The sequence below is a fragment of the Falco peregrinus genome, chromosome 11 (genome assembly GCF_023634155.1).
Source record: "Falco peregrinus isolate bFalPer1 chromosome 11, bFalPer1.pri, whole genome shotgun sequence".
Taxonomy (NCBI): domain Eukaryota; kingdom Metazoa; phylum Chordata; class Aves; order Falconiformes; family Falconidae; genus Falco; species Falco peregrinus.
The window spans coordinates 27,887,954-28,009,849 of NC_073731.1; the positions used below are offsets into that span (position 1 = coordinate 27,887,954).

At 48.9% G+C, this 121,896-nt stretch overlaps 4 protein-coding genes and 2 long non-coding RNA genes across 7 annotated transcripts; 2 read left to right on the forward strand and 4 right to left on the reverse strand.

Moving 5' to 3' along the window:
- Positions 1–4,350: 4,350 nt before the first annotated feature.
- Positions 4,351–6,875, reverse strand: LOC129785327 (ribosome-binding protein 1-like). The gene is made up of 5 exons (XM_055816476.1): positions 6,617–6,875; positions 6,270–6,392; positions 5,934–6,086; positions 5,481–5,599; positions 4,351–4,765 (listed from the first exon to the last, which is right to left on the reverse strand). Exons 2-5 carry the CDS (start codon positions 6,387–6,389, stop codon positions 4,351–4,353), a joined length of 807 nt encoding a protein of 268 aa, XP_055672451.1. The 5' UTR covers positions 6,390–6,392; positions 6,617–6,875.
- Positions 6,876–18,683: 11,808 nt separating this feature from the next.
- On the reverse strand, positions 18,684–19,490 carry LOC129785301 (uncharacterized). The gene is made up of 3 exons (XR_008749148.1): positions 19,393–19,490; positions 19,057–19,209; positions 18,684–18,722 (listed from the first exon to the last, which is right to left on the reverse strand). It is a non-coding gene; the product is annotated as an uncharacterized LOC129785301 (long non-coding RNA).
- Positions 19,491–19,673: 183 nt separating this feature from the next.
- Positions 19,674–35,379, reverse strand: LOC129785328 (ribosome-binding protein 1-like). Its single transcript, XM_055816477.1, has 10 exons — positions 34,986–35,379; positions 33,643–34,047; positions 32,946–33,094; positions 32,599–32,721; positions 32,263–32,415; positions 31,810–31,928; positions 30,866–31,019; positions 25,637–25,703; positions 20,437–20,841; positions 19,674–19,888 (listed from the first exon to the last, which is right to left on the reverse strand). The coding sequence occupies exons 1-10, from the start codon at positions 35,377–35,379 to the stop codon at positions 19,674–19,676; spliced, it is 2,184 nt and encodes a 727-aa protein (XP_055672452.1).
- A 7,235-nt stretch (positions 35,380–42,614) lies between these two features.
- On the forward strand, positions 42,615–62,013 carry PSEN2 (presenilin 2). The gene is made up of 11 exons (XM_055816073.1): positions 42,615–42,744; positions 48,203–48,399; positions 49,130–49,359; positions 50,320–50,461; positions 51,318–51,385; positions 52,192–52,412; positions 53,244–53,342; positions 55,102–55,179; positions 56,830–56,949; positions 57,459–57,577; positions 59,504–62,013. The coding sequence occupies exons 2-11, from the start codon at positions 48,256–48,258 to the stop codon at positions 59,657–59,659; spliced, it is 1,377 nt and encodes a 458-aa protein (XP_055672048.1). The 5' UTR covers positions 42,615–42,744; positions 48,203–48,255; the 3' UTR covers positions 59,660–62,013.
- On the reverse strand, positions 55,385–59,493 carry LOC114013409 (uncharacterized). Its single transcript, XR_008749156.1, has 2 exons — positions 59,109–59,493; positions 55,385–58,000 (listed from the first exon to the last, which is right to left on the reverse strand). It is a non-coding gene; the product is annotated as an uncharacterized LOC114013409 (long non-coding RNA).
- Positions 62,014–74,589: 12,576 nt separating the features above from the next.
- On the forward strand, positions 74,590–120,677 carry COQ8A (coenzyme Q8A). 2 transcript variants are annotated; one of them, XM_055815950.1, is made up of 15 exons: positions 74,590–74,732; positions 86,758–86,952; positions 89,221–89,631; positions 90,910–90,976; positions 99,631–99,705; positions 106,126–106,248; positions 110,249–110,334; positions 111,436–111,576; positions 112,788–112,869; positions 114,207–114,300; positions 115,041–115,182; positions 117,037–117,144; positions 117,883–117,948; positions 118,665–118,751; positions 119,286–120,677. In XM_055815950.1, the coding sequence occupies exons 2-15, from the start codon at positions 86,776–86,778 to the stop codon at positions 119,577–119,579; spliced, it is 1,953 nt and encodes a 650-aa protein (XP_055671925.1). In that variant the 5' UTR covers positions 74,590–74,732; positions 86,758–86,775; the 3' UTR covers positions 119,580–120,677. The 2 variants fall into 2 exon arrangements, with proteins under 2 accessions (XP_055671925.1, XP_005241891.1); XM_005241834.4 differs by lacking the exon at positions 74,590–74,732 and adding an exon at positions 83,478–83,600.
- The last annotated feature ends 1,219 nt before the right edge of the window (positions 120,678–121,896 follow it).

The window sequence follows — 121,896 nt, forward strand, 5'->3', positions numbered from 1 at the left end:
TTTTTGTGTTTCTATTTCTGCATGTCTAAAAAGAAACCTTTTGGTTTCCTTCATAAAAGCCATGACTTTCATGAACCTCATGACTCTCATAAAGTGTGGGATATTGTCTGCTCAGCATGTATAAAAATGAGGCTCAAAGTGTCTCAAATTCAGCATTTGAAATGAGTATGTAGGAAATGTTGTTCTCTTATATGCTACTCTTGCTCATACAGAAAGTTACCATTACCATTTCCTTTTCCAAATTACAGTGAAGGCATCTTTCTTCTTTTTAAATAATATATCTGATTCTGATATTACTTACCACAGCTTTTGTACTCACATTTGAATACAAGCTGTAAGTCATCCACAAATAACATGGAGGTATCTTGGAGCTGCATTGTTTTTTCCTGATATTTGTATGAGCAAACTCATCAGACTTGATGGGGAAGATGAGGAAACTGCATCTTCCCTACATGTCACGCAGAACTGTAAATTTTTCCTTTGGATATGTATATTGCAGCTCTTCTGACAGCACTACACCCACGCTCTGCCTTGCTGATGCCTTCAGTGACAGCACAGATGCTGGAATTGAACTGTTTGGTGACTGTCAGGCAAAGTTTCCACAGAGTGGTGGTATTCTTTTACCAAGGATTTAAAGTAAGAAAAAGCTCTTGACTGAACCAAGCAGAAACCAAGCAGACGGGCCTGCCCCAGGCCTAGATTTTCACAGGGCTGCTTTGCAGATGGCCAGTGTTAGGGAAGCGAGACTGCATCACTGAGCACTGATCCAAATTCTGGTGCAACACATGCCCTTATCACAGTGCATTGTCCTTTCTGCTGTTTCCCCCTCCTCCTCCTGTGCTCCCTCCAGGACCGCACTGTTTCAATTTGTATAAAAGTCCAGTTCCTCATGTGGATTTAGGAGTAAGCAAATGCATCTCCACAGAAACCACAGGCATTTTGGAAAACCTACAGATTGTATTCAAATGAATGTCTCTGATTTTTATTTATTTAAATGATATCCCCTCCGTAATTCTCTATTGAGTAATAATTTTCTGCCAGGCTAACCTCACCGTGACAGTGCCAGATCTATGTGCTGTTCTCTTTCATTTCTCTCTCCTTGGCTATTGTATATCATTATCTGAGCTGTTAAATAGCAGCTGTACTTCAGCCCAGCCCTGGACAAAATGATCTCCAGGCTCTACATGTTTTTTTGATGAAAAATGCAGACAAGCTGAAATGGATAGTTTATCCACCACCACCAGTCAACTCTGGCCATCTGTGAGAGCTGCACATGACTGTGTTTCATGAAGACAGTTTTTGACCAAGCATGAGTGTCACCCATAATGCCTGCAAAGCTTTGCTGCTCTGGAAACCCGCATTACTGTTATGTGAAAACATCTGTGACTTGTATGGGAACACCAAGGTGATGTGAGTGAAATATGGCAATGGAATGAAAAAAGGCGTGCTTAACTGTGCTTACAAAAAATGAAATCTGAGGAGTATGATTCATTAGCAAAGTGCAAGACCATGCAATATTTAAAAATAATTAACCTTTGAAGTTCTTGAAGCAAATGATGCTTGTCAGATGTGGAAGAGAGGAGGGAAGTTATAAAGAAGACAACACAGAGGTACCAGTTACTGTTATTTCTTTAACTTGAGATATATGCTTGAACCACCATGATAAATTAAATAAATTCTTTGTCTCTTTCTTCAACTTACTTACATTTTCATTTTATAAGAGGAAAAATGAAGCCTCAAGTTTGTGAAAAGCCACAGTGGTTTAACTGTAGCTTTGTCTTAAACCTGTGTTGTTTGATAAGTAGAAAATCCCTGTATGAACTCTCTTATTTCATTTAACTTAAAATGTAATAAACTCTTCAGTTCCTGAATAATTGAAAATCAAACTGGCTTGAACCAGTTTAGCTAAGTGGGTTCAAAATCTAATTTAAGGCTTGATTAAATGATGTTAATGCAAAGTTAAATAAAATAAATGCCAGTAAAGGCTATTTTAGGAATGGCCACTCCTGCTGAAGGGGAAGGAGTTTAAAACAAACTTATTTAATTTACTTAAAAAGTTAGTAAGATAAACTATTTTAAGTGCTTCTGTGCAGCGAAGTTTGCAGAAATATGACAATGGATTATTTGGAGGAATGTTGCTTAACATAAGTACATGAGTGAAGTTCAGAAACAGAAAGCAATTAAGCCTTATTATTTTTTTTTTAATACAGAAATCAAAATAGGACACTCTCCCCCTACCCCGTGAGGGAGTGAAAAATGTATCTTTGCCTGCATTCTCTCAGATTTCTTGCCATTGCTGCTACATCTGTAGCTCCAGCAATGGGAACACTGGTCATGATAAAACTGTGCTGGCAGAGACAAGCTGGGCTGAATATGAGTACCTGAATGGTGGCGATGGAATCCATCAGACAATGTTGCTTTGAAACAATTCCTTTGGTAGTGTCAGGAGTTTTGAACTCGTTTTGAGTTTTGAGTTTTGAGACGTTTCACAAAAAATTCTCCAAAGAGGACTATGTGAGAACTCGCTGTATTTCACAAGAATCTGATTAAAGTAAGACCCCCCTTCAAAGGATTCTCACAGAGCATAACCAAGTGGAGGCTGCAGCCGTACCGATACCAAACAGCTAAGGCAGTGGCTGAGCAGCTGGGCACGGAGGGCCTCTGCTCCTAGGGCAAGCAGAAAGGCTTGCTCCTTGCTGCAAGCCATCCCCAGAGCTGCCCCACGCTCAGCCTGACCCCATGGCAGGGGACCTCGGGGTGCACCGCCAGCGTGAAAACACACGTGGCTGGAAGGGAAGGGTTCTCTCCTTTGCGTGTCTTGGAGGAAAAACAGAAGGTATGGCTGTTTGCAGCACAGCGAGCAAGGCGGGGAATAAAGGATCTGCTCCCGGCCACAGCAGGGTCCTTCTTCAGTGACCGCAAACACCTGGCTGGCTTGCAAACTTAATAAAAAATGATCAAATATTAACCGGGCAAATGAAGCAAGGATAAGCTCTTTTCACTACGTCATTGTAATTGCACCGACACCCAGAAACAGACAAAAGCCACCCATCAAAGAGAGGCTTCCTTCCATGGTGGCTCTCACTTTCACACTTCTTTCACTCCAACCAAGAAACAAAAGAATCTATAAAGAAAAAATAGAAAAAAGAAAAAGGAAAAAAATAATTGCAGCAGTTGATGTACAAGCACAGTCTTCCCTTTTCACACATGCGTGGGTTCTGCCTGCCCCGACGTGGCCGGAGCGGCTCCCTGGGCAGCAAACGGTTGGTTGTACAAAACAGTATGAAGATTTTCTTACAAACATATGCCTGCAGTGTTTACTGGTTGGGGTTTTTGTATTATTATTTTTCAGTAAGAAATATATTATAGATTATATAATAATAACAGTGTTTTTAAAACTAGTTGTAAACCTAGGTTTTAGGTCACTAATGGCTTGTAACATTTTTCTACAGTACATTCAGCATATATTTTTATTTTTATTTTTAGGAACGGTAAGGTCTAGGTCACAGACTGGTGAGACGGAAGTCCTTTCTAACTTTCCTCTTCCCCCTGGAGAAGGAAAACAGAGGTGGGTTACTCAGCTGGGTCTCAACCTTATCCTCGTGGCAGCTCAAGCATCAAAGCGTTTCACAGGTGGGCCAGGTCCTGCCTTTTGAGCAGGGAGAACCATGACCACCATCTCCTATGCTCCCCGAGCTTCCCAAAAGCCACCCAGATGGCTTCTGGCAGCAAGTGCCACCTTGTCTCTGGTTTTCAACCACTGCCTGACACGCGCTTCCCCCTGCCTCCGCCAGCACCAAGGGGAGGGATGGCTGTGGCCACCACAAGGACCATTTCCTGAAGCTGTTCTTTCAACTTCTTCACTGTTTCACTCCATTTGGCCAGATGATCCTGGGTAACCTTCAGTACTCCTGGAGTTTGGTTGTTTCCTGGTCCAGGTCGCTTGTTATTTTTTTTACCAGTTCTTCCAACATGGGAGTCAAAAGAAGGCATCTGCCTGAGCCTCCCTTGGCCCTCTGGTGACCTTCCCCCCTCCAGAACATCTCGGGTCACCTCAGGTCTGCACTGAGCCGCCGCGGTGGCCACAAGCCAGCGATGCGCCACTGCTCCAGCGGCGTGCTCAGAGGCCCTACCTGGGAGGTGTCCTTTAAACACCCCTAAACCCCCAAATCCAGGCACCCCCCGGTGACAACAAACAAGCCACAAGCTCTACCTCGTGCACCAAGGGCTTCAGAGTCGAGAGGGAGCACCCACGTCCTCGTGAGCACCCGCTGGCAGGGGCCACTGGGTTTCCTCTCTCACCTGAGGCTACCACTCATCAGGGTGCAGCATCTAGGCTTCCCCCCACCCTCACAGCCGGCTGGTGAGCTTCACAGGTGAGCGAGAACGGCTCCCACCAGGGCAGCGTGCCCCCTGGGCTTTGCCGGCAATGCGCAATGGAGCTCCTGGCATGTGACAAACTGACAGGGGGGCCGCCAGGCAGCTCGCTTTCCAAATGCGGACGCTCATCTCCCCCTGAGCTCTCCCCATGGCCAGCCCCACGGATCCCACACAATTCAGCCACGCGCCCCGTCTCTCTGAGGGGAGCAGGTTTACAGGCGCTTGCCTGACCTGCAGCTGCTCCATCTGCATCTGCAAGGCTGACGCTTTGAGCTCCAGGCTCTTCCTCTGCTGCTCCTTTCGCTGCAGCACCTTTGACTGTTCAGACAGCTCGTTCATCAGCTTGGCGTACTCCTCCCGCAACCTGGCCAGCTCAGGGTTGTGCCTGCACCAAGAGAAGCAGCGTTATTCCAGCCCGCAGGCCAGTCAAGCATCCCTGGCGTTACCCAGGGGGAACACATCCCCCTGTGGGCCTGGTAACAGGGCTTGAAACATCTCAGCGGTGGCGTTCGCCTGTTTCTGGGACACGCCTGGTCCTTCAGGGACGGGGTGCAGAGAGCTGACACATCACTTTTCAAAAGCTGCGTTTCCATCACAGGAGGCATTCCTTTCTCATGAAGGAGAAGTCGCAAGGATCTGTGTTCCCAGACACAGCAGAAAGCACTCTAGGCAGCTGGAGTCTGCTCTGTAATTAGCTGGGCGCTGTTAATCACCAGCCATTTCAGACCTTCTATAGAAAGGAGCGTGACATTCTTCTCCCTAGCTCCTGTTCTGTATGCACCAGGCAGGTCCCCGAAGTGGGGAGCAATGCTGCAGCGCCTTCTGGTCCCCTCTGCCCCCCTCCGCTGGCATCAGCACAGGTGACCCCAAAGCAGAGAGGGTTTCCCCTGCCCTTCCACTTGGGAAAAACATCCTTGTTTCCCCTGCCAGGCCCCCAAAAGCCATTTGGCAATCTCTTCCTCACTCCCTCCTCTACCTCCAGCTAGCTGGGGTGCCTGTAGAAGCACCCTCCAGAAAGCGGGTGGCCAAGCCTGATGGACAGCCACCCCCAGGGCTTGCCAGAGGGCGGCCCCAGGCTCTGCCCCCCGCCCCAGTCTTACTTGCTCTCCATCCAGCTGCTGGTCTGGTAGAGGGCATCCCTCAGCATGGAGTTCTCCTGCTGCAGGCGAGCCAGCTGCGTGTTGGGTCTGTTCTCCAGCTGCTCCTGCAGGGTCCGGATCTAGGGAGAGCCCAACAGGGGTTAATGCCGCCACCGCCGGTCCCTCTGCTCCCTCCTGAGAAGCCCACCCCATGAGCAAGAGGGACTGGCAAGGAAGCCACAGCGAGGTGTCTGCTGATGCTGAGAGCCCCGGGGCTGCCGCATCCCATGAGGATGCTCCCACCTCCCTCTTCTAGCTTGAGCACCACGGGGCAGGAGCACTGCGGGGCACTCGCCCCTCCCTGAGGCTCTGGTCCCGTCGTCCACCTCGGTCTTCTCCAAAAGACCAGCACCTGCCACCGAAGGCCAGCCGGCAGCCAGCGGAGGAAGCTGCAGAGCACCGCGTGGGGCTCACCTTGTCCTGGAGCTGCTGCGTTTTCTGGGCATGGTCCTGGTTGATGGCCTGCATGCGTGCCTGCCTCAGCTCCAACTCCTGTTCGCAGGCCAGCAGCTGCACCTTCAGCTTGCCCTCCAGAGCCATCACCTTAGCCCGCTCGGCCACCAGCTCCTTCGAGGAAAGAAGCCACCCGGTCAGTCCTGAGCGTAGGAATTTCCCTGCTCTAAGGGGACTTGAAAGAAGTGGCCTCCGAGCTCAGAAGGCTTTAAAAAGTGTAACCCGTTCGGAGGTGCCCCCATGCCGTGAGGGGCAGGGCCCGTGCCAGGGGTGCCGGGAGGGCTGCGCGGCACTTACCTTGCTCAGCTCCCGCCTCTTGTTTCTGGCAGCGGCTGCAGCCTCCTGCTCAGTGGCGAGCTGCTTCTCCTTCTCCTCCAGCCGGCGTTTCAGGACAGTGACAGGGTCACCCTTCTGCATGGCCTGCCGGCACAGGGTGGCACATCAGCAGGGACCGCCACCGACCGATCCAACCCCTCCCCCCCACACGCACAGGATCATGCCCTCTGCCCCAGGGAAAATTCAGCTCCCGTCTCTAAGGCTGCCCCTCGGGGGACAGCCTGCCCGAAAACGGGCTGCCTTCACCCCTCCGCACCCCCCGAGGCTCGGCCCGGCCCTGGCGGCCACGGCGGTGCTGGCAGCCCTACCGTGTGCCAGGTGTCCTGGACGATGCCCGCTTTCTCCCTCAGGATCTCGATGAGCCACTGGGCCTCCCCCTCGCTGAACGCCGTGCTGCTGACCGTGGACACAAGCGTCTTGTAGGGCAGGTAGAGGGGCCCATCCGAGTCCGCAGGTGCTGGGGAGGAGAGAGGAGGGGTTGGGAGCGCTCGAGCCAACGGCAGGGCTGAGTAGCATCACCTCAGTTGACTTCAACCCCGTAAGTGCCATTTCACGCCAGCAACCGCCCAGATGTCCACAGCCAAGTTTGATACCTCTCTAACCGAAAGCAATGTGACGAGCGCTGGGGACGGCGCTCACCACAGACAAGCGTTCCCTGAGCCAGCTGCCACCTCTGCCTGGCTCTGCTCCTGCTCCTGCCGCCCTGCCACCGCCCTCCATCACACTGAGCGTTTCCAGCCGGAGCTGGGCACGCTTTGCTAATGCCAGGGAGCAGAGACATGGTGGGCATCAGAAGCTGGACTCCATCGTGACACAGCCTCCCTAGGGGACGTCGCTCCACGCAGCGGTGCCGGTGGCACAGAGCAGCAAGGTCGTCTCCTGCCTTTCACTAGGCAGGTTCGTTCCAGCTCTTTCTTTGCTAAGGGAACGAGATGACTCCAGCCCTTCTCCTATCCCTCTGCTGGCTTACTCAACGGGGATATACGCAGAGGAACTTGGCCTTACCTGGCTCGCTCTTGTTGGATGCAGCTGCCTTCATGACAGGTCCATTAGGCTTCTGCTCCTCGTGGGTTGGAAGAACATTTGGTTTCTTGATAGTGACGGAGCTGAGAGTTGGAGCACTTTGGTGCTGCTCTGGGATCTTTCCATTTGGTTTCTCTTCCGTTTTCTTTCCCATTCCTTTTTTCCCAACAGCTTTCTTTGTCTTCTTTGCCTCTTTTTTCTGCTGCTTGGTCTTCTTAATGTATTTGCCTTGCTTGGCCAAGGCTTCCTCAGAAGGAAGGAGGACCTTCTTCATGAAGGAGAACAGCAGGAAGATCCCAATGGCCAATACCACCATCAGACCTCCAAAGACTACAACATCCAGCATCTGAGGGTCATAGACATCCATTGTGCCGTACTCTTCTGTGCCTGCAAGACACCAGAACAACAGTTAGTGGGTACAACAAAGAGGTGCAACGGCCTCTCTGGGAGCAGGGAGTCTCCAATGTCCATCTGTGTTTTCAAATGGCACCACGCTCCAAAAAAGTGCTCAGGATTCACACACCCCTGGGTGAGGGCAACCTGTCGACACCCCCCACCCCCACCCCCACCCCCAGGTTTGTGCTCCTGCGCAGCGCAGCCAGCGCACGGTGCTCCAGCTGCACTGCAGGGACCACCTGTGCTGGCTGCAGCAATCTCCAGAAGAACCAAAGGGGGGGAAGAAAAAAACAGGGGTGCAACCAGAGAGAGCCATGAGCACAGTGCCCATGACATGTCCAATGGGACGCTTTTGCACGACCCTGGGCGATACCTGCAGCCCTGCGGCAGTAAGAGAGCCCGTTTTCAGACTGCCTGGTGCAGTCTGGCCAAGACCTGGTCTCTCCCTGGGGCACCTGGCCTTTTCTCTGCACCCAGGCGCAGGTGGAAGTGCATCCAGGGTCTCAGCTTTGGAATAAAACACCCCCCTGGCAGGGGAAAGCATGCACGGGAGAGCTTTCCCCAGCTTTGCAACAGCCCTGGCCGCCTCCCTTTGCCACCCGCGCCCTGCGGCACTGCTGGCCTCTGCCCAGCCTGGCAGGGAGGATGCGCGGTGACCGCATCCCACTGGGTAGCTGCTCCCAGCGGCCAGTGATGAGAACCAGCCCAGCAATGATGCTACAGACAGCACACAGAGAACCAAGATGCTACCACCTCCTTGAGATGCAAACACCAAGAAAAGGCCTAAGTTCAAGCCAAAGAAAAGCAGAGCATGGCCATTAACCGTCTCATCTCCCCGGCAGATGCCCGCAGGAAGAAACGAGACTTGCAAAGGGAGTGCTGGATGTGGCACTTCTCTTTCCACCTCTGCCATTAACTGGCGGGCAAACCGGGCACAGGGTCCTTTCCCACCCTCCTCTCCACGCTCAGGTTCTCCACCCATGACACACGGAGCAGCAGCGGAGACCGTACTGCCTGGTCTGAGACCTGGCAGGCGGGGTGCAGCCCCACGCGGAGGAAGATGCTGCTGCCTCCACTCTTCTTAACCGCTAACCGAAGCCCGTCCCGAGTCTGGAAGCCAGTCTCTTCCGCGCTGTCCCACTCGCGCGTTTCCCCCGTGGGGGCATCACCTCCACGTGGCTCACAACCCCCCAGATGCTGCAGTCAGGCAGTTCATCGGCGCAGGGGCACTTCCCAGGAGGTGCCCGGCTGCGCTTTCTCGTGATCAATGCATCAAGCCCTCGGCTATCAGAAGTTCCCACCCCGCGCCTAACTGAAAACATTTTCAAATTTCCTCTTGAAGAGGCTGCAGGTTGAGGAGGGAGGGAGGGGCTGCAAAGGGAGGAGGCAAAATTAAGGCTATAACTAAGGAGATCAGCACCTTTTCAAAACCTCGGTGCTCACAGGGAGAGACCTCAGAGCCTTTCCCTTTCTAACAGCCGACAGCGGCAAACTCACTCCCAGCCGAATCCGCACCGGTGCAGCCAGGGGGACACAGTGCAAGGAAAGTGTCACCTGCAGCCCCCAGGGGGGTTGTTGAGGGATGTTTCAACCAGCAGCCCAGCTCTCCCTGCCCGCCTCTCCAAGCACCCCAGCCGAAGCAGCAGAGAGCTGGCAGGCGGGCACGCTGCCAACGCCAGCTGGAACCAGCCTCCCCCGGCACGGCCACCTTCCTACCCCAGGGCACCGCTCGAGATCCCAGCTGATACTACAGGCATCGCTACCCCAGGTCCGCCCAGGCCGTTTCGATTTCAACGGCCTCAGCCGGCTCCATCCCAGCACAGCTGGTGCCAGCTCCCTCCCTCCTGACAACGCAGCATCACTTTGGGATGGTCCCCATCGGGCAGAGGGATTATTCCTAACCTGCAGGGTGAAAAGGGCTGCGTTTCCTCTTCCTGGCAGGAAATAGAAGCGAGGGTCCAGAGAACATGTACCCACGTCCTTCTGCTGGCTTTAGGGCCAGACCAATGCTCCCCGGAGCTGTTCCGGGGCGGAACTGAGCGCCCTGCATTCCTCACCTGGCAACCCCAATGTGCCGGTACCAACAGAGCTGCTGACCTCACAATGCCATCGCCAACAGAGCTGCTGACCTGCTGCTGCCACCGCCAACAGAGCTGCTGACCTCACACTGCCACCACCAGTAGAACTCCTGACCTCCCAATGCCACCGTGGCACACTTAGGCCAAAATTTGCAGCTCCAGCTTAGGGCAAGGGCATCGCTGACTGATGGCAAACGCCCTCCAACCCCACCAGCTGCTCCCGCCACCTCCCAAAGCAGCTGGATGCTGGTTTGGGCTTTGGGTTTTGGTTGGGGTTTCTTTTGGGATACTAGTGAGAGATGAGAACTTTGCAAGTGAAATGCCCTGTGACGGAGCTCACATGAGCTCTGGCTAAAACTTACAAGGTGTGACTGAATTTTGGAGGCAGTAGAACTGTGCTCAGGACAAGAGCAGGTTTTGCAATGTCTGTGACACCATAGCTGTGCCATGCAGAGCAGCACATCTGCACCACACAGGCTGGAAACCGTTAGATTCCTTCCAGAGCTGCTGCTGTGGCAGAGGACGTTCAGCCCCGTGTCTGTTGAAAGACACGATCTCAAACATACTGTGCAATGGTAGTAATTAGCAATGCGCTTGATTTAGAGGTGTGGTTGTGATTTCTCATTTGAAAAGGCACTGCGTCTCCACGTGGAGAAGCAAAGTTCTAGTCAGCCTGTCAGACACCGCTAACCAAGGAGTCAACACCTTGCTGCAGCATTCAGAAATGTCACGCTAAGCCGGCCTGGCTTGTAGCCAGAGAGCGCTGCCCCCCCCTCGCTTCCTCCTGCTGCACTGGGCCACAATCTTGCAGCCTGCAAGACAGACAGCATCGTTGTGCAGCAGTGCCAGCCTTCACAGGACAGCTGGCCAGTGGACTGGAACTACCCAGGGAGGCTGTGCTGCACATGCGGAAGTTAAAGAAAGAACTCCTGACAAAATGCAGCTTCTCTCCGCATCAGACAGGCTTGGGTTGGGCTCCCCGCCCTCCAAGAAAAGAATCCATTGTTGGTTCCTTGGAGCAGCAAAGCCTTTCTGGTCTCTACAGCCCAGATTCTCACTCTGATTCTTTCACCCACCTCTCCAGAGCCAGCGGGAGCAGAGTCAGCCATTGGAGCCTGCTTGCGTGGAGCCTCCTCACCCGCCGTATCCAGGGTAGCCCTAGAAAGGAGAGATCCGCTCCTGAGAGAGCCTGCGGTGACAAGGGGACGGTCTGAGCACGCATGTAGTGAAAACGTTCTCCCTGGTGTTTCTACATTGCTACTTGGCGTGTAGCCAGATGTCTCCTCTGACACCCGTCGGGGAAAACCATCCAAATGCCTAAGCTAAGGCAGGACTTACCTGCTTGGGTGACCCGATTGCCTCTTCTAATGTTACTACCAAGTGTGTTTGATTGATTACTAGCATGTTGGAATGCCGCATTATTGTGCGTTTTGCCTCTTTTTTTAGGCAGAAAGCATGAATGCCAAGCAAACGGGCCAGAGGACCTGACCGAGCTTGCATGGCTGAGAAGCCAGGAGGCTCCCTGGTCGTAGCTCTTGAAGCAAGTCCCGTGTAGATGTCATGGAGTGCCACAACTCTACAGGCATTCCATGTTTCAATAGATCAGTCATGTAAAGCAACCATTCTAGGCAAGGGTTTCCCTAACTGTAGGGAAGCTGTCTGGTAGAGTAGGTTTTGGAGATGTAGCTCGTATGTACAAATGACCCTCAATAAATCCCATCTAAGGATTTCTCTGGGTGTATTAATATTTGCATGGGTTGCCCGGCAGCCCAACACTGTCCCCGATGGATTAACACTAAAGGTCTCCCCAAATTGTTGGTCCAGTGCTGCAACGTGTCAGTGTATCACGGGATGAAAGGGCGGTGGGTGGGTGGGTGGGTGGGGTGAGAACAATCTGGTTCCTGCTCTTAATTTTCTAAACTGTAAAAAGCAAAATTCAGTCAGTCTTTTGGAGGCTACTGGTCAAATTGCCAAGCTCAGAACCCGTTTCCCCTGTAACCATTAAATACAAAAGTGAAAACCTCTAGTGAAAGTTAGGCTAAAACGACCTGTTGGCACAAAAACTGGGTTAAATTCTTCGTGCTTGCAGTTGCAGAGCAGTACTTATAAAGGCTAATTCTGAAGCGAAATAGCGATAAAATAGACACACTTTTCTGGAGAAATCGTCCTAATCCACTCTTGTAAACTCGCGGTGCAGGAAACAAGAGTTAAAGGTTCACTCGTTCTAGAGGGTCAGTGTTCTTGTTGTGAAGTGCCTTGAGTTCCCTTTCAGCCTGAGGGATTCTATAAAAACGGCTTTTTGTTGGCATAGTTGAATTTAGAACTACCTTCGTTTCTCTCATACGCACTTACTAGCGGGTCAGATGCTTCTGCGAGACAGAAGCGGCACTGTCCCCGCCGCTCCCGGCACAGCAGCAGGCTGCGCTGGCTCAGCCGCAGGGCCAGGGAAATGGTGGTCCATGACCTCACGCAGCATGTGCCCTCTCTGGCCACGCTGCGCGGTTCAAACCTTGAATTCAAAGGCAGGCGGTGACGGACTGCTCTGACCTGGCGCCCGTGCGGGTCACCGCGCTGGGAGCACAAGGGTTTCCGATGCAAAGAGATCCACCGGAGCGAAGCTTTGTGACTTTTGAGAAAAGCAAAGCGGCCTGGTTTGTGCTGGGGCTTTTCGCCTGTGTTTCAGTCAGCTCTGAGCTCACCCAAAAGCAGCTCGTCGTCATCCTCATCCAGGGCTCGTCCTTGCCGAGGTGTCTGCAGGACTGGTCTCTGTCCAAAGTGCAGGTTGAGAAGGAAATGTGGTGACACAGCGGGACTGGTGCTGCCTGACAAACCACGGGAACTCCCAGCCCCAGATCCACCTGATGACGCGCCTCCAGACTGCAGGCATCTTCCAAGAGACAGCCAGCCCAGGTGACGCCGTGGGGGACTTCTGCCTGGGATTTCCTCCCTCGGTTAGGAAAGGGAGCAGGAGAAACCCTGCAAAGGGGGAAGGATGTCAGACCTGGCAGGCAGGAGTGCAGTCTGCACAACGGGAAAGCCCTCGCTCGCATCAGGGACTCGCCTCCAAAGTGCCTTTGTCCCAGGGATCTTTTGAGGGATGAGAAGCCTGAGGTGGCACTTCAGGCCTTGGCTAGGTGCGCTCCCGCAGCTTAGTCTGAGCTAAGGGGCTTTGGGGCGCTCGCAGGAAGTGCCCAGGTGTTGTACCGGCCTCTGGAATACTCCTGCGTGCCACGGCTGGCCGTAGCTGGCAACCTTCAGAGCTATAATGCTTCAGGCTTGTCCCCGCCATGGAGTCAGTGGGCCCAATTTTATTATCTCCCAAGGCTGTTTATCCTGCTGCCGCTGGAGACTCTGTGGCAAGCAAAATGTTTCTTCCTGTGGCTGTTGAAATCCTTTCCGTTACGGTTTCTCCCAGGTCACCCAGACCTTTTGAAAAGGCAAGGCGAGCAGGGAGAGAGAACATGAGGAACGCTTGCTGTAGCCTGGCCACTTGCTGAGGAGGAAACGGCTTCCCGGCAGGACTACACGAAGAAGAAAAAGGCGAAGGGGTTCAGGTGACGGACCCAGCTCAGAGCCACGCCAGCTCAGCAGGACTGCAGCCCAGGTAGGGCAGCTTGGCTGCAGCAAGAGCACAGCGGGTAGAAACCCTTTCAAGTCCACGTGCGGGCAAGGGTTTCCCAACAGCCATTTTTGTCCATGACCCTGGGGACAGGATTGGGATGGGAGATGGAGACTGGTAATTGAGGCCTGAGCGTGAGCAGCAGGTGCTGCAAACACAATTTAGCGGCTCCAGCAAAGGTGACCTTGGGTGTCTAAGCTGTGGCTTGATAAGCCCGTCACATAGCCAGGCTGAAAGGTAACTCCCGCCGTGGCCGGAATCGGGCAGAAGGATCCAGCATTCCCATCCAAAATCCCCCCGGCTGGGCAGTTGCTTCATCTTTACCAATTAGGTGCCTGCCTGCGGATCCCAGCAGCCCATCTACCTGCGGATCCCAGCAGCCGATCGGCCTGCCCTGAGTCACAGGCTGACAGGTGCCCAGCCGACAGCGCGAGTGCCCCCAGCAAAGCAGGCATGTTGCAAAACGCCACGGGCTCCCAGGAGAGCAGGGGCTGGCCAGTGCTCAGCCCTGTGCTGGTGGGCAAGGCTTGGCTTTCCCTACCCCCTCAGGGTGGACTTCCCCTTCCACCAAGGTGCCGCGGGAAGAAAAAAATCCCAGCAGTACCACTTCAGGTGTGGAAAATTAAGCTGAACCTCTTTCCCCAAAGAGATGGGAGGTTTTTCAGCTTTGCTTAGCAAGAATCTGCCCATCTTTCCTCCTAAAAGAGCCAGCTCGGCGACGTGTCCTGGAAGGGCATCAATGTCCCCCCTTGCTGGGGACACCAAATCTGCTCTCACACAGTTTCTGGAGCATCATCAGAGCCCTTAGTGTGCTTGGGACACCGGCTGCCCTCCTTGCCTTGGCTGGTTTGGGGGCTTTGTTGCTGCTTCTGTGTTAACGCCTGGGTACCATCTGCCCTGTTTTGCACAAGAGCTCACAATCAAGGGAATCGCTGCTGCAAAAGCAAAAAAGAAAAAGCTGAAAAGCGGAAAGATCACATCACTTTGCTGCACCTGCTGCTGGGGGGCTCTCGCTACCGGGGGCTCTCCGAGGGTTATTGCCACCCCGCTACACTCAACAGCTTGCTCCAGCCCAGTTTGCAATCCTGGTAAACTTCAGGCATTCCCTCGCTTTTTGAGGATCTCCAAAGGCAAAAGGTATCAGGCCAGGCATGCTGCAGACATGACAGTGTTGTCACTGGCCGTCCTTGGTTCATGAGGTCCTTCCCATGCGCCGCAAAGCCCAGGAAGAGAAACTGAAGGCTAATGGTAGCTGCGGGGAAAAGCTCTGCTCACCGGGTTTGTCCCTCCGGTGCGGGGAGATGGACCTGCCAGAGCCCGGGGTACTTGTCGGGTATGCAGCCTATGCACGTACAACAGGGCTGGGGGGTGCAGCGGCAGCAGGGCTTGTAGTGAGTGCGTGGGGTCTCAGCTGCCGCGCAAGGGGCTGGGGCCACCACCTCCCGGGGACACACAGCCCTCTGGCCAGGTGCGGCGCTCCATCACCTCCCATCCTGAGAGGCACTGCAGGCAGTGATGGAGGGGTGTCACCGAGCCACCCACCGGATCTGGGGAGGCGGGGGTGGTCCTTCTCGCGGCTCAGCGTGACCCCCCAAAGGTGCTCAGCCCATTTCTGCAATGAGCATTGACGAGCTCAGCACTGATGGGTGCCCCGGCTTCTGGGGGCGGCAGCCCTTGCTCAGTCAGCGAAGCCCCAGCTAGCTCGGTGCCTCTGGACAAGGGTGGGAGGCAGGTCTGGGGGGCAGTGGGGGGCTGCGTGGGGGCTCTCAGCTTGCCATTCCCTCAGCCTGAATTCAGCAGGACCCCATCTTCTTGCCTGATCAAAGACCCCACAGCCCAAGTGTGACTTGCACATCCCTTCTCCATCATGACCCAGAAAGCTGCAGTGCTGGGGGGACAGGACACGTGTCTACCCAGTCCTGCCTGCGTGGAGTCTCTGCTGTGTCTGATATAGAGGCTGAGCACATGCTGACTTCTCTGGGAGCAAAACGGAGGCGCGTCTGGCCTTCATCCCCGTCCTGGCCTTGGTTCTTCACACACCCAGCAGGTACCAAGTACTTTGGGGGCCTTTTCCCCCCGCCAGCTCCTCAAATGCCGCTGATGTCAGCGCTGCGCTCAGCAGCTTTACTGTGAGGAGACAGGCACCGAGCTGTGACATGGTCTCTGCCATTCCCTAAGAAACCAACTTGAAATAAAAAAAAAAAAGGAAAATAAATTAAAAAAAAAAAGCCACAAGAAGGGGAGAGAGAAGGCTGGAGAGCCCGGCAGTGCCCAAGGACCACCACCACGCAGCACCCGCAGGGTCAGAATTACAGGGGTGCGCTGAGGCTTAAGCGAGCAGGAGCAGCCTGCGCCGGGCTGGCGTGGCTGTGCTGCTGTGCCCTGTCCCCACGCTCACGCTGCTCTGCCCTGTCCCCACGCTCGGCCTGACCCCATGGCAGGGGACCTCGGGGTGCACCGCCAGCGTGAAAACACACGTGGCTGGAAGGGAAGGGTTCTCTCCTTTGCGTGTCTTGGAGGAAAAACAGAAGGTATGGCTGTTTGCAGCACAGCGAGCAAGGCGGGGAATAAAGGATCTGCTCCCGGCCACAGCTGGGTCCTTCTTCAGTGACCGCAAACACCTGGCTGGCTTGCAAACTTAATAAGAAATGATCAAATATTAACCGGGCAAATGAAGCAAGGATAAGCTCTTTTCACTACGTCATTGTAATTGCACCGACACCCAGAAATAGACAAAAGCCACCCATCAAAGAGAGGCTTCCTTCCATGGTGGCTCTCACTTTCACACTTCTTTCACTCCAACCAAGAAACAAAAGAATCTATAAAGAAAAAATAGAAAAAAGAAAAAGGAAAAAAATAATTGCAGCAGTTGATGTACAAGCACAGTCTTCCCTTTTCACACATGCGTGGGTTCTGCCTGCCCCGACGTGGCCGGAGCGGCTCCCTGGGCAGCAAACGGTTGGTTGTACAAAACAGTATGAAGATTTTCTTACAAACATATGCCTGCAGTGTTTACTGGTTGGGGTTTTTGTATTATTATTTTTCAGTAAGAAATATATTATAGATTATATAATAATAACAGTGTTTTTAAAACTAGTTGTAAACCTAGGTTTTAGGTCACTAATGGCTTGTAACATTTTTCTACAGTACATTCAGCATATATTTTTATTTTTATTTTTAGGAATGGTAAGGTCTAGGTCACAGACTGGTGAGACGGAAGTCCTTTCCAACTTTCCTCTTCCCCCTGGAGAAGGAAAACAGAGGTGGGTTACTCAGCTGGGTCTCAACCTTATCCTCGTGGCAGCTCAAGCATCAAAGCGTTTCACAGGTGGGCCAGGTCCTGCCTTTTGAGCAGGGAGAACCATGACCACCATCTCCTATGCTCCCCGAGCTTCCCAAAAGCCACCCAGATGGTTTCTGGCAGCAAGTGCCACCTTGTCTCTGGTTTTCAACCACTGCCTGACACGCGCTTCCCCCTGCCTCCGCCAGCACCAAGGGGAGGGATGGCTGTGGCCACCACAAGGACCATTTCCTGAAGCTGTTCTTTCAACTTCTTCACTGTTTCACTCCATTTGGCCAGATGATCCTGGGTAACCTTCAGTACTCCTGGAGTTTGGTTGTTTCCTGGTCCAGGTCGCTTGTTATTTTTTTTACCAGTTCTTCCAACATGGGAGTCAAAAGAAGGCATCTGCCTGAGCCTCCCTTGGCCCTCTGGTGACCTTCCCCCCTCCAGAACATCTCGGGTCACCTCAGGTCTGCACTGAGCCGCCGCGGTGGCCACAAGCCAGCGATGCGCCACTGCTCCAGCGGCGTGCTCAGAGGCCCTACCTGGGAGGTGTCCTTTAAACACCCCTAAACCCCCAAATCCAGGCACCCCCCGGTGACAACAAACAAGCCACAAGCTCTACCTCGTGCACCAAGGGCTTCAGAGTCGAGAGGGAGCACCCACGTCCTCGTGAGCACCCGCTGGCAGGGGCCACTGGGTTTCCTCTCTCACCTGAGGCTACCACTCATCAGGGTGCAGCATCTAGGCTTCCCCCCACCCTCACAGCCGGCTGGTGAGCTTCACAGGTGAGCGAGAACGGCTCCCACCAGGGCAGCGTGCCCCCTGGGCTTTGCCGGCGATGCGCAATAGAGCTCCTGGCATGTGACAAACTGACAGGGGGGCCGCCAGGCAGCTCGCTTTCCAAATGCGGACGCTCATCTCCCCCTGAGCTCTCCCCATGGCCAGCCCCACGGATCCCACACAATTCAGCCACGCGCCCCGTCTCTCTGAGGGGAGCAGGTTTGCAGGCGCTTGCCTGACCTGCAGCTGCTCCATCTGCATCTGCAAGGCTGACGCTTTGAGCTCCAGGCTCTTCCTCTGCTGCTCCTTTCGCTGCAGCACCTTTGACTGTTCAGACAGCTCGTTCATCAGCTTGGCGTACTCCTCCCGCAACCTGGCCAGCTCAGGGTTATACCTGCACCAAGAGAAGCAGCGTTATTCCAGCCCGCAGGCCAGTCAAGCATCCCTGGCGTTACCCAGGGGGAACACATCCCCCTGTGGGCCTGGTAACAGGGCTTGAAACATCTCAGCGGTGGCGTTCGCCTGTTTCTGGGACACGCCTGGTCCTTCAGGGACGGGGTGCAGAGAGCTGACACATCACTTTTCAAAAGCTGCGTTTCCATCACAGGAGGCATTCCTTTCTCATGAAGGAGAAGTCGCAAGGATCTGTGTTCCCAGACACAGCAGAAAGCACTCTAGGCAGCTGGAGTCTGCTCTGTAATTAGCTGGGCGCTGTTAATCACCAGCCATTTCAGACCTTCTATAGAAAGGAGCGTGACATTCTTCTCCCTAGCTCCTGTTTGTTCTGTATGCACCAGGCAGGTCCCCGAAGTGGGGAGCAATGCTGCAGCGCCTTCTGGTCCCCTCTGCCCCCCTCCGCTGGCATCAGCACAGGTGACCCCAAAGCAGAGAGGGTTTCCCCTGCCCTTCCACTTGGGAAAAACATCCTTGTTTCCCCTGCCAGGCCCCCAAAAGCCATTTGGCAATCTCTTCCTCACTCCCTCCTCTACCTCCAGCTAGCTGGGGTGCCTGTAGAAGCACCCTCCAGAAAGCGGGTGGCTAAGCCTGATGGACAGCCACCCCCAGGGCTTGCCAGAGGGCGGCCCCAGGCTCTGCCCCCCGCCCCAGTCTTACTTGCTCTCCAACCAGCTGGTGGTCTGGTAGAGGGCATCCCTCAGCATGGAGTTCTCCTGCTGCAGGCGAGCCAGCTCCGTGTTGGGTCTGTTCTCCAGCTGCTCCTGCAGGGTCCGGATCTAGGGAGAGCCCAACAGGGGTTAATGCCGCCACCGCCGGTCCCTCTGCTCCCTCCTGAGAAGCCCACCCCATGAGCAAGAGGGACTGGCAAGGAAGCCACAGCGAGGTGTCTGCTGATGCTGAGAGCCCCGGGGCTGCCGCATCCCATGAGGATGCTCCCACCTCCCTCTTCTAGCTTGAGCACCACGGGGCAGGAGCACTGCGGGGCACTCGCCCCTCCCTGAGGCTCTGGTCCCGTCGTCCACCTCGGTCTTCTCCAAAAGACCAGCACCTGCCACCGAAGGCCAGCCGGCAGCCAGCGGAGGAAGCTGCAGAGCACCGCGTGGGGCTCACCTTGTCCTGGAGCTGCTGCGTTTTCTGGGCATGGTCCTGGTTGATGGCCTGCATGCGTGCCTGCCTCAGCTCCAACTCCTGTTCGCAGGCCAGCAGCTGCACCTTCAGCTTGCCCTCCAGAGCCATCACCTTAGCCCGCTCGGCCACCAGCTCCTTCGAGGAAAGAAGCCACCCAGTCAGTCCTGAGCGTAGGAATTTCCCTGCTCTAAGGGGACTTGAAAGAAGTGGCCTCCGAGCTCAGAAGGCTTTAAAAAGTGTAACCCGTTCGGAGGTGCCCCCATGCCGTGAGGGGCAGGGCCCGTGCCAGGGGTGCCGGGAGGGCTGCGCGGCACTTACCTTGCTCAGCTCCTGCCTCTTGTTTCTGGCAGCGGCTGCAGCCTCCTGCTCAGTGGCGAGCTGCTTCTCCTTCTCCTCCAGCTGGTGTTCCAGGACAGCGACCAGGTAACCCGTCTGCATGGCCTGCCGGCACAGGGTGGCACATCAGCGGGGACCGCCACCGACCGATCCAACCCCTCCCCCCCACACGCACAGGATCATGCCCTCTGCCCCAGGGAAAATTCAGCTCCCGTCTCTAAGGCTGCCCCTCGGGGGACAGCCTGCCCGAAAACGGGCTGCCTTCACCCCTCCGCACCCCCCGAGGCTCGGCCCGGCCCTGGCGGCCACGGCGGTGCTGGCAGCCCTACCGTGTGCCAGGTGTCCTGGACGATGCCCGCTTTCTCCCTCAGGATCTCGATGAGCTGCTGGGCCTCCCCCTCGCTGAACGCCGTGCTGCTGACCGTGGACACAAGCGTCTTGTAGGGCAGGTAGAGGGGCCCATCCGAGTCCGCAGGTGCTGGGGAGGAGAGAGGAGGGGTTGGGAGCGCTCGAGCCAACGGCAGGGCTGAGTAGCATCACCTCAGTTGACTTCAACCCCGTAAGTGCCATTTCACGCCAGCAACCGCCCAGATGTCCACAGCCAAGTTTGATACCTCTCTAACCGAAAGCAATGTGACGAGCGCTGGGGACGGCGCTCACCACAGACAAGCGTTCCCTGAGCCAGCTGCCACCTCTGCCTGGCTCTGCTCCTGCTCCTGCCGCCCTGCCACCGCCCTCCATCACACTGAGCGTTTCCAGCCGGAGCTGGGCACACTTTGCTAATGCCAGGGAGCAGAGACATGGTGGGCATCAGAAGCTGGACTCCATCGTGACACAGCCTCCCTAGGGGACGTCGCTCCACGCAGCGGTGCCGGTGGCACAGAGCAGCAAGGTCGTCTCCTGCCTTTCACTAGGCAGGTTCGTTCCAGCTCTTTCTTTGCTAAGGGAACGAGATGACTCCAGCCCTTCTCCTATCCCTCTGCTGGCTTACTCAACGGGGATATACGCAGAGGAACTTGGCCTTACCTGGCTCGCTCTTGTTGGATGCAGCTGCCTTCATGACAGGTCCATTAGGCTTCTGCTCCTCGTGGGTTGGAAGAACATTTGGTTTCTTGATAGTGACGGAGCTGAGAGTTGGAGCACTTTGGTGCTGCTCTGGGATCTTTCCATTTGGTTTCTCTTCCGTTTTCTTTCCCATTCCTTTTTTCCCAACAGCTTTCTTTGTCTTCTTTGCCTCTTTTTTCTGCTGCTTGGTCTTCTTAATGTATTTGCCTTGCTTGGCCAAGGCTTCCTCAGAAGGAAGGAGGACCTTCTTCATGAAGGAGAACAGCAGGAAGATCCCAATGGCCAATACCACCATCAGACCTCCAAAGACTACAACATCCAGCATCTGAGGGTCATAGACATCCATTGTGCCGTACTCTTCTGTGCCTGCAAGACACCAGAACAACAGTTAGTGGGTACAACAAAGAGGTGCAACGGCCTCTCTGGGAGCAGGGAGTCTCCAATGTCCATCTGTGTTTTCAAATGGCACCACGCTCCAAAAAAGTGCTCAGGATTCACACACCCCTGGGTGAGGGCAACCTGTCGACACCCCCCACCCCCACCCCCACCCCCAGGTTTGTGCTCCTGCGCAGCGCAGCCAGCGCACGGTGCTCCAGCTGCACTGCAGGGACCACCTGTGCTGGCTGCAGCAATCTCCAGAAGAACCAAAGGGGGGGAAGAAAAAAACAGGGGTGCAACCAGAGAGAGCCATGAGCACAGTGCCCATGACATGTCCAATGGGACGCTTTTGCACGACCCTGGGCGATACCTGCAGCCCTGCGGCAGTAAGAGAGCCCGTTTTCAGACTGCCTGGTGCAGTCTGGCCAAGACCTGGTCTCTCCCTGGGGCACCTGGCCTTTTCTCTGCACCCAGGCGCAGGTGGAAGTGCATCCAGGGTCTCAGCTTTGGAATAAAACACCCCCCTGGCAGGGGAAAGCATGCACGGGAGAGCTTTCCCCAGCTTTGCAACAGCCCTGGCCGCCTCCCTTTGCCACCCGCGCCCTGCGGCACTGCTGGCCTCTGCCCAGCCTGGCAGGGAGGATGCGCGGTGACCGCATCCCACTGGGTAGCTGCTCCCAGTGGCCAGTGATGAGAACCAGCCCAGCAATGATGCTACAGACAGCACACAGAGAACCAAGATGCTACCACCTCCTTGAGATGCAAACACCAAGAAAAGGCCTAAGTTCAAGCCAAAGAAAAGCAGAGCATGGCCATTAACCGTCTCATCTCCCCGGCAGATGCCCGCAGGAAGAAACGAGACTTGCAAAGGGAGTGCTGGATGTGGCACTTCTCTTTCCACCTCTGCCATTAACTGGCGGGCAAACCGGGCACAGGGTCCTTTCCCACCCTCCTCTCCACGCTCAGGTTCTCCACCCATGACACACGGAGCAGCAGCGGAGACCGTACTGCCTGGTCTGAGACCTGGCAGGCGGGGTGCAGCCCCACGCGGAGGAAGATGCTGCTGCCTCCACTCTTCTTAACCGCTAACCGAAGCCCGTCCCGAGTCTGGAAGCCAGTCTCTTCCGCGCTGTCCCACTCGCGCGTTTCCCCCGTGGGGGCATCACCTCCACGTGGCTCACAACCCCCCAGATGCTGCAGTCAGGCAGTTCATCGGCGCAGGGGCACTTCCCAGGAGGTGCCCGGCTGCGCTTTCTCGTGATCAACGCATCAAGCCCTCGGCTATCAGAAGTTCCCACCCCGCGCCTAACTGAAAACATTTTCAAATTTCCTCTTGAAGAGGCTGCAGGTTGAGGAGGGAGGGAGGGGCTGCAAAGGGAGGAGGCAAAATTAAGGCTATAACTAAGGAGATCAGCACCTTTTCAAAACCTCGGTGCTCGCAGGGAGAGACCTCAGAGCCTTTCCCTTTCTAACAGCCGACAGCGGCAAACTCACTCCCAGCCGAATCCGCACCGGTGCAGCCAGGGGGACACAGTGCAAGGAAAGTGTCACCTGCAGCCCCCAGGGGGGTTGTTGAGGGATGTTTCAACCAGCAGCCCAGCTCTCCCTGCCCGCCTCTCCAAGCACCCCAGCCGAAGCAGCAGAGAGCTGGCAGGCGGGCACGCTGCCAACGCCAGCTGGAACCAGCCTCCCCCGGCACGGCCACCTTCCTACCCCAGGGCACCGCTCGAGATCCCAGCTGATACTACAGGCATTGCTACCCCAGGTCCGCCCAGGCCGTTTCGATTTCAACGGCCTCAGCCGGCTCCATCCCAGCACAGCTGGTGCCAGCTCCCTCCCTCCTGACAACGCAGCATCACTTTGGGATGGTCCCCATCGGGCAGAGGGATTATTCCTAACCTGCAGGGTGAAAAGGGCTGCGTTTCCTCTTCCTGGCAGGAAATAGAAGCGAGGGTCCAGAGAACATGTACCCACGTCCTTCTGCTGGCTTTAGGGCCAGACCAATGCTCCCCGGAGCTGTTCCGGGGCGGAACTGAGCGCCCTGCATTCCTCACCTGGCAACCCCAATGTGCCGGTACCAACAGAGCTGCTGACCTCACAATGCCATCGCCAACAGAGCTGCTGACCTGCTGCTGCCATCGCCAACAGGGCTGCTGACCTCACACTGCCACCACCAGTAGAACTCCTGACCTCCCAATGCCACCGTGGCACACTTAGGCCAAAATTTGCAGCTCCAGCTTAGGGCAAGGGCATCGCTGACTGATGGCAAACGCCCTCCAACCCCACCAGCTGCTCCCGCCACCTCCCAAAGCAGCTGGATGCTGGTTTGGGCTTTGGGTTTTGGTTGGGGTTTTTTGGGTTTCATTTGAGATACTAGTGAGAGATGAGAACTTTGCAAGTGAAATGCCCTGTGACGGAGCTCACATGAGCTCTGGCTAAAACTTACAAGGTGTGACTGAATTTTGGAGGCAGTAGAACTGTGCTCAGGACAAGAGCAGGTTTTGCAATGTCTGTGACACCATAGCTGTGCCATGCAGAGCAGCACATCTGCACCACACAGGCTGGAAACCGTTAGATTCCTTCCAGAGCTGCTGCTGTGGCAGAGGACGTTCAGCCCCGTGTCTGTTGAAAGACACGATCTCAAACATACTGTGCAATGGTAGTAATTAGCAATGCGCTTGATTTAGAGGTGTGGTTGTGATTTCTCATTTGAAAAGGCACTGCGTCTCCACGTGGAGAAGCAAAGTTCTAGTCAGCCTGTCAGACACCGCTAACCAAGGAGTCAACACCTTGCTGCAGCATTCAGAAATGTCACGCTAAGCCGGCCTGGCTTGTAGCCAGAGAGCGCTGCCCCCCCCTCGCTTCCTCCTGCTGCACTGGGCCACAATCTTGCAGCCTGCAAGACAGACAGCATCGTTGTGCAGCAGTGCCAGCCTTCACAGGACAGCTGGCCAGTGGACTGGAACTACCCAGGGAGGCTGTGCTGCACATGCGGAAGTTAAAGAAAGAACTCCTGACAAAATGCAGCTTCTCTCCGCATCAGACAGGCTTGGGTTGGGCTCCCCGCCCTCCAAGAAAAGAATCCATTGTTGGTTCCTTGGAGCAGCAAAGCCTTTCTGGTCTCTACAGCCCAGATTCTCACTCTGATTCTTTCACCCACCTCTCCAGAGCCAGCGGGAGCAGAGTCAGCCATTGGAGCCTGCTTGCGTGGAGCCTCCTCACCCGCCGTATCCAGGGTAGCCCTAGAAAGGAGAGATCCGCTCCTGAGAGAGCCTGCGGTGACAAGGGGACGGTCTGAGCACGCATGTAGTGAAAACGTTCTCCCTGGTGTTTCTACATTGCTACTTGGCGTGTAGCCAGATGTCTCCTCTGACACCCGTCGGGGAAAACCATCCAAATGCCTAAGCTAAGGCAGGACTTACCTGCTTGGGTGACCCGATTGCCTCTTCTAATGTTACTACCAAGTGTGTTTGATTGATTACTAGCATGTTGGAATGCCGCATTATTGTGCGTTTTGCCTCTTTTTTTAGGCAGAAAGCATGAATGCCAAGCAAACGGGCCAGAGGACCTGACCGAGCTTGCATGGCTGAGAAGCCAGGAGGCTCCCTGGTCGTAGCTCTTGAAGCAAGTCCCGTGTAGATGTCATGGAGTGCCACAACTCTACAGGCATTCCATGTTTCAATAGATCAGTCATGTAAAGCAACCATTCTAGGCAAGGGTTTCCCTAACTGTAGGGAAGCTGTCTGGTAGAGTAGGTTTTGGAGATGTAGCTCGTATGTACAAATGACCCTCAATAAATCCCATCTAAGGATTTCTCTGGGTGTATTAATATTTGCATGGGTTGCCCGGCAGCCCAACACTGTCCCCGATGGATTAACACTAAAGGTCTCCCCAAATTGTTGGTCCAGTGCTGCAACGTGTCAGTGTATCACGGGATGAAAGGGCGGTGGGTGGGTGGGTGGGTGGGGTGAGAACAATCTGGTTCCTGCTCTTAATTTTCTAAACTGTAAAAAGCAAAATTCAGTCAGTCTTTTGGAGGCTACTGGTCAAATTGCCAAGCTCAGAACCCGTTTCCCCTGTAACCATTAAATACAAAAGTGAAAACCTCTAGTGAAAGTTAGGCTAAAACGACCTGTTGGCACAAAAACTGGGTTAAATTCTTCGTGCTTGCAGTTGCAGAGCAGTACTTATAAAGGCTAATTCTGAAGCGAAATAGCGATAAAATAGACACACTTTTCTGGAGAAATCGTCCTAATCCACTCTTGTAAACTCGCGGTGCAGGAAACAAGAGTTAAAGGTTCACTCGTTCTAGAGGGTCAGTGTTCTTGTTGTGAAGTGCCTTGAGTTCCCTTTCAGCCTGAGGGATTCTATAAAAACGGCTTTTTGTTGGCATAGTTGAATTTAGAACTACCTTCGTTTCTCTCATACGCACTTACTAGCGGGTCAGATGCTTCTGCGAGACAGAAGCGGCACTGTCCCCGCCGCTCCCGGCACAGCAGCAGGCTGCGCTGGCTCAGCCGCAGGGCCAGGGAAATGGTGGTCCATGACCTCACGCAGCATGTGCCCTCTCTGGCCACGCTGCGCGGTTCAAACCTTGAATTCAAAGGCAGGCGGTGACGGACTGCTCTGACCTGGCGCCCGTGCGGGTCACCGCGCTGGGAGCACAAGGGTTTCCGATGCAAAGAGATCCACCGGAGCGAAGCTTTGTGACTTTTGAGAAAAGCAAAGCGGCCTGGTTTGTGCTGGGGCTTTTCGCCTGTGTTTCAGTCAGCTCTGAGCTCACCCAAAAGCGGCTCGTCGTCATCCTCATCCAGGGCTCGTCCTTGCCGAGGTGTCTGCAGGACTGGTCTCTGTCCAAAGTGCAGGTTGAGAAGGAAATGTGGTGACACAGCGGGACTGGTGCTGCCTGACAAACCACGGGAACTCCCAGCCCCAGATCCACCTGATGACGCGCCTCCAGACTGCAGGCATCTTCCAAGAGACAGCCAGCCCAGGTGATGCCGTGGGGGACTTCTGCCTGGGATTTCCTCCCTCGGTTAGGAAAGGGAGCAGGAGAAACCCTGCAAAGGGGGAAGGATGTCAGACCTGGCAGGCAGGAGTGCAGTCTGCACAACGGGAAAGCCCTCGCTCGCATCAGGGACTCGGCTCCAAAGTGCCTTAGTCCCAGGGATCTTTTGAGGGATGAGAAGCCTGAGGTGGCACTTCAGGCCTTGGCTAGGTGCGCTCCCGCAGCTTAGTCTGAGCTAAGGGGCTTTGGGGCGCTCGCAGGAAGTGCCCAGGTGTTGTACTGGCCTCTGGAATACTCCTGCGTGCCACGGCTGGCCGTAGCTGGCAACCTTCAGAGCTATAATGCTTCAGGCTTGTCCCCGCCATGGAGTCAGTGGGCCCAATTTTATTATCTCCCAAGGCTGTTTATCCTGCTGCCGCTGGAGACTCTGTGGCAAGCAAAATGTTTCTTCCTGTGGCTGTTGAAATCCTTTCCGTTACGGTTTCTCCCAGGTCACCCAGACCTTTTGAAAAGGCAAGGCGAGCAGGGAGAGAGAACATGAGGAACGCTTGCTGTAGCCTGGCCACTTGCTGAGGAGGAAACGGCTTCCCGGCAGGACTACACGAAGAAGAAAAAGGCGAAGGGGTTCAGGTGACGGACCCAGCTCAGAGCCACGCCAGCTCAGCAGGACTGCAGCCCAGGTAGGGCAGCTTGGCTGCAGCAAGAGCACAGCGGGTAGAAACCCTTTCAAGTCCACGTGCGGGCAAGGGTTTCCCAACAGCCATTTTTGTCCATGACCCTGGGGACAGGATTGGGATGGGAGATGGAGACTGGTAATTGAGGCCTGAGCGTGAGCAGCAGGTGCTGCAAACACAATTTAGCGGCTCCAGCAAAGGTGACCTTGGGTGTCTAAGCTGTGGCTTGATAAGCCCGTCACATAGCCAGGCTGAAAGGTAACTCCCGCCGTGGCCGGAATCGGGCAGAAGGATCCAGCATTCCCATCCAAAATCCCCCCGGCTGGGCAGTTGCTTCATCTTTACCAATTAGGTGCCTGCCTGCGGATCCCAGCAGCCCATCTACCTGCGGATCCCAGCAGCCGATCGGCCTGCCCTGAGTCACAGGCTGACAGGTGCCCAGCCGACAGCGCGAGTGCCCCCAGCAAAGCAGGCATGTTGCAAAACGCCACGGGCTCCCAGGAGAGCAGGGGCTGGCCAGTGCTCAGCCCTGTGCTGGTGGGCAAGGCTTGGCTTTCCCTACCCCCTCAGGGTGGACTTCCCCTTCCACCAAGGTGCCGCGGGAAGAAAAAAAATCCCAGCAGTACCACTTCAGGTGTGGAAAATTAAGCTGAACCTCTTTCCCCAAAGAGATGGGAGGTTTTTCAGCTTTGCTTAGCAAGAATCTGCCCATCTTTCCTCCTAAAAGAGCCAGCTCGGCGACGTGTCCTGGAAGGGCATCAATGTCCCCCCTTGCTGGGGACACCAAATCTGCTCTCACACAGTTTCTGGAGCATCATCAGAGCCCTTAGTGTGCTTGGGACACCGGCTGCCCTCCTTGCCTTGGCTGGTTTGGGGGCTTTGTTGCTGCTTCTGTGTTAACGCCTGGGTACCATCTGCCCTGTTTTGCACAAGAGCTCACAATCAAGGGAATCGCTGCTGCAAAAGCAAAAAAGAAAAAGCTGAAAAGCGGAAAGATCACATCACTTTGCTGCACCTGCTGCTGGGGGGCTCTCGCTACCGGGGGCTCTCCGAGGGTTATTGCCACCCCCGCTACACTCAACAGCTTGCTCCAGCCCAGTTTGCAATCCTGGTAAACTTCAGGCATTCCCTCGCTTTTTGAGGATCTCCAAAGGCAAAAGGTATCAGGCCAGGCATGCTGCAGACATGACAGTGTTGTCACTGGCCGTCCTTGGTTCATGAGGTCCTTCCCATGCGCCGCAAAGCCCAGGAAGAGAAACTGAAGGCTAATGGTAGCTGCGGGGAAAAGCTCTGCTCACCGGGTTTGTCCCTCCGGTGCGGGGAGATGGACCTGCCAGAGCCCGGGGGTACTTGTCGGGTATGCAGCCTATGCACGTACAACAGGGCTGGGGGGTGCAGCGGCAGCAGGGCTTGTAGTGAGTGCGTGGGGTCTCAGCTGCCGCGCAAGGGGCTGGGGCCACCACCTCCCGGGGACACACAGCCCTCTGGCCAGGTGCGGCGCTCCATCACCTCCCATCCTGAGAGGCACTGCAGGCAGTGATGGAGGGGTGTCACCGAGCCACCCACCGGATCTGGGGAGGCGGGGGTGGTCCTTCTCGCGGCTCAGCGTGACCCCCCAAAGGTGCTCAGCCCATTTCTGCAATGAGCATTGACGAGCTCAGCACTGATGGGTGCCCCGGCTTCTGGGGGCGGCAGCCCTTGCTCAGTCAGCGAAGCCCCAGCTAGCTCGGTGCCTCTGGACAAGGGTGGGAGGCAGGTCTGGGGGGCAGTGGGGGGCTGCGTGGGGGCTCTCAGCTTGCCATTCCCTCAGCCTGAATTCAGCAGGACCCCATCTTCTTGCCTGATCAAAGACCCCACAGCCCAAGTGTGACTTGCACATCCCTTCTCCATCATGACCCAGAAAGCTGCAGTGCTGGGGGGACAGGACACGTGTCTACCCAGTCCTGCCTGCGTGGAGTCTCTGCTGTGTCTGATATAGAGGCTGAGCACATGCTGACTTCTCTGGGAGCAAAACGGAGGCGCGTCTGGCCTTCATCCCCGTCCTGGCCTTGGTTCTTCACACACCCAGCAGGTACCAAGTACTTTGGGGGCCTTTTCCCCCCGCCAGCTCCTCAAATGCCGCTGATGTCAGCGCTGCGCTCAGCAGCTTTACTGTGAGGAGACAGGCACCGAGCTGTGACATGGTCTCTGCCATTCCCTAAGAAACCAACTTGAAATAAAAAAAAAAAAGGAAAATAAATTAAAAAAAAAAAGCCACAAGAAGGGGAGAGAGAAGGCTGGAGAGCCCGGCAGTGCCCAAGGACCACCACCACGCAGCACCCGCAGGGTCAGAATTACAGGGGTGCGCTGAGGCTTAAGCGAGCAGGAGCAGCCTGCGTCGGGCTGGCGTGGCTGTGCTGCTGTGCCCTGTCCCCACGCTCACGCTGCTCTGCCCTGTCCCCACGCTCGGCCTGACCCCATGGCAGGGGACCTCGGGGTGCACCGCCAGCGTGAAAACACACGTGGCTGGAAGGGAAGGGTTCTCTCCTTTGCGTGTCTTGGAGGAAAAACAGAAGGTATGGCTGTTTGCAGCACAGCGAGCAAGGCGGGGAATAAAGGATCTGCTCCCGGCCACAGCTGGGTCCTTCTTCAGTGACCGCAAACACCTGGCTGGCTTGCAAACTTAATAAGAAATGATCAAATATTAACCGGGCAAATGAAGCAAGGATAAGCTCTTTTCACTACGTCATTGTAATTGCACCGACACCCAGAAATAGACAAAAGCCACCCATCAAAGAGAGGCTTCCTTCCATGGTGGCTCTCACTTTCACACTTCTTTCACTCCAACCAAGAAACAAAAGAATCTATAAAGAAAAAATAGAAAAAAGAAAAAGGAAAAAAATAATTGCAGCAGTTGATGTACAAGCACAGTCTTCCCTTTTCACACATGCGTGGGTTCTGCCTGCCCCGACGTGGCCGGAGCGGCTCCCTGGGCAGCAAACGGTTGGTTGTACAAAACAGTATGAAGATTTTCTTACAAACATATGCCTGCAGTGTTTACTGGTTGGGGTTTTTGTATTATTATTTTTCAGTAAGAAATATATTATAGATTATATAATAATAACAGTGTTTTTAAAACTAGTTGTAAACCTAGGTTTTAGGTCACTAATGGCTTGTAACATTTTTCTACAGTACATTCAGCATATATTTTTATTTTTATTTTTAGGAATGGTAAGGTCTAGGTCACAGACTGGTGAGACGGAAGTCCTTTCTAACTTTCCTCTTCCCCCTGGAGAAGGAAAACAGAGGTGGGTTACTCAGCTGGGTCTCAACCTTATCCTCGTGGCAGCTCAAGCATCAAAGCGTTTCACAGGTGGGCCAGGTCCTGCCTTTTGAGCAGGGAGAACCATGACCACCATCTCCTATGCTCCCCGAGCTTCCCAAAAGCCACCCAGATGGCTTCTGGCAGCAAGTGCCACCTTGTCTCTGGTTTTCAACCACTGCCTGACACGCGCTTCCCCTTGCCTCCGCCAGCACCAAGGGGAGGGATGGCTGTGGCCACCACAAGGACCATTTCCTGAAGCTGTTCTTTCAACTTCTTCACTGTTTCACTCCATTTGGCCAGATGATCCTGGGTAACCTTCAGTACTCCTGGAGTTTGGTTGTTTCCTGGTCCAGGTCGCTTGTTATTTTTTTTACCAGTTCTTCCAACATGGGAGTCAAAAGAAGGCATCTGCCTGAGCCTCCCTTGGCCCTCTGGTGACCTTCCCCCCTCCAGAACATCTCGGGTCACCTCAGGTCTGCACTGAGCCGCCGCGGTGGCCACAAGCCAGCGATGCGCCACTGCTCCAGCGGCGTGCTCAGAGGCCCTACCTGGGAGGTGTCCTTTAAACACCCCTAAACCCCCAAATCCAGGCACCCCCCGGTGACAACAAACAAGCCACAAGCTCTACCTCGTGCACCAAGGGCTTCAGAGTCGAGAGGGAGCACCCACGTCCTCGTGAGCACCCGCTGGCAGGGGCCACTGGGTTTCCTCTCTCACCTGAGGCTACCACTCATCAGGGTGCAGCATCTAGGCTTCCCCCCACCCTCACAGCCGGCTGGTGAGCTTCACAGGTGAGCGAGAACGGCTCCCACCAGGGCAGCGTGCCCCCTGGGCTTTGCCGGCGATGCGCAATGGAGCTCCTGGCATGTGACAAACTGACAGGGGGGCCGCCAGGCAGCTCGCTTTCCAAATGCGGACGCTCATCTCCCCCCGAGCTCTCCCCATGGCCAACCCCACGGATCCCACACAATTCAGCCACGCGCCCCGTCTCTCTGAGGGGAGCAGGTTTGCAGGCGCTTGCCTGACCTGCAGCTGCTCCATCTGCATCTGCAAGGCTGACGCTTTGAGCTCCAGGCTCTTCCTCTGCTGCTCCTTTCGCTGCAGCACCTTTGACTGTTCAGGCAGCTCGTTCATCAGCTTGGCGTACTCCTCCCGCAACCTGGCCAGCTCAGGGTTGTGCCTGCACCAAGAGAAGCAGCGTTATTCCAGCCCGCAGGCCAGTCAAGCATCCCTGGCGTTACCCAGGGGGAACACATCCCCCTGTGGGCCTGGTAACAGGGCTTGAAACATCTCAGCGGTGGCGTTCGCCTGTTTCTGGGACACGCCTGGTCCTTCAGGGACGGGGTGCAGAGAGCTGACACATCGCTTTTCAAAAGCTGCGTTTCCATCACAGGAGGCATTCCTTTCTCATGAAGGAGAAGTCGCAAGGATCTGTGTTCCCAGACACAGCAAAAAGCACTCTAGGCAGCTGGAGTCTGCTCTGTAATTAGCTGGGCGCTGTTAATCACCAGCCATTTCAGACCTTCTATAGAAAGGAGCGTGACATTCTTCTCCCTAGCTCCTGTTTGTTCTGTATGCACCAGGCAGGTCTCGGTTCTCTGCAGCACCGCTCCCATCAAGGAGCCAGCTACGTTTCTTTGGAAGTTGGTGAGCACAAGCTCCCCGAAGTGGGGAGCAATGCTGCAGCGCCTTCTGGTCCCCTCTGCCCCCCTCCGCTGGCATCAGCACAGGTGACCCCAAAGCAGAGAGGGTTTCCCCTGCCCTTCCACTTGGGAAAAACATCCTTGTTTCCCCTGCCAGGCCCCCAAAAGCCATTTGGCAATCTCTTCCTCACTCCCTCCTCTACCTCCAGCTAGCTGGGGTGCCTGTAGAAGCACCCTCCAGAAAGCGGGTGGCCAAGCCTGATGGACAGCCACCCCCAGGGCTTGCCAGAGGGCGGCCCCAGGCTCTGCCCCCCGCCCCAGTCTTACTTGCTCTCCATCCAGCTGCTGGTCTGGTAGAGGGCATCCCTCAGCATGGAGTTCTCCTGCTGCAGGCGAGCCAGCTGCGTGTTGGGTCTGTTCTCCAGCTGCTCCTGCAGGGTCCGGATCTAGGGAGAGCCCAACAGGGGTTAATGCCGCCACCGCCGGTCCCTCTGCTCCCTCCTGAGAAGCCCACCCCATGAGCAAGAGGGACTGGCAAGGAAGCCACAGCGAGGTGTCTGCTGATGCTGAGAGCCCCGGGGCTGCCGCATCCCATGAGGATGCTCCCACCTCCCTCTTCTAGCTTGAGCACCACGGGTCAGGAGCACTGCGGGGCACTCGCCCCTCCCTGAGGCTCTGGTCCCCTTGTCCACCTCGGTCTTCTCCAAAAGACCAGCACCTGCCACCGAAGGCCAGCCGGCAGCCAGCGGAGGAAGCTGCAGAGCACCGCGTGGGGCTCACCTTGTCCTGGAGCTGCTGCGTTTTCTTGACATGCTGCTGGTGGCTGGCCTGCATGCGTGCCTGCGTCAGCTCCAGCTCCTGTTCGCAGGCCAGCAGCTGCACCTTCAGCTTGCCCTCCAGAGCCGTCACCTTAGCCCACTCGGCCACCAGCTCCTTCGAGGAGAGAAGCCACCCGGTCAGTCCTGAGCGTAGGAATTTCCCTGCTCTAAGGGGACTTGAAAGAAGTGGCCTCCGAGCTCAGAAGGCTTTAAAAAGTGTAACCCGTTCGGAGGTGCCCCCATGCCGTGAGGGGCAGGGCCCGTGCCAGGGGTGCCGGGAGGGCTGCGCGGCACTTACCTTGCTCAGCTCCCGCCTCTTGTTTCTGGCAGCGGCTGGAGCCTCCTGCTCAGTGGCGAGCTGCTTCTCCTTCTCCTCCAGCCGGCGTTCCAGGACAGCGACCGGGCCACCCTTCTGCATGGCCTGCCGGCACAGGGTGGCACATCAGCAGGGACCGCCACCGACCGATCCAACCCCTCCCCCCCACACGCACAGGATCATGCCCTCTGCCCCAGGGAAAATTCAGCTCCCGTCTCTAAGGCTGCCCCTCGGGGGACAGCCTGCCCGAAAACGGGCTGCCTTCACCCCTCCGCACCCCCCGAGGCTCGGCCCGGCCCTGGCGGCCACGGCGGTGCTGGCAGCCCTACCGTGTGCCAGGTGTCCTGGACGATGCCCGCTTTCTCCCTCAGGATCTCGATGAGCTGCTGGGCCTCCCCCTCGCTGAACGCCGTGCTGCTGACCGTGGACACAAGCGTCTTGTAGGGCAGGTAGAGGGGCCCATCCGAGTCCGCAGGTGCTGGGGAGGAGAGAGGAGGGGTTGGGAGCGCTCGAGCCAACGGCAGGGCTGAGTAGCATCACCTCAGTTGACTTCAACCCCGTAAGTGCCATTTCACGCCAGCAACCGCCCAGATGTCCACAGCCAAGTTTGATACCTCTCTAACCGAAAGCAATGTGACGAGCGCTGGGGACGGCGCTCACCACAGACAAGCGTTCCCTGAGCCAGCTGCCACCTCTGCCTGGCTCTGCTCCTGCTCCTGCCGCCCTGCCACCGCCCTCCATCACACTGAGCGTTTCCAGCCGGAGCTGGGCACACTTTGCTAATGCCAGGGAGCAGAGACATGGTGGGCATCAGAAGCTGGACTCCATCGTGACACAGCCTCCCTAGGGGACGTCGCTCCACGCAGCGGTGCCGGTGGCGCAGAGCAGCAAGGTCGTCTCCTGCCTTTCACTAGGCAGGTTCGTTCCAGCTCTTTCTTTGCTAAGGGAACGAGATGACTCCAGCCCTTCTCCTATCCCTCTGCTGGCTTACTCAACGGGGATATACGCAGAGGAACTTGGCCTTACCTGGCTCGCTCTTGTTGGATGCAGCTGCCTTCATGACAGGTCCATTAGGCTTCTGCTCCTCGTGGGTTGGAAGAACATTTGGTTTCTTGATAGTGACGGAGCTGAGAGTTGGAGCACTTTGGTGCTGCTCTGGGATCTTTCCATTTGGTTTCTCTTCCGTTTTCTTTCCCATTCCTTTTTTCCCAACAGCTTTCTTTGTCTTCTTTGCCTCTTTTTTCTGCTGCTTGGTCTTCTTAATGTATTTGCCTTGCTTGGCCAAGGCTTCCTCAGAAGGAAGGAGGACCTTCTTCATGAAGGAGAACAGCAGGAAGATCCCAATGGCCAATACCACCATCAGACCTCCAAAGACTACAACATCCAGCATCTGAGGGTCATAGACATCCATTGTGCCGTACTCTTCTGTGCCTGCAAGACACCAGAACAACAGTTAGTGGGTACAACAAAGAGGTGCAACGGCCTCTCTGGGAGCAGGGAGTCTCCAATGTCCATCTGTGTTTTCAAATGGCACCACGCTCCAAAAAAGTGCTCAGGATTCACACACCCCTGGGTGAGGGCAACCTGTCGACACCCCCCACCCCCACCCCCACCCCCAGGTTTGTGCTCCTGCGCAGCGCAGCCAGCGCACGGTGCTCCAGCTGCACTGCAGGGACCACCTGTGCTGGCTGCAGCAATCTCCAGAAGAACCAAAGGGGGGGAAGAAAAAAACAGGGGTGCAACCAGAGAGAGCCATGAGCACAGTGCCCATGACATGTCCAATGGGACGCTTTTGCACGACCCTGGGCGATACCTGCAGCCCTGCGGCAGTAAGAGAGCCCGTTTTCAGACTGCCTGGTGCAGTCTGGCCAAGACCTGGTCTCTCCCTGGGGCACCTGGCCTTTTCTCTGCACCCAGGCGCAGGTGGAAGTGCATCCAGGGTCTCAGCTTTGGAATAAAACACCCCCCTGGCAGGGGAAAGCATGCACGGGAGAGCTTTCCCCAGCTTTGCAACAGCCCTGGCCGCCTCCCTTTGCCACCCGCGCCCTGCGGCACTGCTGGCCTCTGCCCAGCCTGGCAGGGAGGATGCGCGGTGACCGCATCCCACTGGGTAGCTGCTCCCAGCGGCCAGTGATGAGAACCAGCCCAGCAATGATGCTACAGACAGCACACAGAGAACCAAGATGCTACCACCTCCTTGAGATGCAAACACCAAGAAAAGGCCTAAGTTCAAGCCAAAGAAAAGCAGAGCATGGCCATTAACCGTCTCATCTCCCCGGCAGATGCCCGCAGGAAGAAACGAGACTTGCAAAGGGAGTGCTGGATGTGGCACTTCTCTTTCCACCTCTGCCATTAACTGGCGGGCAAACCGGGCACAGGGTCCTTTCCCACCCTCCTCTCCACGCTCAGGTTCTCCACCCATGACACACGGAGCAGCAGCGGAGACCGTACTGCCTGGTCTGAGACCTGGCAGGCGGGGTGCAGCCCCACGCGGAGGAAGATGCTGCTGCCTCCACTCTTCTTAACCGCTAACCGAAGCCCGTCCCGAGTCTGGAAGCCAGTCTCTTCCGCGCTGTCCCACTCGCGCGTTTCCCCCGTGGGGGCATCACCTCCACGTGGCTCACAACCCCCCCAGATGCTGCAGTCAGGCAGTTCATCGGCGCAGGGGCACTTCCCAGGAGGTGCCCGGCTGCGCTTTCTCGTGATCAACGCATCAAGCCCTCGGCTATCAGAAGTTCCCACCCCGCGCCTAACTGAAAACATTTTCAAATTTCCTCTTGAAGAGGCTGCAGGTTGAGGAGGGAGGGAGGGGCTGCAAAGGGAGGAGGCAAAATTAAGGCTATAACTAAGGAGATCAGCACCTTTTCAAAACCTCGGTGCTCGCAGGGAGAGACCTCAGAGCCTTTCCCTTTCTAACAGCCGACAGCGGCAAACTCACTCCCAGCCGAATCCGCACCGGTGCAGCCAGGGGGACACAGTGCAAGGAAAGTGTCACCTGCAGCCCCCAGGGGGGTTGTTGAGGGATGTTTCAACCAGCAGCCCAGCTCTCCCTGCCCGCCTCTCCAAGCACCCCAGCCGAAGCAGCAGAGAGCTGGCAGGCGGGCACGCTGCCAACGCCAGCTGGAACCAGCCTCCCCCGGCACGGCCACCTTCCTACCCCAGGGCACCGCTCGAGATCCCAGCTGATACTACAGGCATCGCTACCCCAGGTCCGCCCAGGCCGTTTCGATTTCAACGGCCTCAGCCGGCTCCATCCCAGCACAGCTGGTGCCAGCTCCCTCCCTCCTGACAACGCAGCATCACTTTGGGATGGTCCCCATCGGGCAGAGGGATTATTCCTAACCTGCAGGGTGAAAAGGGCTGCGTTTCCTCTTCCTGGCAGGAAATAGAAGCGAGGGTCCAGAGAACATGTACCCACGTCCTTCTGCTGGCTTTAGGGCCAGACCAATGCTCCCCGGAGCTGTTCCGGGGCGGAACTGAGCGCCCTGCATTCCTCACCTGGCAACCCCAATGTGCCGGTACCAACAGAGCTGCTGACCTCACAATGCCATCGCCAACAGAGCTGCTGACCTGCTGCTGCCACCGCCAACAGAGCTGCTGACCTCACACTGCCACCACCAGTAGAACTCCTGACCTCCCAATGCCACCGTGGCACACTTAGGCCAAAATTTGCAGCTCCAGCTTAGGGCAAGGGCATCGCTGACTGATGGCAAACGCCCTCCAACCCCACCAGCTGCTCCCGCCACCTCCCAAAGCAGCTGGATGCTGGTTTGGGCTTTGGGTTTTGGTTGGGGTTTCTTTTGGGATACTAGTGAGAGATGAGAACTTCGCAAGTGAAATGCCCTGTGACGGAGCTCAGATGAGCTCTGGCTAAAACTTACAAGGTGTGACTGAATTTTGGAGGCAGTAGAACTGTGCTCAGGACAAGAGCAGGTTTTGCAATGTCTGTGACACCATAGCTGTGCCATGCAGAGCAGCACATCTGCACCACACAGGCTGGAAACCGTTAGATTCCTTCCAGAGCTGCTGCTGTGGCAGAGGACGTTCAGCCCCGTGTCTGTTGAAAGACACGATCTCAAACATACTGTGCAATGGTAGTAATTAGCAATGCGCTTGATTTAGAGGTGTGGTTGTGATTTCTCATTTGAAAAGGCACTGCGTCTCCACGTGGAGAAGCAAAGTTCTAGTCAGCCTGTCAGACACCGCTAACCAAGGAGTCAACACCTTGCTGCAGCATTCAGAAATGTCACGCTAAGCCGGCCTGGCTTGTAGCCAGAGAGCGCTGCCCCCCCCTCGCTTCCTCCTGCTGCACTGGGCCACAATCTTGCAGCCTGCAAGACAGACAGCATCGTTGTGCAGCAGTGCCAGCCTTCACAGGACAGCTGGCCAGTGGACTGGAACTACCCAGGGAGGCTGTGCTGCACATGCGGAAGTTAAAGAAAGAACTCCTGACAAAATGCAGCTTCTCTCCGCATCAGACAGGCTTGGGTTGGGCTCCCCGCCCTCCAAGAAAAGAATCCATTGTTGGTTCCTTGGAGCAGCAAAGCCTTTCTGGTCTCTACAGCCCAGATTCTCACTCTGATTCTTTCACCCACCTCTCCAGAGCCAGCGGGAGCAGAGTCAGCCATTGGAGCCTGCTTGCGTGGAGCCTCCTCACCCGCCGTATCCAGGGTAGCCCTAGAAAGGAGAGATCCGCTCCTGAGAGAGCCTGCGGTGACAAGGGGACGGTCTGAGCACGCATGTAGTGAAAACGTTCTCCCTGGTGTTTCTACATTGCTACTTGGCGTGTAGCCAGATGTCTCCTCTGACACCCGTCGGGGAAAACCATCCAAATGCCTAAGCTAAGGCAGGACTTACCTGCTTGGGTGACCCGATTGCCTCTTCTAATGTTACTACCAAGTGTGTTTGATTGATTACTAGCATGTTGGAATGCCGCATTATTGTGCGTTTTGCCTCTTTTTTTAGGCAGAAAGCATGAATGCCAAGCAAACGGGCCAGAGGACCTGACCGAGCTTGCATGGCTGAGAAGCCAGGAGGCTCCCTGGTCGTAGCTCTTGAAGCAAGTCCCGTGTAGATGTCATGGAGTGCCACAACTCTACAGGCATTCCATGTTTCAATAGATCAGTCATGTAAAGCAACCATTCTAGGCAAGGGTTTCCCTAACTGTAGGGAAGCTGTCTGGTAGAGTAGGTTTTGGAGATGTAGCTCGTATGTACAAATGACCCTCAATAAATCCCATCTAAGGATTTCTCTGGGTGTATTAATATTTGCATGGGTTGCCCGGCAGCCCAACACTGTCCCCGATGGATTAACACTAAAGGTCTCCCCAAATTGTTGGTCCAGTGCTGCAACGTGTCAGTGTATCACGGGATGAAAGGGCGGTGGGTGGGTGGGTGGGTGGGGTGAGAACAATCTGGTTCCTGCTCTTAATTTTCTAAACTGTAAAAAGCAAAATTCAGTCAGTCTTTTGGAGGCTACTGGTCAAATTGCCAAGCTCAGAACCCGTTTCCCCTGTAACCATTAAATACAAAAGTGAAAACCTCTAGTGAAAGTTAGGCTAAAACGACCTGTTGGCACAAAAACTGGGTTAAATTCTTCGTGCTTGCAGTTGCAGAGCAGTACTTATAAAGGCTAATTCTGAAGCGAAATAGCGATAAAATAGACACACTTTTCTGGAGAAATCGTCCTAATCCACTCTTGTAAACTCGCGGTGCAGGAAACAAGAGTTAAAGGTTCACTCGTTCTAGAGGGTCAGTGTTCTTGTTGTGAAGTGCCTTGAGTTCCCTTTCAGCCTGAGGGATTCTATAAAAACGGCTTTTTGTTGGCATAGTTGAATTTAGAACTACCTTCGTTTCTCTCATACGCACTTACTAGCGGGTCAGATGCTTCTGCGAGACAGAAGCGGCACTGTCCCCGCCGCTCCCGGCACAGCAGCAGGCTGCGCTGGCTCAGCCGCAGGGCCAGGGAAATGGTGGTCCATGACCTCACGCAGCATGTGCCCTCTCTGGCCACGCTGCGCGGTTCAAACCTTGAATTCAAAGGCAGGCGGTGACGGACTGCTCTGACCTGGCGCCCGTGCGGGTCACCGCGCTGGGAGCACAAGGGATTGCCCAGAGAAGCTGTGGATGCCCCATCCCTGGCAGTTCTCAAGGCCAGGCTGGATGGGGCTTTGGGCAACCTGGTCTAGTGTGAGGTGTCCTGGCTCATTGTAGGGGGTTGGGACCAGATGGTCTTTATGGTCCCTTCCAACCAAAGCCGTGCTATGATTCCATAACTGCCATTGACTTGGATACATCACTGATTGCTTAGTGATTGTACGCTTAACCATATTTTATTCCTGTTCCACTCCCACCACCTTGGCTTTGCCTTTTTGAGTGGAGTGTCATGTTTAGCTCATTTCTGCATACATGAGAAAGCAGTAGTCTACACAGCTTCTGTTATGCTGTAGACCCTGGTATGAATGGACCACGAGATGATCTCAGGTCTGTGCAATGCCATGGGAGACATGTACCCAATGAGCTTTCACAACAGGACGGGTTACTGTCCCCTTATGATGGAAGCGTGCTTCCAAGAGTCAGATCAATAGTCTACAGTCTAGGGGACTTTGGATCCGTATTTTGTATCTGTTTTAGACAGAAGGATTTAGCATGCTTTTCAGTACTGGAGTATAAGTCTGAACTGTCTGGTTGGATCTGAGGCTTCATGAATACACCAGTGTGGGATCACTCTTTAAAAACCAACACAGAAGTATGACACCAATACATGATACTTGTCCACAGAGAGCATTCTTTCATGAGCCCCAGCTGCATGCTAAATAATTTTAGGAATGAGCAAATCTCCTGCAGCTATGAGAAAAATGTTTACTTTGGTATTTGATAATGACCTTTCCTTGAGGGACTGCAGATTTAGAGTGGAATAAAGTAAGCAAGGCTCTTGGTAAGTTCTGTCTATTCTAGCATAAAACCTCAGATATGCTTGGTTTGATCCTTATCATACCTTCTGTGTAAGCACAAGATGTTTTAATGTTACTTTGACAGATGGTGTTGTGTCTGTTTCCACTCGAAAGCCAAGGGAGCACCTCAGTGTTTGAATTCGTGTCAGTAGTCCTGTTTCTGGGTACTATTTATAAGTTCTGAAATAAACCAGTCACAATTCCTTGGATATATTTGGAGGATTGTAAGAGTTTATGACCAAAAACTCCCGGAGATCTCCTATTGTAAATCTGTAAGTACTAAAGAGGAACACATTAGGGCAATCCCACAGAATGTCCGTATGTACTTCAGAACAACCACCAGCCTGGTGACAATTGCTTCTGGCATGAGACACTTATCTCTCAAGTTGTAGCTGTGATGAAGCTTGTCTCATGATTTTCCTAGGAACACGCACACTTTACATTATCTGTGAGAGACCCTTCAAGCAAATTGAGCCAAGGTATCCTAGCCTGATAAGCAAGCACATACTTAATCAATACTGCACATATAATGCCTCTAAGTTTCTAAAAGTTATATGTCATGATGAGTTTGCATAAAAGTTGCTTGGCGTTACTTAGATATGTTTACCGTTATAGCATGTTTGCTTATTACTTATAAAAAATGTTTTGCAGTGGAGGCATGGCCTGAAGGTTGAATATTATCAATAATATGTGTGGGTTTAGATAAAGAAATGTAACATGTATGAATAGGTCTGAAAATGTTAAAAAGGTGCGCATGATTTTGGTGGGACTACCCCCTGTGCCACCCAGTGCTGAATAAACGTTAACTACTTTACAACCTAATCATTGTAAAGTCTGTTTTCTGCACGTCAGAAATGACTTCACAGATGGCCATATGAATACAACATGGGCTTTTGCTCAGAGTCTTTTAATTTGCTTTTAGGTCAGATGCTTCTCATGTGATGCAGCTAGGAAAAAAACCACAGGAAGGGACATTCTGACTGAAAGCTGTGTGGTAGTAACACACAAGGAAGTAACTTCAAGGAAGGAGAGACTTGAACAACTATTTGTCTTCCTATTACCCCCTTTAGGATACAGAAAAGGAACACTGAGATAAGCTAGATTTTTGCCTATGAAAACTACAAAGGAGGCAGACAGAATAAGGACTCTCAGGAAGACAGCTGGGTTTCACATACTCACGGACCCAGTGCCATCAGTTCTTGTGCTTTCATGAAGGTTGCAGTACAGGCAATCTTTCCACAACCCCTTTGCTAAGTTGCACAAGACCTATACCTCTTTGCACTTGTCCAACAGGGTGAGAGCAAAAGGGAGGAGACATTAAGATATGGAAAGAAGCAAGGAAGTTGTCTCTAAGCTTCAGGCCAGAGACCTGTATAGTTAATGTCACACACAAAAGCAGCATTTTTGAGAGAAAAAAAAGCTGCAAGTTTAGCTTCCAAAACTGCTGAGGAAGGCCAGCTGGGCTTGTAAAACCAGTTCCCATCCCTTCAGCCCCTAAAAGAACGAGCCTAAGAACAATTTACCTACTGCCTGCACGGAGTTATGGCAGGTCAGGGGTTTCACTGGAACGTGCTTGTTGCTGGCTCAGTGCTAACTCGGGGCAGGCTCAGACAGACTGGCCAGCTGCCAGCGAGGTGAAGAGCAGCGCAGTTCAGACTGTCAGTGCTTTGGTTTTGAAGATGTAAAATGTTTCAAACAGATAAATATTTTTACTATTATCCCAAATTTGTGTCAGATATGTAAGCTCCACATAAAAGCAAAGGGGTATACAACTACTGTTAATTGTGGAAAATACGCGTGCTACCAAAATTGCTCCTTCTAATATTAAACAAACTTGACAAGCAGCTGAGCATACATACATACATACAACACGTGAAGGATTCATCACACAAATTCCCATTCAAAAAAAGTCCAGCTGGACTGAGTGTCCAGTGAAAAGGAACTCAACAGCTCAGCACAAAGACCATAGATAGACACAACCTCTGAAAGAAACCTATTACAAAGAGCTCTGATACCCTGCTAGTGAAGAGCACAGCCAAGCACACAGTTTATCATTTTTCCTGGACTGATTTTACCTTGGCAAAGGAAAACTGGCCACGCTCTGATAGGCAGCTCTCTGGGGCTCTGAAGAATTTTACATGTTACTTCTCCATGCAAAGTGGCTCAACATAAGGATTACAGACATAAGGAAGGTGTATCACTTGTTACCAGTAGCGTGCAGGAAATTCAGGGAAAAGAATGTGATGGCCAAATTAGATTTGGAATCTGCAAGAAACTTTTTTTTTTTTTTTAATTTTAACGAAAAAGCTTGTATACTGAAAATACAAACTTCCCACACCCATAGCAAATGATGTGAAAGTGTAATTTTCCTTTATTGAGCTTTATTGAGCCCTTTGATCTATAAACTGAGCAGAGATCAGACACAACTCCTAAAGAACCACTCTGGCCATTTCCTCTGGTCTCTCCGTTTACTGCCCCTGCGCTTCCCTGTTAACGTTTTTATTTCAACCAGGATCTGCGAACTCGCCTAGCCTTCTCGTTTACCGAAGGCTGTAGCATTTAAATGCTTTAAAAATGCCGGTGGCTCAGTTACAGGGTCTGTTAAAACCTATGTTAGGGGTGTAAAGGCGGGCATTTCCAAGCGATCAGCGAGGACGCGGTCTGTGAGGCTGAGGGGAAGCCGGCGGTGCCTCAGCAGGCGGCTCCCGCCCGCCACCGACACACTCCGCGTCTCCACAGCGGCACTGCAGGCAGCGCCGGGCCACTGACAGGCGGGAGGGAGGGGCGGGCCCCGGCCGAGCTGAGCCGTCGGTTTCCCTCGCTGCCGCTGAGGGGAGAAGCCCGGACGTCGGCGCCCGGTTGCGGGGCTGACGGCGGGTCCCGGTGACCCGAGGGCTCCGCCGAGCAGCCGCGACCGCCCCGCTAACGCGGCTCCGCCAGCGTAGCAACCTCATCCCTGGAGGGAGAAGGCGGGCAGAGGCCCCTTCCTATTGGCCGTCTCTCTTCCCATCCTTCCCTCCCATTGGGAGAGAAAGTGGCTGGTAGGCGGGAACAACCGCCGAGAGACAGCCGCTGCGGCGAACCGGTGGGCGCGTTCGTCCCCCCGGCCGCCGTTAGGGCCAGAGTGCGCCGGAGCCAATGGGAGCGGAGAGGGGCTCGTGCTCTGCCGGGAGCAGGTAAACAGCGGTGGCGGGCCGGGGCCGGGGCCGGGACCGGGACCGGGACCGCGACCGCGACCGCGACCGCGACCGTGACCGCCGCCGCGACCGCCGCGGGGCCCAGCTGTCCTGCCTGCCGCCCGCTCTCCTTCCCTCCGGGGCGGCGCTGCCTTCGCGGGGGAGGCTCGGGGTCGCCGCGCTGCTGGAGCCGTGCGAGGCCGCTCCGCTGCGCTGGCCGCCGGGGCCCGGCACGGGGGCTGTGGGCAGGAGGGCCGGCTGGCGCCTGCTGCCGAAAGCGCTCTGGGGTGGGGTGTGGAGGCGTGTGTATTATTATATATGTCCATATTATGTATATATACAGATATATATGTTTATATGTCTGTTTGTGCATATATATGCGTAAGCTATTGATATATGTATCTGTACTTCTCGGGGTCCAGGATTTCCTTGGGAAGCGCGGCCGGGCCACCTTCGGAGGCAGCCGGATTGCTGACCGTTAGGGAGTGCAGCTGGGGAAACCCCCGCCTGGGTTCCGGGGCTCCCCCTGGCCTCCTGCAAAATCTCTGCCTGGCAGGGGGGTGTTTATCTGTTTGTTTAAGCGTTTGCTGTCTCTCTTTCTCTCCGCCGTGCCCTTGGACGGAGAGGGGAGCTGCCTCAGCCCCGGTGCCCGCCCGCAGCTCGCGGCAGGCCCCGGGGGGAGCGGGGGGGGGGCGGCTCCCTGCTCCCAGTGAAGGCGTTGGGTATGATGACACGAGAACCCAGCCCCATCGCAGGTGTCCTTGGGTGTCCCCGCTGTGTCACCTCCAGCACCTGCTGGCTCGGGTGCCCCTGGCAGCGTTAAGACCAACGCGAGTAGCTGCTCCTGCGTGTGAAGTGTGAGCCAGGCTTTGAGGTTTTGACTGGTGTAAATAGGTCTGCGGAGCTGTGGCACCTTTGTGCTGTGATGAGGACGTGACTGCTAGTGTATTTGGGCTTAATGCTGGCAAGATCATCCCTCTGACCCTCTTGGGGAGAGCCTGGTTTCAGCTCTGCTAGCAAAATAACTGGGGCTATGTGTTGTGCCTTTCTTGTGGGACAAAGGAAAGCAGTGCTAGGTCAGCTATGTTAGTGTGCCCTAAAATGGAGAAAGAAGGGTACAAATCTCTACAACTTCCTATAGTGTCTCATGTGTTTTATGTTTGAGTTCTGAGGCTGAAAACGAATGGTATTTGCGAGGTCTCTTTGGACCACTGAGATGGTGTGTTCCAGGTCCCCTGTCATTTTAGCAGTATGTGCATTCTGGCTTTTGTTTATTGGCAAGAAGCTGGAAATCTTTCCTCATAATTTTGGCCCCACCACTTAGGATTCCTTAAAATTTTTTCCTCCTCTTCATATTTACCAACAGCAGTGATTGCTACAGCTGAAACTTAGGAGAACATCAGGCTGTCAATGTCAGCCAAAGCTTTCTCGTGATCTAAATACAGCAAAACTCCCCTAATTCTATTTAATTGTCATCAAAGAGAACAATATGTATAAGCAGGAATTTTAACTCTCAAGTTGATTATTAAGTGTTCTGCCAGCCTATAGCAGCAGTTCTGTGCTGGATGTTGTACTGGTATTAGTTGTGATGGATGAAATGCAAAGTAAAGGATTTAGGTTTATTTGCAGCATGGTGATGGTGCAGCATGAAATTAAAAGGCAAACTGAGGCTAGACCCTAATGTTAGTGTGTACTGGCCCAGTTTTGTCAAAATCCATAAAGCTGATTTATTGCAGTTGAGGAAAGAGGTCCCTTGCGCAAAGGACATCTGGAGGGAGAGAAACGGTGACTCCTGCAGGCTTCACAAGACTGCTATAAACCAGGAGTCATTGTATTCCCACCTCAGCTGCTCCATTATAAGAAACACTTAACTACTGACCTAGTTTCAGCCCCCTTCCATTTTTGCCATACGCTTTTGAGAGTTTGGTCTATTGGCTCTTAAACATCTTGGGATTTTTTTGAATGGAACCTGATGGTTTGAATCTATCCACAAGGGAAAAGAGGAAAACCTTGCCCGATACCCTGCAACCTACTGGGTCAGTTTGATGATGATCTGGCATGTGTTCTTCAACTTCTTCATTTACTGTACTTGGTAGACCATGCTCTATAGCTTTCTGTGACTATAGATAGAGCTTACAAATGTTTCCCTCACCCTAAAAGCTCCTCCTGTTGCTATAGCCAGGAAGGAAGCATGCTTGTCCCAGCTCTCCATGCTTTACTTTCCGGAGTTGACCTTCCCCCTTTTCAGCTCAGCCTAGGAAAACACAGTCAGTATGCACCGATGTATTTGGTGCACGAGTAGGAGAGGAGGTTCCCGTGCTTTCCATTATGGGGCATCCAGGGTCTTTGGGAGGTGGAAATCACTTTAACCAGTAAAATGATATCAGAAAAGTATTGCTTTTATAACACCCCTTTCTTGGTTGCCTGGTGCTCTGTGTCTCCCTTTCTGTTTGGCAAGCAAGGCTCCAGGGCAGAAGCTTTCTCTTCTCTTCTTCTGCTCAGCCCAAAGGGTGCCCTGGTGCGGGGTGCATGGGTGTGAGAGTGACCAGGCTGGTTCTTCCTCCCCTGACGGACACGCTGCCTAACCCAAAGCTCTCTCCAGCAGCCAGCACAGCCTTGATGCCAGTTCAAAGTGCAGTCTGATGCATAAATAGTGGCATTAGACAAAACCCACTGCTGGGCCTGTGACAGGGCAGAGGCGAGGGCCAGTGTTCCTGCTTCTGTAAACCATATGTCAAAGACCCCTGCTTGACTAAGCGCCACACTGCCATAGGCATTGCATACCTGAGGTCAGGGTGGGCCGCTTGTCTGGGAGTGAGCGGAGGGGTTGCCACTGTAAGGCTTGACCCAACTAGAAGGGGGGTGGCCTGCCCAGCACTCCCCTTTACCTCATGTAGGCACTGGCACCAGGGCTACTCGTGCAGCCAGCTTGGGAGCTGGTCCTGCTGGAACCTGGCTCTGTGAAAGCAAAGGAAAACAAGTGCCTGTTGTCTTTTCAAAAGAGCAGAACAGCTGATGAGCACCTGGTGTTGGCACCAGAGAAACTGAAGGTGGTGGGACAACCCCTTTGGCAGGACCATATATTTAGGTCAGTTTAAGGCAGCTGTGAGTACAGCACCTGAGGATTTGTTGAGGGCTGGTTGACAGAGGAGCTCCTGTAAAATCCGAGGTAGGCTGGGGTCTCTTTGTGTCAGCCCTTGCTGAAACCAAAGCCTTGTAAACAAGGGACAGTAAAGCTGTGTTCAGGTCTAAGTCTGCGTGCTGACCAGAAGTATTGTTGCGTCTTTGCATTTGTCCATGTCTTTCTTTGAGGGAGAATAGTAGAAAATGTCCAGCTTACAAATTGCTGTATTATAACATACGATTCTTTTTCCATGGAATTGTGAACGTTAGTAATTAGCACTGTGGTTCTGCTATGGGGCTAACTTCTCCAACAGGCATAGTTAGGGTCGTGAAAGTAGGCTAATTGGTTATCCCTTCTAAATCCTCTGCAGAATTGCTCTGATCATATAGCAAAAATTGTGTGGTAGTTTCTGAAATACTGAGAGAAAAAGTTCTTTAATATTTTCATTGGGTTGTTAAAACCTAAATATTGATCCCAAACTATCAGAGAGTAAATCTTTATTTCTCCTTTGTTCTCTGACATGGGCAGAAGGTTTTAAGAGTTATTTAAATTCCACAGATCACAGATCCTGTGGCATGCGCAACTTAGCCTGTTCGCAGATCCAGAAGTATGTCATGATTGAATGACTGTACGTACCCAACTTCTTCAAAAACCTGAATCCTATAACTGAACCAGAATCTAGGCTTTCAACTGTAAATTGTGAGCCCTTGCATGCTCAGTCTGAAGAGTGTGTTAAGCACCCAGAGTGGAGATTTTGGGCTCTGTAAGAAACAAGCAAGTGTTAGGCGGCTTGCTTGGTAAGAACACAGCATTACTATGAAGCTGGCAGGCCTGGCCTGAGGGCTACCCCTGCGTTTGTTTTCCATAACTGTACCACTTTTATCACTAAAAGAGGAACAAAATGATATGGAAAAGCTTGAACAGAAGGCGGGGGAGGAGCAGATGTCTGAAAAATCTTTTACTTGGGCAGACTGAGTTGACATTCTAAAATTTCTTGAAGGTACCAGATGTGTTGAGGAGGTTGTGAAAGAAAGGGGAATCTTCCACTCCTCCCTCTTTCCTTCCTCCAAAGTGAATTTCAATTGCTTTAGTGAGAAGCAAGAATATCTCACAGGTCTTCAAAGTACCCACTCTAACCTCTGAAGCTGGCTGCTAGACAGCATGCATAGTGTACTGGTTGAACTGTGAAAGCATGATTCAGATTTAAGTGACTGCATCCAAGTCACATGGCTTCTTCAGCTTCCCCTTCAGAGTTAGACATATTTCTTGAGATGCAGGGGCTTCACTAAAATACTGCAGAGGAGAGGAGTTCTTGTAGATATTACAGCTTTACAATGCATTAGAGGTCTGGTTTTGCTCATGGAGAGGTGGCTGAGAATCAGAAGATGACTTGAATCATCCTTATTTACTCCAGTTGATTTGTTAAGCTGTTTTAATAAAAGCTAAAAGGATTTTCCCTATCACCTGCCTTTAGAGCTTCCTGAAATCCTGGCCTTAAGGCTGTTCGGCAGTATACTTCCTTTCTCTGGTGTCTAGAAAGAAAAGCTGTTCCTTTCTTTTCTGCACTGTGCCACTGCTTTGCTTGCTTTTCTGCATAGCAGCAGGTGGAAAGAGGCCAAACATTTCTAGCCCTCACTTTTAATACTCCCAAGTTTTTACCCATCCAAGTAGTTTTGCTTTTAATGACAAGGCAACATAAGGAAAAAAACCCAGGTGGCTCACCAAAAGAGACAGGTCTTTCCCTTTCTACACAAACCTCTCCTTGTCCATGGGCAAAAAGAACTGCTTATAATATTCATATGGTTAATAAACAGTCCTAACAGGGGGACAGCTTGGTTAGTGGCTTACGTAAAGCCAATGCTCTGGGTTAGTAAGAAACTTCTGCTACCTGCTGGTGCTTGGAGGAGTCTTGTGTAAGAGCTGAGCTCTCTTGGCTTTCTAGCAGGCAGCCAGTGTTTGAGGTGAAGCTTTGTTTGACCCGTGCAAAACAAACATTAAGCTAAGCACTGAGAAACCTTTGTGAATGTCAAGGTGTACTGATGGGAGAGGGAAAATAGAGGCAGCAATTGTGAAAGCTGTGGCAAAGAAAAAGTATTAAATTGCTTCAGTGCTGCATTTTGCTGTTCTCCGTGACTGCAAAAGTCACAGTGACTTTAACTGAACAGATTGTCATGCCTGGAGTGACAGCAGGCTATATCGGCTGTTAGAAGGAGATGGAGTTAAAGAGCGTGCTGTAACCTCCCTGCTGAAATTGTGCCCCCTCTTTAGACTTCCAGTTGTCTGCACTGTGGTGTTCACTGTTTCTCTTTCCTTCTGCTCTGTTTGTCCCCTCAGCCTTGAGTAGTGCTTGGCTGTGCCCCTCCTGAGCGCTCCCTAGGAAAACAACGATGATCACGTTCATGAACAACTCTGACAGCGAGGAGGAGCCCTGCAATGAGAGAACATCTTTAATGTCTGCAGAGAGCCCTCCAGTACCCTCCTACCAAGACGGCCTGCAAGCCTCAGAAGCAGGGGAAGTGCAGGCACGTAGGGTAGGTGCATGTCCTTCCCGGGCAGTGAAGAAACGGGGTGTGATGACAGATGTAGTCCTGCTACCCCTCAGTCCCAGCAGACTGGCTTCTAGGGTTGGCTTTGGCCGGTGATGTTTCTCTGGTGTCACTCTCAGCCTGCAGCAGCAGTGCCTGTTCCCATTTCCTCCACTGTGACTCTCCCCCCCTTTTATCTCCATATATACTCCTCCCTTTTCCTTCCTTTTGGTAAAGATGCAGGCTTTTAATCAGGACCTGATGCACATATGACTCTCACAGGATATCCTTTTCAGCCTTCTTGTTTTGCCAGAAACCTTTGCCTGCTCTGGTCCAATGCAGCAAATACTAGAATAGAACCTAGTCCTGCAGCCAGGGAAGCAGCAGGGTAAAGCAAGCACAGCATTGCTGTGAGGGGAGCGACTGGCCAAGCTTATGCTACTTCAGGTGACGTTTCTTCTATCTCGGTTCTGGACATGTTGCTCTTCATGTGCATGTGTCCATCTATATACTTGCACTTGAAAAGGCCCTTAAATATTCATGGTTTTGGTTTAGAAACTCCCTTTCAGCCTGTTTGCAATGGAATTTCTAATTGTATTGTTCAGTTGGTACCTTTCTATTAGTAACAAGCTGGTATGCTCTGGTGGCCTACAGCAGCCTTGTGAAATATGATGGAATGAATCTTTGAACACAAATAAAAGAAGCATCTTACACATTTGCTGATTTTTATTTTCAGAAGAGGCGAACAGGTAGCAGCCGTAGCCCTAACGATACTGCTGATGGGGAAATGTCTGACTCGGGAGTTCCAGTGAGAGAAAGTACCTTGGAAAATGAAGAGGAGGAACTGACTCTGAAATATGGAGCAAAGCATGTAATCATGCTCTTTGTGCCTGTCACCCTTTGTATGATTGTTGTCGTCGCCACCATAAAGTCAGTGCGCTTCTATACGGAGAAAAACGGGCAGCTGTAAGTGGGGTCTTCAAAACAGCCTCTGGGTACATGAGATCCCTAGCTTTACACACATGTTCCGTACACAGAGTGCTTCCTTGGCAGGTTGGGAGTCTTTACACAGCTAAAGGTAGTTGTGTAGACGTACAGAGATCTTACTAAAGTATGCTACATTCACCTGTGTAAGTTTTTCCATACCTGCGTTATGCTGATTCGTTAGCACTGTCATTAGGGTGCCCTAAGCAAAGCCTGTGAGCAGCATAATAATGAAGTTGCTTCATAACGCAGCATGAAAAGGCCCAGGCTGAACTCCTAGGCTGTTCACTCACTAGCTGGCGGCAATCAGGGAATAGCATGTTCATTTGGATGAGTGTCTCATTTCCTGATGACATTTCTGGTTCCTAAAGACTCATGGTGTGGATACGTAATTCCATCCAGCTCTTGCTGACTGTGCCCGAGAGCACCCCTGGGGCTCTAACTGCGCTTCACATGTCTGGTAGAGAAATGGGGACTCTGGTCCCTTGAACTGAACCAAAGGAAACAAAATGGGGGGAATGCAGGGTGGTGGGAAGGGCTAAAAGTCCAAACCTCTCCTGCAAAGTGTGGAAAGAAAGGGTCCTCCTCTTTTCAGGACAGCACCTGGGATATATCCTTGTAATTACAGAGAGGATCCAGAGCACAAAATAAAAATGTGGCCTGGAGAGAAGTTACTAAAATTAAGTCATTTATACTCTAGGTCTTTTTGTTTACAGCTCTGTCGGCCACAACTTCTCTGTAGGAATGTGCTTTTGATAGAGACCACTAATCTTTAGTGGATAATTAACAGGAGCCCAGCCCCTTCGGAGGCTATATTTCATGTTTGCTGTCCTTGGCAGTCCTACCTCGCTTTCTTTCCCACACACAGAGAGGTCTGGTTTTATCTTGGGGCAGTTAGAAGAGAACACGTATAGTTTATGTGGCTTTTGCTTTATACTGCAGGATCTACACTCCTTTTAGTGAGGATACCCCATCTGTGGGCCAGCGTCTCTTGAACTCGGTGTTGAACACCATCATAATGATCAGCGTCATCGTTGTAATGACAGTGTTCCTAGTTCTGCTCTATAAATATCGCTGCTACAAGGTAAAGCATTCATGCCAGAGCCTTTTTCACCTATGTGCTGTGAACTTGAGTTCAGGTGGGGCTTGTGTGGCAGTGAGAAATACAGGCGCTACACTGGCTAGTCCACGTCTTAGTCACAGCAAGAATCATATTCTACGGAAGCCTTTGCCAGTGGTGGTAGAGCTGTGCACCTGAATAAGCTTTGCTCTTATTTTGTCACTAATGGTAGCGACAACAAGGCCTGCTACTTTGTGTTAGTCACGTCTGTGTCTTCTCCATCTGATCAAAAGGTTTTGCCATTTGTACTTACAGACTAAGTTCTACCCTTTACTGTGAATGCCTTCTCTTAAGAAGTTTCTGACAAGCTTTGTGGGTACTGGTATTATTCCTGCCTGTGGAGGCTCTGGTGGAAGGGGACAAGGCTTAAAGGGAAAGGCAAACTCAGGTTTTGTGGTGTCCAGGGAGTTGCTGTATGTGGTACCAGCCCAGCATTCCAGTACTGGCTATTGCTGCTTTTTAAACTTGGCCCTGAGGTGGATTTATCGTACAGCCTTGGGCAAACCCCTCCTTCTCTACACCAAACAGAGAGAACGTGCTTACCCACCTAAGCCAGGAGCCAGTATGGATACACATGGAAATGGACAGGAAAGAGACTGAAAAACCCCCACAACTCGACAACAAAAATAAACACTACAGGGTAGAATGTAAAATGAAAGTTTGGAGAACTGGGCGCAACTGGTTGCCCCCGCTAGCAGTGGGGAAGGCGGGGTCTTTGAAGGAGGAGTGCAGAAGGAGACTTGGACATAGTGCATGCAGCACCGCAACCTGCGTGCGGGTAAAAGCCCTTTCAATCACTGTCTCTTCTTGCCTTTGATAGTTCATCCATGGCTGGTTGATTCTGTCCTCTCTGATGCTGCTCTTCCTCTTTACCTACATATATCTCGGGTAAGTGGGAACGGTGCAGGTAACCTGGCAGTTCAGGGCTCCTTCACCTCTTTGCAGAAAACCCCCAACTTGAAAAAGGAAAGGAATGTCTCCCTTCTCCAAATGGGTGTTTAAGAATTGTTAAATTGGCTAACTTTCTTCTTTAAAAAATGGAAAATGAGGTCTTCAGTGGGCAATGCCTGATTTTACAGTGCCTACTCTACAAAAATCACTGGGAAGTGATGCTGTGAGCATGAAATGAACAGGCTGAACCTTGTGGTACAGGGGCCCTGAGTTACACGTTGAGAAGCAAGTGGAAAGGAACTTCATGTGCTGAGTCGGTTCTCTGGTTTGCCTTGTCTTTTTCTCAGACCATGTTGTTTCAGGCTCATTCCCTTAGCTCCCAGCTTGTTTTGTTTTGTTGTTTTTTTTTTTAACTTGTGGGTGACACACGTTAAAACTTTTCATTTTTAACTGTGCACACTGTGCATCTAGTAGGATGACTCTTTGCTGCAGGTGGTCGTGTAGCTGCAGGCCTATGTGTGGTTAAGACTTGAAACCCTGCCTGCTTAAACCCTTGGAATCACTGTTGACCTGGGGACTAAGGCAGCGTGGTGACTGTCCTCACACGCAGCATGTCAGTCTCCTGCAGAAGGAACAGAGAGCGAAGAGCAGCAGCTGGCTGCAAGGCAGGTTCCCCTTTCATGATGAGAGCTGCTGCTATCCTGCTCCCTAGTAGGAGCCTTGTTTGTTTAGCTACAGCTAGTAGGATGCTTTGTGTGTCAGTGGCTTTTATTGCTTAGCTAAATTTTCTTGTTGTATTCCAGTGAAGTACTGAAGACCTACAATGTGGCCATGGATTACCCCACTCTGTTCTTAATCATCTGGAATTTTGGAGCGGTTGGAATGATTTGCATTCACTGGAAAGGTCCCTTGCAGCTCCAGCAAGCATATCTCATTATGATCAGTGCTCTAATGGCACTGGTTTTCATTAAATATCTACCTGAGTGGTCAGCATGGGTGATTCTAGGTGCAATCTCCATCTATGGTAAGTCTGGGTTGTGACTCTCAAGGCATGGCTCATGGAGATGTTACTCTGAGGCCATCTCAGGACTGTATGTTATTCAAAAAACAAATGTACAGTGCTAACAGCTTTAGAAAGAGGCAGACGGGCAATTAAGTTGACTCCCTGGCTTGTGTCTTGTTAACTGTTTGTGTAGGTACTGTACTCTTTCCACTTGAAAGACATGGTAGATCAGGTCGGGGAAGTACTGAGCTACTTCCAGCTGCATGGTAGGGGTGGTTGGATTTTTATCAGTAGCAACCTGATAGTCTTGCAGGTTTCATCTATGGTTATCAAGAAGTTACAAGTTTCAAGAGAACCTGCGGAACAAGAGGTAGCTGGGAGGTTACAGTCAGGTTGGTGAGGAGCTCTGCTGAAGTAGAGAGGCTAGGCGCAGAGGAACTGGACCAAAGACCTTCATTCATGTGAAACACAGAGTCAGTGTACGTAGTGATGGATTGTGGAATGTGAACAAAGGATCCCCAGTCCTTCTCTAATTAAATTTAAAACCTCAATGGAATGCTGTCGTCTACTTTAAAAGAAATAAGGCAGTGTTCTCCAGGGTTTTTTTACAGGATTAGCTCAATGAAAACTCTTGCTCTTACATTAAGGCTTGAGGATGGTATTTGAAGTGAACAACACCATCAGGGAATACAACAGCTACAGTTATGCAAAGTGGCAGAAACTGCCATTCAGGAAATCATCCAGTTAATACTGATAGATGTAATTTTGGGGGAGAATAGCTTTTTAAAGATAAGAATGTAAAATGTGCATGATAGTTTGAGATGAGATTATGTGGCCTTTTTCTCTTTGCAGATCTGATGGCTGTTCTCTGTCCCAAGGGGCCACTGAGAATGCTGGTAGAAACTGCACAGGAGAGAAATGAGCCCATTTTTCCTGCATTAATATATTCCTGTGAGTAAGATTAGAATGTTAATGTTTTTAGCCATATTAAACTCACAACCTATTTCTGTGTCAAACCAAAGAGTACTATTTTTGTTACTTCCTTGCTCTAAGATTGGTGCCTATTTATGTTCTGGAACAGACCATTTGTAGAAGGCCTTGTTTATCAGTTACGATGGTGCCAACTCCAATAGCCAAAGAAAGCCCACATTTGCCTTGTGAGGCTGAAGTGTTCAAAAGTAATTTATCATTTCGTGAATACAGTGCAGAACATGCCCCTTTGTTCTGTATACAAAAACCTGTATTAAATGGACAGTAGTGTTTGTAAAGTTCTGTGATTAGATGATGCTCACTCAATACACATATTCCTTGTGCATACACTTTGTAGACACGCTTTAAATGTGTGATGAGGGTCCATTCTTCCTGTAGCCCCATCTTGCTCCGGGCACTATACAGATGGTAGTGCTTAGAATATATTTGCTTTCTTGGTCATTGTGTGGCTGCTCGCTTTGTAAAGGGCTCTATTCAAGTATTGCTCTGCAAACAAAATCAGTCATCTCTTCCCTGACTTTCTTGGGCTGTTTAACTAAGATGGTGTCTGATGCCCTTATTCTCAAAGAAGGTGTATATGTGCTTAAGGTTAAGATGGTTGGAAGGCAGGCAACACAACCCTCATGGGACCTGGACTCAAGTGCTTCATGGACCTCAGTGACTTTTGCATTATATTGCTTGTAAGATGAATGGGTATTTCCAAATGTTGGGTGCTAAGTTGAGGATGCCTACAACCTGATAGACCTTTTTATTTCAAGCATTTAATGTTATATATATATATATATATATAAACATATATAAAAGTTATATATTTCCAAGCAGAGCTTCTGTTGGCTTCAACTGATCTCCCTTTTACTGGAGATTCTGTTATACTGACCAGAGACGATGTAGATGAAGTCTCTCACGTGTTTTAGGTAACAAATGAGTTTCTCTAAGGGAGAATGCAATTCAACAAATAATAAATACTGAACAAAAAACTCTTGTGCGGAATATCAGTGTCTCCATTGCAAGACCACATTCTGTGATTCCCTTTAGGTGCAAAAACATCACCTTGGCTGTGCTTGTAGTGGAAAAGCAGGCACTGCGTTTGCCTTGGCTTATTTTCTTTAGTTTAGCTTCTATAAAAACAGGAACACTGATGCACACTTAAACAGCTGATTTGAGTTTCTTTCCACTGATCTCAGAATGGTTTGTACTCCTTCTTAATTTAGGGATCCATCTCAAGAATAAACCCCCAAACATCCTTCAGTTATTCTTGGAACCAAAACAGAAATAGCCAGTATTTTGACAGGAAAGAACCAAAACAAATAAGAGAGAAAACTAACACTCTGACAGCTCCTGTATATCCCTTGCTTGTGTGCTTTACCTTTAGCAGAAATATGAGGAGTAAGCTGTGTAAGTTAACCTCTGGTTACCTTTTGTACTAGCATCTTTTCCTGGGAAATTCTTTTCTTTGAGGAGAAGAGCCAGAAACCAGGAGAAGACTATGCTGGCACTTAGCTGTTTGTGCTCTGGGACGTTCTTAAAAACCAAATGGAAGCACTGCCTTAATTTTCTCCCACCTTGCCTTCTAAGTGCCTAGGGAAACCAATGAAGAGTGAGTGGTTTAAAAGCATTTACAGGGGCAAGGGTTTGTATTTTTAGGGACAGCTAAATACTTATCGACCACTATGGCTCAGAGATGTCTTATGCGGCTGATTAATTTCTCTCTCTCTTCTAGCTGCTATGATATGGACAGTTGGCATGGCGAAGCCAGACACAGCAGCAAGAGGACCAATTCAGCAGACATGGGATGCAGGTTTGCTTGCATGTCACTCTTCTATACAGGGCACTGTCCCATGGAACTGATGTATATATTTGAGACTGCAAGTAAATGGAAGCCCCTGAACCCTGATGGATGCATTTTTTGTTTCCAGTGTTGTTACATTAGTTGTAGAACTTGGTGATGGTCTGAAACCTGCTGTTGGGACTGGCAGTAAAGATGACCAGACGATGTAGGAAGCTCCAGTATTCAGGCTGCTTTTATTTAAAAAACAAACCAAACAGAAGTGTTGTTCAAGACACATCTTCAGATGTACTGAAGTCAAAGCTGAAAGCGGGCTAGTACAGGTTTATATTTTTACTAGCTGGGGTTAGTAAAATACATAATAATAAAAATTTATAACGTAGGCTTATAAATAAAATGCTGAGGAGCTGCTGAACTTGTGTGCTGCGTTGTGTTGCATTCGGGCCGCTTCCGTGGAGTGGACGTGCTTTTACCTAGCTGTAAGTGCAATATGGTTTACCCTGCCAAAGAAAATTAACATCTTTACCTTTCCTCTTGGGTAAAGGCTTATGTTTGGGCAGTTACTAAACAGCAGCTGATGTGTTCCAAGTTTACATTCTGGCTGGTCCTGTGGTAATTTGTGTGCCTTTGCTTTTATCTAATTGAAATGCAAGTTAAATTGCAGTTTTAGGGTGACTGAATAAAATCTGACTTGTGGCATCGGGAGGATATCCCATCTGGTTCTGTTGCACTTCAGAGATGACAGTACTTTTTAATGTTAAAACAATAAATGTGTGCTAAGGTTTGGTGAGTGAACATGCTGCTTATTTCAGGATAAAGCAGCTGACATACTAAACAAACCACAAAGGCACGATCCTGCTTTGAAAATGGGTGCAGAGTGGGTGCAAACTACATGCTGAGGTGTACAGAATGCCTCTGTGGAAGCTCTGTGTCCCAGATCACAGTCTGCTTGCATCTGCAGCAGCAGCGTCCTGTCAGGCTGATGTGGACTGGAAGGTCTGTATGAGTGCTTTTGAAAAACAGCTGTCGGGTAGAGTAATATAGCACAGACAGGCTGCTTCCAAAAGCACTACCAAGGGCTCTGTTGGAGGTATTTAACAGGGAGGAGAAAAAAAAATTAAATCTGTGAACAATGAAATGTGTCTGCTTTCTACAGGTGAACACTCAGCTCCAACGTCAATGTGATTCAGGGCAGAACTTTTCTCATAAACAGCAGTCCTCTTAGTCATCCGTTTTTTTTCATATGACTAGTTAGGGAATACCTGAGCACCTCCACCCCAAAGATATAACAATGTGGGAATGCATATTAACTTTACTTGGTTTTACTTGTCATTCTTGTCAGTGCAGAGTAATACTTAGTTATGTGTACGTACTCACTTGTTAAAGCCATTGAACTCCTGGGTAGCTGCCAAAGAAGCTGTGAACATGTACCCTTCCGACTGTTTCAAATAATAGCACACATGTTTTCCTCAAAGCCACTAAATGTCTCTGCTTGAACTGGCCCTGATGATCAAACCTCCAAGAAGAAAATGGCTTACCCATTCCAGAGAAGCTTCACAGAAGTATGGATTTCATGCATTGGAACAAGTTATAAATGTAGCTACTACTTGTGTTTCTTTTTTTTTTTGTCTGCTGCTGTTGGCCTGTTTTTGTGCAACCAAGCTGAGGATGGGAGAGAGAACCACAGGAGCCCTTCACACGCAGGCTCTCAGATGCCAGAGACGAGGAGTCCTGTTCCAACCCGCCCCACCACTTCTTTAGAGGAGCTCGAGGAGGAAGAACGTAAGGGAAGCTTTATACTTTTTCTTCAGGGTAGTCAGTCTGACGTTTTTATTCATTGTGGTTAACGCTCTTGTTACCCAGTTTAGTCTAATCGCAGTTAATTTGAAGAGTTGTGACTTGTTGAGCAATAAGAGATCTTGAGTCTGACTGTGTATTACTTGTTGCTGCTGCAGAATCTGTTTCGGGATTGTGGTTCCAGTGACATCTCCTGTCTGAATTGTCCACATAGCCCGTTCCTTCTTCCCCTTGCCTCCCGTCTCTTGCTGTCCTCATGCTTCTTCAGCTGGTACAGCTGTAAAGCAGCCCTGGGAAGCACTTCAGAGAATGAGGCTGAGCAAAAACAATTGTGGGAGAGGGGGCTGGAAGTGTCACCCTCCTCAGTATTGTGTGGGATGTTAAGGAGCCAGGTTGGGAGCCAGGACCAGGAAGCTTCACCTGCTCCCCAGGGGACAAGAATTTGTTCAAGAGGAGCAGAACTAACACTTGTTTTCTTTTTCCACTTCTCTCAGGCGGTGTGAAGCTGGGTCTTGGAGACTTCATATTTTACAGTGTGCTTGTTGGGAAAGCAGCTGCCACAGCTAGTGGAGACTGGAATACTACACTGGCCTGCTTTGTAGCCATTCTCATAGTAAGTGAGCAAGCTTTTAAAAACTTTGTTACACCCGGTTTAGTACAGAAGTCTTGCCAGAAGCACCAGCAGCTGAGCACTGCTAAACCACTGCAGGTAACATGCTGGGTATTCAGGAGAAACTACCTCTCTATAAAGAAACTCAGTCTATAAAGACAGGCTTTAAAAGCCACTGAAGCTGAATGATACAGACTCATCAGAGCAGAGGCAAGTGTGGCAATGGTGGGGGTAAAACAGTCCCAGCGACGACAGTTAGAGGTGAACTTTTAGTGTGTTAAAAGACTAGGGACTTCTGTCAACCACGAGAGTCAATATTGTGAACTCCACATTGGTTAGCAAGTGTAGTTGAAAAGGTTAACTCCCTTGTGCTAAGGAGAGCTACTAGGTAAGAGGATGAAGATCTGTCTTGTTCTGGTGTTCGAGCTGGAAAAAACAGGAAGGAAGGAGACTTAGAAATCCATGGAAATTATCAGTACAAGCAGATCACAATCATACTGTAACTGCTAAAGCACTTGTCCTGCAAGGTCGAATGACCACACACTATTGAGCTTTCAGCTAGGTAGAAAATTATTACTAGGAACTTGCTGTTTACTTCAGCGTCCTCATGGAAACCAACCAGAAGGGCAACTGAAAGAAAGTAAAAGAAAACGAGTTATTGTGTGAGCCCCTTCTTAGGCCTCCATTTCATCACTTGGATCCCAAGGATAGTGAAAGACAGTGACTTCCACTTGTGAAGGTTGTGGATAAAAAAGCATGAGAACTAGAAACAAGCTAAGTTAAATAACAAGTGTTGAGTGTAACTTTCCTGTCTCACAGGTCAGAGAAACCTGTAAGATCACCTAGCTCCATATCCTGGGGTCCAACATTTGCTGGGGGAAATGTTCTTGCTTGTCTGTCTGTGAGGCCAAATGCCCCATTCTGTTTCTTTTATGGTGCTGTTAAAATTTGTTGTGTCTCCTTTTGCAGTTTCATAATCTTGCTGCTATGTGGCTTTCTGGTTCCCAAAAATGTCCCAGCAGTGAGCACATCTTTAAATACAGATGTGAACAAAGGAGCAGGCGTAGGCCAGATACGGTCCCTGAGAGTGCAAGAACAGAGCTATTGGCTCGGTTGGATTTTAATCAAACTTGCAGTCTAGAAATGCAGATTTATTTATTTTTTTAATTGACAAAATCCTGTCTGCTGATCTTTAGCTAGTAGGTATTTTTTGAAGCCTAGTGTCTCTGAAGTTTTGTCATCATGGAAGAATTAAAAAGGGCTCAGATAAGAGAAGGAATCCATACCTAAATGCACTTAGCCATACTGCCTACCCAAAATATACAAAAGCTTTTGCACCTGCTCCAAAAAACAGATCTTGGCCTGCTATCCAGATAAAACCAGAATTCACCTATCCTAGTAAGCAATCCAATCGAAAGAACAATAGTGGATGTTATGTTTTGGTTTGGTTTTGTTTTTTTTACTACAAGAGACTTTGAAAACTGGGAATGTGTCAGAAGTACATGCCACTGAGTCCTCCGGTGAAACTCCTTACCTGTGCAGTTCACCAGGATTTAAGTGCTTTTATCTGCTGGATCAGTACTTCATACATAATGGCACAGAACAAAATGTAAAATAATTTGTAAATGAATTAACCTCTCGAGGTCAGCTGTATGTCAGCATTAGTTGTTTACCTTGCTGTCTCAGTAGAGCTGTGCTCAAGATTGCTGAAGAAAATACCTGGCCACGTTGTGTGAAAGATGAAGCTGTGGGCAAATGTACCTCACTTTTAGGTACACTGAGCCACTGGTAGCTCAGGCAGGCTTCAATTGCTGTACAGCTTATATATATGTATATATATATATTATTTGTATATTGGGTTGTTGATGACAGATATGTTTCTGGGCTTCTTGCTACATCTTGTGTTTTTTATTCTCTTCTCTCTGGCAGGGTTTATGCTTAACTCTTTTATTACTGGCTGTTTTTAAGAAAGCTTTGCCTGCTCTTCCCATCTCCATCACCTTTGGCTTGGTCTTTTACTTCTCGACGGACAACCTTGTGCGACCATTCATGGACACCCTGGCCTCCCACCAGCTGTATATTTAGAAGAAGCGGGAGTTAGAGGATTCTTTTTAAAGCTTTGCTGTGAAGTATGGTACACTGTTTGGAATAAGTCATAAAGTTTTACACTTAGTGCCATATATTTGTAAGGAAAACACTAACTCTGTGACATGATGTGTACTAAAAATCTAATAGTTGCATACTGAACGGAGATTTTTCACAGGACTTTTGGACTCCAGTGAAAAGCCTGGCTCATTGCTGATGTCAGAGCATTACTTTTATGTTATCTGATGTGCACATTGGGTGTTGTGAGCACAGAAACCTGTATGTAGCATGGGATACTGGAGAGGTAAAGGCTGTCTGTGATCTGTGCTTCCAGAAGCTAAGGTGTTTTAACCCTGGATTGCAGTCAAGTTTAACAGTACTCGAGAATTTCCAATACTTCACGCTTTTGAAGTGTTGTGCAAACATGCAGTGTGAGTAAGTTCTACTTGTAGTTAGAAGAGCATAGCAGTCAGCATGCACAGAACAGAGCAGTGCATTACACCTGGTCATGAGTGTTAGAGAAATGAGGCTGAACTTCATAAGCTGGCCTCTGTGCACACAAATTCTGTTGAAATTGCCCCAAATGCCTATTTATTCTGACCTTAGACATGGTGAGCCATGATGGATCTAGACAGGATGTCAGTGGTAGGATGTTTAAACATCAGGCTTCTGGTTCTGAGCACATCCACCACTGTCGCGAACAGCTGATGAAGGCAGGGCTGCCTGGTCCAGTGCATCAGATACTCCGCATGGGAAAACAGATACTTTTTCCTGTCTCCTCCCAGCACTTTATCTTTCTGGAAATCTTTTTCTGGGTCCATACTACAATCCTCAAATTACCAAACGGTGGAAATTTCTGCACGGCTCCTGTAAATCAGACCTGTAACTTCTTGTGTGTATTTCTGGTCTCATTTCTGTGCATTGTTGTAACTGCTCTAAAGGAGGATTTATCTTCCCTTTATGAAGAAGTCCTCTTACAATGATTGAGACTCGGTTTACCTGGGTTTTGGTACTGTTTAAAGATTATTTTTTTATTACAAATTTTAAAATAGCTCTTTACTGTCAAAGGGACTCTTTTGGAAATACCCTGTCATAGTTTGTATCAAAATAGGGGAGTGCAAAGTTTAATCTGCTGTTACATTACTCTACATGTGGCATCGTTAATGCTAGGAATATTTACACACCCTCAAGTGAGTTCTTTTAAAAAACCCCAAAAACCCCACAGTGCTTGTTGCCAGTAAAAAATACAGGTCTGACTGAACCTTACTGTTTTATCCACCTTTTAAAATAATTCTATTTCTACTCTGAGAGACAGTTTTTTAGAAATAGCCAAGTTCTGTGATTATTTTTTTTTTTCTTTTTACTTGAGTGTCTGTTACACAAACAAGCTGTTTTCTTTGACAGCTGATCAATGTCAGTGTTTTACAATAACATTATACAAGGTTTTGTGAATAATGCAATGTCATTGAGAGGCGCAGAATTTCATCTCTGAAAACACTCTCTAGATAAGGCTTTGAACTATGCATTTTTAAGGTACTGCTTTTTCCAATAGACCTGTTCATGCTAATCTACTTTGGTATTTAACAAGGACGTCACACAGGTGATTCAAACAAATTTTTAAAAAGCACATAAGGCTTTTTATGAGTTGTGTGTGTTTCAGTTTGGACAAGTAATTCATTCTTGCTCTTTGTTTAGTTATCTGTCGTAATTTCTTACATTTGCAATGTTTGGACTTAACAATTGCAGACAATTATTACTAAAAGGTATTTCCTCTGGAAACATAAGTCACTAGAGCTCTGTCTGCTGACATTTTTTAGGGTTTATATGGGATTTATTTTTTTTTAATTAAAACAGTTATGGGGCCAAATCAGAATACAATCACTTGCAAACATGATTTTACTTTTCACATTGCATGGTGCAGAAAGGATGTGAAATATTTATATGTACTGGAAGAAAAATCCTGCTTGACTTAACAGGGTTGTAGCATATTGTTAGAAACAATTTATTTCTATGAAAGCAGAGTTGATAATTGAAAGAAACTGGCAGGTGCCATCAAATACTGAAGGATCACTGCTGCAGCTGGTGGTTTTCTGCAGATTTGTGCTTGCCAAAGATTGGCCTTCCACTGAGCAATTCCACATAACTTAGAAAAATCATAATATAAAAGGTAACTGAGCAACAGATTCTGTCAGTGCAACAAAATGTATTGTCCTGATGAGTGATAGGTGTATATCATGTATGTACTGGAGTGGTTTTAATTGTGTAGAAGTTCATATGTATTTGCTACAAATATATATATTTGCTGTATGTGTTTATATGTGTATATACACACATACACACAAGTTTTAAAATGATATTGAGTGATTTCTCATCTCATTGGACATTCTTACCCGTGCATAAAATCAGGTTTTGTTCATGGTGTTAACTTGGGCCATGGTGCACCATGATGTGAAAAGGGAGAGGGCAGGATTCATTATACTCCCTAGTTGGCTACTACATGAGATACTGACTCGGTGACCTGGCAACGTGAATGAGCAAAGCATTTGTCTGATTGCTGTGTTGATTCACTGATTTCAACTTGCTGCACGTTCTGCTGAAATGCAGTCTCTTTCACCCTGAAGAAATCCTAATACTCCTGCTGATGCGCATCCCTGAAAAAAGCACAGCTGTCAGGTAGGCTGCGGTGACACCCATCTTGATGCAGGTGTCACTCAACACCCTGAAGTCCTAAAGGAGATGCCATGTATTGGCATTTTCCTGTGTGATACTGGTCATACCCACTCCTCTCCAGTCCAAAATGACTGTCTCATGGCATTGCCTCAAATGTGGCTTGGGCGCACACCAATCTCTAATGTGTAAGACTGAAGCTAAGTCCATGAACAAAAATGTAGTGCTAAGCCTGCCTAATATAATGCAAATGCAAACTTTTCACTGGTGGGAGATATGCAGCCTCCTTGCAACATTTAGTGCCTTTGATAGAAGCATGTGCAATTCAACCAGTTTGGTGGCGTCTCACCATGTAGTTGCTGCTTGTCCTTATTGCTGTGTTTTCTCTTGCCACTTCGTTACTGCTTTTGGTTTTGATTGTTTTGGGGTTGTTTTGTTTGAAGTGTCAACTGTGCATCAGACTGCAGATGTATTCTGCCTGCAGAGAGTGCACAAGAAGCAGCACATTCATAAAGTACAAGAAATGGGACACTCCTTGCAGAACCATGCAGTGCTTCCAGAGCAGCTCTCATTGGATACTCAAGATCTCATTCATAAAACCCGACTTCTGGCTCTTAAGGGAAGTTGCTCAAAAAGGAATCCATCCGTGCTAGAAACATAGTCTCCTTCTGGCTCACAGAGAGAAAAGGACATGTTTGCAATATGAGGTGTCTCAGCAAGAGCTTTATAAAAATTGCTGAAGCTGGGCCAAACGAGGGTTAGTAGATACAGCAAGATCATAGCACACGTCTACCATAGTCAGGAAAAGGAGTAGTGGTCTGTTTTCCCACACCTTCTTTGCAGCGGTTGCTAGTGAAGTCTCCTCCATGGGGCAATTGGATGACATTAGATGGACCATCACTCTTTGAGTAAATGGCACGGGACTTTAATGAAAAATAGCTTAAGGTCCACTGTCCTTATAAAACAAAGTATTTGGAGGTCTCCCTGCTACTCCCAAACCAGTAAATATCTCTGCTTTGTTCTTGCCTTCCTAGGTACTTCCAGTTAATCACACGGTGTGTTTGCCTTCCTCTTCCTTGTAACTCAAATTGTGTTTTGCTTTAAATGGAATCACTGTTATTTTTCTTCATTGTTTCCTTCAGTCCCTGGTCTTCCCGTTTCTGCATCAGCGATGCTCCCCGGGAGCCACGGGAGGGCAGTAAGCCTATACGGAGAAGTCCCAGCCACGCGAAAGTACTCTGCTGAGAGCCCCTTGTTTTTCAGTGAGGCTGAAGGCCCTGGAGTTTCCCTCATGGCAGGGAGAAAGCAGGCTCCCCTCACCCCAGCATGGCTGCAGTTTTGCCACAGCATAGGAGAGGCTTTGAGTGAAAGTGAACCTCATGCTGTACCAGGATCCATTTAAAAACATCTGGTTTCAATGTGATGCCACGTTCAGCACTGCAGCTCTGGGTGAGGTGCTGTTAAGTTGCACACTCCATCTTGTTTGGGTCCCCTCCTGTTATTTTTTTTTTTTTTTTTAAAGCATTCAGCCCTAGTTTCAGTCCTAAAAATCCCATGCATAAGTCAGGGGCTCCTCCAGCCATCGCTAAATTAGGTTTTCTTCTGAGCATCTTCAAGAGGGAAACAAATAATTATACTTACTGCTTTGTCATTCCTCCTCTGACTTGCAGTCTCCTTTTCTGTCCCAGCAGGTCTTGGTAATCTAGGGGGAAGAAAAGAGCACGCTGCTGTCATTCCAGTTTTCAGCACTGGGGAATCTAAGGTCAAGCTAGATTGTGTCATTTGTGCTCTTAGAGGACAGGGGGACTATCTAGTTTTCTTGAACTCAGTTGTTTTATAAGAAAGCAGCCTGGACAGATGTGGTACCATTGCCAGAACTTCTACCATATTATTTATATGCTCCCTAACACGCTGTTGCATCCCTCATCGAATTTATCCTTGCTTCCCCTGCCCCCAGTAAGGTAGAGTGATGTGCGCTGTTGCCGTCCTACAAATGGGAAACAGAACAAGAGTAAGAGAGTAAATGCTGGGTTTAAGTAGGTTACGTAAGAAAGATCTGCCCACATCAGATCAGGGCATCAAAAATGATCACACAAGTCACTATAATTTCTTCTTCCCTTTGCTGCAGGTTTGCTATCACCCATCTTTTCCCACTCTCAATTCAAGACGTTTACCCTGAGCACTCAAGGAGTTAAGTGAATATGAACTGTTGTCTTCTCCTTCGTGCAACAAATGTTTGACAGGTGCTCAAGAACACAATTTGGGAGGTGTCAATGCTCGGCTCTATTTGTGGCTTAGTATTAGAAAGATATAAATAAACAGAGACTTTGAAGTGGAACTAGCTAAACTCCTTGATATAGAAACCTGAGACAGGTATGGGGCCAAGTAGTTGGAATGGAAGTTTTCCAAAACTGGGAAGTGTTCGAGTCCTATCAAATGCAGCCTGAGCTAAGTGATGGCTCCCAAGGCCAACTCAGGATTAGGTCTGCACAGAAATAAATGCTGTGAAGCCTGGCACTCCTGAACTGCCTTGCAGGGCCTGAAGAATCAGAAGGGGGCAGAGCAGGAAAAGCTTCAGTCCTATTTCCCCCTATATCACTGGTTTCTATGACTTCAGGGGGACCTTGCTCACCCCGGTATAAAATGTGAGTAACTCCACAGCTAACCTGCATTTAAGCAGACTAGGAACAGTGTAAACAGTAAAAGCAAGCGTGGAAAACTGATCCAACCTTTTAACTTATGCCATGCCTTCCTCAATCTTTACAAAGCTAAATATAAGCAATTACAATTCTCCCTGACTTGGCAGAGCTGCATCTATTTAAGAAAGAATCTGAGCCTTCCTTCAAAACTGGTGTAAGACAAGCAAGATCCCTGGAGCTGAAGGTAGGTATTCAGGATTATTTTTGACGTTACCTATTCACCGCTTTGATGTACCAACAGATAGTAGCAATAAAATGCCAGTAGCATTTACAGAGTTATTCCAACAGGAGTGTCTTACCCTTTCATAATGCTGGAAAAGACATGTCCACTCTGTAAGCCCCTATCAAATACAGCCTTTTGTGATATTCTGGGAAGTTCAAATTTGAGCTATTTTTGTTCTCTTAATATTGTGGTAATAGTTAGTCTTCCCGAGTGTTTTGTGCAGGTTTCAAGAGACACGAAAACGGACTTTCTTCTCTAGTAAGGAAAAAAATTAAATATCTGATTTCTGACCCTATGTGATTTGGGTGGACAAGCTAAGAACTGAAATGGCAAACACACTGAACAATTGCGGACAACTCATCATGCAGCCATTTCACATTCCAGGTTGTGCTGAAAACTAATGGGGAATAGAAATCCAGCAGATGTCTTTGGCTATAGAGGCTCTAAGCTGTGGCTGGTCAGGCTAGGGAAGAATACAAGGCCAGAAAAAAACAAAACACACTTGAGGCATGGGTTAGGCTTAGAAAAGAGGAGGGAGGTGCTGGCTTCTCTAACCAGGCATGTTCAGTGCAGCTATAGCTTGAAAGACTTAAACAGGATGGGAAAATGTAGGCTAGCAGGGGACATGAGGCAATACCAAAGCCACTTAGCATGCAAAGGGTTAGGTCACCTTCTTTGTTACTGTTGTGTGTGTGTGTGCATGCTTTTTAGTGCTGTCATGAAACAGGAGTGCTGCAGCAGAGAACAGTGAGAAGGTCTGTCTTCCAGGAAAGGAACCACGTTTCCTATGGTTTGAATGTAGGCCACCAGTTAAACTGAAGTGACAGTTCGTTGAAGTCTGTGGAGTGGATGGCACAGGATGTAGTCACTGTCCAGGCTTCATCATTAGATCCTGTATCTAGTGGGACTGCTGAAGAAAAGGGGCATCTTTGTGCTCCCACCTTGGGCTCCTCCAGGCTAGAAATCTTCTCAGAAGCATCTGGGAGTTGATGGGAGAGTGAACCTGCACTGCTGGTTCTTGGCACCGCTGTGCCTGAAGGCGAGCTCTTTTCCCTGTGCACAGCTACAGAGCATGTCGAAATTACTCTGCTGCACATCTACTGAGGCTTTGCAAGCACTTATTTAGGCATCGGCCTTCAAGAGCACGACAGAGCAGAACAATGCCATTAGCCCTGTTTTATAGATCGGAGTTGAATAATTTGCTCAGGGTCAAATGAAGAGCTTAATCTGGATGTCTGGCCCATCTCTTGATCAGTCATTCCTTCCAGAGGCTTGTATTAACAGCTGGCGTCTCCCTCTTAGCTGCACTCAGATACGTGTCAGTCAGGATGTTCTGCCACCAGTCAATGTTTCTCTTCAGGTATGTGGATACAGATAGAGTTACTAGAGGACAGATTACGTGGTCCTTTGCAACTGACCTCAAGAACTGGATCAATAGCCACAGCAAAGCAGAAAATGGGTCAGTCAGCATCCAAAGGTAGCAACAATTCTGCTTTCTCCCTAGACTGACTGCTGGAAGTAAATAGTTGGGACTAGCTGTGTATCATCTTCAGGCAAGCGGATGGATCAGTTTGTCCATTTGCCACACAGGCACTCAGAAAAAACCCTGCAGCTTTCCCGGTCTCCTTCCCACACCTTGCTGTCCTTTGGAACAGCGAGGGAAGATGCCAGGAAGCCAGAACAAGGACTGGCTCTTAAGGCAGTGAAAGAAAACATGGTGTCTTGGGGATGGTTCCAGGCTGGGGCAAGGTGGCTCGCTGCTCTCCAGCTATGCGAGACATGGCAATGCTGTGCCAAAATCTGGGAGCAATGGCTGAATTTGGCAGCACACTTCACCATTAGCCAGCAGAGCAACCTGTGATGACTGGTGTTAATTCTTAGTTCCAGTAAAGTGTTCAGAAATAGCCTTATTTCTCTGGCTCCAGCCCACCTTCCCATTTAAGACAACTCTGCACAAACTGTTCCGGATAACCCTTCTGTCCTTTGCAAAAGGCTTTTTAGAGTGGCTAAATGCAAAGGACTTGCTTCTGTTTGCCTAGCTTCAAAATTAATTTGCCATGTTTACTCAGGGGGTGAATGGCTTTGCTAGTTATCTGTAAAGTGAATCCTGGCTGGAAGCTACAAAGAACTGAGCCTTTCTACTATGCCTGTGCAGGATTGATTGAGGTACATGTAATCAATCAGGTGGCAAGACAGGAGGACAAAGCACTCACCAAACTATGCAAGCAAATGCAATTTACAATGAGCAGAAACAACTGATCTGTCTAGCCCAGAGATAAGGAAGAATTACAGACAGAATAACGTTTAACCAAGTCTCACTGATCTGGGGAGAAACAAATACTGTGTTCTTGAGGTACACAGCTGCTGATCAGAGAGACTGCTGCAACTTCAGACTCTTCAACTCCGTATCATCCAAAATGACTTTGCTCGATACCCATAAAAATCACTGTTGTGCAACAGAATTTGAACAGATGAGCATGATATTGTGAATGTTTTACTACATTATTTGCTAAGGTGGCAGGGGCAAGGTGCCTGTCCTTGCCTTACACTGTCCTACACAGAAGCCAAAGACAAGGACTGGTATCACTTTCTTCCATTTAGTGCTTCTATCTGCAGCCTCTCCACCTGGCACTATCCTTCTATCAATGTACTCCACCCCCATGGGCTTGTCTCCAATTTTCCAAAGTGCTTGGTACCCACTTGGGACCCATGTGGCAAAGTCTGGAGAGAGCAGTGGGTGGCATGAGTGACAGCCAAACGTGGCGTGGTGGCATATGTGTGGTGTGCTGCACAACTTTTACTGGCAATCATCTGTCAGTGATGAACACATTTGTAGCCTGGGCTTGCTGTGGCTTGTTACCACCTCATCTAGAGAGCAACACCTAGTTTTGCTTTCTTTCATAACTTAAAGAGAAAAAAATCTGTGTACTTACATGTAAACTTCCAGTTCGTAAGAATGCATTTGCAATGCTTCTTTTCCCCCGGCTGGAGAGAAAATCATGTCATCCAGCCCACTGAGCATGTGTATGTGGAGGGCAGGAGCAAACCCAGGTGAAAGACAAGGAGGCTGTGATCTGCCTCACATCACTGAGAGGAGAAATCCAGGTGAATACCATCTAAAACGCCTGAAGAGTAGATTTGCTACCTTTTCTCCAAATAATTATTAGAGAGAACCCCAGCACCGGTGGGCCTGCACCCACCTCCTATTAGAGTTCAGTCCTGTACGGTCGATGCCCTTGAGCTATATAGCACAAGCCACAAACACCCTGGGCCACAGCCACTGCAGTCTGTTCTGGATAAATAATAGCAGGAGACAAGAAATGCTAGAGTCTTCAGCTTTGCTACCAATGCTGTCCTCCCAGGTCTCTTGCTCTCTTCCTCGGAGACCCACAGAGATAATAGATCACCTCTGTGGTTCGACACCCTTCACCCTTCCTCCCCCAAAGCAGACCCTCTCTTGGTGACACAGTATGGGCAAGTGGTGTGAGCAGGGGCACGGAGAGGCACCTGTCAAGGAAACTTTCTCAGCGAGGCAAAACACAGGGGGCAAAGGGAAGGTTTTTGTGTTTTCTCCCCACTCTTCTTCTTCAATTAGGACACAAGGCAGCCCTTCAGCGTTCCTCTCCCCTCCACAGAACCCAACAGCAACCTCTGCCCACCTCCTTGCAGCCAGGGGGCTCGGGGCCCTCCAGCAGCCCCACGGGCATTCCCTGCCCTCTCCAGCTGTGTGGAGGAAAGCTGCTTCCCGAGAGGCCCAGAAGGAAAACTGGGGCGGAAATTGTGAAATACCTGTCCTGTTCCCTGCACTATGTCTTCCTCTTGGACAGAAAACATGAATCTCGAGGACTGCCACACTGTCTTCTTCTGACAGCACTAAATCATCTTAAAAATAAAGTGCTCACTGGCTAGCTGAAATGGACCCTTGTCTCTGTCTCTTTGCAGTGAGGGGAGAGAGAAAGGAAGGACAAGTGCAAAGAATGCCAGAGTGCTTTGGGATGAAAATACACAGTTCAGGAATCAGAGCAGTCCTAAGCATTACAAAAATAGCTCATCATTTGGATCCTATGATGATACTGGATGTGCATCTACCACTGACTGAGTCAGAGAGATCTCATTTCTTTACAAGGCTGTTGCTCTCATTCTTGGCCATAAAGCCATGTAAATAACATATGGTACAAAGAGCGTCACTGAAACCTGTCAAGGTTTTGAAATACCTACAAGTTAGCTACTAAAACCAAGCCACCTGTCCAATGACTTCTACTTGAGCTGTTCCAGTACATCATCCCTATATTATTATAATATGCTGATGGAACACCATAAATATACATAGTCAGATAAGACATTCCTCCTGCCCGAAAGAAATTTCCCTCTAAAGAAGGTGACTGAACACAAGACAAACCCCCTCAAGAGGTAGCTTATCTGATCCTCAGCAGTCGCTTGGAGAAGGAAGAGTGAGGGAAACATTTCCAGAGCAGCTTTTGCTTTGTGGTTAGCTGTGTGAATGCAGGAGAAGGATGGTGACGTATATTTTATTGTGGTTGGAGAAACAGCTTGAGCCTGTCCTATGCAAGAGGATTTTTGAGTGTTCTCTGAATAGCCTGAATACTTGTCAACCTAATCACAATACCAATAGCTGCTTAATTGAGACTCCATTAACTCTTTTTCTGCAGGTTAGTTGTTTGCCTACTAATTTCCTGTTGCAATGGAGCCCTTCTTACTGCAGAACCCAAAGATCATTCCAGGCTCTGGTTTTCTAACTTTTTTTTGTTTGTAGAAGTTTAGTCACTCTGGCCCGTTCCTCTCCATGTTCCTCTCTGGGAATGTGGCCCACTTTGTACAAGGCTTTAAAGAAGCCAGCTTTCACCAGGTTCTTCAAAGCAGTCAGCATCAGAACTGGCAAAGCTTTTCTTGGGTGTTCCTTGGCACCCTGTAAGTGGTGAGCTGCTAGGTGGTAAGCAAACAGACTCCTCTCAGAAAACAGCAAACAGGAGGAAGGAAAGCAACCCCACCCAAAGGCTGATTGCAACCTTGCTGGAAGTCACAGTCAAAGAGCCCTGGACTCACTCTTCCCAGTGCCATTCTTGCTGCTTCTACCCCAGACCCACAGCAGAGCTGTTTATGCACCTCATGAAATTGCATCATTAAGCCCTTCGTTATGTAAGTATCAACAGGCAATACAAGGTGAAGAGATGATGGCATGGCTAAAGCATCTGCTGTGGAGTCAGGACTTCCAGCTGCTACATCAAGCTCTCCCACTGACCTTGGCTAAGGTACTAGCCTCTCTCTGACTTGTAGTATCAGGATATTTGGAGAATTAAATACTTTTCAACAAATCATTTTAATAGCAGTAGACAGAGGGGCTCTGGGGAAGTGTGAGTCATTATTAGTCATAATTTAAATTTATTATAATTTCCATTACACTTATATATTACATATATTATGAGGATAGATATATCATTATGGTATTTATATTGAAATTCACATTATTATAATAAAAATTATCAACTTTATTTGATTTAATAGAAGACTGATTTATATGATCCTCATAGGTGTAAAATTCTTGCTAGAAATGTTCATTTTTCTGGATAAGGCAGCAAGTATGTTGAAATTTGACTGAATAAAACACTCCTGAACAAGATGCAAGAAATAAATCACAGTTGTGCCAAAGATGTGTTGTGACTGGTTCCTTAATAATGTTCACTTCTTGTTCTTACAGGTAATCAAGAGACTCCTCAAAATCTGGCAACTTGCTTTCTTGCAGGACTGCTCTGGCTTGCTCTGTAAATTCAGATCTGCATTGCACAGATCTGCAAAAGCATGCAGGCATGTAGCACAATAATTATATGACATCTAGACACAGGTAAAAAACCTTTAACCTGCAACAACCTCATTCTGCTGTCACATCATACTGGAGGCGCTAAGGCATCAATGGATGCCAATGTTTAGGTTTTTACATAGAGGTTTCTTCTCTACCCTGCTTGGAAGGGCTTTATCTGGCAAGAGTTTGCACAGCACATTTAGCATATTGCTCCTACACAAACTCTGATGGTTGATTCATGGCATGGATGAAGCAGGTGTCACTGCTGTTTTACCTACAATCCTTTGGTGGAGGGCACAAAACCAGAAAGGGGCAGCCTGGGCTGATCCCCACAGGATTCGCGTCCATGTCTCCTGCCTCTGAACTAGGCATGGTTTGCACAGGGCCAGACTCTAAATTTGGAAGTCTGGGATTTGGAAGGGAGGGATGAGTGCTCCATTCTCATTTCCTCTTGCTGAGCTTTCCCATTGTGTAGAGCATAATAATAAATAGTAATAAGAAGAACACAAATAACGCTGGAGAGAGGAGAAAGCAAGAGCATGCATAATGATTAGGGTCCCAATGTGAAGGCGGAGTGCTGCGAGTGCCCTAAGTCTTCACTAGCAGAGAGGGAACCTGAATTTGGACCTCCCAAAGCCCATGGGAACTGCTAACTGTGAGGCTGTCACATAAACCATCAATACCCTTTCCAAAGGAAAAGATGACTCCCTGGTATATTTTTGAAGTACAGCACTTTACCCCTTCTTTTTCTCCCAGGGTTCAGGGCTGTAAATCTCATAATTGGTAGCACTAAACCAAGCCCAAATACTGATAGTATTTTTTCTCTTACCATTTTTCTCTGGTTTTACAGAGAGGTCTTGCATGGCTTTTGCCATCGAACAATTCTGCCAGTGCTTTAGATACACAATGTTTGACTTTTTATTTAGGATTGTGGACACAGTTAGGCAACCATCCCCACAAAAGCTAGCCTCTGGATTCTGGACTGTGAGTTCTGGGTGTCCTGCCCCTATTCCCCTCAAGAACTAAGCAGTAACAATAAAGGACATAAAGTATCTGCTCGCAGCAGCTTCAGTCCAGCTTTCAGTCCTACCTCTTTACACCCCAACCTGGGTGGGAAAAAAGACGCTTCTCTCTTTTTTTTTAGTAGAAAGAACTAGCCTTGCACTCAAGTTCATGGGGTCTTTTAAGGCTGCAGAAAGCCTGACAACAGGAGGTGTGATGCAAATTGAACAGCAGCAGCAGAAATATCCAATGGTTTACCACATGGGAATAAAGGGAACCAGCCAGGCCTGTCTCTGCTAGATGGGGAGAGCTTTATCCTGTGCTTGTTCTGCCTACATCTCAAACTATGACGGTGTGCTCATGCAGAAACCCATGCAGTTCTCCGTGCTCAGCACAGTGAGTAAGACAGTATTTCACAATTAACACCGAGCTGACGCCAGCGGAGTGATGTTACACAGAAACTTAGAACTGAAATCCAAATTCATTATGGAAGTAGATAAAAGGGTGTCCTTAGAAAAGACATCCAAAACGTATCTCTGCCCAGATGAGGGTAAAGGTGATCTTTCCTTTAGATAAAATAGCGTGGAATTAACCACAAATAGCACAGTTAATTCGTATGCATTTCTGGAGGTGTCAGTATTGAAATAAAGAAAAACAGGCATTTTTTGGACAAAACTTGCCGAGGCTGTTATCTTACTGCAGCCAGGTTTTTGCATCATCTAACACATCCAGTCTCCATCCCATTCTCAGACATGGAAGTGTCATGTTTGGCCTTTCCATTTCAGATACCTGGTGTCTATGCACAGCCTGTGCATAAAGCAATTAAGCCAATAACGTGTCTTCCCCAAGGAATTGGTTTTTTAACCTTTCAGGTTTAAATCTAGCCTTTCTAGTACTGACTGAGGCTTGTTTCCAATTGGATAATGTCTGGCTGAGGAGTTTTGCTAAATGTATTTGTAGCTGACTGTTCAGTGCCTAGCAGAGACCTCCTTACGGCTTACCTGGGGAGCTAAGTGGGGCTTGGGTGGGAAGCATACCTTTTTACTTTTTAAGAAAGGACATGAAGGAATATATGTCATATTTGAACAGTATTTTGTGTGTTCATAAATACCAGCCAAATAATCTTAGGTATGAGCAGCTGGAGATAAGGGATATAATTATCCCTCTCTACAGAGGGGGGCAAGTCTGGCACTAGCAGGTTGGCAGGAATATTCACCAAAGGGTTGTGTTAAACCCCTGTACACACTTACAGCAGACCATTCATCCAGTTTCCCTCTTCACAGATCAACTGCACCCGCAGCTCCTACTGACTTTGATATAAGTCCTTCGGTGTGGATTTATGAGCTTAATTCAAGCTACCAGTTAGCTGAAAAGGCTGGCCGAAGCAAGCAATTGAGAATGCTGAAGTTAAAGCTCGGGGCTGTTTGTTGGTCACTGCTCTAAGTTACGCTTCAGCTAGAAGGGAATTACAAGTCCTGTTTATTTTAACAAGAAATGAACAATTTAATCTCCAAACCTCATCTAAATATACTTCTGCACTAATGCAGCCATGTGGTAAATGCACCATAAAGAATGTATTGTTATTTTTCAGCCAGCAAAGCTGCTGACAGGGACAGACGCCTACCCGAACATCCAGAAAAGCACAGAGCTAGCTGTTACTGTCGGCTGCTTACAGCATCCATGAGACACCACATAGCTGGAATCAACCTGTAGGAAACAACGCGTTGTTTTTATTTCCAACGCGTGTGTGAGCATGCAATGGAGCATGCCATTTCCAGCACAGGCGTGAGTGGTACCGATGGGCGATGTTAAGCCCATGCTTTGAAAAATCACACTGGCACCCACGTACAAAGGCTTCTCGGACACGGAGCTCCACAACGTGGAGCTGCTCCCCATGGCGGAGCTGTCGCCGGGGGCCTGCTCGGGACAGGGCACGGAGGCGGCACAGGGCCGTCCCCTGAGGGCTGCCCGAGCAAGGGCACCCCGCTCCGCCCTGGGCCCTCCTGAGGCGCGGGGCTGCAGGCGCTGCCGGCCCCCGGCCTCTCCCGCCGAGGCACCGGCCAGGCCAGGCACCGACGGCCCCCACCCGCCAGAGCAGCCCCTCACAGCACGGAGGGAGCCGGGCCGCCGCTGACAGGAGGCGGCGGGGAGAGGGCTGCCGCCCGCCCGCCCCCTACCCACGCGATGGCGGCGGCGCCCCCGCTCCGCGCACAGCCCAGCCCCCCCCGCAGCACACGCACCTCACGCCTCGCCTCGCCCCCCCGCCCAGCAGCTGCCGCCGCCGCACGGACCTCACGGGCCTCACGTCCTCCTGCTGCAGCCGCCGCGCGCGCCGGCCCGGCCACTCCCCGACCCCCATTGGCCGGCGCTTGGCTCGAGCCCTCCTGCCATTGGCGGGGGCGCGGGGTGCACAGGCTCGGCACGCTCCTCGGCGGCGGTTCCGCCGCTGTGCGGGGCGGGGCCTGGCGGGGGCGCCAATGGGAGCGCGGCGGGGGCGGGGCGCGAGGCAGGGCCTCGGCTGGGGGCGGCCGGGGCGGTAAACAAGCGCGCGGGCCCAGGCGGCGGGCGCGCTGAGGAGAGCAGCGGAGTGGAGGGCGCGGAGCTGGGCCGGGCCGGGCGAGGCGGTGGCCGCGGGGCTGTGCGGAGCCGGGCGCGCAGGCCGGGGTACGGGCAGCGGCCGCCGCTGCGGAGGGGAAGGGGCAGGGGCTGCCGGGTGCCCGATGGCGAGGTGCGGGAGGTGGGCGGCGCTGCCGCGGGGAGGACGCCCGTCCCCGGCGCAGAGAGGGGGCCCGGCCCAGGGGTCGCTCTGGTGGGGCGGGGGACGGGTGCGCGGTCCGGCAGGCGATGGCGGTGGGGTGCCGGCGGCCGCCCGAGCTCCGGAGCGGGCCAGAAGCTAGTGCTGCGGCCTCCTCTGCGCCCTTGGCGGGGCAGCGCCTGGGGGAGGCCGCGGCGGGGGGCCGGCCCGCGGGTGACTGAGCGGTGTGGGACGCGTCCCCCGACGTGCGTGGTGACCCCTCTGGGCCTTGCGCAGCGGCGGGGCCGGCCGGCGCTCTGCCCCCGGGGCCCTGCCGGTGCCTGGCGGCCTCTGCCGCAGCGGGGGCACCGTGCCCGGGACAGCGGCGCCGGCGGCTCTGGCTGCTCGGCCGCAGGGGCTCGGCTCCAGCCGAGGGCAAAGCGCGGCTCCTGCCGCGCTCAGTGGGGCGTGCGGCCCGCCGCGGGCAGCGCCCATGGACACGGCCTCGCCCGGTGCCGTGCGCGGGCTGCCCGGGGCTGAGCTCCCTTCTCCCGGCCGCCGGGGCCGCTGTGTGCGGCCGGGTGAAGGTGGGCATGCGGGCAGTGTGTGGGTGTTTGGGGTCTGCTTGTGGGATGGGGCGGGGAGGATAAACGGTGAGGTTCTGCTAAGGCACCTCAGAAAATAATCTTCCTTTTCACAAAAGTCTGTGTAACAAAGTGAACAGGAATGAATGGGGAGATAGTTCTAAGCAGGCACTGAACAAACTGCTTATAAATAATTGCAGATATAAAAATTTGGCTTGTTTCATGTTGCTTTCATAGTTACTGACCATTCTCATTTTTGCAGACTTGTATCTTGTCATTAACACTACTTCTGATAGCCCGCATGTCCCACCCAGCAGGAGTATGGGTGGGGAACTTCTCTTCAGCGTTCCTTCCGTGCAATGAAAATCCCAACTTTTCTGTTAGTGTTATGAAAAATAAAGAAGTTAGAAAGCAAATCTTCATAAAAATGAAGCAAACTTTTTATTTTTTTAAAGTCTAGGCAAAGAAAAATGTGTGAGGAAGTAGAAGATGCTTCTTTCAATAACCTGAAGTTTTGTTTTACTAAAAAGAATTAACCTACAACTTCTGGACTCCATGTCCCAAGTTGCTTGTCTTTAGTTTGCTTCACTGAACTGGGGTGTATTTGTTGAGGGGTATGCAAGATAATGCTTAGCACTGGGAGCAGGAGGATACTGGCCAAAGTTTATAGTAGCTCAGTAAAAGACTTCTGAAGGGGTTCAGAAACTGCTCAAAGGTAAAGGCAAAAAGCAGGCCGGTATTTAAACAGACTGTTGGTGGTCTTGCATTTCTGTGCCACGTGAGAAGAACTTGTCTGTCTTTTGATATATCATCAGAAGGCAAAGCATAGCTGTAGTTTGTGTGCTTACCAGTCTGTTTGCTCTTAGAGCAGGAGGCTTCTCTATTTTGTGAATGCTTTTCCTTTGCTGTTAGCAGTGACCTTGGTGACCTTGAATAAGATATCCTTAGAATAAACAGTTGTATGTTGTCCAGCCTTGCTCAAGGGAGGGGACGGGAAAATAAGTGACCTGCTGTGCATTGACAGTGTCTCCCTTTTAAAAATATGGAGGTGTGATAAGTAGAAGAAAAGGTCAGAAATGTGGAGGATTCCCTTACGTGTTTACTGCCTGGGTGTTGATCACCTTGTTTCATCGCTGTCAAGGAGAATTCTGCGCTATGCAATGCAGCTATGGTTATTTCATTTGTGATATTTAGCACAGGTTAATAATAGCTCATATTGCATCCTTGCAGCACGAACAGAACTTTTTTTGGCTTCTAGTCCTCCACTAGTCCTTTTACAGGCAAGTAGTGGTCTGTTGTTTCACACCCTGTTTGTCGGGCTGTTATTTTTCTAGAAACTGAGATGGATGAGGGACAGCGGCTGAATTCCTGAGGTTTTTTTATTTCACTCAAGTTAAACTGGCTGATTACCTACAGAGAGAAATAAAAAGCTCTGTAACCAAAGACTGGTTTGGTTTTCATGTGTCTGTGGGGTTTTTTTATTGTTTAACAAGGATGCTGTGGGTGGCATGTGTCTTGTGTTCTCTTACCTTGTATGTCAGTGTGCATGGTATAACTTGCTTGGTCCAGCTGGCTTGCTAAGTGCACTTGGCTTGATTCATGAATAAGTATTTCTCTTATTCCTTAAATCTGTTCGTACTGATGGGTGAACAGTCCAGCTTAGGATGGAGGTAGTGAGTCTGGAGCAGTATTTAGGTATCTCCTGTGTGTATGTAGGTCTCCTGGTTTTCTTCCTCTAAAGCTGTTTAAGAAAGGAGTCTGAATGATGAAGCTTTTTGGCTTATTGAGCTGTGTATTCTGGGGCAGAACATCTTTAGAAGAGTAGCTTCTCTCTCAGCTCGTTTTAAAAAAGTGCTTAAAGTGCTGCCTGTTCTGAGTGTGTGCTTTCCTTCAGTACTTGAAGAAGAATAAGCTATTTGTATATGGAGCCAAATGCAGGCTAACCATAAAGCACAGTAGTTTGAGGGAGGGGGTTAAGTCGGTGTCTGCTTTCCCACCCAGCAGTGAAAGCTCATTTTATTGACGTACCTATCTTTAGATTCAAAGATGCTCTACATTTTTTTCAGATGCCACTTGTTTTTCTCCCCTTCCCTATCTGCCTGCTCCCCTGTTGCCCTCCCAATAGATGGCAAAATTAATCTAAGCTGGTGACAAAGACCAAGATGTAACAGGATACGCAAGTTTTGCCCTGTCCTTGCACAGTTGTGTTATTACACTTTGTTGGCTTCTTGTTTTGTTAGTCAGTAGAGGTGTAGGACTAAATGAAGCATGTTAGATTCCCAGTTACTCAGTATATTAAGTGTTCCATGTGCTTCCTGCGCATGGCGTTGGCTTCTAGAAACTCTACAGATCTGTATGTCTGCTTAACAAGTCTGCACACCTGTACGGAGTTAAACCATAGGTGGGCTTTTTCCCTGGAAACTACATAAGGCTGTGTCGTCTTAAAGGTTAAGTAGATTCTTTATGTAGAGACATGAGGAAAGATGATCTGCTTGTGGTCTGGGTGGTCCTAGTGCTGTTTTGTGTTGTGCAGGTGATAGCTTCCACTTACAGAGAGTTTTCCTACTGTGTTTATTTTGCTTCTGCACTTTGTCCTGGTTTTCTGTGTAGATTAGTTCTTGAAGTAGCCCCTTTCATTGCTGTTCACATCTCCTTTCTAACCAGTGGCACACCTTGTTTTTTTTCTGGATGTGCTGAACAAATGTACTATAAAAGGACTTGACGTAGTATTCTGAAATGTTACAGCTCTTCTGCTGTCTGAATTGTGCCATTTGGGAGTACTGAATTCTCATCTTGGTTTGATACTGTCACTCATCAAGAGAGTAATTGGGACTATGAAAGAGGTAGAAGGGAGAATGACTAGGCAGTAAGCTGCAAGTGGATTGACTGTGAGTCTTTCTTTTAGAGAACTCCTCTCAAATTGGTAAGCCTAGAATTTTATATTGCATAGCAAAGCTTTGTGGAGCATGGTCATTCAGAAGTTGCTCTGGGAGGTTTGGGATTTTCAAAGGCACCTATATAAGTTGCTTATGACTTCAGCTCTTCTAATTTGGAAAAGCAGTATGTTTGTTCTATACTATATAGAATATGATTTCATAAAACCTGTACAGAGAGCATAAATAATAGTAGATTACAGATTCCGTATCGGGTATGAGAGCTTGCGGATTAGGTTTAGTAATAAGTTATGAGAAATACAGAGCTCATTACTCTTATTTACCCTAGTGTCAAAAATACCTATGTGTAGTGAGTAGGGACTGACACAGATAACTTCTTGGAGGACTGTGGCAGAGCTGTAATGCAGGAGCTGTAGGTTTTGATAGATGATGCTCCCCTTTAGCACAGAGATTAATTTGTCTTGGAGTAGTCTTTTTTTCTTTTTCCTTTTTTTTTTTTTGCCTATGGTCCTGTTCTTGCATCCTATTTTTCCCCTTCTTACAAGGACATTGTGGCGCAGCCAGAAAAAAAAGGCTTCTAGAGCTAGGATGCTGGTATTTAAGGGGGCTATGAATAGACTAGGATGTGTTGTAAATTACTAAATTTGAACTTAACCCTAGCTTCCAGGGCAAGGTTGAAAGCCATGGGATCTGTGTAGACATGTATACCCACAGAATCAATAGCAGGAGACTGGTATCTGACCTGCTGTGCACGATGATAACAGAAGGGTTATGCTCGCCCTCTGAGCAGAGGATGAGTGTATGCCACCTGGAGAGATGTGCATGGGGTGCCTCTCACTAACTTTGTAACAGTGACTCAAGACATATGTGCATGGTTCTGTCTTTGTGTAGAGAAAGGATAATAAGCAAAATGTCTTCTTACACCTGAGGAGGACACATGTGCAGTACAGTTACAGGTGTGTCTAGTTTTCCAGAGGCTTATAATTAGAAAGGTTCTGACTAGAACCCATTGCTGGTGTGGCATTTCATCATTTAGATTTAGCTGTTAAAAACACACTGTTAAGGTGTTCAGCAAACTGGCTATAAATCCTTGTTTCTTTCTGCTCTGTAGGAGTGGATGTTTAAAGGACACTTAGGTACAGGCTGTGTGCTGTAAGGATCAGGGTGCTCTGGAGAGAGCTGTGATTCTTTTCCCAACACCATCATGGACATGGGGTGTATTTTTGGGAAGATTAATTGCTCTCTTCCCTCTAGAGTAGAGAACTTTGATATCAGTCCCATTTCTTTACCTTCTTAAGATCTGTGAGTGAAGAGCTATGTGTTTAAATGCAAGAGGAAGAGCTGCTGTTTTTCTCAAGAATTTTGCCCTAAGTAATGGTGTATTTGAGTCTCAAGGAATGTGACCTTCTTTGTGAAGCATGGCTTTTTATTGGTTTCCAATTCCTAAATTGGACTCGCTGTGCTTTCAGAAAGTTAAAACTTCCAATAAAAACAGTTACAACATAACAGTGTATGCTAAAAAAAACAACCCACCCTGCCACCAACCCCAAAATTAACTACAAACTGATAAGCTCCCTCATTTGTAATTTGTATTCTAGTTCAGAGCATGAGACCAGGGGGCAGCTTTGCTGGTTCCTGGCAGGGAGCTCAGTGCTGTGGAGCTGTGCATCAGGCAGGGAGCTGAGCTTTGGTGGTCTCTTCTGCTGTAATTGGTGAAGTGACTCTGTGAAAGCCTAGAGCTGCCCTGCAAACCCATGGGGAGATGTTTGTAATGTTTAGTTTTTGTTTGAAGCTCAACGTTTGGGTTTAATCAGTGCAGAGCTTTAGTGTAACCTTTGTATAAATAACTGCTGGTTAGAGTTGTTCCACATGGACGTGGAGGATTTGTCTTTTAAAGTGATGGTGTATGCTAACACTGACGGGGATGACTTGGAACTAGTGAAATATGCTGTTGTGTAAACTTGCCTTAAACACAAATAAAGGTGTAAATTCACCTTGTGGTAATTCGGTTTCTTAAGTATATGCTTCAGATATTGCATCTGCCCAATCTCGTATTAATCTATGTGCTTTCTGGTCATGCTCTGTTTTGATTTTAATATACTGTTGTCCTTGTTGCTGGATGAAAGATTCACATGCATGGGGAAGTAACTTTAGTCACAGAATTTATCAGTTATTCATGTGATTAAAGCTACACTTGTGCCTGCAGCTTTTGAGCCATGTAGAGGTTGCAGTGCCATGGCTTTTTCTAAGCACTGCTCAATGCATAAATAGAAAATACCCCTCGTTTTTTCCATGTCCTCTTATTTTCTTCCTTTCTTCTTGGTAACATAGATAATGCAAAGATAGGATGTTAGGTATGAATACAACTCCACATTGAAATACTGGCCTAATGGCCCAAATCTTTTTGCACTGCAAGTGAGTTAAATGAAACTTTTATTGGTCCCCTGACTGAAAATATGTAATTTGCAGGAACAGGCTCAGAACTCATTCTTGGGGAAGAGCGACTGGTAGCAGCCTCAAAATCACAGCGATTGAGTTGGCTCTACCCCAGTGTAATGGGAAACAACGTGCGCCCGGGACAATTTAATAGTGTATTGTGTCAAGGCATATCAGCAGAAGTGGCCTGTAATGAGGGAGTGCGCTCTCCCACTAGGATCTTAATTGCGAGTGAATTATTTCTAGATCTATGGCCAGGATAGAAAGGGACTCTGTTAATTCCAGGCACGTGGGCTGTGACTATGCTTTTGCATGTCTCCAGACGTTATCCGGAAAGAAGTAAATAGAGCCATCAGTCCAGAGCATTCACTTTGCATTGATGTATCTGTGCCTAAAATAAAGCAGACCGTGCTAACTTTTAAAGCGTCCAAGCATTTTTTTCACTCTTATATTGTTTGTCAAGCCATTTATGGGGAAAATGTTCGTACTGGGTTTTGAACTAGCTGTCATTTGCCAAAAATGACTGCTAAGCCTTCTGAATTTTGGTGTAAAGATGTATTTGTCTGCCAAGCAGCCCACTTTTATCAGTCCTTGCACTGCTATTATAATGATTAGAGAGTAAACAAGTTCTGCCTGCCCTTCAAAGTTGTTTGTTTTAAATGGCATTGGCAGGCTGCTGTGTGAAAGGGTAGATTTAAAGGAGCTTTCGCAGACTTGATGAATTCAGTTTAAGGAGGCTTGAGTCGCCCACGGGGCAGGACTCAAACATAGCAGTCCTTCGTTCTGTTGGAGGTCAGATCTTTAAAGAGTTCTTTTGGAGCTGCAGTGTGTGAGAGATTTGGGGAGGGGGAAGAATGAAGGATAAGCAAGGTAGATCTTCAGTTCAATGTGAAGGATGATGGCAGTTTTGTCCTGTTGAAACGCAGTGTGTTCTGTGCCCTGCATGGTTAAAACTTGGGTCAGCTGCAACCCGAGGAATCTAGCTAATCAAAATATGTCTAGGCAGGGGCCTGGGAATCTGGTATCAAAGGAACTGGTGGGGAGGTGTGTGATGGAACTGAAAAAGGCCATGAGTGAAAGGATCACATGAAATGGTTGGTATGGCAACACGCACAGAAAGAAATGGAAAAATCTGTAAAAGACCGGTTACAGCTTGATGAATAATACTTATTTTGAAGTTTGTTCTGTGGCCATAAACCAGCAGTAGACTAATATGCCAAGCACCTGGTCATCTGTATCTTGTTATTGGAGTTTATTATTTTTATTTCATACTGTTGCCACAATTGCTCTGATGGTGTGGGTGGCTATAACACTGATTCCAGGGTTATAGTCCTTGTTAAGATTCAACTAAGATAACAGCCTTTGTGATAATGAATAGTAGCAAGAGGAGGGGACGGTATAGAGATAGCTTCCTTTGGCAGCATGGTATTTAATTATCTGCCTTACTACCTCTCCAGCCTAATATTTTTCTATTTTTGACTCTTTTATTTAAAAGAAAAGGTGGGGGTAAAAAAGGCAGCTAAAACTTCTGCAGACCTCAGAGGGGGAGTATGGGCTACTGTAAAACTGTTAGGGTTTTGGTGGGGTTTGTTTGGTTGGGAGGTTGTGGTGTGAGGTCTGGGTTGGTTTTTTGTCTGTTTTTTCAATTACTCAACAGCAAATGAGCTGCTTTCTTGGGTGGATGTTGATGGTAGAAGTAATTTCCTTACATTGGAAGAGGCTGTGTTGTCATGTGCAGAAAACTTTCAGGTAAATTTATGGTGTATTCCTGTATGGTTAGAAGTCTCCTTGTGTTTAAACTTGGTCTGTCCTATGTATGTCCTATGTATATATGTCCTATATATATGTGTGTGTATATACACGTATGTATGAGTAAGGTTTTTGACTGTACAAGTATCTAGAAAAAACTACTTGGAGTCAGAAGCTGGTCTCTGTGTCTGTAGAACACGTTAGCATGTGGAAAAGGGGAATGAATGGAATGTTTTGAAAACAGTGCAAGTATAAGAATTTATCTGTTGCCTTTTGTAAGGCTTTGCATTTCTGTTATTGGTCTCTGATACACTGAGTATCTCACTAGACTTGGTTAAATCTTCAGTCCAGTAGTCTGGCATGTTGAATAAGGGAGGAAACGTGCTGCAGTTAGTCACTAGAGGACAGTGGCTTGTGAGGCAGGTGTTAATTATGCATAGGAGCATCCCAGGCATTGATGTAGTTTTGTCATTACGACAGGGTTCAAAATCTGGTGCAGTGTCAGGAGCTGGTTTACCTACTGGTGTGACATCTAACCTGTACAAGTGCCTCTGCCTGCTGCATGAACCTTGTCTGGTGTCTGAGGATGACTTGACTCTGGCCTTCTCGTGCTAGGAGGTGTGGGTGTTTTCCAGAGACTTGTTCAACTGTGAGAAGTTTACTAAGGAAAAACCGTGACCCTGCCTATTCTTGGAAAGCAGCTTACGATTGACACTTGTCACCCCTCTTCAATCCAGGTTAGCAGGCACTCTGGCAGCTTGCGTAGACGTGACCGACTTGTCCATATTCCGTGCTGGTGGTGCTCTACTTTGCTAGTGCTAGATAACAAGTCCTCAGGAGACAAGTCAAATGCGGTATAGACTTTGTACACCTGGACCAATTCTGTTTGAAACCACTCCTTAATCTGCTTTCGATAGTTTGCTTACACTGTTTATGTATTGATTTAGTAGTGGTATGAATAGAACTTGCCGGGGGTGGAAGGAGGAGGGGGGAAGTCCCTTGCCTGCTGTTTGCACTGGATATTAACACAAACATATTGCTGGGGATACGTACCAGTCTTCTCGGAAATGTCTTTCAGTTTTCATGTCTTTTGGCCTTGCTTGTGCTTACTGCTTCTTCACTGAAGAAGAAAAAGGTATTTTTTCTAATTCTTGGTGATTTATGTATAGTCTTTTCCCTTTTTGATTATTTAGCATGTGTTTTCTTCCATACTTCCCCCTTCTGGTTGTGATAACCTCATTAGTCTCTGCTTTCTGTGTCCTTCCCAGGATAATTAACCAACATGTCTTGCCAAACATGGTCTACAAAAAGTAGATAACTTGGTATTTTTTCCATTTGAGGGAAATGCATCTGGTAGCACTTCAGTTCTCATAGAACTTATTAGCTCCCGCTTCTGAAAATACGTTCCTCTTTCTGAGCCTTTATTTCTTGGTAACTCCCTTTGGGTTTGACCTCTGAAGTCATTATTGAGCCATGCCTTGCCTTTGTGCTTCTACTGGGGTTTCTATTTGGGTCTCTGAGCTACCTGCAGAGAATCTAAGTGATTGTTGAAAACAGCAAGTCAGTTGCCTGCAGGCTGGTATTTCCTACAGGTAGGAAAGGAGGTCTGTGTTGCAGCAGGGTGCTGGGATAAACAGCCTGTTACAGTAGCCTGTCCTTTGGCAGCGCTGCATAGCAGCATCTTGCTGATGCTTCTGAGCTAACAAAGAACTTGCTAGGTGGTTATAACTGCTGTGCAGAGGAACATGGTGGAGGTAGCCTGCAAGTCAGAAGGATATTGGTAACAATGTGCCCAGTGCTGTGTTTTATAGCCGAACTTGTGAAGTGCAGTTGGGCCTCTTTGTTTGTTGATATATTTAGCAATGGAGGGTTGAGTGCGCATTGTGCAATGTGTATTTTCCATTTGTGGTTGCATTAGCTTCCCTGAAATTTTGTTGGAAGATTTATTTTTTTTTTTAAATGCACATTTAGTGTATCAACTGTCACTTCAAGATAAGCCCTTCAGCAGTTTTTGGGTGAGAGGAGGATATGGTTTTAGTATCACTGGTTAGAAAGAATCCTTGTTAAAAGTGGATGTCTTTGTGTGTGTTGTCCAGGTCTACACTGATCTATATTGCATTACCTCTTGTTGCCCTTCGAGGGAGGGAGGGAGTGAACTTTTTGCATTCAGGCTTTCCTGTGCTTCTAATACTTGTGACTATAAAAGCACTTATTTCTTAGTAGTGGCAACCTTTGAACAGTTATTTCGGCAAGGACAGTACTGCGGTGCTGGCTGGTTTCTTTGCCTGGCTCTGAATTGCAGGGACTGCCCGCAAATACTTTGAGCGAGATCCATGTGGAAATTTCCAGTGTGAAGATGTCAGGGAAAAAAACACCTCCCGTTGGTAGAGTAAATTTCCTTACTTGACGGGCAGCTTTCAACTTTAAAAGTGCATTGTACAACGTTAAAACCAACCCTAGTGATTCAACTCTGGAGAGATTCAGGAGTAATGCTTGCTACCAGTCTGGAACATATGGATAGGTCTTGTAAAGACAATCACAGAATAATGACCTGGGTAGGCTTGATTTTTCTTTTTATAGCTAGCCCATTAAGTCCAGATTTGTTGTGAACACTTGATTGTCCTTCTACCGATGATACTTAAAGCATATAACATATACTTCCTGGCTACAGCAGTTGTTCCCGATTTTGATCACAGATTAACAGCTGTTGAACAAATACTCTGGTAATGTTCTGGGGTTTACCCTGTATTTGCATAATAGTACGTTTCTGAAATTCAGCTGTAATAATGACACAGCGTGTCCTGTGTGAGTGCAGCAGAACTGTGCACTTATGCAGAAACTTAGCTATAGCAGGCCATGCTTCTCCTGCGTGGCTGAGATAGCAGACATGTTTGTGAGACAGGCTTTGTGTTTCCCAAGAAGGTAACTGGATCCACTTGCTTGTGATCTGTGGCAGGGCATGATGCTGTGTGCACTGTTGACTCAGGATCACTTGTACCGCTTCAGTGTTTAATGTTTATGGTTGTAATGCATATGTGAGTGTTGACAGGTTATCTTCTAGAAATGAATTGGTACCTGTGTACCTACCTACCTGGGAAGTAACTTAAATATGTGGCCTTAGACTAGTGTTTGGTACCTATCGCAGTCAGAACATTTTTTTTTTTCCTGCAAATCATTACAGAGAAAGCTATAAGGTTGAACTTCAGGCAGCATCTTGTGCCAACTGCGTGCTTCTGTCTTTAGTGTCAGCGATGGTGGGAGGTCGTGCCTCTGAGCCAGCTCTGGCACTGTGACCCTGGCTGTGCTTGAAAGGTGTGGGAGATGAGTGAAATAAGCAGGTGAAAATCTCGCTTGCAAAGTGGCTTTGGCACCCTGGCCACTCCTGGTTTTCTTTTACATGAACCACAGTGATGTAGGCGAGCCGGTGTCCTGAGCCTCAGCTTTGGTTCTAGGCTGAGACACAGGGGTCAATGGAACTTGACCCCTGTTTTTCCCAGACGTGCTCTGTCCTGCATCCGACAGCACTCAGTTTGTCTTTGAAGATGCTGAAATTGCACAGACTATTATGAATCTGGGATGGAGTGCTTCGTGAACAGGGAGGGGGGACCGAGTCAAAAATTTATCGCTGTAGTGCAGTACTTTGCAAATGCTGTGGTAGATGGGTGTTCTGAGTGTACTTAAGTTTCCAATTAGAAGTAGCAGAGTGAGCTACAAGTTGGGGACTGAGCAGACTACCCTTCAAGGACAGACAAAGCTTACTCATTGGTGTGGGGTGAAGAAATTTGGCTATGTAAAATGAGCAGGCATAACTCCAGGAGGGAATGGAATGTGACAGTTGTCAGTGCACTTTGTCCGTGCTATCAGGCCCTGAGAATATGTTTCAGGGCTGGATAATAATTAAAGGTCAAATGCTAATGCTATCAATCCTTCTTAAACATCTGGAAGCAATGAAGGCCATCTTTGCGGTGTTACTGACATTTACCTGTCTTTGCTTCCCCTGGTCAATGGTAACTTGAACGTTTGCATGCAGTCCTGGAACGTTACCCTAACTCATGAACAGTCATAAGGAGAGTTTTTGCTTTGTCTGGTAAGGTCAGCTAACTAGCTGTCATTCAAGCTGGCCTGTGTGCTATCTGAGCTGCAAAGTTCCCATGGTGGCTGGTTGCCAAAGCAGAAACATATTGTCTGAGATATGCCACTGGCTCTTAGGTGTCTTGAAACTGGTTGCGAGCTTGTTCCTTGACCTCTTGCCTCTTTTCCCTGTCCTCCCCTCCTTCTTTTTCATCTTGCAGCACGGAAGGACATCAGTCATGGCGGGCGATGCCATCATGGTCATGCGAGGCTTGACAAAGCTTAGTAAAGCAGTCCTAGAAACCCAAGCAGGACAGCTTCGGCAGGTGCTCCTTGGGGGTGATGCAGTTACCATTGCAAGGACTCTCCAGGCCACTGCTGAAGAACAGTTCAGTTCTGCCTTGGGGAAAATGCAGGTAAGCAAAGCTTTTTGTGCATAGTCTAGTCTGATGTTTTGCTTTTCCTCCAGGTACTTTTTGGCTTTGTTGGGAGATTGGCTAGGAACTTGCATCATAAACTAGAACCTAGCTGTCAAGTGCTGGATCGGTAATACAGATGTTGCAATGCTCTGGGGATTCTCCAGGATTTCTTGTGCTGTGCAGTAGTGTTTGGATGGGAATGGGAGGCGAGTGTTACTGCAGAGTGTTTCTGTTTCCATTACTGAGTGTTCAAGACATGCTGAAAATGAAAAGTGCTTTGTTCATCTCGTCAAAGGCCAAGCTCTTGCTAAGACTGGCCAGAGCTTTGTTATTTGAAGTCTCCTCTTAAAGTTCAGTCATTGATTGCCTCTCCTTTAACTAAGTGAATGAGCTCTTTTAGAGTGAATTGGGTTTATCTCAGTGCTGCTTCCCTTCTTGACAAAACTGGTGCATGCGGTATTTTTCAGATTGGCTCAGGGTCAGATGTTTGCATGTTCATCACTTATAGCACAGGCTGGGTTTTCAGGACTGACTTTCAAATGAAGAACGTAAAGAAAGCCAGATATTTTTTTTTTTAGGCAGCAGCTTCTGTCACCAGACATGGGGATGAATATATAAGAGCTTCACATTTGCTGTGTTTGCCATCTCTTGAAAACATGGTGCTTATCTGAGGAAAGGAACTCCTCTTAATCAAAAATGATCATCCTTTAGAAATACAGTGTAGCTCAGATCATAATTATTGGAGCAGAAACTAATGAGCGAAGTTTTGATGTTTTTTTATGCAATGAGCTTAGGCTATCATGGCAGTCTGTAGTTTCAGTCCTAGAATCTGCGCCTGTGTTTCCTTGGTTCTGTTTAAGCTTGATATAGAAATACACTAAGTGTTTTTGTTTATGGGGATAGTGCTTTATCTTGCCTTTGTCCTTTTGCATCCAGGGAGAGAGATGATGCTCTCTTTCTGTGCGTAAGAGAAGACCCCAAGCGCACCTGCACAGCACTTGCCCTGTGTTCTGTAAATGAGAAGCTGCTGCCAAAGCAGGGCTCAGTAAGAAATCTGCAGTCTGAAGCTGTTTTCTGTTTTGAAGAAAGGAAAGCTTTTATGTTATGTGACCATTTCTCTTGATCTATGGCAGGGTTTTGGCTGTCTGATGTGTTTTTTTTAGAATTTAAATGTGGAAGTAGAGAGGTAGTCTTACTTGAAATCATGGGTCAGTATTGTGGCGGTAGTCCCTGTCTATAAACAGATTTCTCCTCGCCCCCACTGTGATGTTGAGGTTCAGAATAGCATGAGACCTGCTGAATAACAGGAAAGACTATGTTCTGTGTTTTTCTGTAAGGAAGGGAAATGTAATTAGTGTTTAGGAAAGAGCCTAAAATATGCTGCCTGCTTGCTTGACCACAGCAGGATTTTAAATCCTGTTGATTAATAGTCATCAGTTCTTCCGTGGTATTGCTGCTGCTGTGATAGGTAACTAGAGTATGTCAAGTAACAAGTAAATAGGAGATAATGCTCTGCTTCTGACTTCTTATTTATTTTTTCCACTCTGAAAAGCAGTGGGAAATCTCTGGATATAGTGGGGCAGCTACTGCAGGTCAGGGCAGAACAGAAAAGACTGTCAGGAGAAGTTTGCCTTGAGTGTTGTGGTGTCTGCTGCTGCTATTCTGACATGAACCCTGACATAGTTTAGTGGTTGAATAATGAAATGTGCTTTGCAATTGGTAGTGTCGTGGCCATGGAAAGCTGAACTTATTTGGCCTATGAGCAGGTATCTGGTATTGCTTTGGGCTTGAAGGTGCTGACGTTGCATGATCGATCAGGGACAGGATGGGAGGGGAGGGACATGGTAGGGGTGAGAACTGAATATTATGAGGTTTAGCTTTTTTTTTATCCTTCCAAAGTATATTTATGTGATTGTGTTCCCATCACCTGTTGTTTCTGAGCAGTGTATTGCTTCTAGTGAACTCCGTATTTAGTGACCCTTCCTGGCAGTGTATGTAGAACAAGGTGCCCTCAGTTAGGGGCGTTTGAGAAACTTAATGAATTTGTCCCATCAGTGGGGTTGAAAGACTGCCGATGATGCCAGGTGTCCTCAAGTGTCTCTTTCCTGGCTTTTCCTGTGGATGCCTGCAGTGCCAGAGTCTCTACAAATTACTTATTATGGAGACATGACAGCCTAGCTGCATGCCCATCTCTGAAGACCACGGGTGGGTAGTGAGCAGGTTTTTAAAGTTCTTTTCTTAAAGTATTTCTACTATTGTTTGCAGGAACTAGGCAAACAGCAGGAGAACTTAACTGATCTCAGTGAGGACTTTGGGAAAGACTATGACTTCTCAGCCCGAGAGCCATCAGATGCTCCAACGGACTTCTCCACTGCCCCTGGCAAGCCTCATGAACGTGGCAGTGAAGGCCCTGCTTACTCTTACACTACAAATGGACCTTTTAAAAGTGTTGGTGAGACTGGAGATTCTGGCATGGGTCAGAAGCCTTTCCCTCCCAGAATGGATGCAAGGCTATTTGGAGGCTTTAGGGACCCTGGAAATCCTTTTGCTGCTGCCTTTGGACAGAATAGGGCATTTCACCAAGACCATTCCTCTGTTAGTGGATTAACAGCTGAAGATATTGATAAAGCCAGACAGGCCAAAACAGGTTCAGAGCAGAAACCCTACAAACAGATGGTATGTTTTGGTTTGGTGGCTGTTTTTGTGTGGTGTGTGGGGTTTTTTGTTTGTTTGGGTTTTTTAATTAAGAATTCTTAGTACTATGGTTTCTGTACTGGGTTGTCCTTACCATCTCCTGTGTTTCTCTCATTTCTTCCTCTTCCGCTATTCCCTTTTGTGTAGGCAAGAGAGTGAAGTGCCAGTGCTTGTTAACCCTGATCTCTGTGATATTTAGTCTGTCAATAGCTTTTTAGGCTCTCCTTTCACACCTGCCCCCTCTATAGGAGATATTCTAATGGGAGAGGATGTTTAAAAAAGCATAGGTAGGATATAGACTTCAGTTTTGTATTAACAGGACCTCTCCTTTCATTCACTGGACTGAGGACTCGATGTACTTACTGATACACGTTACAGTAATGAAGGGGCTGTATTTCATCCCAGTTTTTGGGGTGAAGTGTTGAGCAGTTGGGGACAGCTGTAGGCTACAAAGGTTTGAAGACTGACCTAAAGGGTCTGTCTTCTACTCGTAGAGCACTGTTCCCTTTAGTTAGTTATTCTACTATGGCTGCGAAGAATGAATTGGACCTAAACTCCTTTCAGTGAAGGCTGTTGCTTCCTTTACTGTGTCTTGCAGTCCTTCTAGAGGTGGAGGGAATGTTGCCCTGAGCGTTAGTTGATTGGTGAGTAGCATAGCTCACAATTGTTGCTTTAGTGCTTCATACCCTTGTGTGAGACAGTGCAGAAAGCCCACAGCAGAATTCACAGCGGAGGTACTTGCCATCTGCTCTGACCTTCTGCCTCCTTCCCCAAACCTAGTATCAGATGCTCCTGTGGGTTCACTCATACAGGATATTGCTTTGATGAAACTGTATGCTTCTGCTGCTCCAGCTGTTTTGCGTGGGGGAATTATCTACAGGATAACCTGATAGCCTTCTGTGAGTTTTAATTCCATGTGTGGAAGGCAGTTTGGGTTGGCATTGCACTGCTTCTCTGAGTTCAAAATATAAGGGATGCTGAGGTGAAGGTAAAAATGAGTTTTCAAAACGGGGTTGTCAGCTCTTCTTTCTCACCCTCTTCTCTACTCCTCTTAGTGTATGTTTCAGTTCCTGGTGTGTCTGTTCTAGAGTGTGTTCGCTTGAAAATCCCTCAACACGTATAAGACTTGGTGTTCAAGAAAAGCTTTCTGTGGCAGTGTTGTTAAAGTGCTTTCATGAATTTGCAGCTATCTGACCATATGCACAGTTCATTTGTGGATTTCTCTTTCTTTTTGTGTTCCTTTCCCTCTTTCTGCTGCAGCTCAGTGAGCAGGCCCGGGAGAGGAAGGTTCCTGTCACAAGAATCGGAAGGCTTGCCAACTTTGGAGGTCAGTTTGCACACCCCTATTTGCGAAGTCCCTATACTTGCACATACTGATTAATGGCTGGTATGACAGTGCTCCTGCTGAAGCAATAGTTGGTTCTATTTTCTAGTTAAGCTTGCTAATGGGAAAGTGCTTTCCCACAAACAGCTGCTTAGCTCAGAGCTTGATTTGGTCTTTTTCATTACAGTAATGGATCTCTGCCTTTGGTCAGTATGAAGTTATACTTTGAATCCTGTCTTCTGTCACTCTTATCGTACCTAACTGCTACTGTCATAGTATGGCAAAGAAAAAAGCTCCCCACCTAAACAGACCTCTCAGATCTGTTCAGCGTGCTACCTGTAAACAAGAACTACAGAGCTGGCATGGGTTTTCATTTGTCTTAAGATGGCAGGCTAATATAGGCCTGGAGTGTATTTTTGTGTACCTGTTCTGAAAAGGAAAAAGTCACTCTTAAGAGTGTAGGGCAGATGATTTGGGAGTGCATAGTAGAACGTCCTATCCTTATGGTAACGCATACTGAGCTGTGCTGTTTTCATGAGAGGGAGAGAGTGAGGTGCAGATTGTTCTCCAGTCTGTACAAACACCCTGGCTCTGCATGTCTGGTTTCACTTTATTAAGGAAACTCTCCTAGTCCTTATAGTATGTTCTCACTATTGAGCATAAACAGCAGGAGTGGCTGTTATTTAAAATAATTTTTTCCAACCTTACCATTGCTGCTTCTCAAAAGTGGTTTAATATAAAACATATCCTTTCAGTACAGAGTTTTGAGGGTGGGGAGGTGATAATAGTCAAGGTTTGGTTTACTTAGCTACTGTTTATAAACCATTTTCTCCCAGGAAGGACATAAAGTCTGAGTTTGTAAGATCAAGCTAGCTGAAACCTATGTGAATTTTATTTGCAGAATGGGACTTGCTATGTTAAAAAGCAGCTAAATACTGTCAGTGATTTTAACAGATGGTACTTTCTTAATGTCTTGCATCCAAAGCCATCAAGGACTTAACATGTTCCTGAGAAAAAGGAAACCATCACGGTATTGCAGGTGGAAAAGATGATCATAGCTAGTCTTACTTAGCTATCATTAGATCAGTAGTCTCTGGGTTTTGTTGGTTTTTTTTTTTTTGGGGGGGGTGGGGTGGGTATTTTTGTGGGATTTTTTTTTGTGACTGAGCTTTTGAGATGATATAGTCTGCCTAGGTTGTGAGCGGTCTCTCCCAAGTAGTGTGTTAGGCCCTTGTAGTTCTTGTGATTCTCTTCCACAAAATTTGATAGAGAAGCACATGTACAAAGTGGACATCGTTGTGTTACAGATCCTAGAAGAAAGAAAAATAGCCTGTCAACTGTAATTCAGATCAACTAGCATATTAAAAAACCCCAATTATTCTTCCTCTGTGTGTCTCTTTGTTAGGGTAATATGCACACTAGGAAGAGTTGGGGGCAGAGACTGATTCTATGCAGTGCAGGAATAAACAGCAAGTGAGTTTTGTAATAACAAGGTTTTAATGCTGGTCAGATCTCTTTAACTCTGTAGTCCATCGCAGGCATTCTGGCTTCTCAGCATGCTTAGTATTCCTCAAAGGGAAGCAGGATTTGTGATCTGTTTTTTTGGAGTAACAAGGCATCACTTTACAACTCACTTGACTACTTTGTTTTTAAGGTCTAGTAGCATACAAGTCTTTGCTCTAATCTAGCCTTGATTTTTATGGAAAGTGTCACAGCACTTTCAGCTGTCATCTTTCAAATTTATCTGTGGCTGTTCACTGACAGCTGGTGGATGTGAAGTAGCAGATGACCAAATTTGCTGTGAACTTTGAGTTCTAGTGCTGTTGCTGTACACTCCGGTTTTTCTCACCTAAGGCTGTTGCATGAGGAAAGGCTGACTCATGCTTTGAGGGGAAATATAACTCGCTACCTGTCTTCTCCTAACCTCAGGTTAAAAAACAAAATGGTGCCAAACCAAAACCACGAAGGGAGAGTAAGAAAGAAAGAGACTGTTTATGTAGCATCCCCAGTCATATCTGTCATCTATTTTTTGGTCTTGCCCTTCTCTGCCAGTTGATTCTTTTACATGACTGAAATAGCTGGCAAGACAGAACTCTTGCTTTCAGACTGCTTTTGGGGGGGACATTGTGTTGCAAAAACAGCGTTCAGGTTCTCTGGTCTCTGCGAGCTCTTGCTAGCATTCACTGCTTATCTTTCCCTCTGAATTATTCCTTGCAACAGCAAGGAGGAATAGTATTGTTAGTATGCTAGCTAACAAACAATGGCCTATAGGTAGGTTTTTTCCAGTTTAAGAAATCCCTTGGTGATATTTTGGTTGGCTGGATAATGCTTGAAGAAGGTTTCTGAGGGTGTGGTGAGTCTGAAGTAGTGTGGGCAACCCCACATGGGAAGGACTACCTGTAAGGAACACTTCTTAATGGTCAGAACTTGATCAGTTATTTAAAACGAGATTTTAAACAGCCTCTAGAACTGCATGGAAGGAGGCTCCATTTGTAACAAGGAGCAGCTTGCTGTTTGCTCCAAGTTTCCGGTGGTGTTTTTTTAACCTGCACTTGACCTTCAGTGCAATTACGAAACCCCATCAGCTAATTCTAGTGTGACTTTTCCTGACTGGCTCTTCTCTGAGAAATGTTCTTTTTAAATTGCACCTTTATGAAACATTTTAAATGCTTAAACCTAAGCATTAGGTGATAGCAAGAGCTGTGGTGTCACCGTTCACTTTTACTCATTTTTGATTCCTCTGATGATGTTGGTGAGCTTTGGCTTACGGTTGACTCTTTTCCTCTTAGCTTGTGAGCTGGGGAAGGTAGTACTTGTGTGCCTCTCCCAGCCTCTTGCTGTCCTCGATGTCAGCCCTCTCCGGCTATTATTCTCAAGAGTGATGCCTGCAAGTTGAAGAGTGAGACTGGTTAAGGGAGTCTCCTGAGGGCATAGGAGGCAGTTTCCAGCTGAGATGAGAATTCATTTTTGTGTTCCTAAGATCAACCCGGCTTAATGTGTGGGGTTTTTTATTTTAAGAAGGCAAGATAAGCTTGAAGTAAACTGTTCGAAAGCGCAGTGGTAGGTGAGTTGGAAGTTCCCTGTGCCTGCACAGTATATGTTCTCTTGTGCGTTTTCTCATCTTGCCTTTTTAATGGAAGTCAGAAGCAAGGTGTAGGATGATTCAGTGAGAGTCTGTGATTACATTATTGGCTTTTGGGAGCACCTGCTGTGGGATGATGGTTAACAGCTGGAAGGAGCCCTTCTGCAGGGATGCCACTGTTAACCTGTAGAATAGTAGTGACCCAGTGCTGTCCTTGTTTCCTAGGACATTCAAATGATCAGAATTAAATAGGGGATAGCAGGAGTGGTGGTGGTGTGTGATTATTTCCTGCCCTACTAGCTGCCTCTTTGCATTGCCTTGAAGATAATTAAGGGCAGGAGGCTGCTCCGTATCCCTGAGGGGGTGTAGCTTAGACCATAAGTTTTTTTGTACATGACTTGTTTCACGTGTGCTTTGGGATGCCATATTCAGTTGAAGACCCCAGGACATTATTGTGGGAAATATAGTGGTTGAGGTGGATTCTTCCCCTACCGCCTCCACACCAGTCAAACTAGCATTTGACCCTGACTTTAGTTGGAGGGATAAAACCCACTTATTTATTTCCATGTTAGAACAACATCATTTAGACTTGGAGAAAATGGAAAGATGCTGAGTGGGTCAAAAGCAGAGCTCATGTAAAACTATTCCTGGGGTTCAGATAGTTGAATTCCCGTGCTATTGGCATGGTCCCATTCACACTTGAATCATTCTTGAATTGGTAAAACAGATTTTTCTGCAGTTTTTTGTTCCGTGCTTGTTTTGTTGCCTGATGGGTCATCAGGTCCACCCACACAGTTCTCGATCTTTTATTTCCATTCTCCCTTCATTGCATCATTTGACTTTTCTAAGCAGTTTGTCTCCCTTATCTTACTGGTTTATAAGTTAATTATTTTAATTATATAATGAGATCACTTTGCAATAAATAAAATTCAGGAAGCTTGCAGTGAAATCTAGATTGAATGTGATTGTAGCAATTTTGCAGGAAAAAAGACTGTCCTTTTGATGTATGTTATTAAAGTACGTACAGGACAGACAACCACAGGATTCAGGTTGTCATGTGACGAGTGTGGCTTTCTTCTGATGGGCATTTAACGCTCAGGGAGCTAGTGGAAGTCAATGCACAACTGTCTGCAGCTTGCAACATGTTCTGCAGGGTGCTTGTTGTGTTTGACGTGACTGAAACCAGTGCACAGGCTGTTCCAGGGGAGACTCCTACCCACCCCTGGGCTGGCAGGTTGAGCAGAGTGATAACAGCCCATTCGGTCTCTGTTTTGTTGTGTCAGTTGCTGAGCAAGAGGATTCTTCCTGAACAAAATGGATTCCAGATAGTCTTTTGATGGGTTTGGTTTGAAGTGCAAGGGGTGCTGGAGATGCCTGGAAAATGTCTGAAGAGGCACTCTGCTGGTATGAAACCAAGTGGCATTTTCCAGGCTGGAAATAATCTGTCTGCATAAAGTGAAAAATGCAGGATGTGACTTTCTAGTCGTGCTTGGGCATTTTTATTTTCCAAAGTGCTGAACTGTGGCTGTTCAGTGATGCTGAAAGTTGTCTCAAAATGAATTTTGGAGGCAATACTCATCTTGCGGACAAGGAAAATGAAGGACATCAGGAGTGACTTTTGTAAGGTCAGTAGACTAGAGGGGGAGAGTGCTTTTCCACAGCCATGCAGGGTCTTTGGAGCAATGACTTGTGTCTGGCTGGTGAGGTGAATGGCTGGCAGCATGTGGCGGGTTGACCTTGGCTGTCAGCTAAGCCCAGTGCAGCTGCTCACTTGTTTCCTCCCACAGCAGGACAGAATAGGAAGAGCAAAGGTGAGAAAACTTGGGAGTTGAGATGAAGACAGTTTTAATAGGTGAAGCAAAGCACCAGGAGGAATTCATTCACTACTGCCTGTTGGCAGGCAGATGTCCGGCCATGTCTTGGGAAGCAGGGCCTCAGCATCTGTAGCAGTTACTTGGGGAGGCAAGCACCATAATGCCAGATGTCCCCCTCCTTCATCCTCCTTTCTCCAAGTTTTTACTGCTGTGCATGACATTCTATGGCACAGATACCCCTTTGGTCAATTTGGGTCATCTGTCCTGGCTGTGTCCCTTCCCAGCCTTTTCCCCACACCTAGCCTGCGCATTGCAGAGGCAGAGTAGGCAAAAGAAAAAACCTTGACGCTGTGCAAACACTCTCCAGTAACAGCTGAAACATTGGTGTGTTATCAACACTTTGAGTCCCAAATCCGACACACAGCATGATACCGGCTGCAATGAAAAAATTAACTCCTGTCTCAGCCAGACCCATGCACAACATTACTTGTGTTCCAACAGTACATGCCTAGACCACTGCCTTTCACATGGGTGGGTGTGTAAAAGAGGCCTGGAAAACAAATCTGGTGGCATTTCAGGAAATGAGTGTTGTGGCTTTGAACCCTTCTGTCTAGTACTTGTGTTCTGAACCCTGGAGTATTAGTCTGATTTGTAAGATGAGGAAAAGTCAAGTTTTTGTCTTGTGAGCTGTTTGTGCCCCAAATGCTACAGTGAATGAAGTTCAGGTTGGTAAAGGAGACAGTAATACGTTCCTGAAGTTCAGGGGCAGACACATCCCTACTACTGATGTTAGTGGATGGAGGAATTTAGGCCGTTACTTAATTGACTAATTTCAGGGTTCTGATGATAACTCTTCAATACAAAGGAATGAAATGAGCATCTGAGACTTCTGGAAAGTGGCAGCTTTTTCCAAGCCCTAGATGTTCAGGGAAAAGGCCAAGTTTTGGCATGGCTTCAATGAGAAACACAATACAACTTCGCATTCTTACTTCTTTCTTAGTGATAGAAGGTTACATGTACAACTGACTTCATTTTTTGCAGGCTTGACAGCTAAGAGGCAGCAGACACTCCAGATGCACTTGACCCTGCGCAGTCCCGAGAGTATCTTGCATGCTACTGCTACCATGTTTAGAGCAGGGCTGCATCTGCCCAGAGGTGTTTCCAGGTAGTTACTGAAGGCTTGAGGCAGGAATTCTGTATTGCATTTTTGTGTAATGCCCTGAGCTAAACATCCTGCTGTGCACTGCGATTATAGTTTGAAAGTGCTTGAAGCCTTTGTTCAAACTTCAGGTCTTTAAACCTTACCAGCTGTTTAACTGTGAACTTGTTCATGTCTGGCTTTAATGTATTTGGACTGAAATTCATTTTCTAGCAAATTGGACAGTGGAGCAGTTGAGCAAATTCTAAGAGCACATATTGTAAGAGCAGCTCTTTTCCAGTGTAGTTTACAATATGGTTTACTTCAGATGCCTAACTGTGTATGGCCATGAGAGGGGAGGTGTGACACGCATTTGTTAAGAGTCTGATCTTGCCTACACTGATGTAAAGCATGAGCTGCATTGCTCCAGTTTATTCTGGAAGACAGGATAGAATCTGGTTCCTAGTCTTTTGCTTGCTTTTGAAGTGGTTTGTGTCTTAATGATGAAGAGAGATTAGAAACTTCATTTTACTTTAGCTGCCGGCAGTAAATCTCAATAGTGAACATAAAGCCTTTAGAAGGAGATGCAATATTTAATTTGGAACCAACTACTGCTGGCACAGTTCAGTCTAGCTCTGATAATGACCAAGCTCATTTGTGATGGGGAGCATCACTTTGGAGGTGGTGAAAGTGGGATCAAGGCCAACAGAAGTGCTGTGAGTGGTATTCAGTCTAGAAAAATCACATTTTGTTAGTGAGATCTGTCTTCATCGGCTTCCTCTCTGGCTTGGTACTTTCTGCTCCAAGTTACTGACTTGCCGTGTGGGATCTGATTGGAGGTGACTGTGTATCAGCGTTTTAATAGATATTGTTTATGCTGTTTGAAGTCTAGGGATATTTCTATCACTTTGTTCAGCTAATAAAATCTCTGGATATCTGGTGCAAAAGAATGGCTCGGTGGTTGTGCATGGCTTGGCGCTATTGAAGGATCTGCACAAGTTAGCTAGTAACAGTGTGCTTTCTTAGGCTTAAATCTGGCATTTCAGTGCTGTACCTCCATAGCAGAACTTGCAGAAAATACGGAAAACCTAAAACCACAGACCCAATGAAACACAAAAAACTGTTTCAGGGCTTTTTAATCTAAGCATTATAATGTTAAAATCATGGCATCCTGTGAAAGTTACATATTTTTTTTGTCCATTTCTGTATGCTTTTATACATTCATGTGCAATGGAGAATGAAAGGTTGTTGAACAGTTAAATGGCATGGGAGCCTGGAAGCAGCCCTTGCGCTGGATTCTTTGGCCCAGTGTGTGTAGTCTGCAAGACTGCAGAAACAGACATACTGTGCAAGCTTCAAATTCTTATCGGTAGAGGTGGGCTCACAATTACCTGGTAGGAGAGAGAGAAAATAGCAATGCAAGATGAGGTTCAACTTGTTTGTGCCCAGCCTTCCTCACTTGAGACCACAAAATAATGTGGATGCCTTTCTTCCTGCACACATGAGCAAAATGCGGTGTGCTGGTCACCTATGCTCCTTCGTTGTGCTGACTCTGTCTCCTGGTTGTTTTACCTGGGAAGATGGCCACTAGTGCCTCAAGGAGGCCTCGGGGCACTCGAAAACATGCACACCCAGTCCTGTTAGCAGTGTGGGAGTAAGGCATGGCAGAGATGGGAAGGAGCACCAGCAGTTCTGGCTGCCCATGTCATTTATTATGCAGAAAAATAAATATTTTGAAATTGGGAAGGCAGCGAGACCTTTGGTAGCATGGATTACTGCATGCCTAGATCTGTATCTCATTTAATCTTCTGTGGCTTGTTCAGGTTAGTAGAGGCAGATAACACTGCTTTTGTAGTTGTAGTTTAATCTGTGGCTGTGAGACAACACCCTAGAATTCAGTGCTTGCAAGGGTGATAGCGCATGTGGAGTGCTTGTGTTTGGTCTCAGGGTCTCACTGTTGCTGTGCTGGGTTACTCCCCAGCACAGATCCTTGGAATTGTGGTTTTACAACACTACTTGCATAAGGTGGGCCTCAGGAAAAAATGTTTCTGTTCATCGTAGTGAATGAGCATATGAAAGTCAAAGACAGCTGATGAGCACAAATAAATGTGAGTGCTCGGACAGTAGGGTCACAGAGCCTTTAAGTCTACTGGTAATGGCTTTATCTAACTACAGTTTTGCTCCCCCCTTTTGTGGTGGCACGGTGGGCGGTGAGGGAGATTCTGTTCTTTCCTGAGAATTGTGCTTTGAGAACCATGTTTGTGAGATTATTATTTTTTTCTTCCCTTCTTCTAAACTCCACAATTTAAGCCTACAGCAGGACCTCAGCCAGAGCACAGAGCTCTGAGTAGCACTTGTTGACATTTTTGTATGTAAAAGCTGGACATCCCGGACTGGCCCAGCCTGTGACACCTGGCTGGTATGCTGGGCTGAAGTAGTACAGGAGAAAACTGTTCAGTGTCGAACTTGAAGATGACTCCACTGTAAAAGCTAGGATGTTTAATCGAGCTGTTTTGCTGCTGTGTATTTGACGATGTGGCTTAAGATTAATTACAAAAAATACCTCTGTACGTGGCTCAGAAGGTTTTTTTCCATTCTGACCTTGGTCTTTTTCTTCTTAAAGGATTAGCTGTTGGTCTTGGCATTGGGGCGTTGGCAGAAGTTGCAAAGAAGAGCCTTAGACCTGAGGACCGCAATGGTAAGCCCTTCCTGCATCCTTATTCTTTCCCCGCTGCCCTCCGCGGCCCCCCGCCCCCCAGTTGCAGTTTACCTGCATTTGCAAGATTTTATTCTTTTGAAAGCTGAGACAGTGAGGCAGGCAGAGTAACAGGGGGATGTGGGTAGTTCTTTTATTTTTAATATAATCCTTCCCTACCTCTAGACTCTTCTCCCATCTGCATATGTGGTGAGGCTGTGAGGTACTTGGAGGTCAGAGGTATGTGTGAAAGAATGGGTTTATGCCTGCAGAACTTGAACAGCCTGCTTTCCCACACCACCCCTGAGTCTGAATACTATCCCTGTGCCCATTCCTGGATTGTCTTGGCCTCACAATTTTTTTTTTAAACTGTTCAGTGAAACAATGTAGTTCTATCAGTACAGAAACTATATATGAGCCTGTAAGTCCGAAAACTTCTAGTGGTCGCTGTCTGTTTGAAATTTAAGGATATTCTGCCTAGGAGGAACTTGGAGGATGGCTGCTTTCTTGAGAGACAAAACACTTCATGTACAAGTTTAAATGGCAGTTTTCTACTTCCAGTATCTGTATTTTGATACCTTCTAAAGGATTCTCCTAACAGGTCAAAAGGCTGTGCTGTGCAAATCAACTTGATCCTGTTTTCTTCCCAGCTTGTTTGAAGCTGGAGGTAAAATGTTCCTGAGTTGTACCTGGCCATGTCATGGTGGCTTTCTTCTAAGCTTATGTGTTGGTGTAATATGGTGGTACTGAATGGTTGTTTGTGGGTGAATGGTTTAGGGTGTAGAAAGTACGTGGTGTTCTTTCCTAGGAAATGTGAGATTGCTCTGAAGCTTATGGCTCCTTTCACCTGTTTCTTATCCAGGAACAGCTTTGGTGGGATACTGCAAAACAAAGTTCTTTGTTAGAGCTGCTGCAGGCTGTTTGGGCTTCCGCTCATCCCTCTGGTTTCGCTAGCGTGTGTGTTTAGGTTATTTCCAGTGGCTGGAGGGAACTGATGAAAGGATTAAATGCTTAAAGCTAGAAGTAAAAATGAAGTCAGGTTGTTCCGGGGTTCAGAAGCACTGCTTTGAGATGACAACTGCTCCTTGTAATTTTACCCTGTGGCCAGTAGTATTGTACTACAAGGCCAGTTTGTGTCTTCCCCCTGGTATTCTTCGGGGGTGGGGGAAGAATGGAGACTGAGATAATATGAACCTCTACTCCAGGAGGTGCTGGAGTGGCTGAAAATTAGTAGAAATATGGAGGGGGGAGACCCTAAAAAAAAAACCCACCAAACCAAACCCCAACACTTCAGCAGATGAAATGCATCGCCTGTGGTAGGGGGGCAGGGCTGTGGCAGGGCTTGTGTGCCACGCCGGGCACTGCTTGTTAACACTTGCACCTCTGTGTTCCCTGTACAGCTAGGCAGCGTGGAGTAGCCCAGCAGAGAAAAAGGATCCTTGGCAAATACTTGTTGTTTCTCTCCATGTCCTGAGGTGTTTGAGGCTGGGTGAGCTTCTTTGATTTCAAAGCGTGCATTCAGGCAACCGTGGCCTGTCCTGCAGCAAATCCTTGAAGGCTTTTGCTTTCAGTGCTTGCGATGTTTCCAACAGGTACGAACCACCTGTCAAGCTGATGATTTGCTTTGAACAGAGGAGGAATTGCACAACTGTTGGTATTTCTCTGCTTGCCAGATTATTTTTGAGTTGGGCACACCCCAAAGTGAAAACAAGAGCTTGCAGAGCTATGAAATTTGCGGGAATAGCATGAGCTTTGTTTCTCTTCCTTACAGCATGAGAAAGGATTGTTTGTTTATTTTTCTTTAGAGGGCAACAGACGCTTTTTCCTTGCAATAAAGCAATTGCACCTTTAGAGGCTTTATTTTTTCTTGCTCGGGGAAACTATTATTTTCCATTGTAACTAGGTGCCAGAAGCCTGCTCTACACTCTGAATCATGCTTTGAGAAGAGTAATTTTCTTGAACAAACCCTGATTAAAGAATAAGGCAACGAGAACCACTGACTTCAGTGCTAGGCAAGGGAGTTGGAAAATGACCTGGCTTGTATTTTTAGCTGTCTTGCTTTAATTCTTGTTTTCCCTCTTGCTGTCAGGTGTGCCTAAATAAGAGCTTGGAGCACTGGTTACGCTGTAAAGGAGAAGGGTAGTGGGACTGAGAATGGATCAAGAGCAGCAAGTAAAGTACTGAGGTGAAGCAGAAGTAAAAGACTGTTTCAGCCCTCGTACTGTGTTGGAGCTTCTCATGCCAAGGGCACAAGAAAGTCTCTGGGTGACTCAGCTACAGCTTCTAGCTAGTGGGGTTTGGATGCGAGTGCTCTCCATGGGCCCTGCTCCTGCACAGGTGCATGACAGAGGATATGCACACAGCTTTGAGTCCAAGATCCCATTTTCTTACTGTTCTTCTGGCAGTACCAGCCTTAGTTGTTCTTGGGGGGAAAACTTGACATAGGTACCTCTACCTTTTAGAAACACCTCTGCACCCCTTTCATGATTTCAGCATTTTTGTCCAAGTTTTCTGGCTGCCAGTACCATAAGCTCAGGCGAAGACCTGTCCCTGTTAGGAATGATATATTGTCCTGTTCTCTGGAAGCTGGTAGAGGATGTCTTTACTCTCCCCACTGCTGCAATATTAATAGTAACTTCTTGGCACTTCAGACTTAAACAAGTGGGGGGTGTATATGCCCAAAGGCATGCCTAAGAATTTCACGCTCTCACTGGCATTCAGGAGTGACAAGAAAGAGCCTTCTCACGGTTCTCTTCCTCTTGGCTAGTCAGTACAAATGAAAGTGTCTTCACCTTTAAAATGGAGCTAAGAACACTGGTCCTCTAGTCACAAAAGTGCAAGCCAGAAACTCCTGAGCTACAAGTGGTTCTAGCAGCAGACTTGTACTTCTTTCCAATACTGTTATCAAACAGAGGGACCACAAATACCTGCTCTCCTGCGCGTTCTCTAGCAGCTGTGCTAGTGCTGATCTGTCTTTTCCTGCTCAGTTTCCCCATCCTAGTTTAGTAGTAGGCATAGCTTTTGTTTGGTGTGTTTTTCAGGGCTTGAGGGCTTAATGCTGCCCTCTAAGTTCTTTAATAAATGGTTTGGCTAATCATTTAATTTTATTTTTTTAAGGAAGATGGCTGTACTTGATTTCCAATGGGAATTTTCTTGGTAGGCTGATGTAGCTAATTAAAAACAACCTCCTCAGTCACTGGTGACCTTGATGGCAGTCTCGGTATTTAGAGTAGATACACACTCAGTGCAAGGCTGACACAGGGTAGGAATGCGAGGGTAGAATAAATTTCCAGGAATAAAACCGAGAGAGTGCCCAGATAAATAGCTGCCATTACTAACAAAGAGCCTCTGGGTTCAAGGTCAACTTTGTAACTTATTAATGACCTGTACTAGGCTGTTCTGCTAGGCGCCGTGCAACTGCCAGGCTGGGCAGAGCCCGGGAGGGCTGGCAGCTGGCCTAGATTTGAATGTAGAGTTGTTTTCTTATTAAAAAAAATAATTATGCAATCTCCTTGAGTTGTCAGCCCTAAGTGCTTAGGCTATGTTCTTGAGTCTTCCGTTGCCCCAAAGTTTTTGTGGCAGATAGTCTGAAAAACAAATCTACAGGAAGTCCAGTGGCTAGTTCTGCACTTGACAGTAGCAAGAGTGGAAAAGCAGTGATACAGCTGTGAGATGCATGCAGATTTGGAAGTGTTCACACTGATTCTGGATTTGGAAAGGAAAATGTGGATCGAGCACTCCTGAGGGCATCTGCCTGCTGCCTCTGCTGTGGAAGAGGTGACAGGCTCCAGGCACGGTGGGCTTGGCTTCCATGGGCAGCATGCCAGGAGAAGAGGATAAGGAGTCCCTGTGTTTGACTCTTTTTCTCTGATAGGGTTTGTCAGCTTCTGGAGGTGATGTTAATCATTAACTAACTCCTTTAACTTGCTGCAGACTCAATGGAGGATGTTTTTGTGTGCAGGTGGTGTGAAGGAAGGTAAGGCTGTGACTTGGTACTTTCCCTAGCTCCTGTGTGTCTGATGGAGCTCACACAAGGAATTACTTGCTTCACCATTGCTAAAGACAGAGATTTCCTGATGGGACAGTTGAGGTGGGATCATTGAGAGCCAGAGCTCTTAGATGTCTCCAAGCATTCCACTCTCCAGAGCCAGCTTTTCAAGTGGGCAAAGCCAGGTCCTTCTGCCCTGGGAAGCTCTAGCTGTTCAGTCTCTGGGGCTCCTTACATCTACGATCCAGAGCAAAATGTGCTCTGAGGATTGCTGCGTGTGGTGCCAATGATGTCTTCTGGGCTGTTCCTGCTACTCTGCATCCTGCTCTCCAGTTGTCCTGTGTACTCCATCCTGGTATTTTCATTTCTCTCTCCTTTTCATGTACATTCTTTAAGACAAAGATTTGTACAGGTAACTGTCCCACGTGCAGTACCACCTTGCTGCTTTCCCACAAAACAGGGGAAAGGAAACAGGGGAGCTGAAGGACGGAGGAGGGCATGGCTTGGCACCTTTGTGTGCTGCCAGTGGAGTTCAGTGGTATCACTTCTCTAGGAAAAGCTTTGTAAGCAAGCCAGCTGCTTGCAGGGGCTGAAGGGTGTCTGTCAGATCAGTAACCTGCTTAACACCTCAAGAAAGCAGTACCAAGTTGTGTGAGCTACCAGAGTTTAGGTGGCTGCTACTTCAGTCTGTCTTGGTTCTTTCTCCTGTCCCTCGAGTGGTCTCAGCTCCCTCTGTGCACCTTCCTGAGAGCTAGCTGTGGGCAGAGAGGATCTCTTGCTGCTGTGGTCACTACATGACACACCAGTAGTTTCCATCTGCCTGAGATTTTCAGGGCTGTTGCAGCCGCTGTGCCTTTTTGGGCCCTGCTTGTTCTGTGCGGGGGCTTCAGCTGTTTTTTCCTTAGTACCCTTTCCTCTGAAGTGTTGGGGAAAAAATGATGTAGCTACGAGATCAGCATATTAGCTGTGGGCCCTGCAGCCTGGCTGTAAGACGTGACCTTCCTCCTGCTTGGCTCTCCGTCAGTAGGAGCTGGTCTGCAGCCCCAAGAGAAGTGGTTGGCGGGTGCCTGCCTGCCCCCTCTGTCCCAGCTGTGCTGGGCATTGCCCTGGAGATGGAGTTTGGGGTTGCTTCTCCCAGAGGAGAGATTCCACAAAATGGAATCAGGGTCTCCTTCCCTTTCACTTAAAAAAACAAAAGTGGAGGGGAAATGTTTCTTATGCCATATAAAAACCACAGTGTACACTTGGAACTGTGGCACTGGTGTGTAGATGGCTGCAGTGGCCACTTGGTGAGCCTGCCAGGCATCAGTCTTTACCATTCTGTGGTGTGTGTATGTATGTTCTGGGCCTTGTTCTGTGCGAGCTGATGTTTGCATGACTGCAGGTGGGAGTAAGGGCAGAAGGGTTTGGCTTCCTCTGTGCAATGGCTACATCGAGGTGTTCTTCTGTCTGAAGGCAGCACCTCTCTCTGTAGCAAGCTGCCCAGAAGAACATGCTGTGAAACACCATGTATGTGTGGGTATGTAAGAGGGGAGAAAGGCTGGCAATCTTGACAACAGGAATTAATTTCCCCTTCAGCACAATTGTCCGAGGAGAGCATGGTATCACAGATGAGAGCTCCTGCTGGGCTTCTGTGAGGACTGTCTCCAGCCTCCCTGGATCTGACTAGCTTGATCCTCACGGATTACAAATCTGCTGCTTTTTCAAAATGCTGTATGTAGCTATGGTGTTTTGGGGTCTTGGTGTTAGGAGGGTTTGTTTTGCCTGTGCATCGGGAGACAGTAAATTTCAGTTTGATTAGAAAAAGTTCTGGTGGACTTGGAGATGTGAAGGCTGTGTCTGCTCTCTACAAATTTCTAGTGCTCACTCTGGATGTGCAATTGCACAGCAGTGTGTATTTGCACATGGACGTGTTTCAGGCAAGAATCGTTTGGTATAAGAAAAGAGGTTTGGCATTGGTGCGAATCTCTGCTTCCATCCTGAGAAGTGCCAGCACGTTCTCTGTCTATGCCAGTGTGCTGTCAAGGCTTTTGACAATTCCCCCTTGCTGTGGCTCACGCCTACTGCTCTTTCTACTGCTGCCTGTGGTGTGGGACGTGGGAGACCTTTAGGTAGTGTTTTAGCCTGAGCTGCCTGGTGCAGTGAGTTCAAGCACCAACATCTGCTCAGGATCCTGGACAGTTTGCATAGCAGCACAGACATTCATGGAGGCTGTGACTTGCTGCTGTTGGCCCTCAAGCCAGCAATGTCAAAGTTGTCATGAGTGTACAGCTTCAGTCCGTGCCCCTGGGTTGTAGTGTAGGCGCTGTGTGTAGTCCCAGTTTGATTTATCTAGGGATGGGCAGATCTCCTGTTGAATGCGGGCTAACACAACGAAGTGAGCTTGCTGGGGTAAGGGCGTTCTTCACCCGTATGCTTTCTCTCCTTGCCCTCAGGAAAGAAGGCAGTGATGGATTCTAGCCCATTCCTGTCGGAGGCCAATGCAGAGAGAATCGTGAGAACCTTGTGCAAGGTCCGGGGAGCGGCACTGAAGCTGGGACAGATGTTAAGCATTCAAGGTAAGTGGTCCTCGACTGTCCTTAGTTAACGCTGCCAGGTGGGACGTTTGATTTCTTGTGGTCCATAGTCAGCTGCCTGGAATCAGTTAGTGTCAAATGAATGTGGAGAAACTAGACAAGTGGCTTTCTTGTGTGAGAGCAACGATGGAGATAAGTTTGATTCAGTTCAGTCTAATCCCACTATGACATAAGTAGATGTGTGCGCTGTATGTCCCTATTGTGTCAGGCACATAACTGAAATTGGTTGAAAATAAGGGGATGCTGTGAATCCTAATGCCTGTGTTCAGAGCAGTTGTTGAGAAGCAGAGCTATATCACACTTTACATGCAGGTGTCCTGCTAGAAAGGAGGAGGATGATGACAAGAACATGATCCTGTTCTCTGTTTACTAAAGTGGTCAAGGTTATACCCTCTCCCATTATAGCAACCTGTCTGTAGTTTACATGCTGCTTTGGTGCTGAAGTCTTGCTGGAAAGGGCAGTACAGCTGGTAATCTTATCATGTATAAACTGCTTGGTTTTATCTTGAGGAGACTTCAAACTGGTATGTGCTTCGTTGGGTTCTGAAGTCAGTGATCACAGGTGAAGGCATGAGTGACATCAGTGTCTGCAACTGAACTGTTAGATTACTCCTGCAAGATAGCAGGTGTGCTGAATTCAAACCTTATCTGGACCTGTCCACTCTTCCTTCCTGCCCAACTTGATAGGGAAGGAAAGAACCAGCCAAAAATAGCTGTTACACTTGTCTGGAAATAACTTTCAAGATGTCACTGAAACTGAGTCAGTGTCTGAGTGTTTGAAGTACTTGGCTTGCTTGGCTTGTGCTTCTACTTGAATTTTTGTAGGTGTTGAGTGATGAGGCTGGATCCAGCATTGTAAATAACTTGGGCTAGCCAATACAGCAAGACTGGCTCTCTGGAGCCAGGAGCCCTGATTGTGGCATTTCATTATTCTTTGTTGGCTAATCACTTTTTAGGTGTGTGCCAGGCTAATGGCAATGTTAATGACGGTAGGTGGGAGGCAGCAGCTGCCATCCGCATGCTGTTTTCTCACCCTCTAGAAGCTGCAGGTGCCAAAGGCTGATGGTTCACAGCGCAGATCCAGGAGGAGCTCTTGTACTCCTTGCTTTCTGTGGCCAGTGCCTCTGGTATCTTGGGGGGAGTGAGCCATGCCTGGGAACTGTCTCTGAAGTTAATTTGGCTACTGTAGGTGGGGATTAATTTTAAATTCTTAGGACACTATTAACTTGCACCTGATGTGTGCCCAGAGCCTCAGCACGGCTGCCTGAGGCTTGAATGTGAGTGAAGAGGGAATAGCTGTGAAAGGCCAGCTCTGAGGAGCAGAAATGCTCTGGGTTTTTGTCGCTTGCCTGCTGTCTCCTAATGTTACTGAGCTCTGGCAGGAGTGTCAAACACTTGCCGACTGACTTCATGTTGGTGTCAGAAACATACAAGTCTTTAGCGACCTCAGTGGTGCTGCCCAGCCCTCATTTGACTCTTGTGACGAGTGCGTGGCGTGCTGCAATGCCTGGCGAGAACACAGGCCCCTGTTAATCTTGCTGAGGGACAGCTGTGGTGAAATAAGTTAGACACTTCCAGCAGTGTGGAGTATCTGCTTCTTGGGCTGGCTATTCGGACAGGAGGGTTTCACGCAGTTCCTGCCGCTTCACAGGCTTCTCTGTGGCCTGGTGAGTTCAAATCGCTGCCGCTGTTAACAGCGATATGTGCTTATTGAGCATTGAGGCGCTCTGTTGCCATGTCCACATGCAGCTGAGCACCTGTGAGCTAAAGCACCCAGAAGTTACAAAGCAGTGTCCTTAAAAACCCTGGAGGTCATGGATTTGTGAGGGACCCACGTCCCTGAAGGTCATGCACAGAAAGGATGCCAAGGGCCCCAAAATCATTTTGTGTTCCGGTGTGTGTGCTCTGGAAGATGTTGGAACTGTATTTGTCAGTTGAGTGCCCTGCCTTGCCTCTTGCTTCGTGCTTTGTTCTGGTAAGGCCTCAAAGATGTATAACTTTATTCATCAGCACGTTGCGAGCCTTGTTTTGTCAGCGTTGCCTCTGCAGCATGGCTGACTTTTACCATTGCTGCTGAGTTTCTGTACAGTCAGTCTGACTTGCAGGTTTCTTGGCTATTTGGTGTTGCACTCGTGAACAAAGCGGCGGTCACGCAGCCACAGTTAAGAATGCCCCGTCAGGCTAAAAGCTGAAATACATTGTGAGTTCTTTGGATGTCAGCAATAAGCAAAATAACAGCAGTTGATCCTAAACGCCTGTGGCAGACCCTGATACCTTGACACAGATGGCTTCTGGGAGCAGGAGTCCCTTCTAGGGAGGTCCGTTCCCCTGCACAGTCATCCTAGGAGGTGCAGGTTATGTTACAGCATGATGGTTAATACTTTCACGTACCCCTGAGAATATTTTTCTATGACATTGAGGGTTAACAGTGATACACCATCGATGATACAGCAGAAGTTTCTTTCAGCATTTGGCACACGCACACAAATGCGATGGTTAGCCTTCTTGCAGGGTTAGAACATCACAACGGCAGTTTTACTCGCTGTTCTTGCAAAGCCTGTTAATCTCTGACAGCATGGGGGCTCCTCTTCAAAATCCCTGTTGATGCCACAGTGGGGTTTTGCTAGTACCTTTAAATGTTGCTCGTGGCTTTGGTGGGAATGCTGTGTGTCACTGTCATGCCTCTGCATTATGTATCTCTTTCTCGCTGTTGCTTTCCACCCCTCTTCCCAGGACAGTGCTTCTAAGGTAGCCATTGTTGTTTCCTGGGATAGACTTCGTTGTACATGCATCCGTAAATGCAGAGGAATAATAGATTTTTATTTGAATGTCACAAGCGCATGTGCAGGTTGAATTCTCAGGATTGAGGGTGGCAGCCTGGACTTTCCCAGTGTTGGGAGAACAGCAGATAAATGCAATTCCTTCGTAATCCTTTATGAAATGAAAAGTTTGCCAGAACTGGTGCCTTTTCTCTGAGCTGTTGCAGGAGCCTTCACTCAAAGGAGAGGACTGATCTTTCAAAATGCCCCTGCTCCTCCTCTTCCTTATAAGTGTAAATATTTGCTTGCTGAATCCTTCTGACTTGTAAAAGAACTTCGGGCTCAGCTGTGGTCTTCTCTGCCCACTTGTAGTTGCTTTGCATTTGGGGAGTTGTTTATGGCAGCAGATGCTGAATCTCGATTTCTCTGAGTTCAGTACTTGTGCAAGTGGTGTTTTCCATTGCACAGCTTTCTAGAGAAGCTGCTGCCCCTTCAAATGAACTGGATTAAACCATGTAATGAACCCTGGGGGTGCTGGGGTGGCTTTCCAGAGGTTTCCTTCTGTGTCCTGAGTTTCCATGACATAATGGCATCTCCTAGAGCTGAATCTGTACCACTGTCAGCAAGAAGGTGAGCTGGCGGATGGCAGAGGCTTGTGCAGAGCGCTGTCGTCTTGGGTTTGTGCAACCTGCCATCACACCAAAAAGCCCCCGTGCTGTGTGAGCTGCTGCTGCTCTCGGCAGCGCTGCTGGACAAAGCCAGGGGACACTGACAACTGATGCTTGCTTCCAAAACGTAAAAAGTTTCTCAGCATGCTTTCTAGCATACTCATACTTTGGCCTTCCCTTGGTAACTGGGAAGGGGGCGCACAGAAACTTTCTCCTGCTGCAGCTGGAGGGTAGCTTAGGAGACGTTGGGTAATGTGCAGGTTTTTTGCGAGAGTGAAAAGGAAGGAGGAGCTTTTTCCCTTTATTTTGCTACTTGTGCACAGGACTTATGTTTGGCTCATTTCTAAAGGTGTGATGCCTTAGGAGGTGCACCTCAGGTGCTGCTTCTGGGAATGGAGAGTTTTTGAACTAGAATTATTTCCAGAACCTTCACTGAGGTGTGCCTGGGGGCAGGACAACCTGGCTTGTCTGAATGCAGGTGCATGTTGCTTTCTGTGCTGAGGAACTGGAGAATGCAATGCCTGCACTAATTGCTGCGTGCTTTTCCCTTGGCAGATGATGCCTTTATCAACCCCCATCTCCAGAGGATTTTTGAACGCGTACGTCAGAGTGCTGACTTCATGCCAATAAAGCAGATGATGGTGAGGATTATTCCTTCCTGCTTATCAGGGGAGGGGGGACAATAACAGAATAAATCTCACCTGTGACATACCCTAGTAAGGGAGGTGGACGGGGATTTTAAAGAGTATTCTGTTAATAAGGTTGCAAACTTTCAGTTGTGGGTAACAACTGATTCCTTCTGTCATGTGCTGCCTCTTCTCTCCAAAACAATGAAGCTCAGCTCTAAGCAGGGGGAAAATGTGGGGTATTTCTTACGTCCCGAGAGTATGCTGATGGAACAGGATGTTGCATACAAATATGATGGGTTCTTGTTGACTGTAGCCTCCTGTTCTGTTTCCTCTCTTGTCTTTCTCATGGGTGTTAAGTCAGTGTCTAGAAGCATGTATATCCCATTTGAGAAACAGATGTAGAAGACTTACTCTGATGGAAAATTAATAGCAGCTTTGTCCTTTTTTTTGTTCAATCTATCCCACCGTCAAGAAGAGCCAGGATGGAACAAATAAGTTTGCTTTCTCCAATATACATGTTCTATCTTTCTCTCTACTTCCCTCTGTAAATTAAGATGTGAAGGTGATGCAAAAGGAATTGCCGGCACTACTTGTCTTCTGAAAGACACTGAACAGAGCCAGAACTTAAATACGGCAGTCTGGCAATGTAGCAAAAAAGCTGTTAAAGCAGGCTGTGATGTTTAATTATCAATATTGCCTTAGAGAGACACTCTTGGGCGCCTGGATTGCTTCTGTTCAGCTTGGCAGCATGATGAAAGAGGGGAAATATCTAACTCCTTGCTCACTTTTTGGAAGATAACAAGTGGCAACAAAAAGGGGACTGTTGTATTGCTAAGGCAGTGGCATTTGTGCTCAAGACTTGTCCTTCAGGCTGGAGCAACAGAGCCTCATGCAGATCTATCGGCAGTTGTTTAGTGCTGTGGGAGCACTGCTGGCTGGGCCACTCCTCGTGATGGTGTGCAATGATGAGGGAGGGAGGACAATCTAGAAAGCTGCTATAGGTACTTGGAACTGCTATAGGCTGTGCGAGTCACCTTAGAGGAACACAGTTTCCAATAGTGAAAATCTTAAATCTTTGCTTCCCGTACCCTGATGATTTCTGTTTATTTGTAGAAAACTCTGAACAATGATCTTGGCCCCAACTGGAGGGATAAATTGGAGTTCTTTGAAGAACGTCCCTTTGCTGCTGCTTCAATTGGTCAAGTTCACCTGGCACGCTTGAAAAATGGGAAAGAAGTTGCCATGAAAATCCAGGTGAGCGTTACAGACCAGCCTTGTCTCTTGCTTTTGCCCCACAGAAGGGCAGAGGAGCTTTATAAGTAAGTTTACTGCTAGGTAGATAAGAAACATTTTATTTGGGTCCAGCAGTATCTTACCTAGTGCAAGCAGAGGGGAAAGACAAAAATGGTTTTGCAACTTGAGCCAGTCTCTGACTTGAGAAGAGTGGGAGACATCTCATAGTGTATCATCACAGCGTGGAGATGGGGGGGGGGGGATGGGACTGCTTGTACTTCTAGGGCTGTATGCAAGGGTCCTACCTGCTCCGTAGGTCAGTCCTATCTCTGGGATGTGCACATGCCCCTTTTTGGCCACAGCCCAAAGGTTAAAGAAGTTGAAAGTGACATGCAGGCACTGACTGTTGAGCAGTGGCAGTCTGACAATGGGGGAGGGTATGCACCAGCTCACAATAAAGCGGTCAGAAACTTCACGCAGGTATTTATAACAGAATTAAGCTCTAGAGCTGAAACTCCTTTTACAGCGTGGTTTATAATCCGAAGGAGTGAGGTCCCTTGCTGACTGAGCAGGATCCCCAGGCAAAGCCGGTCATTTAGTGGTTTTTTTATAAAGTGGGGAGACTGTAGAAACAGTATAGATGGGTACTGGTGTCGTATTCTCAAACAATTGGTGTCCAAAGTACTTTCTGAAGTTAGGCAAAGGTAACAGCAATGCAGAGTTCACCCTGTGGCATCAGCACATATTCTGCTTCGTGGCAGTTTAGGCTGGTCCCCTTCTTAAAGACAAGATGAGAACAAAAGGAGGCACCTTTGCTAGGACTGGGCTGGTCCCTCACTGCTTGCCCTGTGTACAAAACACTCTGGGGCTCTCAGTGGCATGCGCTTTCAGATGTGGTACAGAAATGACTGACTGCCATAACTGTTGTGGGATTTCTGTGTCTGAGAACCTTTCATGTGTTGGAAGAGTCCCTGTCAGAGGATCTGAACAAGCTAAGATGTAGCTCCATGCAACCAGAGTGGCCTGTCTCTGTCTCCTGTTTTAGGTGCTAGGCTTTAAATAAACTTTCAGAGGATGGGTGTGTGGCTCTGTTATGCCCTTGGTTCATTGTCAGGTTGTGGGTGGCTGTGTTGGGGGCATCGGTGAAACTTGAGCTGAAAGGTGGTTTTATCTTGCTGTGTTCAACTGGGTCATCTAGTCTCAACCCTGCCCTCTCCCATTATGTCCTGCAGTACCCTGGAGTCGCCCAGAGCATCAACAGTGATGTTAACAACCTGATGACTGTCCTGAGCATGAGCAATGTCCTCCCTGAAGGTAAGAAGACAGAGGCCTTTGGCAGGCCCTGTGTTCTCGCTGGCCCGTGTTGAGTTCTGCCAGACCCTTTCCAGCAGCACGCTGCATGCTTCTCTCCATAGATGGGAGTGAGGAAACAGCGAAAAGGACTTACGAATTGCTAAGTCTGCCCAGAAGATGTCCTGCAGAAAGTGGGGGAGACTGGATGTGGGCAAGCAGTACAGGGCCAACTTGGGGCGCCACGTTCTGCTCCCCTCTCCTGCTGCAGAGCTGTTACTGCCTTTGCTAGGCACGTGCCTGCTCCAGCATCCGCTCCGGGGTGGGAAGTGCACCTGTGTGTGTTTTTCCTGGCCATGTATATGCATGCACTTGTCTCTGGGCGCCCTTTACAGCAAGGGACCCAGGAGGACTCTTGGCAAAGTATAAAGTGCCTGGGTGTCCTCGCTTTTGATGGCTTTCTAAGCGTGAAGTGTGGGCAGTGCTCAGGCTAGGCAGTCTTGCTTTGTCCCTGTTGTCTTCTGGTACGTTTGGCAGAATTCATCCTTCTCCATGTTTCCTGTAGCCCTCAATGCCTGCTATTCTTTGCTCTTCCCAGTCAGAGTTGTGGAGAGGTGGAGAACTGTCAGACTTAGAGCTTGCTCAGTGTCCCAGCACACGGATAAGTCCCTTTTCCCAAAGGGAATGCAGTACTGACTGCTCCTTTTTCTAAATACCTGCCTGCAGCAGCTGTAAATCTTAGTGGGACTGTACAGATACTGTTTTAAATCTGGCTGGGTGCTGACAGCATCTGGGATGTGCTCTGGTGGCTGGGCAGGGCCCTGCAGGGGCTGCTGCAGTCCCAGCTGTATCTGGCCTGAGCAGCAGATCAGTTTTTCAGCTCGAAGGCTGCACTTGGCAACTCAGACCCTGGCTATGTGCTGCTGCAGCTCACTGTCTTAGTCGTGCTGACTGTTCCTGCCTGGTAGGCAGATGCGGTTTGGAGCGTTTTTTTGCTGCCTTTGCTCAGGCTAGTGTTTGGGTGCTTCTGCTCCTTGGTGTGTGTCTCTGTGCAGTCGTGCTAATACCGGGAATGGACAGCCTGGGCTGTGGGCTGGGAGCTGTGGGAAGTCGGAGCCCTGCTGCATGAGAACAGCCTGGATGTACCTTGATTTAAGAGCAGCTGCATCGCCTTGGCCTGGGGTTACCCACAGAACCTGTGTCTAGTTGGAAATAACGTTTTGGCTCTCTGGGGCCTCTTGTACTCTTCAGCTCAGAGTTGGCTGCTTGGCAGGTGCTCCTCAGCTGTAGCTCTGAAAAGCTTAGCCCGAGGGTGTCCTTTTTTTCTAAGCCTACACTCTTCTCTGCTGTCTGACTTTCAGGTTTGTTCCCTGAGCATTTGATAGAAGTCCTGAGCAGAGAGCTGGCCCTGGAGTGCGACTACCAGAGAGAGGCTGCCTGTGCAAGGAAATTCCAGTATGTTCACACCATTGCCTTCAACCCCTCCCATGTGTGTGTGTGAAACTCGGGAGAGGTTGATTGACTTGGGGACAGTGGGGAGATGAATGCCGTGTACCGCAGGGGAAAGGGGGTGTGTTTGTAGCCTGAGCAGTCCTCTGGAATTGCTTACCTTGTCTCAGCCAGGCATGTTCTCGGGCAGCTGAGGCACGACAGCAGTAGCGTACCCTCTCCCCTCCAGCGCAGGCCGCTCTGTCTTGCTGCATGTGAAGCTGCTGCAGTAACTCCCGAGGCCAGGTCGCAGCACTGTTCCGTGTGGTTTGCTGGAGCGACAGGGTCCAGATTGGTTTTGTATTCAAGCTGGATGAGGGAGAGCTACTGGAGGCTGGGTGCCCCTCCTGTCCCTCCGCAGAACTGCCCTTACGGCATTGTTCCCCTTGGAAAAGGCCTTTCTTCCATGTGTGTAGTCTGGCCCTGAACTGAAGTGGGGTGAGCAGAAGAGCCCAGTGCCCCTTGATGCACCAGCCTGGAGCCCACCTGGGATCCCTGCTCTGGCAGGAGATGTGACCTCAGGAACTGGCAGCAGCTCTTGAGTCACTGGTGCAGTTTCTGGTGACTTGATCCCTACTGTAAGTGCTGAGGAAAATGACTCCTGGCAGCCTCAGCCTGGGTGTTGGGAGAGGGGCGTAAAGGGGCTGTGTGCTGTGGAGGGGCCCAGCTGCCCTTGGGGCTCCTAACCTATTTCTCCTTTACCCTAGGGAGCTGCTGAAAGACCACCCCTTCTTCTATATCCCAAGAGTAGTGGATGAGCTGTGCAGCAAGCATGTCCTGACCACGGAGCTGGTGTCTGGCTTCCCCTTGGATCAAGCTTTAGGGCTGAGCCAGGAGATTCGAAATGAGGTACTGGGGGGTGGGTCTTCCATCTCCCCTCACTCAGAGCAGCGTGCTTGGCCTGCCTGGTGACTGCTAGGCGAGGGATGCTTTGTAGAAGGGCAAACTCTGAGTGGTGCGAAGCAGGGCTGGAGTCGGGGACTGTCTAGAGCCTCCCGGAAGATCTCTGTTTAGGGAATTTGTCAGTGCTGTTGGAGTCTCCCCAGGCGGGTCTAGGCCTTGCAGGCGCCAGCATTCAGCAGGGAGGGGTTGGAGAGGGTGAGTGGCAAGGGCGGCTGAAGGGGAGGTAGCCTGGCTGCCTAACTCCTAGACACCCTGTTTCCAGGGCGGGATTTGGGAGGGATTGTCAGCTGCGGGAGAGGGGTCTTGTTGTGCAGCTGCCTTTTTGGGCGGGAGTGCAGAATCGGTGTCGGTGCAAGCCGTTGGGTGTCATCTCCTCCTGGGGGAATGACCTGTGCTGCACAGGGCTGCTGGAAAAGTACCTGTGGGTAAACAGGAGGGGGGATGTGGGGGTGGGTAGACGGTGGTGCTGAATATAGCAAGGGAATGGAGTGCTGTGGTGGGACAAGCAGCTGTTCTAGTAGCAGAAATAACTGTCCTGGTATTTGGATAATTTTTTGTGTGTGTGTGTCTTGGTGTGAGCTGTCAGCTGTTAGCAGGTCACTGGGGAAGAGGGCAGAGTGTTCCTCTAGATAAACAGATGTCAGCGTCAGACACTGGACTTGAAGCTATGCCAGACCCGGCTGCCTGTGACCCCTCAGCTGCCTGTTCTTAGGGCTTGTCCCCTGTGATGAGCTGCTGTATCATCAGGGCTGCCTTTTAAAAGGCTGTGAGGTGGGGTGGTGCTGCAGGAGCAGCCCTTCTTTCCTATAAGGCACTGGCCTGGCTGACCCACAGCTGCCTGACCCAAACGGCAGTGTCCTACAGCAGGGTCTGGTGATGTTTCACTCTGCTTTGCAGAAGCTGGAGAGGGGTAGCGAGGCTGGCAGTTCTGCTGAACAGGCTCCAGCTTGCCTATCCTCACAGAAGAGCTCTGCTGTAACATGGAACTCGGCAGCGGGCTCTTCGGGGACTGCTGCTCTTGCTTCCCCATGCCTGTCGGTCCCAAGGTGTGGGTCTGCTGATCATCCCTTGGGAAGGGTCAGTGCTGAGCCCAGGGGAAGAGGTGGCTGAGGAGTATGTGGTAGGTGTGTGTATCCAGTGAAGACCCCTTTTAGTAACGGTTTGGTTCTAGCTCTGTATGTTTGGCAGCTTTTACAAACATACACTCTTTAGCTTCTTTGGGCCTTTAACTTGAAATGCCCTGGAAACCCCATCTTATTTCCCTGAGCTGCATTGGCTCCACTTGGCCAAGGTCCCGTAGGATTTTCTACCAGGGTAGGCTGTAATGCTCTAATGGCCTTCCCTACCTCTGCTTCTGGATCCCTCTTTGCACTGTGAAGATGTTCCTTTGCTTTCAAAGCAACAACCAAGTGCGTAGTCAAAGCTGGGAAGGTGAAAGGCAGGACCAGGATGCAGGAACGCGTGTAGCTGGATGACCTCTGGAGCCTGCTGGTCTCAGCTGCTGATCCAGGGTAGCAGCCTCCCCGGAGGCACATCCAGGGGCTGGCAGGAACTAGCTCAGGCTGGTGTAGAACTTGCGTGGCATCTGCCCTGTCTGCTAAGGATGTCCCATGGCAGGTGTGGGGCTGGGAGTTGCCGAGAGGTGCTCCCTTGCCTCTTCAGGAGTTTTGCAGCATGGAGCAGGTAGTTTCTGCCAGCGTGGTGATGCGTTCCCTGTTTGCTAATGCCTGCTGTAAATTACACGTGTGAATAGGGTTTCCTGCCCTCCTGACTTGCTGCTTTCTCTCCTTGCTTTTCAAGATCTGTCACAACATTCTGGTCCTGTGTCTGCGGGAGCTGTTTGAGTTCAGATACATGCAGACTGACCCAAACTGGTCAAACTTCTTCTACGACCCACAGTTGCACAAGGTAAGTCCAACTAGCTGCTGTTCTGTTGGCTTTCACCAACTTTTGGTTACTCCCCACTCACAGTTTAATAAGCCCTTACCGAGATTCTCTCAGATTCTTGTCCTTGGGCAGGTAGGACAGCAAAACCTGTCCCTTTGCCACTTGTCCTCCCTTGGTCCGAGTAGGTGAGCAGGGCTCCTGTAATGGTGGCTGGCTGCCTGTCTTTGGCCTTAGATCCAGTCACAGCTACTTCCTGAGCCTCGGGGTCTGTTTTGAAGCTGGTCTGCAGGAAGTTCTAGCTGGCAGTGCTCTACCAGGGCACACCTGACCAAGGACTCTTGAGTTGAATGTTCTTGCGCTGTGCTGAAGATAAGGTAGCAATTGCAAATGTCCTGCTTGTTGGTTTGGCTGCTTGCTTGTGCCGTGCAGGTCAAATGGAGCCGCTGTTCATCCCTGAGGTCTGTGGTAGAAAGTGCTGGGCAAAAGTTCTGTGCTGCTCTGTCCCCGTACCAAAACCCTGAGCAGAGTTTACCAGCTGAGCAGGCGTGACAGCGTGAGCACAGGCCGTGCCTTGTCTGCCGTGTACTAGTGCAAATGTTTGTGCTTCTGTCGGGGAATAAAGAGGCTGGGGGGAAGCTGAGCTGCAGTGGAAAGGCTCTCCCCCCAGCTGAGCTCCCTGAAGGCATCAGGAACATTCTTAAGGTCAGGCTGTAGTGGAGTGGTTGACACTGTCATACAAATGGGTCTGTCCATTGCTAGGTGGCCCTGCTGGACTTCGGAGCAACACGAGGATTTGATGAGAAGTTCACAGATGTCTACATTGAGGTGAGTCCTGGAGTGCTACACCTGGGGGTCTTAAGAAAATTTGCAAAATTATGCTTATGTCCCAGCTGTATCACTTTGTACTTGGGTGCGGAGGGAAGCAGGGCTGGAGGCAAGAGAGACTTCCCTGTCCCTTGCCATAGCCTTCTGCATGTGGCCTGCCAGCCTCTGGCTATCCCAGTTTGGGTGTTCAAATTGCATGACAAACATGGAGAACTGTCATGTTGCTTACTAGGGGACTCGGGCAGCAGAGCATGTCAGAGCACTCGGAATTCAGGGATTCCTCTGTGAGGGTATGCAGGAATTGCTTGTCCCTGCCCCTTCCTGGGAGTTCTAGCTTGCTTAGACTGATAAACTTGGTCACAAGTGCGTTCTGTGATCACCGTATCCCGCACTTGATAAGCTGAGCTGCAGGGGCAGGCAGCCATCACCCAAAGCATCTCGTGGTTGGCTTTACTCTTTCCTTGGGGGAGGGGCTGATTGATTTGTGAAGCTTTTTTGATGCCCCTTACATTCTCTGGGCTATGTGTAGCCCTACTGGGAAGAGCTGTCAAGAGCCAACAGCTGTATCTTTTTGCCAGTAGCTCTTAAATGGGCTAACATGCGGACCCCTGGAGAGGAGGGTGGAGGCAAGGAAGTGAGGGGGGGCAGCTCATGTGCCTGCAGCTACTTTTTTTGAGTCACCCACTAGCTCTCCTGAAAGTGTTCCTCCTATTCAGGTAATCAAGGCAGCTGCTGACATGGACAGAGAGAGAGTCCTGAAGAAGTCCATTGAAATGAAATTCCTCACTGGCTATGAAGTCAAGGTATGGAGCAGAAGGGTCTGCCTTTAGCTGTGGCCATCAACAAGGCTTTTTTTTTGGGGGGGGAGGGGGGGAGGGCTGTCTGTGGACTTTCCTAGATTTCTTGTTGTGGCAAAAGCCAATGTCAGCCTGAAAGCCCTGTTGAGAAGGGAGGGGGCGGGGAGGAGGCCAGAAAGGTTTTGGCTTTTGTTCTCTCACTTCCTTTTGGGAGTGGGAGCAGGAATGGTGATAGTTAGCCCCAAACCCAGCCTGTCCGCCTCTCCCCCAGCAAAACCCTGCAGGTGGTGATGACTGCTGAAATCTCATGACAGGGCAGATCTTCTGGAAGGTTTAGTTGCTTGAAACTGTATTAACCAAACGTTCGTCAGTCTTGCTGGGGGCTGGAGCTTACCTTTGTTGTGGGTACAGCCAGGTACTTCTGAGCTGCTGCTGTTCGTGTGAGCATTTCTCCTTTTCCTCCCTGGGGTTAACATGGCCAGTGATGTTGTTTATGCCTCTTTCCTTTCGGGTTGTTTATGCCTCTTTCCTTTTGGGCAGGAAATGGAAGATGCCCACTTAAATGCTGTCCTCATCCTGGGAGAGGCATTTGCATCTGAGGAACCTTTTGATTTTGGCAACCAAAGCACCACTGAAAAGATCCATGGTTTAATTCCCGTTATGCTGAAGCATCGGCTTGTCCCTCCACCAGAGGAGACCTACTCTCTTCATCGGAAGATGGGGGGTTCTTTCCTCATCTGCACCAAACTGAAGGCCAAAATTCCCTGCAAAAACATGTTCCAAGAGGCATATAGCAAATACTGGAGCAGTAGGGGCAAGAAGCCAGAGGAGTAGGAAGAATGAACTAACACGCCTTGTTCTGAGGGCGCAGTTCGCCTGAGCCTTGCAGAGAGCGTTCCAGCCTCCCGTGTGTTGCACCCCAGCTCTCCATCCTCCCGAGACGCAGCAGCCTGTGTGCCAGAAGCAGAGTGTGTTTCACAAGGACAGAGCTGTTCTTTCGCGCTGTGTCTGTCCTACACTGACCGCCAGTACAGTCTGCAGCTTGCAGGCAGCTGTCTTCTCGAGTGCTTTTGTACCGTTTCAAGGCACCAGCTGACTACCTTGAATGCATTTTTAACATTGTGATGGTGGCTGCGTATTGATTGGGTTTTATAATGAGTAGGGGGAAGGAGGACAAGCGCAGAATTTAATATTGAAACCTGTTTGTAATTCTCCAAAAAAATCGTTTTATAAAAACCTCCCCTCTTTCATGCTAAGGTGGAATTCAAGTAGTTTTCGTACTGTGAATTACAGAATGAAATACGGAGGTGTACCCTACAACAGACACCTTCAGCACCTCCCCCCGGCCCCCTTTTTCTAAGTCAGGTGGTGGCAGTCTAAGAACCCTCCTCGATTTTGCTGACATTGATTTAACGCCAAGGGGGCGCGGGGTGTATGTAGAATGAAGTTTTATGCTTTCTGCCTCTTTTTGGCTTGCGAGCTAAACATAGGAAGTGTTTTAAAAATTTGAGAACTGAGTGCCAATCTCTTTTAAGCACGTACACTCACAGCCAGTCTCAGTTCTGGGAATCAAAACACGTAATCAACAGAGCTGTATCTGAGCACGTCTAGTGGGATTCTGCACTGCCTCGTAGGTACCGGCTTTCCTGAGGGTGAGTTAGATGAGCTACAGCTGACACCAGCTGCTTGCTGGACTCCTAACCAAGAGCCTAGTCCACTTGTGTCTCTTCCTGTAATGCAGAACTTGCATCAGGGCAGGCAAACACGTAACGTCTCTCGTGAGCATTTCAAGCTTTTGCTGAAACTTCACACGTTTAAAACCAGATGCAGTTTTGAACTATTGGAGTCAAGCTGGGAAATTTACTTAGATTTTTGTACAAAGCCTGTACCTGTACGACTTCCTGATTTCAATAAAAAAGTGCTTGTGCCGTGGGCCTTCTGCCTGCAGTTCTTCATCTTCTGGTGTGGTAATGCATAGCCAGGTGAACCCTGTCCTGCTCTGTGGTGGGAACTGACGAGCGGGAGAAGCTCCCAAGCTCCTTGTTGCATTGTTTGGTCAAAGAACTGCTACTACCCTTGTAAAGCCATCTACCTATTGCCACTTTATTCCTTTGTCTTTCCAGTGCAGCTGTGTTACTAGCGCTAAGTGATGGTGACAAGTTTACCAGAAGGACATCAGCCTGAACATCTGTCTGGCCATGAAAATCCCTGGTAATTGACTTGTTTTCTTGTTTTCCTTTGTTTTAATCACTGTTACCAGTCTCCTGGACACAGGTCTTTTTGCCTTTCCTCCACTTGTGAAGAAAGAGTGGCTGTGGGAGTTGATGCTTACCTGGTGCTAGTAAGGCAGATGTCCTTACCTGGCACGTGCCAGATGCTTAGCGGCTGGCTCAGCTGGTCCCACTCGGGTAACTCAGCCCAGGAATGCTCAAGTTGTATCATCTTAAACTTCTGTACATAAGAAATGCTGACAGCTGATGCTGCCAGAGGTAAAGAACAGGTAAGTGAATACACAGTCTCTATCAGGAGGGACCTCTGAGAAATGGGAGAACAGGGTATTTTATTACCTTTTTTCCAAGACCATAAACACATAAACTGCTTCATTTAAAACCTAGTTGGGAAACACGCAGTACTGTTAAATTCAACTAAAAGTACTGGTCAGGTTATTCCTAACCCTTTGAGAAGGGTGAACTCTGCCGTTCAGTGAAGTAATAGTTTTGCATTAAGCTGTTCAACTTGGTACACTGATAAAGTAACTTTCCTTGTTGTTTTGGGTTCTGATAGAGTTTACTTTTTCTTGTTTGGATCTAGACCTTGCAGCTGTGAATAGGGTGGGATTGTTTGAGATGTTCAATGTTTATGTTAAAAGTTAAAAAGCAAAGTATAAAAAGCTGACAAGGGAATTGGATTAGGTGAGCTTGTGAGCAAGACTTCTGAAGGTGAAGGTTCACAGTCGGTATTTTCACAGAACTCCTAAAGAAGGCAAAATAACTAAGAGCGTTACAGTTTGCTTTTCTGGGAAGCACAACTAGGTGAGATTGGTACATTCGTGGGACCACAGCTCTGTTGTATACCGTGCTGGGGAATGTGTGCGCCTCCGCAAACATTTCCCGTCCCTTGAGAGACAGTATGTTTAAGAATAACATCAAGC

What these genes read in the sequence shown, in the direction of transcription:
- LOC129785327 (XM_055816476.1), bottom strand. Translation starts at nt 6,389, where the DNA reads ATGCAGAAGGGTGACCCTGTCACTGTCCTGAAACGCCGGCTGGAGGAG. An exon ending in AGAGGCGGGAGCTGAGCAAG is followed by an intron (nt 6,087 to 6,269) that starts GTAAGTGCCGCG and finishes CTTTCCTCGAAG; the next exon opens with GAGCTGGTGGCCGAGCGGGC. An exon ending in CGCAGCAGCTCCAGGACAAG is followed by an intron (nt 5,600 to 5,933) that starts GTGAGCCCCACG and finishes GGCTCTCCCTAG; the next exon opens with ATCCGGACCCTGCAGGAGCA.
- LOC129785328 (XM_055816477.1), bottom strand. Translation starts at nt 35,379, where the DNA reads ATGTTTTCAGTTAGGCGCGGGGTGGGAACTTCTGATAGCCGAGGGCTT. An exon ending in TCCAGGACACCTGGCACACG is followed by an intron (nt 32,722 to 32,945) that starts GTAGGGCTGCCA and finishes CTGTGCCGGCAG; the next exon opens with GCCATGCAGAAGGGTGGCCC. An exon ending in TGCAGATGGAGCAGCTGCAG is followed by an intron (nt 25,704 to 30,865) that starts GTCAGGCAAGCG and finishes CACTTTGGACAG; the next exon opens with AGACCAGTCCTGCAGACACC.
- PSEN2 (XM_055816073.1), top strand. Translation starts at nt 48,256, where the DNA reads ATGATCACGTTCATGAACAACTCTGACAGCGAGGAGGAGCCCTGCAAT. An exon ending in TCAGCAGACATGGGATGCAG is followed by an intron (nt 55,180 to 56,829) that starts GTTTGCTTGCAT and finishes TGTGCAACCAAG; the next exon opens with CTGAGGATGGGAGAGAGAAC. An exon ending in GCTTTGTAGCCATTCTCATA is followed by an intron (nt 57,578 to 59,503) that starts GTAAGTGAGCAA and finishes TCTCTCTGGCAG; the next exon opens with GGTTTATGCTTAACTCTTTT.
- COQ8A (XM_055815950.1), top strand. Translation starts at nt 86,776, where the DNA reads ATGGCGGGCGATGCCATCATGGTCATGCGAGGCTTGACAAAGCTTAGT. An exon ending in TGCCAATAAAGCAGATGATG is followed by an intron (nt 110,335 to 111,435) that starts GTGAGGATTATT and finishes GTTTATTTGTAG; the next exon opens with AAAACTCTGAACAATGATCT. An exon ending in TCACAGATGTCTACATTGAG is followed by an intron (nt 117,949 to 118,664) that starts GTGAGTCCTGGA and finishes CCTCCTATTCAG; the next exon opens with GTAATCAAGGCAGCTGCTGA.